Source organism: Schistocerca piceifrons, chromosome 4 (assembly GCF_021461385.2).
Source record: "Schistocerca piceifrons isolate TAMUIC-IGC-003096 chromosome 4, iqSchPice1.1, whole genome shotgun sequence".
Lineage (NCBI taxonomy): Eukaryota > Metazoa > Arthropoda > Insecta > Orthoptera > Acrididae > Schistocerca > Schistocerca piceifrons.
In genome coordinates, this window is record NC_060141.1 from 123,165,161 (window position 1) to 123,309,339 (window position 144,179).

At 41.0% G+C, this 144,179-nt stretch overlaps 1 protein-coding gene and 1 pseudogene across 1 annotated transcript; one reads left to right on the forward strand and one right to left on the reverse strand.

Annotated features, from left to right (window-relative positions):
• Positions 1-22,995: 22,995 nt before the first annotated feature.
• Positions 22,996-23,114, reverse strand: LOC124797067 (annotated as a pseudogene).
• Positions 23,115-25,208: 2,094 nt separating this feature from the next.
• On the forward strand, positions 25,209-86,227 carry LOC124795654 (odorant receptor 2a-like). Its single transcript, XM_047259728.1, has 6 exons — positions 25,209-25,490; positions 29,935-30,168; positions 37,361-37,626; positions 55,495-55,597; positions 85,465-85,620; positions 86,171-86,227. The coding sequence occupies exons 1-6, from the start codon at positions 25,209-25,211 to the stop codon at positions 86,225-86,227; spliced, it is 1,098 nt and encodes a 365-aa protein (XP_047115684.1).
• Positions 86,228-144,179: the final 57,952 nt, after the last annotated feature.

Genomic DNA, 144,179 nt, shown 5'->3' on the forward strand with positions numbered 1-144,179 from the left:
CTGCTACTGATCGTCCGAAGACAGGCCAGTTTCCCAAAGGTAAAACAATAGCTACATGGAACACGAGAGGATTATTTCGAACGGGGAAACTTCACATTGCAGAACTAGACTAAACATCAAATTGGCATATGTGGCTTAGCTGAAGCTCGCTGGAATGACTGTGAGCATTTTGAAACCTATGATCACATCGTATAGATTGTCTGAGAGGATATCACAGGGCAGAATGGCGTCAAGTTCCTTGTCAGCAAACGTAAGGCGCAATATGTTGACGATTACAGACCCTCTCACGATGCAAAACCAAATCATATAAATTACATGTCATCCATATATATCGATTGACAAGTATTGCAGATGACGAAGAAGTTGAAGACTTCTATGCAAAGGTAGCATTACAGTCTTAAAACCAAGACGAGTCACGGTCATACTGGGAGATTTCGGGGCGAAAGTCGGAGTCACTTCGATCGAAAACCACTTTTGTGAGACTGTGGGACAATATAGCCTTGGAATACGTCATGAGGAAGGCAGTCGATTGCTGCAGTTTGCAACCGATTAAAAATTTTACATTATGAATACTATGTTTAAATATCAGCCCGCCCGGTTAGCCGTTCGGTCTAGCGCACTGCTTTCCGGGCGGGAAGGCGTGCCAGTCCCCGGCACGAATCCGCCCGGCGGATTAGCACCGAGGTCCGGTGTGCCGGCCAGCCTGTGAATGGTTTTTAAGGCGGTTTTCCATCTGCCTCGGCGAATGCTGGCTGGTTCCCCTTATTCCGCCTCAGTTACATTATGCCGGCGATTGCTGCGCAAACACTGTCTCCACGTACGTGTACACCACAATTACTCTACCAAGCAAACACTGGGGTTACACTCGTCTGGTGTGACACGTTGCCTGGAGAAGGGGGGAAGAGGGTTGTTGATAAGAGATAGAAAACCTCTTTCCGCAATGTCAAAACAAAACCTAGTCCCGAAAGTGGACCTGTGGTAGTGCTTAAAATTAGCTGAGTAAGCCATTTATTCTCCCAGAAGTAATTCAAAGGAGTGGACCACTTGACGTAGAGGTAAAGCGCGATATAACTTGTGTGAGGTTAGGAAAATGGATCGCAGATTATCATATGAGCAAATTGGGTTTATTCCAGGCAAGTTAACCCGTGAGCAGAGTCCAATCATGTGGCAGCTCGTAGAGAAGCCAAAGGAATATAACATCAAGATCTTTAGACAGAGTGAAATGGTCAAAGTTATTGACCTCATCGAGATGGACACGCCGAGACACCGAGGCATCTGGCATACCTGATCAGGCAACTGGTCTTTCCAACACAGCGACAGTAAGAATCAATACTAATAGGTGTTTCACACAAGGTAGCATTCTCTCTCCACTATTTGTCAATGCATATAGCGAGCATTGTATGACGAACTTTCTTGCGAGTACTGGTTCGACTGCATTGTTGTAGGTGGCAGACAAATCTCGGGTATGCAGATGACACTCTGATAATTGCAACGACGAATATTATCTGGAAACGATCACACGAAGTTCGGCAGAACTAAGCAGAGGATGTGGTATTGAAATCAACAATACAAAACGATTATTGTAGATCGCCCTCATAACAACATACTTGACATCACAATCATTGTTTGCTATGAAGTCGTCAGTCACTTCGAATATTTAGGATCTGTTGTCACAGATCCTGGAGATCGCAAGCGTGAGATTCGTAGGTGCTCTTCGTTTGAGAGAAATACTAGAGCAAAACTTTCTCGCGTTTGGGAGGACTCCTCCATCACTGCCAAGACGAAGCTCACCCTCGTCCAAGGTCTAGTCCTCCCTACTGCGATCTGTTCAGCAGAAACTTGGACGACGGAGATGGCGGATCGTCGCAGGATTGATCCACTGGGAATGTGGTGCTGTGGATGATTACTTCTATTACCACGGACAGCACATCGAATTAATAGATTGATCTTGAGGCAGCTCGGCATCAGAACAAGAAACTACAGGCACAGAATATCAGTTTAGAAACGCGTGGGAACTAGTATCGGGTGCAGTAAGTATCGTTGGCTGCAGATAAACAGAACGGGATCACGCCGATGGGGTATCGAAGTCAGGACAACTAGACTGGGAGCCGGTTAACGCACAGGCATGCCTCAGTTATGGATTTCTCACAGGTTGACTGACCCTGTTCCGTTTCTCCTTGCAAGCATTATAATTTTCCGGGTGGGCCACAGTTCGTACGTCCGATATGCAGCGTCAAGTGCAAACGAATTTACTACATAAATACATCAGCGTCATTTCAAATTCTGCACACTCCGAAACTGCAATCAATCCCGCGACATGTAGCTCACTGTAATAGCTGCGACATTGCAGGGGTCTCATTTCCTGGAGTAGATATGTAACGGACCTCGAGACATCATTTTCAACGCAGAATCACGGAATACCACTATCGCACACATGTTGTATATTTTAAAGCACTCCGTCTTCAGGCCACAAGTGGCCCATCGGGACCATCCAACTGCCGTGTCATCCTCAGGTGAGAATGCGGATAGGAGGGGCGTGTGGTCAGCACACCGCTCTCCCGGTCGTCATGATGGTTTTCTTTGACCGGAGCCGCTACTATTCGGTCGAGCAGCTCCCAATTGGCATCACGAGGCTGAATGCACCTCGAAAAATGGCAACAGCGCATGGCGGCCCGGATGGTCACCCATCCAAGTTCCGGCCACGTCTGACAGCGCTTAACTTCGGTGATCTGACGGGAACCGGGGTATTGTATATTTTACTCTCTTTAAATAAAATGTTGTTCCAGTTGAAATACTATAAATTGTTAATTACGATGTAGCCTCTGCAATAGTGCCATATCATAAATGTAGTGTTTATCACACGACCCACCCTATAATTTTTTTAATGGTAGTCTCACATTTCGCAAATTTTGATTTCTCTCTTATGTTAGTAAATAAACAACTTTCTACAGTGAGCAGATTTGCAAATTACCATTATCATAAATGTGCCAGGCCGAGGGACGCTGCCCTTGTGGTACTTGACAGCTGGTGCACACGTGCTTGAAGCTGGTATGTTTACACTATTACGCAAGGTTTACGTAAATTGAAGTTGAAGGGGGACGAAGGAAAGGCATTATTGATGTCAGCTACATCGGAACAATACGCGAAATCAGCGGCGTCGAGTGAAAAATGTTTGCCGGGTCGGAATTGGAGCAGAGGATCTCTTGCTTTTTAGAAAGTTACTTTAAACTCTGCGCCACGGATGACACTGTGTTCGCCGTAGCTCCGTGGACTATTCGGCCATCCTCACGGTCTACTCACACTCCCACCGAGCTTTACCTATCCACAGTCCTTGTCAATTTCCCTCATGCTCGCTATTCTGAGATTCCCACCGAAGGTCGGACGTATTGGTTGGTCCGCACTGAAGAAGTGGGATCCATTTCCTATTCAGGCGAATCATGTATATGAATGCCTGGAATCTGTTCTTTCGTACATGTCCGCAAGAACAGACGCCACTCGTTCACATAATTACGCGAGTTGCCTGGATTTGGCACGTCAGTGTGACAGCAACTGTTGCACTTCACGGCAGAGGTTGAGTGTTCACCAAATACGTTTCTTCTGCAGTTGTTACAAACAATTTTCTGCATTCTTCCCTTTTTAGGGGCGTACGTGTAACTCGATGAAGTTTTTTCTTTCACTATTGCACTGGAGTGTTGAGATACACAAGCACATATCAAAAAGGCTAAAACTAAAACTACAGAAACCAGTTCTTCATTGTATGGGAAGAGTTGTGTATGAATCATAACACACCAATTCAATAATAAAAGAAAAAACTCCATCGTGTAACACGTGCGACAGTAAAAAGAAGGAATTCAGAAAATTGTTTGTAATAACTGCAGAAGAACTGTATGTGTTGAGCATTCAGCCTCTGCTGTGGAGTGTCCGCCGCTCGTGGTCTAGTAGCTAGCGTTGCTACCTCTGGATCACCGGGTGCCGGATTCGAGTCCCGACTGGGTTGGAGATTTTCTCTGCCAGCGGACTGGCTGTTTGTGTTGTCCTTATCATTTCGTCATCATCATCATTCGTGACAGTGGCTAGATTAGACTGTGAAAAGAATTGGACTGTGTAAAAATTGGGACTTTGTACGGGCGCTGATGACCGCGCAGTTGAGCGCCCCACAAACCAAACGTCATCCTCTGCAGTGAAGTTCAACAATTGCTCTCTATGAAAACAAGACACAAAAACAAAACGTTATCATCGAGTTAGACAAAAAAATCTGACGTCTAGATGTAATTTTTTTGACGTGATATGTCGGGCTTTTATTCAAAAAATCACATATGGCGCAACTCCACATGAGTTCATGAAAAATACCAGGGGCCATTTTCTTGTTTTTCTTTTGGATGACTAAGCGTGCATCATCCTATCAAATGAGCCCACCCCAACTTTCGTATCATTAAAGTACTTTATAAAGTCAGCCTTAGAAGTAATTGATGAAAATGCACTGTAGAAAGTAGCGCAGCATTTTCATCCTGAGAGTATGACAATAGAGTATGATCCCGACTGAAAGAATATTCCGTAGTATGCTCTCCTCTGCTTTTTTTGGTCAATATTCACTAGGCAGAAATGTTTTATTTTGGTGAACTGTCCTTGCAAGTGTCAATCCATATTATAGTAGGAAATTTGCCAGATTCGTGGATGTGAACAAATTATCCATTGTGATATTTTGGCAGCTACCAAAATAGTCTATTGGATTATGAATGACATAATTGAAACCAACATGTTTATATCTTTTGTTGCTTTCCTTTCAGAGATATTGTAGCTCTTTCAGTGGAAAGACACTTTTAGTCACCTATCTAGAACATTTTTATTGCATACTTATCAGGTTTTGAACTCATCTACTGCCTAGATGCACATCGTCCACGGAATGGAACAAACTTTTCGTCGATGGTCAGATTTTCGTTTCGTAGTTGTTTCCCAAGATTATGATTTATGTCCTCCCAGACGTCTCTAAATGCAGCAAATTCGAACATTTCTTGTAGCTTTATCATCGAGCAGCAGAAACAATAACAAGTCATCAAATTTTTGACAACCCATTATGGCACTACATGTTGGTGGACCGTACTTCTTGGTCTACAGTACTCTTCCAATGGGTAAATTGCTTTTTAGATGACCAGCTGTTATCAAAAGACCAATCAGGTCTTTTATTTCTACACTACCAAATTTTCTCTAACTCTTTTCAAAATCGCCTTTGATAATAACTCTTTCAGCTTCGCAACGGAACCACGGAAGCAGGCCATGGAGGAAAACAAGTCTACACCAGCGCCATGGATACAGAAATCGCCCTTTGTTTTCGGTGGTACAAAAACGATAATTTTATTGTGTATTTTAATTTTGACCAGTACAGATTTTAACCTTGACAACTACAGATCTTGACTAAGTATTTTTAGAGATACAAGCAAATTAGAAAAATCTACTTAATACAGTATGTGCATATGTAATGTAATAAATGTACCAGACGCCACCTGTCGGTAAGAGTTTTATAATTAATATAAATGGCGTGCATTCTGCCAACCAATTTAATGTGACGCAGCGTGTGAAGGTAGCTGTGTGTGCACGGATTACTCCGGTAACCGAAATTGCAGGTACATACTGGTACATTTAATGTTAATCGGATAGGACGAAATAGGGTTGCATTTGTGAAATAGTAAGTTAGTACCATTGTCATTTCAGATCTGAAGATGTTTCTAGAGGAACCGAAACCGTTCATGTGAATAAATATTTTTGCAATCAAGACAGATTATAAGTAACATTGTCTTTCAGCTTCGTTGTTAACTACTTTATAATTTTCTGTATACTATCTGAAGAGATCCTGACGGTCTTACAATAGTTTCCGAAGGTGGAAGCTTGACTCTTTCAGCTTGACACTTTATTGTATCCTACTTCCTTACTTTTGTTCACTCAGGTGGGATTTTGTTCCATACAGATCCACTTTTCTTTTTCAAGATGTACACCGTCAGCACTTTCACTATTACTGCTATCATCTTCATCTTCTAGGTTCGAAATATCTGCTTGGTCATGCACATCACTTACTTCGCTGACAATACTTATACGATCGTCTTCCTCATCTCACATTCGTCATTTCGTATGCAGTCAGAATCTTCAGCAAATCCGCTGAGATCCATCAGATTCTTCCGGTACTGGAAGAATTTATTCGCCTGTCAATTTTCTCTTACACACAAACCTTTCGCTTCGTTAGTTGAAAGTAGCAAGCCTATTGTGTACATTTGTATAGATAGGTATGGTGTTATCTATACAAATGCTAAGTGTTTGCTGCTTTAAACTAACGAAGCGAAAGCAGATTGCCAAATGAACATTGCTACAAATTCCAAAAAATCCTTTACATGTTACAAAAAGTTCTACCATGTAACAGTTTCACGCGTAGACTGTTAAAAAATCGCCATCAATTGGTTTCGAGGTCGGGAACTTTAGTACAACGAACTGTACCAACACACGTACTAGAGGTTTTTGCATTATTAACTCACAGATACGATTTTCCTATTCTCCATGGTTCTGGTATTACTTTTAATCACCGTTTACGCATGTTCTACTGTACAACAACACACGGCACAAACTAAATCGATGTTTTGATTGATACTCTATCGACACACGACGTTTGGTACCTATATGACTGTCTGAAATCTGGAGGTTTGGATCTCAGACACATTGTAAGACTAGCAGCAAATATTTTGCTGCTAGTCTTACAATGAGTCTGACAGCCAAACTTCCAGATTTCAGACAATCATATATATATATATATATATATATATATAATGTGCGTGTGTATGTACACACCTTAAAAAAAGGTTTGCATCACCCTGGTTCCCAGAACTCCTGAAGATAGACGTTGACTATGGATATTGTATCACAGACACAATCCCTTTCAGAGATGTCACTAAACGCGCCAAAAAATGTAAGCAACTATGTATCAGCAGCGCCTATTAGACGGAGGGGGTCCGACAGCCAATGTACATGGCTCGTGTTGTCTGTAGTTCAGCCTTGCCTAGGCGGTCAATATTGCGATTCGATCGCGTTCCCATTGTTACTTTGTACCAGGAAGGGCTCTCAACAAGGGAAGTGTCCAGGCATCTCCGAGTGAACCAAAGCGATGTTGTTCGGTCACGGAGGAGATACAGGGAGACAGGAACTGTCGATGACATGCATCGTTCAGGCCACCCACGGGCTTCTACTGCAGTGGATGACCGCTACCTACGGATTATGGCGCGGAGGAACCCCGACAGCCACGCCAACATGTTGAGTAATGTTTTTCGTGCAACCACAGGACGTCGTGTTACGACTCAAACTATGCGCAATAGGCTGCATGAAGCGCAACTTCACTCCCGACGTCTATGGCGAGGTCCGTCTTCCCAACCACGACACCATGCAGCACGATACAGATGGGCCCAACAACACGCCAAATGGACCGCTCAGGATTGGCATCACGTTCTCTTCACTGATGAGTGTCGCTTATGCCTTCAATCAGACGATCGTCGGAGACGTGTTTGGCGGCAACCCAGTCAGGCTGAACGCCTTACACACTGTCCAGCAGGTGCAGCAAGGTGGAGGTTCCCTGTTGTATTGGGGTGGCATGATGTGGGGCCGACGTGCGCCGCTGGTGGTCATGGAAGGAGACGTAGCTGCTGTATGATACGTGAATCTATCCTCCGACCGATAGTGCAACCATATCGGCAGCATATTGGCGAGGCATTCGTCTTCATGGACGACAATTTGCGCCCCTATTGTGCAGATCTAGTGAATGACTTCCTTCAGGATAACAACATCGCTCGACTAGAGTGGCCAGCCCGTTCTCCATCCATGAACCCTATCGAATATGCCTGGGCTAGATTGAAAAGGGCTGTTTATGGACGACGTGACCCACCAACCCCTCTGAGGGCCGAATCGCCATTGAGGAGTGGGACAATCTGGACCAACAGTGCCTTGATGAACTTGTGGATAGTATGCCACGACGAATACAGGCATGCATCAATGCAAGAGGACGTGCTACTGGGTATTAGAGGTACCGGTGTGTATAGACATCTGGACCATCACCTCTGAGGGTCTTGCTGTATGGTGATACAACGTGCAATGTGTGGTTTCATGAGCAATAAAAAAGGCGAAAATGATGTTTATGTTGATCTCTATTCCGTTTTTCTGTACAGGTTCCGGAACTCTCGGAACCGAGGAGATGCAAAACTTTTTTTGATGTGTGTATATGCTGTGTGTTTGTGTGTGAAATGAATCTGACAGAATCAGCTCATGTGGTGATGCATGAATATATTTACAAATCACTTTAGGTATTAAAAATTAAAATAAAATGTTAATGCTCACCATTTAGAGCAGCAAAACATTGCTGGAGGAGAATAGCTGAACGACGAAATTGCAGGACAAATATTTACGACTAAAAAATAAGGAAATGTCTCGGAGGGTCACCTTAGGTGCTCGACAGTTTAAAGTACTGAGAAAATCGTGAATGCTTCACGCTTGCCAGCAGTTATGTACCTAATCAAAAACTTCAAATTCACGAGGCTCATCAGTGCAACATCGTACCTCATTTTACCTAAATTAGAAACGTTTATAACATTGTCTGTTCAGACAATGTCAATAATAAATGAACTTCACCACCCTTTAGAAAAAAAGTATTTCTCTGGTTGTGTAGGCTGCATTGCAAATCCTGCAAATACGTCTTTGGACGCTGTTTAGAATTAAAATGTACTGTTGTGTTGGTTTTTCAGAATTCTTAACCTATTGTGATAGGATTTAGTTATTGTTTACCACCAAGTTACCCGTGTCGGCATCGTTCCACATCTATTCCCAATTGCATGTTATACAAAAAGGAATGGTATCTGACTACTACGTAAATAGTAAAATAAAACATTTACATGTCTTCCAAAGTATTAGCACAGTACACAAATAATAACGTAAAATCTATTGGAAACTTAGTGTAACATCAGTTTGACACAATAGTTGGCTAAAAACAATATTTACAGTTTCCCCTTGGCTCTGAGCACTATGGGACTCAAGTGCTGTGGTCATCAGTCCTCTAGAACTTAGAACTACGTAAACCTAACTAACCTAAGGACATCACACACATCCATGCCCGAGGCAGGATTCGAACCTGCGACCGTAGCGTTCCCCTTGGTAAACCTCATTCGTATCAAGCAATGTAAGGTTCACCGTAGGAGACACACGGGATAACACATATTTTATATTTATTTTATGGTGTTTATTTTTCTACCAGATCTCACGGGACAATGCGAGCTACTTGGAAAGAGACAATACATTGTTTACACAAAGCATCTTAGGAAATTCGTAAACGAAACAATTAACTATAAGAGAGTATGCGAATAAATAACAAGGTAGAAAATTTCTCAAGTATCATGAGGAACTTCCTGGCAGATTAAAACTGCGTGCACGACCGAGACTCGAACTAGGGGCCCTATCAGCGCACACTCCGCTGCAGAGTGAAAATCTCATTCTGGGTATCATGAGGAACTTCTGTAGAGAATAGAATGAGTATTCCACAAGGCAACCTTTCAACTTGGGTTTCAACAAATCCCGTGATGTGAAACACAATCTAAGACAAAAAACAACACACAAGAAAGGAATTATCCGAATGGGACGGAATTAGGTAGATGTGATGTACATTTACAGACAAACAAATGCTTACAGTTTCAGAAAATTTAAAGATTTATTCAAGAGAAAGAGCTTCACAAATTGAGCAAGTCAATAAATCTTTGGTCCACCTCTGACCCTTATGCAAATAGTTATTTGGCTTGGCACTGCTTGATAGAGTTGTTGGATGGCCTCCTGAGGGATATCGTACCAAATTATGTCCAAATAATGCATGAGGTCGTCAAAATCTCGAACTGATTGGAGGGCTATGCAAACAATGCACCAAACGTTCTCAATTGGGAAAAGATACGGCGACCTTCCTGGCTAAGGGATTGTTTAGCAAGCACGAAGATAATCAGTAGAAAGTTTCGCCGTGTGAGGGCGGGCATTACCTAGCTGAAATGTAAGCCCAGGTTTTGCTTGCCTTAAAGGGCAAAAAAAAAAAAGAAAAAAAACAGGGCTAGACATTTCAGATCAAAACAACGTTCAGATGCGTTGACACTATGCTTAGGCCTAGTTTTTATTGCAGCTCATACTGAACGCTGGTTTACAAGTTCTAAGTTTCGATCTGATACAGGCAATAGCCTTAAAGTCATAATAAATGAAGGATTATATTTAGCAATCTGGACAGCTTTATTCACAACAATTTTTCATATCATGACCTCCATGCTCCATCCTTACACCCAAGGATGTACGTATGTTGCACCGTACCCTTAGTTTTTTTTCCAGGCAGTATGTCTACGCCGATTTTTTTGTTGCCTGTTGTGCCATGATATCGTGTGGCGATGTAGTATGAAGTTCAATTTGTATTAAGTATCTGCAGGTGAACACATGGAACGTGAAATTCTGTAGTACTGAAGACGGTGTTTATCTGTCATTGACATAAACATTTATGCTCTGGATACCATTGCAAAATACAGCTACTCCAATATAGGCCTACACACATTTGACTAGATTGACTTCTGTCCTGTCTTACTTTCTCTGTCAAAGCTGCGAATGGCGTTTATTATTCAGTAATATTTTATTAATTTTGAATGTATGGCTGCCAACCACGCAGTTCTGTACTAAACTTTCTTGCAAATACGTCCCGCCTAGCGACCTGTACTTTCTTTCTGTGTAAAACCGGAAATATATCTCAAAGGGCCAGGTCGCAGAGTTTCTAATTAACAGAGAACAGAGTAAAAATTTCAGAATGGCTCTTTCAAGCGATCAGCTTTTCCAGCAAATGGAATAAGCAGCAACAACTTAACCCGGATGAAATTCTTCTTTTTGGTCAGACACAGAACTGGAAGAGATTTCGTGTGCACTGAGGTCAATTTTTTATGAAACCCGTCTACCGAGTGCAGGAGATTATTATCACATTAAAACTAGCACATCGGCTTGAGGTCACAGCAGGAAAGAGAATGATAAATGGTTCCGCTTCTCGGATTTTGAGAAGCGTTCTCTGAGCACCTTTCATTGCGTCACTGCAGTGCGAACAGTGGAGTTCGTCATGTCGAAGCTCCCAGAGGCTGGTAAATACGTCATATACTGCACTTTCGGTTATCATTGTACACACAACTGTAATCATAATAAAATTGCCCTACAGATTAAAATCATGAGGAATACTAATTTAAATACGCTAATTGGGTTTTATCAACTATTAAAGAGTCAGAAATTTGGGTATCGTAAGTTGCGTTATTCGTTGTACAATTACCTAAACCTAAATGATGTGTGAAATATCTCTGTATCAAAAGGAAAAATACTGTTTTAGATAGAAAGTAAGTGGCAAATCCCACAGAAAAGGTGATAGTCTTTCTGTTTACGGGACGCTGTCCTATAAGGAACACCGCAGCCTGCAATTTTACTCCAAGTTATTGGCAATTGTCAACATTTTCAGATGCCTTACTGAAGTATTTTCAAGGTCTTGTATTGAAATAATCGAGATCTCCTTTCAGTTTATTGCGAAACAACCAGTGGACAACAAAATGGCACATTCCTCTTTGTTTCTAAACTACCGTATTAGTCTATCTCAATTTCGTTTTCGTATTATTTATACGTTTCACTAATTGTTGCGCTAAGAAGCATTACGTCCCTTCAATTTGTCCATTTTTATATCATTGTTTTAAATTTGTTTTCTTTACTAGAAATAATGTCTTAAGGATATTTCTTCAAAGGATCTATGAACTACACATATTGAACTTCTACAGACATATATTTTCAAGTTTCTCATTCCTTAGCGTAATGATAATAGTTACAGCGGCAACTTGAATAATAATAATAATAAAAATAGTAATAATAATAATAATATAATCAAGGACAAATATGAATGAGTTGCAAAGAGTGCACCAGGACCACGAATGGCAATAGTGAACCTTATTAGAAAAACCTACTTGAAAGTTTGTAGACAATGTACAATAGTAAATGTATTGAAAGTGAACAATATAAATCGTCATTATAACCTCAAAATTCCTGAGATTGTGTTTCTTTACAGCTTTAGATGACGTACTCTTAATGCAAAAAAAAGAAAAGAAAAGGAATTTAATGATGCGAAGGAACCATTGCAGAGACAGTGGTATGTATATTCGTACAATACCAAACATAATGTCAGGCACAGGTGTCATATCACTCACAGTGCGTGGAAGTTAGGGGAACTGGGCATGTGAGTATAATTCTAGGGGTGGTAAAGGAGGCAGTGATTGTACAGACGACAAGGACAATGATCTACTGAATGGAAATGCAGACTAACAAATAAGGTGCTCTGTTACATTTTGAAGTAAGACGTACCTTATCTCCTTGCGTGAAGTATACCAACGTATATTAACTTATAACAAAGCTGAACATATAAGTCCCGGGCATAAGCAGAGTAATCAGCAGAGCAGTGGTATGAAATATTATGACAGTCTGAGTAGCCCTGTAATAACTGGATCACTCTGGTAATCTGTCGCCACCCAAAGCTTGTTTGGGACAGAGCAATGCTTTACTCAAATGGCTCAAATGGCTCTGAGCACTATGGGACTTAACATCTGAAGTCATTAGTCCCCTTGAACTTAGAACTACTTAAACCTAACTAACCTAAGGACATCACACACATCCATGCCCGAGGCAGGATTCGAGCCTGCGACCGAAGCGGTCTCGCGGTTCCAGACTGAAGTGCCTAGAACTGCTCGGCCACACCGGCCGGCAGTGCTTTACCATACATGGTCATATAGGAGGTCGTACGCTGTCGCTTTTTTCTGATTTTTGCACTGACTTTTCCAGCCAGTTACAGGGGGACATAAAACTTTAACATCGACTGCGAACGGCAGTGAAACTGGCATTTTTCACATTATCAAACATTACCACAGGTGATAGAAGTGACAAGTGAGAGGAAAAAAATCCTGTGACTAACTGCCTGTTGAGCCCAAGAACTTTGGATTCTAACACTTTAACACAGATTCAACCTCTGGTACAACAAAAATTATAAAAGGATTCACTTCTTAGTGTTGTTTCTCTAAGAGCTTGAGTGTTCCAGAATCTTATTGCTTTATACAGGAAAAGATTTAGAAATGATGTACGTCAGAGAACATTTTATTCAGAAGCGAAAAAAACTGGTGTTTTATTAAGGTTGGAATTATCATTCTTCTTTAGTTGGCAAACTAAAGAATAATTGATATAAAGTCTTCCTTCAGCTGTTCTTTATCGTATCTTAGAACTAAATGATGTTCTGGATATGTTGATAGCCAAAATAATCGATAGTCAAAATGAGTGGAATAACTGGATTCTATAACATAAAGTTTTTCAGTAGTTGTAGCAGTAGATAAATTACTGGCGTTATCCAGACACATCTACGTTAACGTTGCAAGACAGAAGTATATGTTTGTGATACCATATCTTACATCTATACGGAACATTTCAAGAATGATTACTTATCGCTATTGTGGAACACACGGTTAAATATGTGCATTGCATGTACATAAATGTCCAATTAAGTTACACTTCGTGTATAATGCATGTAGGACCTAAATTTAATGAAAAATGTTTTATGATGTACTATGTATTGATATCGTATGCAAATATATGTTGCTGTTCTCCTTTGGTACATGTGATTTAAGGATGGTAATAACATGATCTAAATGATAATCGAAATAAAAAAGTACAGCTGCGTACTGCATGATGCAGGTTTCTTTAAACATGCTTGACGTTTCAGTAATTAAGTGTTCAGAGAATGGTGATTTCCGACTGCGTGATGATTAGACATAGGAGTACGAAGCTAATGATTTTAGAACCTGAAAGTTGATTTCTATGACTGATACTGAGAGAAAAATAAATGGTTCATCATAAAAAGCAGTCGTCTTCCTTTGAATTAGTGGTGTTACAACGGATTGCAACTATTCCTTGAAGCTCGTTCATTAATACGGTATTCCATTACTATCCTCACTTACGTGGCTCGCAACATACGGCGGTTAAATCTTTGTGACAGCTTTACTAGAGAATTGTATATCGGCGATTAAAGTCCCAGTAATTTCCTAACTTGTTTGCGCTGCTTCCACTTTGCGAAGGACTGAAAGTATGGGTGTATGGCACAATTCAAAACCCAGGCTCTGCAGAATCTGTACGTATTTATGTTATTGGTTATCTGTCGTTTGAGATACAACAAGTATTAGCGTCATTAATGTCATAAAACAACCAGTTCCTTACGTTCGACGTGAGACCTTAACAGATTAGAACGGCAAGCTTGTGAAGAAATTTGAAAAGTTGAAAAATACCGAATATTTATTAATCGGTTTCATTGTCTAAAAAGTCATGAAGTATAAAATAGGATCTAGCAATCTTCAGCAAAGTCAGTATTGTAAGAATTCTATCCCCTCCCATTGCGGTGCCATGTGTGTGTGCCGTGCATTCGAATTAGGAATGCTACACATTAATTTTGTTATAATATATGCACAGAGTCGCATAAGGGGAAACTTGACTTGTTATTCTCCTCAATACATTGGATTTTTAGTGGACTGTTTCTGCTTCGTATAGTCTCAGTCACCAAATTATTAACTTCTTCTTCTGTCCTGAATATTGTAGATGATATGAATTACCTAACAGCCGTTTTCCGATATAATGCACTTCCCTCACGAATTTTACACGTGGTGTGTGTTGTCTGACAGTTGTATTTCGTTATAATGTAGCTTCCTCCTTCAATAATAAATTTAGTAGACGAGGATCATGAAATCATCAAAACATCTAAAAGAAATATAGAATTCTTATATTAGGCTACACAAACAGTGCAGTTATTCTAAGGTTTCGTTTTATGTATAAAATATGAAGTAGTGCTCAACGATATGGAACAAATTAAATATTCAGCAGATATTCATATTTTCAAATTAATGGAATTATTATAATAGATATGTAACATATACATTGTAAGTTCATATCATTCGTTCTAGATTCGAGCGCCCATGTATAGTTAAGAAAAAATATTTACAATTTTATCTTCTGCAAACCATTTGACTGCACTCGAAATGTTATGCACTGAAGTAATTTACGATATTATTATTCCTAAATCGCTTCATTTGGCAAGAAATTCCTCTATTAACAATTTAATTTCTCCAGCTCCCTGCAAGTAATTAGAAATATATGATGGTACCTGGTAGTTTTCTGCACACTGTGCTTTGAGTGTTGTGTTGATTGTTCTTTGATCCTGTGAACTGTTTTGTTGGTTTTGAAATAGGTGTATATTATGCAGACAAAAATTTGAATGTGTTCCTTAAACTCACACGAAAAATGGCTTCTAATACTTGCAATGCCCTAATTTGAAGAGTTATAGCACAATACGATGCAGTGTGGCAATTTTGAAAGAAAGTACAGTAAGTGCAATAGCATTTTTCTTGCTATGCCAACTATGTTTAACAATATTTGGAATGCCAATAATGAGTTTCGAGGTGTATCAGTATTTCTATAGTATACTCTCTGTAATAGAATAAATTATCAATTTGAAGTACAATAAATTTAACGTTGTGAACTTGTTCAATATGCACGTTCTTATACTGTGTGCCTATTTTTCGTGGAAAACTCTTACAGGTTCTGAACGATAATGGGGAGCCTTCTTACAGTTTAAAGACCCTGAACTTAGTTAGCAACGCTTTCTAAACTGTATTTTTTAGTTCAGTATTAGTATCATCTGCCCACAAAATAATCTATGAGTCTGGGGATGGTACTAATGAAAAACCAGTACCATACACCAGAGACCAAAAGCGCTAAAGTGCAATCTTCAAAGGTACTGTACCACATGAAGTGCAGGTAACATCAGCTGATCATTACAAGTTTACGTACCGACATAACAACACACAATAAATATCTGAAACGATGAAGGAAATGTGAGTACCATTGTATCTGCTTTTGTTTGATTTGCACAGTAAAATAAATTATCTAATAAATTTGGGGTTCGTGTGACGTCTCCGTCAGAAGCAAGAGTGTGTAACTTTTAACTAAACATGTACCCATAGCTACGTCAGTGTTTTCACAGTACTGATATAGTTGGCAGGACTAGGAATAAATATACTGTCCTGGTTACTACTACTGTATAGTTATAACTTTGGTTCAAAATGGCTCTGAGCACTATGGGACTTAACTCCTGAGGTCATCAGTGGCCTAGAACTTAGAACTACTGAAACCTAACTTACCTATGGACATCACACACATCCATGCCCGAGGATTCGAACCTGCGACCGCAGCGGTCGCGCGGTACCAGACTGTAGCGCCTAGAACCGCTCGGCCATTCCTGCAGGCTAGTAGGAACTTTGTGACAAGATTTAAGATCTTATGTTCGCTAGAGGAACTTCAGTTTGAGACCAACATATGTTTACTTTCTGGCATATTATCGGACCCCGTCCCATTAGTTTCCCAGTTCCACTACTCCCATCATATTTTTGTCGCTTTGTATATAGTTTTCGGTCTATTACTTCATATGATGGCTGAGGTGATCTTATAAATAGGAATAACAAAGAAAAAGTTTATGTAAAATTTGTTTACTGTTGTTAATGTCCCGCAAAAATATTGGGTTGGTCGACAAGTTCGTAACATTTTTCTATAAGTTTAATGAACACAACAGATACGCGTAACAGAGACTTTAGTCATCAATAATACACTACTGGCCATTCAAATTGCTACACCAAAAAGAAATGCAGATGATAAACGGGTATTCATTGGACAAATATATTATAATAGAACTGTCATGTGATTACATTTTCACGCAATTTGGGTGCATAGATCCTGAGAAATCAGTACCCAAAACAACCACCTCTGGCCCGTAATAACGGCTTTGATACGCCTGGCACTGAGTCAAACAGAGCTTGGATGGCGTGTACAGGTACAGTTGCCCATGCAGCTTCAACACGATACCACAGTTCATCAAGAGTAGCGAATGGCGTTTTGTGACGAGCTAGTTGCTCGGCCACAATTGACCAGCCGTATTCATTGGTGAGAGATCTGAAGAATGCGCTGGCCAGGGCAGCAGTCGAACATTTTCTGTATCCAGAAAGGCCCGTACAGGACCTGTAACATGCAGTCGTGCATTGTCCTGCTGAAATGTAGGGTTTCGCAGGGATCGAATGAAGGGTAGAGCCACGGGTGGTAACACATCTCAAATGTAACGTCCACTGTTCAAAGTGCCGTCAATGCGAACAAGAGGTGACCGAGACGTGTAACCAATGGCACCCCATACCATCACGCCGGGTGATACGCCAGGATGGCGATGACAAATACACGCTTGCAATGTGCGTTCACCGCGATGTCGTCAAACACGGATGCGACCATCATGATGTTGTAAACAGAACCTGGATTCATCCGAAAAAATGACGTTTTACCATTCGTGCAACCAGGTTCGTCGTTGAGTACACCATCGCAGGCGTTCCTGTCTGTGACGCAGCGCCAAGGGTAACCGCAGCCATGGTCTCCGAGCTGATAGTCCATGCTGCTGCAAACGTCGTCGAACTATTCGTGCAGATGGTTATTGTCTTGGAAACGTCCCCATCTGTTGACTCAGGGATCGAGACGTGGCTGCACGATCCGTTACAGCCATACGGATAAGATGCCTGTCATCTCGACTGCTAGTGATACGAGGCCGTTGGTATCCAGCACGGCGTTCCGTATTTACCCTCCTGAACCCACCGATTCCATATTCTGCTAACAGTCATTGGATCTCGACCAACGCGAGGAACAATGTCGCGATACGATAAACCTCAATCGCGATAGGCTACAATCCAAAGTCGGAAACGTGATGATACGCATTTCTCCTCCTTACACGAGCCATCACAACAACGTTTCACCAGGCAACGCCGGTCAACTGCAGTTTGCGCATGAGAAATCGGTTGGAAACTTTCCTCATGTCAGTACGTTGTAGGTGTTGCCACCGGGGCCAACCTTGTGTGAACGCTCTGAAAAGCTAATAATTTGCATATCACAGCATCTTCTTGCTGTCGGTTAAATTTTGCGTCTGTAGCACGTCATCTTCGTGGTGTAGCAATTTTAATAGCCAGTAGTGTATATCCTGCTTCACTATTTACAAAAGTCTGTCAACGCTGTGGTAACTTTTTTATTCCGTGACTGTCGAAGTTACGTGGTTTTGAGGTGAAGAACTGGTCGAGCCTTGATGGTTGATTGATAGAGACTGGGAAAGGTGAAGATCTGAGGGAACAAGATCAAGTAAAAGTTTGGGAGCCGAATCACTTCCCACTCTAAGTCCTTTGTAGTGTTTTTGTCGGTCTAGCAGAAAGGGGGCGAGCGTTATCGTATAACTGCACCACTCCACGCAGTCTTGCTGGTCATTGTTCTTCGACTGCACCTGCAAGACGTCTCAGTTGTTGACAATAAATGTCAGCAGTGATGGTTACACTTCGGGGAAGCAATTCGTAGTACACCACACCGACGCTGTTCCACCAGATGCATAACATTATCTACCTGTTGTGGATGCACGCAGGTCTTTGTACTGGGCATTGCTGCTTTTTCTTTTGGGCCTCAGATGTTCCGTTCTTCCCCTTATGTTACCATAGAGTCATCATTTGTCATCACCAGTAACGATAAAGGATAGGAATGGTCGCAATTCTTCACGAGCTAATTGATGACGACCACATATGGCAACCCGCAGGTTTTTGTGATTCTGGCTTAGAGCAAGCTGAACCGTACCCATTAACCCGATTTTTGAACTTTCCCCATTCCATTCAAATGTCGTACGATGGTGGAATGATCACTATTCACCACATTAGCCAGTACTGAGTACACTGGTTGGTTGATTTGAAGGAGGGGACGAAACTGCGAGATCATCGGTCTGATTAGATTAGGGAAGGATGGGGAAGGATGTCGGCCGTGCCCTTTCAAAGGAACCATCCCGGAATTTGCCTGAAAAGATTTAGGGAAATCATGCAAAACCTAAATCAGGATAGCCGGAACCGGGTTTGAACCGTCGTCCTCCCGCATACGAGTCCAGTGTGCTACCCAATGAACCACCTCGATCGTTGCATATACTGACGTGGATCGTTGAGGAATAATGTGATTAAACGATCTTCATGAAACCATGACTTCCTGAGCGTGGAGAGTCGCTAATTTCAAATCGATTCTCCTTAAAACGGGACAACAAAATTCTTGCCGTGCTCTGTCCAGTGATATTAGCCCATACACGGCGCTAAAGTTTCTCACTGCCTCCACTGCTGTCACCCCTCCACTGAACCCAAACAGAGTAATATGTCTGAAATGTTCCGATTTCTCTACTTTTACTCCATTTTCTAGCGTCTATACTCCATTCACAGTCTCCAAATGACAAACCGACAATATATAAAGTCAAATAGCAACAGTGAGCTACAGATAAAAATGACAATCGACAAGTAAACCCATAGCAGCCGCAATACTAACACGCAAAACAAAAGCGCTACGAACCAACCTAATCAAAGCAATTACCCACTGCAATCCGTTTTGGCCCACGTGAGTGTTGGCACCAAACTTTTACTCAGGATCGAATGTAGGTCCATCTGAACGTGTCAAACAAAGCGACCATTTGTCGCTCGTGTCTCACTACTACCAACTGTTGTAATTGACTTAACTTCTCATCCTTAACTGAGGAAGAGACTTTTAAAGTGGCTGAATTTGACCTCAGTTTTATGGGGGAACAAAACATACATCCGTTTTTCGCCATGTCGTCTGAATCAAATTATCACTTACACTACTTAAAATGACGCCGAAGGTTAGTTTAAAGCAATATTGAGTGTACTGAAAAGGCATCTGGGAACATTCACAGATTGTCTGCTCTATTTTAGGGTAAATCATGTTTATAATACGATGACTGTATGAAAATGATATGAGGATACATGTGGTAAAAACGCTGAAAATGAAAATCTCTACAAAAATGCTAAAATGAAAATCAAACAGACCGCTTTGGAATGGATACCAAATGTCTACCGAGTGGTCAACGTCACAGACCCTCACGCAGGGGGACCCAGTTCGATTTCCAGCACTTGGTACACTCAGTCTCGCAATGCCAATAGAGATACTTCCTGTTTGACAGGTAGTGACTCCAGGTTTGGAATGTCGACAGCCGAGAGTGGGGTGTATGGACACCATGCCTCTCCATATCGCAGTTGGCGGGGTTTTGTTTCCTTCCTTTTTATGGATAGCAAATGATTCCACTTAATTAGTAGATTACAAATCAGGAATCGAATTATTGTCAAGACGAAGTTTCTAGGGGCTCATCGAAGACCATTGTTGAAAATTTAATTACTACTAGATAAAACATCTTCTTTTACATGAAAAAATTACCTGTATCGAGGTATTGTGACCCAATACATCGTCTGACATACCTAAATAAATGGTACCTTCCAATTACACTCCTGGAAATTGAAATAAGAACACCGTGGATTCATTGTCCCAGGAAGGGGAAACTTTATTGACACATTCCTGGGGTCAGATACATCACATGATCACACTGACAGAACCACAGGCACATAGACACAGGCAACAGAGCATGCACAATGTCGCCACTAGTACAGTGTATATCCACCTTTCGCAGCAATGCAGGCTGCTATTCTCCCATGGAGACGATCGTAGAGATGCTGGATGTAGTCCTGTGGAACGGCTTGCCATGCCATTTCCACCTGGCGCCTCAGTTGGACCAGCGTTCGTGCTGGACGTGCAGACCGCGTGAGACGACGCTTCATCCAGTTCCAAACATGCTCAATGGGGGACAGATCCGGAGATCTTGCTGGCCAGGGTAGTTGACTTACACCTTCTAGAGCACGTTGGGTGGCACGGGATACATGCGGACGTGCATTGTCCTGTTGGAACAGCAAGTTCCCTTGCCGGTCTAGGAATGGTAGAACGATGGGTTCGATGACGGTTTGGATGTACCGTGCACTATTCAGTGTCCCCTCGACGATCACCAGTGTAGGAGATCGCTCCCCACACCATGATACCGGGTGTTGGCCCTGTGTGCCTCGGTCGTATGCAGTCCTGATTGTGGCGCTCACCTGCACGGCGCCAAACACGCATACGACCATCATTGGCACCAAGGCAGAAGCGACTCTCATCGCTGAAGACGACACGTCTCCATTCGTCCCTCCATTCACGCCTGTCGCGACACCACTGGAGGTGGGCTGCACGATGTTGGGGTGTGAGCGGAAGACGGCCTAACGGTGTGCCGGACCGTAGCCCAGCCTCATGGAGACGGTTGCGAATGGTCCTCGCCGATACCCCAGGAGCAACAGTGTCCCTAATTTGCTGGGAAGTGGCGGTGCGGTCCCCTAAGGCACTGCGTAGGATCCTACGGTCTTGGCGTGCATCCGTGCGTCGCTGCGGTCCGGTCCCAGATCGAAGGGCACGTGCACCTTCCGCCGACCACTGGCGACAACATCGATGTACTGTGGAGACCTCACGCCCCACGTGTTGAGCAACTCGGCGGTACGTCCACCCGGCCTCCCGCATGCCCACTATACGCCCTCGCTCAAAGTCCGTAAACTGCACATACGGTTCACGTCCACGCTGTCGCGGCATGCTACCAGTGTTAAAGACTGCGATGGAGCTCCGTATGCCACGGCAAACTGGCTGACACTGACGGCGGCGGTGCACAAATGCTGCGCAGCTAGCGCCATTCGACGGCCAACACCGCGGTTCCTGGTGTGTCCGCTGTGCCGTGCGTGTGATCATTGCTTGTGCAGCCCTCTCGCAGTGTCCGGAGCAAGTATGGTGGGTCTGACACACCGGTGTCAATGTGTTCTTTTTTCCATTTCCAGGAGTGTAGATACGTAATGTGAATGTAAATTGACTTGTTCCCCATCATTATAATTAACCATGCAAATGATTTGTGGAATATGCAACTAACTGACTGACTTCAAGATGCTTTCTAAAGAAAAAATATATCGAGCACTGTACCAGTATCAAGCTTAGTAGGATTAATACATGGAAGGTATACTTCAATTAATCTTAGTAATGTTTGACATAATTTCGAAAATGGGAAATTCAAGCCTGAGACATTTGGCTACTCTCTTAAAAAATGACGCTTGGATTTTATGAAAAGTTATTCAATCCCGAATGCGGAAATAGGTCTTAAATTGTTATAGTTTGTCACGTGTGAACCATCGCATATAAAGGTCTAAAATCAAAGTAATTCCTCGAAAATTTATGTTACGTTACGCTAATCATAACTGGAGCCCTAGATTTAGCAACTGACAACAATTTAAAAAGAAGTTCCGCCGCTAATAGGACAAAGGAACACTAAATATTAATACGAAGAGTAAATAGATGTCTCAGCTTCACACAGCGATTTAAATATAAAACTGTACACTACACGAAAAAATCAGAATGCTAACCTATCACTTCAATGTGTACGAGTAAAACGAATTAGTTAACACTGTACTACAGTCACGATACAATTTTGAAATTATATTACAATCCATGTGCCGCATACAAATATGTTCCTAGATGTCTTTAGAAATTATCTGTGGAAACTGCAATAGCTGCGTCACAAATATATACTGGTCAGTGCAGAACGAATACAGTGCAATGACTGTAACAGTGGCCAAATTGTCTTCCTTTTTTGTGACAAAGGCGGGCTGCGGCGAGACTACATGGACTACAGGAATGCACGCACCTTGGCGGCGTCACACTCTGAATTGAATCAGAACTCCACTGTGAGTCACGTTCAAAACAAACACTGCCGGAACAGGCCCTGAAGGCCCAATGCTACCGACGGCCGCCATGTCGTCCTCAGACCTTTGGCGTCACCAGGTGCGGATACAGAGGGGCATGTGGTGAGCACGCCGCTCTCCTGGCCGTTATCAGTTTTCGTGACCGCTGCCGCTGCTTCTCAACAAGCAGCTACTCAATTGGTCTCACGAGGGCTAAGTGCACCCTGCTTGTCAACAGTACTCAGCAGACCCAGACGGTGACCCATCCAAGTGCTAGCCAAGCCCGACAGTACTTAATTTCGGTTATCTGATGGGAACCGGTGTTACAACTGTGGCAAGGCCGTTAACTATGAGTCACGTTCCAACTAAATGAAATTTAAGCTTTTCAGTTCTGGAACTGCATCGGTTTTTCCTTGTAATTAAACAAAGGAAATTTATACCATGGTATAAAAATTTTTACACTTGTCGCCCTTCTCCCATTACTCAGCAACAATTTAAAAATTATCCTCTTCCTACATTTGAAATTAATGTTTTACCGTGGAGTAAAAGAACATATGTAATTGGACGGTTACAAACTTGAATCTTAAGCCGAAATCTGATAAAATCAAGTAAAGAAATTAATATGAAAAGAAGCTAATAATTTCAAGCAATCTTACGTTATAACCAAAAGTATGTGTTGTGATATATCAGTGCCATCTTCTGATGTGTGAAAATTTAAGTTATAATGAACAGGGAGCCTTCCAGCTGAAGAAATCGATTAGGCGGAAATTCAGTGCTTCTACATCTACATCTAAATCCATACTCCGAAAGCCACCTGACGGTCTGTGGTGGAGTGTACCTTCAGTACCTCTATCGGCTCTCCCTTCTGTTCCAGTCTCGTAGTTTTCGTGGAAAGAAAGATTGTCGGTATGCCTCTGTGTGGGCTCTAATCTCTCTGATTTTATCCTAATGGTCTCTTCGCGAGATATACGTAGGAGGGAGAAATATACTGCTTGACTCCTCGGTGAAGGTATGTTCTCGAAACTTCAACAAAAGCCCGTACCGAGTTACTGAGCGTCTCTCCCGCAGAGTCTTCCACTGGAGTTTATCTATCATCTCCGTAACGCTTTCGCGATTACTAAATGATCCTGTAACGGAGCGCGCTGCTCTCCGTTGGATCTTCTCTATCTCTTCCATCAACCCCATCTGGTACGGATCCCACACCGATGAGCAATATTCAAGCAGTGGGCGAACAAGTGTACTGTAACCTACTTCCTTTGTTTTCGGATTGTATTTCCTTAGGATTCTTCCAATGAATCTCAGTCTGATATCCGCTTTACCGACGATCCACTTTGTATGATCATTCCATTTTAAATCACTCCTAATGCCTACTTCCAGATAATTCACGGAATTAACTGCTTCCAGTTGATGACCTGCTATATTGTAGCTAAATGATGAAGGATCTTTCTTTCTGTGTACTCGCAGCACATTTCACCTGTCTACATTGAGATTCCCTGCACCATGCGTCAATTCGTTGCAGATCCCCCTGCATTTTACTACAATTTTCCACTGTTACAGCCTCTCGATATACCACAGCATCATCCACAAAAAGCCTCAGTGAACTTCCGATGTTATCCACAAGGTCATTTATGTATATTGTGAATAGCAACGGTCCTACGACACTCCCATGCGGCACACCTGAAATCAGTCTTACTTCGGAAGACTTCTCTCCATTGAGAATGACATGCTGCGTTCTGTTATCTAGGAACCCTTCAATCCAATCACACAATTGGTCTGGTAGTCGATATGCTCTTACTTTGTTCATTAAACGACTGTGGGGAACCGTATCGAACACCTTGCGGAACTCAAGAAACACGGAATCTACCTGAGAACCCGTATGTATGGCCCTCTGACGTCTTGTGGACGAATAGCGCGAGCTGGGTTTCACCCGGTCGTTTTTTTCGAAATCCATGCTGATTCCTACAGAGTAGATTTCTAGTCTCCAGAAAAGTCATTATACTCGAACATAATACGTGTTGCAAAATTCTACAACTGATAGATGTTGTAGATATGGGTCTATAGTTCTGCACATCTGTTCGACGTCCCTTCTTGAAAACGGGGATGACCTGTGCCCTTTTCCAATCCTTTGGAGCGTTATGCTCATTTAGAGACCTATGGTACACCGCTGCAAGAAGGGGGGAAAGTTCCTTCGCGTACTCTGTGTAAAATCTAACTGGTATCCCATCAGTAGATCAGAGATTGACGTAAAGAGCGGAGACTTCAACAGAATTATGTTACAAGTTCCAAATTTTGGAGTGGCAACAGAACAATACTAACAACATGCTGATCTACTAGGTCTATTAGGACTTAAAAATTAACGTATTATTCCTTGGCTGCATTCACCACATGTGAGGTACAGACGGACTTTCCTCCTGCACAGAGCGTCTCTACACAGACCTGAGCATGCAGCAGCGAGCTCTTCGCCTTGCTGGCGTGTGGGTGCCTCCAGGAGGGAAGTGGTCACTGGCGTACGGCGCCTACTCTGCTTTCGTGATGCTCTCTGTTGTGACGTTTCTGGCCAGCCAGCTGTCCGCCATGCTGCACTTCTGGGGAGACATCCTCAGCGTCACCACCAACGCCTGCGTCACTTTCACCTTCGGCATGGCCATTTTCAAGTTTATTGTCTTCCTCAAGATGCGCCCATTAACGAACAAACTCATTGAGGAGCTTGACACTTGCTTGGAGGTAAGTGACACTGCCCATAATTTTTACAAGACAACATATCTTCCGCAGATTAGTTCTATTATATTTTATGCATATTTCTGAAGTTGCTGTTCCTTCATTCCTAATATCGTGTTTGCTCATTTTTCTCGTCTTTTGGTTATTTTGTGAATATGAGTGTGTGTTTGCACATATTCTATATTTTCGTAACACATATTTATGTTGGATATTGGTGTTATTTAACGTACGTGGTAGGAAATACAGCATATAAATGTTTTAGGGAGATTTGACCCCTTGGCCTCTGTCAATCAGTATCATCAATCAGATTTATCTAGTGTATAACATTATGCATTGTCTTTATCCCTACTAAAATGATGCACGAGAACAATTTAGGTGAGGAAATATTATTTCATGATGTAATGTGACTTCCACCAAGAGTAGGCCTCAATAATTACATTCCTCTAGTAACTGACACTACATGTTGGTTGTGTGCTTGCCTGCTTAGCATAGTAATTTAGCTAACGTGTATTTTCTTCTGCTATAAGCCTGGTCTAGTTAGTTTTACTACCAATTGATCTTTGAGGCCTAACATATAATGGAAACTGTTTGAAACTATTTAGGCATGGAAATAGCACTGAGGTACTTACCAGAGAGTTCATAATCATGTTTTAGACACTAATCTGAGAGATACGTGTCTACCTATAATATAAAATTGAGATATTTGATGTAAACATTGGACAGTTTTGTTTCGGTGACATTTTAGACTAGGAAAGAACATCGTGACACTTGACAAGCATCGTAAAAGTAGAAAATAATTATTGTGTCTTAAACCAAGTATGATATGCATTTAGAAATATTAAAGTCACTGTCTGTTGGATTGACAGGCAACAGGAGCAGAAGCAGGTGTTAAATTTATTTCGCTTTTTTAAAGTTTCACTGGATAGCATTTAAAATAAAATTCGACTTCATCAACTACATATCACTAGTTCGTAGTTACCTTTCACACTCAGACTTTGGCTTGTTACTATTTATGGAGAGTATGAATTTCATAAGAAGTTTGTCTTCTGCCTCTTTAGCAAGTCATATCTCTTTGGGTATGAAGATAGAATTGGAGTACTGTACTTTGGAGGTTGAATCATATTTCATACACCTAGTTGATGTAAACATTGTACCTTTCGTGTTGCTCACATATTTATGCAAATTTTTGGGTCTCAAAAGAACAATGTGATTTTTGACAACCAGCACAAATATAAAAAACAGTTAATAAGAGATCACTATAATTTTTAACTGACTTTGATGTCAAAAGAATTTTTTTAGGTTTTACTCTGGTCAGCAAGTGTACTTATGTCATATTATGCAGATTGGATGTGACTTCATGGTAGAAGCAAAAGTACTTATTCAGTGAGTCAATACTTTCACAACCTCTAGTCATTTTACATATTGCTAACCTGACAAATATGCATGCATGCTTTTATCAGACAACCTGAGACTTGCAAAATGTATGCTCAACAAGTTTAGCACTGCTGCTGCCTGTCTGATTATCTTGTGAAACTTGACAACAATTTAGATGTAGGAAATAATTAATATGAAGCTTTGTTTGAGCTATCCACATATGCATTTCCCGTTATATGTAATTGTTTGGTAACTACCTTTGGATACCACGCAAGAAAGAGCATTCACATAGTGTTAGTACTCTGTAAAGTACTTTCAAATACTCCCTTTACGTAATTTTTGGATAAAACCGTGCACGTGTGTGTGTCTGTGTGTGCGTGTGTGTGTGTGTGTGTGTGTGTGTGTGTGTGTGTGTGTGTGTGCGCGTGTGTATGTGTACAACGCAATTGGTTAATAAAAACATGTAATTTTTTTTACGTTAACATCAATGACCAACTTTAATTTTTGTAAATTTCCCAATAGTCTTCATTACCCTGCCAGTTTTCAGATTTCCCACATCCAGCTTTTGATGTGTCATCGAAAGAAAGGGGCAGACTTGGGATGCCGTCATCGAAAAAGAAGCATGGCTTATTATACCATTGCCGCAGCACATAGTCAACCCACACCAATGCTTACACTTTTCAATTCACTTCTTATTCTTGGTATGTGACATCAGTAGTGTCGCATAGTTCGATCACGCATTTAAGTGCAATGTGGCCCAGAACGCCTATATCCATATTACTGATGACCGACAGGGAGGAAGTCCAACAAGTCTATCAAGCAATGTCAAGCCGAATAACTGTGTAAGGGGCAGAGGTGGCCCATATGCCATGCACATAGTTTATTCGTGGTGCGCTTTTTTTTCATAAAGTGCATATACTCGATTTGAGATGAAAGTAGGAATATTGTATTCACAGATCAGCGTGTGGAATGAGAGTACACGTGATTTGAATTCTTGATGTTATGGCGACCATTGTCTATCTAACATCAACATAAAGGGTAACGTCGAGAAACTATTTCTTTGGTGACGATGCAATCACATCTGAAACTGACATTACTTGTATCCTGCCAAACTAATGAAACATTTTTGTGTATGTCAGTCCCATTCTGCAACAAATTCGCTGGCTTGCATTAAGTTATTGAACTTCTTTCAATTAGCGTCATAATTTTTTCAGTATCACTGAAAAAAAAATTGCAACCATAGAACATTTTTGAATGAACGATTTGCTTCATCGTAACTAGTTTCGGACTGGGCACATCGTCAGATGCTAGGTAGTATTTCTCGTGCAAACTTCACGTTTTTCTCCTATAAGAACAGAATATTCGTGATTTTCTCGAAAAGCTCTTACAATACGTAAATAGATTTTACTTATTTTAAGAGAGGTTTTCATTTATGTATCACAGCATCAAAAAGGTAAAGCGAAACATTCTACTGAAAAAAGCTGTTTGTAGCACGTTACCACTGGTTTAGAAAACTGATTGTATAACTTCCGTCAGAATATAATCTAAGATCAAAAATCTGTATATCAGAATACATGGTAGGTGTAGAAGTATTCCATTATTGTGCCATATTGTTCTTTTGTACAGCCAATCACTAGCTGACGTGGCATCACATGTAATCACATGTGACCACCGTTTAATCACTAGTCTACATCGTGGTTCTAAATCTAAACCTACATGTACATGGATACTCTGCAAATCACATTCAAGTGCCTGGCAGAGGGTTCATCGAACCACCTTCACAATTGTCAATTATTACAATCTCGTATTGCGCGCGGAAAGAACGAACGCCTATATCTTTCCGTACGAACTCTGATTTGCCTTATTTTATCGTGGTGATCGTTTCTCCCTATGTAGGTCGCTCTCAATAAAATATTTTCGCATTCGGAGGAGAAAGTTGGTGATTAAAATTTCGTGAGAAGATTCCGTTGCAACGAAAAATGCCTTTCTTTGAAGGCCCAGCACAAATCCTGTGTCATTTCAGTGACACTCTCTCCCATATTTCGCTATCACACAAAACGTGCTGCCCTTCTTTGAACTTTTTCAATGTACTCCGTCAATCCTATCTGATAAGGATCGCACACCGTGCAGCAGTATTCTAAAAGAGGACGGACAAGCGCAGAGCAGGCAGTCTCCTTACTAGATGTCACATTTTCTAAGTGTCCTGCCAATAAAACACAGTCTTTGGTTAGCCTTCCCCACAACATTTTCTATGTGTTCCTTCCAATTTAAACTGTTCGCAATTGTAATTCCTAGGTATTTTATTGAATTTGTGCCTTGAGATTTGACTGATTTATCGTGTAACTGAAGTTTAAATGGCTCTGAGCACTATGGGACTTAACATCTGAGGTCATCAGTCCCCTAGAACACAGAACTACTTAAACCTAACTAAGCTAAGGACATCACACACCTCCATGCCTGAGGCAGGATTCGAACCTGCGACCGTAGCGGTCTCGAGGCTCCAGACTGAAGCGCCTAGAACCGCTCGGCCACCCCGGCCGGCCTAACCGAAGTTTAACGAGTTCCTTTTAGCACTCATGTGGATGACCTCATACTTTTCGCATTTACTGTCAGCGTGTCACACACCAATGAAGCAGACCTCTGTTCTGTAATGTATAAAGCGAAACATATCATAAAGTGAGTAAAATGTAAAGACATTTTAGATAATGCTACAGGTTTTGTAAACAGGAATATCATGAATGTTCTGATATGTTATAGGACAAAAGTGTAAAATTTGTACGAGAAATTTGCGGTGCCGCCTGATAATGAGTCCATATCCGATGCTAGTTACGGTGCATTAAATCGTTAATTCAAAAAGGGTGGCTTGATGTTTTTTCTTTAGTGATATTCACGGGAACAATCGCGGTGTTCTCAACCCATCATGGATATAATAAAAAGTTCTTCACTTTTGATATCTTAAAGCGATTCGAATCATATCTTTCGTAATTATCTTCTTCAGTCCCTTGCGTATTTACTTTCACTTGTGTTAAGCAACCAGGTTAATAAACAGACGTGTTTGACCAATGTGTCTTCGCAGCGCTACGGGCGGATTTACGCCCAGGAGAAGGCAACCATATTTGGCGGATGTGCACTCCGAGGGCGCCGCGTTTCCCAGTGGCAGCTGTGCCTGGCGCTGTCCGTCTACGCGGTCTGGGAAGTGCTGCCCCTGCTGCAGATTCGGACCTGCTCCTCCACAGAGTGTCGCGTCCAGAGCGGCTTCCCGGCCCTCGTCTGGTACCCGTTCTCTTTCACAGAGACGCCACTCTATCAGGTAACCACAGATTTTCGTTTACCATGACATTGTCTGTACGTGGGCCGGCCGAGGTGACCGAGCGATTCCAGGCGCTACATTCTGGAACCGCGCGACCGCTACGGTCGCAGGTTCGAATCCTGCCTCAGGCATGGATGTGTGTGATGTCCTTAGGTTAGTTAGGTTTAAGTAGTTCTAAGTTATAGGGGACTGATGACTTCAGACGTTAAGTCCCATAGTGCTCAGAGCCGTCTGTACGTTTCGTCTTTCCAAGTCACGTGTAGCAGCTACAGAGCATGCCACTAGCAAGTATGTTATACTGTGAGTTGAACATTCAATGAGTTGCTCATTTATTGTCTACCTAAGATTCGCTTTGGTTATAAAATTTTCAGACGGTAAACTTTTAAAATTTAGGTGATTTTATAGTGCAAATAAGTTGTGTATTACTATAATCTGTAGATAAAACATTAGAAATATTCTTAAAATAGCTGTCAGTTCTGTTTGGAGGAGTCCTGTAAATGATTTAGGTAATGTGATGCCCCCACCGCTGACGTAAATCGTGGCATTGAAGCGGTCTGTATATGACAGTCTGTTGCTAATAAACAGTGCAATTGGATTGAATGGGTAGGGATGTGACATAATGTCAGAAAGGAACTATCGTACTGGGACGTGAGACGTGCCCTTGACAACATCGTGAGTGAAGTTGGCTTAACTGTCGTTATATCAACGAGGACCGTCCAGTGTGTATACTAGATATGGTGTACATACCATTCACAACGATGCGGTTTTTGTAAAAACAGAATGATGCCTGATCAATGAGAGTCGTTTCAAACCTGAGAAGCATTACTGCTGACAGTAAATGGAGGTCCACCACCGCCAGTTTCCGAGCAAACTTTGCGAAGGGAAATGCGTGCAGTGAGCATATGAATTCGGACAAGTCACATATGGCCATTGCTCACAGCGGCACATAAGCTATACGTCTTCATTTGATTAAACAGTATACAAAATGGGCATTATCAGACTGGAGATGTGTAGTGTCACGCGACGGGTTGTCGTTTTGACCCTTTTCGAATAATGCACGGTGTCAAGCACACGTACGGTGAAGCGTGTTTAACTCACAGTGTGTGGATGATTTATCTCAAGCCAGAGGTGATTCTATGATGTTTATGACACCACGCATTAAGGTTAACGTGAACTTGCTCCAACATGTTTATTTAAACATTGGCGGTGACTATTTCTTCCCGCTTTTCTATATCATCGCGATAAGTATGGCAATGAAAGTTCCTTCGACCAAGGTGAAAACAACATTGTTCTCTGGACTGCATGCATACGTCCCAGGTTTCACCAATATTGAGGCACACTATCGCGACTCGATTGGCCCATTACATCAGACACCCAATCTGAATCCAACAGAGAGTTTCTGGGCCTATTTGGAACACTGGGTGAACCATAGGAGTCAACCATTCCTGCAGATCAGTATCTCTACACTATGAAACTTGCGCAGCTGAATGGTCATCGTTGCTGAATTCTACGTAGAGGACCCGAACTGAAAGGGATTTTTCCTTGGTGGGAGGACTGGTACGCGCTGCACACAGCCTCGTGAGACCAACTGAGGAGCTACTCGACCGATCATTTGCGGTTCCGTCAACAGAGCCGCCAACGACCTCGTGAGCAGTGTGCTCACCACATGCTCCTCCATACCGTGACCATCGAAGTCATTGGCGCAGAATGACATGGTGGTCGATCGGGCCGTATTGGCCCGTCTAGGGCCAGAACGCAGAAATCTGACTTACCTTACCTTCTACTGCAATATCACGAGATGCTTTAGCTAGGTATGCCATCCTAGTGTTCTCCCTTTGTCGTCGAAATGAGGCCATTATCAAGCTTAGAATGGGTGTTCCACGGTATTGGCGCAGTGTCTCCTGAAAATTACTGATTTTTTTTTTGTCCTGCGTGTTAATGTTCCTACTAAACTGGTAACACCAGGGACTGTTGAATATTTTCCGTAACCTCTACATCTGTTACAATTGATTATCGATTACAGATAATTCACAAGCAAGTGTTTTTCCTGTAATGAACATTAATACGTACCACATACTCAAAAGGTAAGTTACATTTTTCTAAAATAGTATGTACTCAAGATGATTCCCGTGTGTAATATACCATATGACCTCATGGTTGTCCTGTACTCGGCTCTGTTCCTCAGTATGACTACAATAAATGTCTACAATAAATGAATAATAAGGGTTTCATCACGTTTAGTCAAAAATCATGCTCAATGATCGTGCAGGCAGATGTGTATTGCAATGGAGGAGTACTCAGTTGTTTTTCTTTGAGTTCTGTGAACAATTTCACTTTATGTCTTTGCGCACACTGCTAAGAACGTAACGGTAGAACTTTTTTGACTATAGAGGAGGAAAGTGCAGAATTTGGGCAGTGCTGATACCTCATATCATTCAGCACGAGGCCACTGAGCCGTACAGAACTATTATTATTATTATTATTTCTTTCCTTTCTCAGACGTTATGTCTGGTTAAAAATGAAAAGTGATGCGGACCTTGATCAAGCAATCATGAATCTTTCCGTTTCAATTTATATATTGCCTTTTCTTAGCCATGTGTTGGATGCGTCTTGATCAATGTGTGGCTGTGTTAGATGATACGGGTGCTTGCCATGTAGTGTTTTCTTTTTCACATTTACTTTCTTTGTTTCTGTTGATGTTATGTGATCTAAAGGGTTGTAGAAGTGGTTATGAAATTGCAGTGATGTAGCCGATGTATTCATATGAGTGATTGCTTTGTGTATTTTGTTAGTTTCTGCTTGTTCTATAAAGAATTTTCTTAAATTATCTACCTGTCCATAATGTAGCTTTTTTATGTCGATAAATCTCCTTCCTCCTTCCTTTCTGCTTAATGTGAATCTTTCTGTTGCTGAATGTATGTGATGTATTATATATTTGTGGCATTGTGATCGTGTAAGTGTATTGAGTGCTTCTAGGTCTGTGTTACTCCATTTCACTACTCCAAATGAGTAGGTCAATATTGGTATAGTATAAGTATTTATAGCTTTTGTCTTGTTTCTTGCTGTCAATTCTGTTTTCAGTATTTTTGTTAGTCTTTGTCTATATTTTTCTTTTAGTTCTTCTTTAATATTTGTATTATCTATTCCTATTTTTTGTCTGTATCCTAGATATTTATAGGCATCTGTTTTTTCCATTGCTTCTATGGAGTCACTGTGGTTATTCAATATGTAATCTTCTTGTTTAGTGTGTTTTCCCTGGACTATGCTATTTTTCTTACATTTGTCTGTTCCAAAAGCCATATTTATATCATTTCTGAACACTTCTGTTATCTTTAGTAATTGGTTGAGTTGTTGATTTGTTGCTGCCAGTAGTCTTAGATCATCCATGTAGAGCAAATGTGTGATTTTGTGTTGGTATGTTCCAGTAATATTGTATCCATAATTTGTATTATTTAGCATGTTGTATAGTTTGTTCAGAGTAAGACAGAACCAGAAAGGACTTAATGAATCTCCTTAGTATATTTCACGCTTAATCTGTATTGGCTGTGATGTGACATTATTTGAATTTGTTTGGATATTAAGTGTGGTTTTCCAATTTTTCATTACTATGTTTAGGAACTGTATGAATTTAGGATCTACTCTGTATATTTCCAATATTTGTAGTAACCATGGGTGGGGTACACTATCAAAAGCTTTTTGGTAATCAATGTATGCGTAGTGTAGTGACCTTTGTTTAGTTTTAGCTTGATATGTCACCTCTGCATCTATTATCAGTTGCTCTTTACATCCTCATGCTCCTTTGGAACAGCCTTTTCGTTCTTCATTTATAATTTTGTTCTGTGTTGTATGTGTCATTAATTTTTGTGTAATGACTGAGATTAATATTTTGTATATTGTTGGTGGGCATGTTATGGGGCGATATTTAGCTGGGTTTGCTGTGTCTGCTTGATCTTTAGGTTTCAGATAAGTTATTCCATGTGTAAGTGTCTGAGGGAATGTGTATGGGATTGCAATGTAACTGTTAAATAATTTAGTTAGTTGTGAATGTGTTGAGGTGAACTTCTTTAGCCAGAAATGTGCTATTTTATCTTTTCCAGGGGCTTTCCAACTGTGAGTAGAATTAATTTCTCGGGTGACTTCATGTTGCAAAATTATCACTTCAGGCATTTGTGGTATCATCTTGTATGTGTCTGTTTCTGCTTGTATCCACCGTGCATGCCTGTTGTGTTGTACCAGGTTTGACCATATGTTGCTCCAGAAGTGTTCCATGTCTGTTATGTTTGGTGGATTGTCTATTTTAATGTGTGTGTTATCTACTGTCTGATAAAATTTCTTTTGGTTTGTGTTGAATGTTTGGTTTTGTGTCCTTCTACTTTCACTTTTTTTGTATCTTCTAAGTCGTTTGGCAAATGCTTGTAATTTCTGCTTCTTTTCATCTAATAGCTCTATCGCTTCTTGTTGTGAGATTTTACCTAACCTTTTTCGTTTTTTGTCTGATATTTCATTTCTTACAAATTGTGTTAGCTGTCCGATGTCTTTTCTCAGTTTTTCTATTCTGATCTGTAGCCTGTGTTGCCACGCTGGTTTTGTGGGTTTCTTCTGTGTGTTGGCTGGTTCTGTGTGTATATTTAGTGTAGTGAGTGCTCCTATATAAACCAGTAGTTGTAACTCTTCCGTAGTTGTATTTTCATTTATTTTGTTGTGTATGATTGTGTTGATAGTTGTTATTGTTGTTTCGACTTGTGGATTATTTGGTGGTCTATACAAGAATGGTCTAATGTTTGTATTTGTGTCTTTGTATTCTATATTTGTCAGCTGAAATTTTTCTTCTATATCTAACATGTGTGTCACTTCATGTTCTATTTGTGCTTGTTCTGGTGGCTGTCTTAAGATTTCTTTTTCCTCTGATTGTTTAACTGATGCGTGTTGTTCTTTGTTTGTTTGCTGTGGGATGTTTGAGTCCATTACTATATTTTCTTCTTCTCCTGATTGCACGTTATTTTGTTCCAGTATTTGTTGTACTTGTCGTTTGATGTTTTCTAATTCTGACTGGGGTATCGTGTTATTTTTGATTATTACACGGATCTGATCAGCTAGTCGTTGTTGTGTTAAAAATTTTAATTCTGGGTATCTGGTAATAAATGTTGTGTATACTTGTGATCTGTATCCAGTTGTGTTGGTTCCTAAGTTTGTTGCTTGATGATAACGGAACATGAGGTGTCGGTTAACTTCATCTGACCATCTCATCCTCTGTCTTTGTTTTCCTTCTAGAGTGGTTGGAGGAAGCATATCCTGCAAAACACCTCTATTTGGATTTAAATCATTTTCTGTGTGGCTAGCAGTGTCGTTACCACTGTGGACGGCCATAGGGTTCAAGTGTCGTCCACGACCATGACAGCGCTTGTCCGAGGCTTCATTAGTTCTGTCCTGAACCAACTAATCACACTAAAAGGGGGGGTTAGCCCTATTACTGGTTTGCTCTTTTCGTCGCCTTTTACGACTGGCAGAACATACCGAAGGCCTATTCTTTTCCCGGGCCTCCACGGGATTATTATTATTATTATTATTATTTTCGATTATTTCCATTTAAAGAGAGCGTTTGAACTTGAATTGCTTTATGATGATTGTTTATGTTTTTTCTGAGCCCAAATTTTCTTCATGTGTTCACTGTGTAGTTTCTTTCGCTCCGCTGTCCATTTGCATCCTGGTCTCTTCTGTGTTGTGGTGTCAAATTTACGTTTTTCAATGATGTTCCTGAATTCAGTTCTATTTTCTGCATCGTTTACTGTTATGTCTGCTTGTCTGAGGTCTTCTTCAACTTCTTTTATCCATTTTGTTTTTCCCCAGCCTGAGTTGATGACCTTAAGAATTCGCTTTGAAATTCTGTTTTCATTCATCCTGTGGATATGACCGTAGAACTGCATTCTTCTTTTCCTTATTGTATCCGTAATCATGTCTGTATATTTATATAATTCTGATGTTGGTCTCTTCTTCCAGATTCCTTGCTCTTGTATCGGGCCAAAAATTTTTCTGAGAATTTTCCTTTCTTGTTTCTCTATTTCTTTAATTTTAGTTTGCCCACTTATTTGTGTTGTTTCAGATGCATACAGTGCCTCCGGAAGTACGACAGTGTTGTAGTGCCTCAATTTTCCATTAATGGATATGGACTTTTTGTTATAATAGTTCCACAAGAGTTTATATGCTTTCTGTAGTATTTTTATTCTTTCCTCATTGGCCTTTAGGTTGATCCTGGATGGCTGGATGATTTCTCCCAGGTACTTAAAATGTGGTACTTGTACGATTTTCCCATGGGTTGTCACAATAGGCAATTTGTCTTGTGGCACTCTATCTATGTACTGGGTTTTCTCATATGAAATTTGCAGGCCAGTTCTTTGTGCAATTTCGTGTAACTTCTCTATGGCGTTAGTGGCTTCTTTTCTATTATTTGTGAGGATAGCAAGGTCATCTGCAAAAGCTAAACACTTCACATTGAATCTATTATCTTTTCTAATGCCAATTTGGATTCCTTTGACTTCGTTTTCCCATGTCCTGATAATTTTTTCAAGAATGATATTAAAGAGTAATGGTGAAAGTCCGTCACCCTGTCACACTCCAGTTTATTATTATTATTATTATTATCACTACCAACAGTTCACACTGGCCAGGATGTCTGTATTTCATCTGAACGTCATCGCCACGTACTCCCAGATCGACGTCAATTTCGCTCCCTGCTTTTTAGATACCGTTGAACATTACTACTTCTACCTTACCCGGTGCAACATATCCAATGCTGATACACGCAGTTCTCACATTACTTACGTCATAGACCTTTATAATGCCCCAACCGTTGCAATGTTCACCTGATAGTTTGCTTTGCCTGTTTGAACCTCGTCTCAACTAATCACTCATTTCCATTGTACGTTCCAGAGAACTGGTCATCTGTCTCTAGGCAGACTGTCTCTAGTACATCCACAGCAACGCCAACTTCAACAATTCTGGTATCATCAGGGTCATTCATCACCACTTGAAGAACCCCAGCTTCCACTTAATGTTATCTGAATTATTTTCCGTTTCATGCTTGTCATATTTAAAATCTGAATGGGTGAAGAAGAGAGGGTTTGCTCGCACCAGCCATCCTAAAAAGGAAGAAGAAAAACCAGTAAAGACACTCAGAGTAACATATTGTTTTCAGGTGATGTACATCGTCGTGTCGACAGGCCTCTTCTACGGCTGCTTCGTCTCCAACACGCTGGTCGGCGTGTTCTGCTCACTCATGATAAACGTGTCTGGACATGTGCGGTTCCTCAACGTCATGGCCAGGAACATGGGCTATGTCGAGAAGTGTGGAAAAGGAGACAACTGTCACAGTTGCCGCTATGCGTCTACTTCCACAGACACTGAGAAGGAAATGAGGAGACGCCTCAAGGAGTGTGTGCGCTACCACAACGACATTGCCAGGTGGGATGGAAACGGTGATACGTTTTCTCATGTTTGCAAGCTTCAGCGAAATTCAGCAAAAGTTGATAAAATTATGTATAGTTTATTTTCCAGTCTCAGTTGCGCATTGTTTTTTAGATTATGATTAATTTTGATCTCCCTGGAACATCTTAGATCTAAAAGAACTAAAATGTACGTAACTGTGGAACTTAGCCTTGTAGTTGCGTCAGAACTAAATTGTGTCTGTATTGTAACTACGCATCAGAATACTGTGGTGTACAACTATGATCTGTGTTTTAAATAGGCAACTGGCAGATGGAGGGGAGAGGAGAGGAGGAAAAGGGTGTGAACAGGGGGGACGAAATAGAGCGGCGTGGATTGGGAAAAAAGGCAGGGAAGAGGAGGGCAGAGATATCATGAGCAACACGGATTTACATTCGGTGAATCATAGCAGCAAGAGCGAAAAAGAGAGAGATTTACGCCAAAACATTGAAATTAAAATTACATAAAAGTTATCAGTTATTCAGAAAGTAAAACCGAGGAAATGTAAACTGTAAAAGGTGCAAAACAGTAAAATTATAAAAATGGAGTTATTGAAGTAACTAAAATTAAATTAAGTGTCTTAAAATATTAACTGTGTAAAATATTGCGAGTATAAAAGGTATAACAAGATTTGGCGGTAATGGTTAATTGCATATGCTTCCACTTGGCAGCGTTATAGGGCCCGCAGGTTTTACTGTGTATAAGAAAGCCAGTCTCTATGCCGGCTTGTTGCTAAGACGATGTGTGAGCCAATGCGCCGTCCTTTCCCACGCTCGATGTGTGAGATTGTTGCTCATACGGGCACTGTGTGGAGGTAGACGTTTGGAAGAGCCTTCGAAGTTTCTAGAAAATGCACTGTTAGTAAAATCCTTCTGCAAATTGAATATGTTGCTAGGCTCTTGTAAACGGATTGTAAAAATCCCAATCCCAGCCAACATCGACAGGTGGTGTCCCTCAGGTTCACTGTGTAGCTCTCCCAGATGGGTATCAATCGTTCCAACAGAATTCTTCGATGTTAGAAGTTCTTCGAGCACTATTTTATTACTGTGTACTGTAGAGTGCTCTTTGAAATGTGTTTCAAACTATGTGCCCGTTTGACCTAGGGCTACCTGAGCTTTTAGACAGTGTCCACACTTCAGTTTACACACGCACATGCTACCGTTATTTTCGAGGCCTTTTTTATTCACACGGTGCATCAAGCTGAAGCAAAGAATGTCATTAGTATTGCACCCTATACGCAAATTGGTACTATGAAATTGTCTGGAAATTACTTACGACGCTCGTCCTTTAAATATGAATGAGTACAAAGAGGTGACAAGGAATGGGTGTGATGTGTTATAATGCTATAGTCTGTAAGAAGAAGCGAGGTTAGAATGTTCCCCATAGAAATTCAGAATAGTCACTATAGAGCTGGCTACATTTCCATCAGTCAGGACACTCCATATCTGCCTTTTCCACACCTTAGACTTTGAACACATGTCAGTTTCGAACGTGTTTGCCACTACATTTGAGACGTCAGTGAGGTATTCGACCACGTATAAACCACAGAATTTTAGGTCTCAAAAAAAGGAGCATGACCTTACGTCTGTTTAACCCAACCAGTGTTTTTGAAACGAAATTCTGCTACGTGGACTGAGCTTTAGACTCCCCATTGATAGACGTGTCCCCAGTACCATTTCGATATGTGAGTAGATATGTAGTCCTTTTTGTTTTTTGAGTAAGACACTGTGGCATAGGCATAGCGTTAAGTGGACAATGTGTGGACCGAAGTAACGTACAGAGATGAATCGTTTCATTACGAATATTATGTCTACGAGAGTGTTTGTCCCTGTTACTCAACTTAAAACTAGAATAATTTGTCTTTTCAATACATCTGCCTCTTGTTTTGTATATCTACTGATGGTGAAATATTGTAGAAACTTAGCTGTTGTATTTGATTTATTTTATAGACTAGTTGCTTCTATGCACTTTCTCCAGCACAATATTCACCTTAAATGTATACGAGTTATTTCCCTTATGTGATGGTGAAGAAAAACTAGTGAGATGATGGTCAAATTGTCGGCACTGAAGTGTGTAAACCTGTAGCTACAGCCGATACTGTACTGTCACTCAAATTTTGTGACTACAGTTCGCAATATGTTTTCCAAATTATCCAACTTGGAGCTATACTCGGCTATACAGTGCTATAATCCTCCACTGGATGTAGTGGTACAGTATTTCATTGTTTCCCAAATTCAGTATATGTGGATGTCGGAATGGCTGCTTCTTCAGGGCACTGCCGAACGTCCATATACAGGGTAGTGAGAAACGGTCACAAACGCTTGTAAGGGCATTGCAGGGTAGATTGTGCAGGGAAATAATAATTGATAAGAAAACGATTCAATACTTTGTGCCGTTTCCGAGTTAATTAACATTGAAATTAGCCACTCAGGCCATGGCGCGCACAAATTCAAGCACCGAGTCAGAGACAATGTCGCCAAATGTGTTCTTCGTGTGGTTTCCTGAAACTAAATAAGACCCTGAAACCAAATAAGACAGGGGACGATAGTAAGAATCGACAGCAAACCAAAGGCTGAGCACACTCGTACGCCATCATCTACACTACGAGAACAAGTGACACTAACTGTAGTTGGAGAGCGGCTTGAATTTGCGTACGCAGCTACCTGACTAGCTAACTTCAGTGCTAGTTAACATAGAAACGGCGCAACGTATCGAATTTTTTCCTTAACAATTATTTCTCAGCACAAACTACCCTGAAACACCCTTAAAAGTTTTTCAGAGTATTTCTGACCACTCTATGTATCAAAGTAACTATAGCACTCCAACTGTGCTTCGATGCTGCAGAGTATTAAAATGTCGTTCTGGTGGGCAAGTATGGGCCACACAACACCATCAGGACTTAACGCTCCCATCACTACACAGGACATCAGCCTCACACTGTGCACTGAACGCGACACCGCCCCCGGCCATGATGGAATTAAAAAAATGGTTCAAATGGCTCTGAGCACTATGGGACTCAACTGCTGTGGTCATAAGTCCCCTAGAACTTAGAACTACTTAAACCTAACTAACCTAAGGACAGCACACAACACCCAGCCATCACGAGGCAGAGAAAATCCCTGACCCCGCCGGGAATCGAACCCGGGAACCCGGGCGTGGGAAGCGAGAACGCTACCGCACGACCACGAGATGCGGGCATGATGGAATTACCTACCACCATCTCAAACACTGCCCTCCCTCCTTCCTTGCAGTCCTTGCCGCCCTCTACAACGCAATCCTTGCTATTGGCTTCTACGCCGACCTGTGGAAAACCTCCTGTATCCTGATGACCTCCAAACCCAACAAGCCTTCATCTGATGCCTCTTCTTTCACCCTACATGTCTCACTTCGGTACTCAGCAAGCTCTTTGAATCCATCCTTGCCTGGCGCATCCATCACCACCTCCACTGACACCGCCTCCTCCCCAACACCCAATGTGGCTTTCGAGCTTTCTTCTCTGCCAATGACCAACTCCTCCGTCTCACTCATCTCCTCTCCCTCCAGGTTATCTCCAGTCGCTCCGCCATTTTTGTCTCCCTAGACCTCGAAAAGGCCTACGACCATGTATGGCATCCCGGTCTCCTGTTTAAACTCCAGACCTACGCCCTTCCTGTCAACTATGTCCGTCTGATTGCCTCCTTCCTCTCCCGCTGCCCCTCCTACATTACCATCCGTAACGACGCCAAATCCCACACCTTCTACCCCTCCGTGGGTGTGCCCCAGAGCTCTGTCCTCTCCCCTGTCCTCTACCTCTTTTCTCCTGTACACGGCAGATAGGCACCCATCCCCCCCTCCTCTGGTCCACCTCCTGCAGTATGCCGATGACACCACCTTCCTTGCCCTCACTCCAACTCTTCAACAGTCCCAACGCCTTCTCCAGCATCACCTTGACCTTGTTGCTGCTTGGTGTAACCAGTGGCTCCTTAAAATCAATCCTTCAAAGACCCAGGCAATCATCATAGGTTGTATCATTCACTCCTTCTGGCTCCTTGATTTTTCCCTTACTATCTGCGCCTGTCCTGTCCGCCTCTCCCATACCCTCACTTACCTTGGCCTCACCATTGACTGTCACCTCACCTGGATCCCTCATCTCCGCTCTATCCAATCCAAAGCCCACTACCACCTCTGAGTCCTCAAACACCTCTCTGGCTGGACATGGGGGTTGAACTCCTCTCCCCTCTACCATCCTCCACACCTACAAATCCTTAATCCATAGCATCCTCTGTTCTGCCAGTCCCACCTGGATATCTGCCTCCCCCCCCCCCCCAAATTCTATATGTCCCTCCAGATCCTCAAGTACCATGCACTTCGCCTCGCCTTCTGTATATGCCTCCATCCCACATGTGGATCATCTGTGACCTGATTCCTTTCCCCCATCTGCTCATTTTTTTCAAACATATCTGTGTCCTCTACACCTCCTACCAACTTGATCCCCCTGATTCTCTGGTTGCTCCTCTCCTCTCCAACCCCCATCCTCTCCCACAGCTTCACCATTGTGTCCCCCTACCCCTCTACACCCTTCATCTCCTTTCCCAAGGTGGCTTCCATCAACTCCCCCTCCCAGATGGTGCCCTCTCTCCCTCCATTTATCCCTCCTATCAACTCTGATTCTTACCTCCACCTCCCTCCCTCTATCCTATTCTCAGGCTCCCTCTACCCCCCTCCATCCTGTTTTTTCTCTGCCTACCCATCTCTGACTCCCTTCTGACCCCATGTCCTTTTGTTTTCCCCTCCATTGCATTCCCCACACCTTCCCATGTCTACACTGCCCCCTTTTTTCTATGTCCTCTCTCCATCAGCTCCTTCCCTTTTTTGTTTCCTCACCTCCCAATCTTTTTCACCCTCATCAGTCTGGGATCTCCTCCACCCCTACTACTGCTGTGACGCCTCTATAGTGTTGCTTAAAGTGAGTGTTCAGTGTTGTGCGTACCCCATCAGTGTTGCGAACTGACACCATACTTTCGCTAGTTGTTTTTTTTATCTTGTGCGAACAGAAACCAGACTGTCACCGAGTTTTTTAATTGCGCCTGTCTACTTACTGTGTGTCTTCATCCGCACCGTTAACACCCTGTTTTTATATTTTAAATTCCACAAATTTCCGCCATTTCACAGTTTTTGTAAAAATTCACCGTTTTATCACCTGTTTTTATTGTTTGTTTATATTCTCATTATGTTTTTTAACTTTTCTGTAGGCTGTAGAGCGGCCTATTACGCTGTTACCAGCCCCCCTCCCCTTGGGAGAAGGAAGGGGGGGGGGGGAATAGAAATGCAATAAAGGGAAAAAAAGACAAGTATGTGGATACCTCTAACGAACTTTTACCTCTCAGTATTTGTAAGACACAGAACCACCCCTTCAGTGACACTATGGTGAAAAATATACACAACGGATTTTAAACACAAATGACAAGAAACGTGACTTTATTATTTTAACTCCAAAACAAATCCTATTATTTCCCACAGGTTGTTGTGGTTGTGGTCTTCAGTCCTGAGACTGGTTTGATGCAGCTCTCCATGCTGCTCTATCCTGTGCAAGCTTCTTCATTTCCCAGTATCTACTGCAACCTGCATCCTTCTGAATCTGCTTAGTGTATTCATCTCTTGGTCTCCCTCTATGATTTTTAGCCTCCACGCTGCCCTCCAATACTAAATTGTTGATCCCTTGATGCCTCAGAACATGTCCTACCAACCGATTCCTTCTTCTAGTCAAGTTGTGCCACAAACTCCTCTTCTCCCCAATTCTGTTCAATACCTCCTCATTAGTTATGTGATCTATCTATCTCATCTTCAGCATTCTTCTGTAGCACCACACTCCGAAAGCTTCTGTTCTCTTCTTGTCCAAACTATTTATCGTTCATGTTTCACTTCCATACGAAATACTCCATACAAATACTTTCAGAAACGACTTCCTGACACTTAAATCAATACTCGATGTTATCAAATTTCTCATCTTCAGGAACGCTTTCCTTGCCATTACCTGTCTACATTTTATACCCTCTCTACTTCGACCATCATCAGTTATTTTGCTCCCCAAATAGCAAAACTCCTTTACTCCTTTAAGTGTCTCATTTCCTAATTTAATTCCCTCAACATCACCCCACTTAATTCGACTACACTGCATTATCCTCGTTTTGCTTTTGTTGATGTTCATCTTACATCCTCCTTTCAAGACACTGGCCATTCTGTTCAACTGCTCTTTCAAGTCCTTTACTGTCTCTGACAGAATTACAATGTTTTTATTTCTTCTCCATGGATTTTAATACCTACTCCCAATTTTCCTTTTGTTTCCTTTACTGCTTGCTCAATATACAGATTGAATAACATCGGGGAGAGGCTACAACCCTGTCTCACTCCCGTCCAAACCACTGCTTCCTTTTCATACCCCTCGACACTTATAATTCCCATCTGGTTTCTGTCGAAATTGTAAATAGCCTTTCGCTCCCTTTTTTTTACCCCTGCCACCTTCAGAATTTGAATGAGAGTATTCCACTCAACATTGTCAAAAGCTAGAATTCGCGTTAGTATTTTGCAGCCGTGACTTATTAAACTGATAGTTCGGTAATTTTCACATCTGTCAACACCTGCTTTCTTTGGGATTGGAATTATTATATCATTCTTGACGTCTGATGGTATTTCGCCTGTCTCATACAACTTGTTCACCAGATGGTAGAGTTTTTTCAGGACTGGCTCTAATGTTCTAATGGAATGTTGTCTACTCCTGGGGCCTTGTTTTGACTTAGGTCTTTCAGTGTTCTGTCAAACTCTTCACGCAGTATCGTATCTCCCATTTCATCTTCATCTACATCCTCTTCCATTTCCATAATATTGTCCTCAAGTACATCGCCGTTGTATAGACCCTCTATATACTCCTTCCAACTTTCTGCTTTCCGTTCTTTGCTTAGAACTGGCTTTCCATCTGAGCTCTTGATATTCATACAAGGGGTTCCCTCTTCTCCAAAGGTCTCTTTAATTTTCCTGTAGGCAGTACCTATCTTACCGCTAGTGAGATATGCCTCTACATCCTGACATTTGTCCTCTAGCCATCCCTGCTTAGCCATTTTGTGCTTCCTGTCGATCTCATTTCCGCGACGTTTGTATTCCTTTTTGCCTGCTTCATTTACTGCATTTCTATGTTTTCTCCTTTCATCAATTACATTCAATATTTCTTCTGTTAGCCAAGGATTTTACTAGCCCTCGTCTTTTTATCTACTTGATCCTCTGCTGCCTTCACTACTTGATCCCTCAAAGCTACCCATTCTTCTTCTACTGTATATTTTCCCCCATTCCTGTCAATTGTTCTCTTATGCTGTCCCTGAAACTCTGTACAACCTCTGGTTTAGTCAGTTTATCCATGTCCCATCTCCTTAAATTCCCACCTTTTTGCAGTTTGTTCAGTATTAATATACAGTTCATAACCAATAGATTGTGGTCAGAGTCCACATCTGCCCCTGGAAATTTCTTTCAATTTAAAACCTGGTTCCTAAATCCCTGTCTTACCATTATATAATCTGTCTGATACCTTCTAGTGTGTCCAGGCTTCTTCCATGTATACAACCTTCATTCATGATTCTTGAACCACGTGTTAGCTACGATTAAGTTATGTTCTGTGCAAATTTCCTACATAGATCACTAAAATTGGTAAAGGTGATCAAGAGATCTTATCTACTAATACACCAGATCGAATTTAATACCAAATGAGTGAAATGTGACATAGATCAACGTAACACATCGATTATATTGTCTCTCATATTCACATCGAATATTTATTCTTCATGTTCACTAAGTGAAATGTTCGTTTGACAAAGCTGAACAGAGGGTGGTAACGTGACACTATTTCCGACTTGAAATGGTTCAAATGACTCTAAGCACTATGGGACTTAACATCTAAGGTCATCAGTCCCCTAAACTTAGATGCACTTAAACCTGGCTAACCTAAGGACATCACACACATCCACGCCTGAGGCAGGATTCGAGCCTGCGACCGTAGCAGCAACGCGGTTCGGACTGAAGCGCCTAGAACAGCTCGTCCACCGCGGCCGGCAATTCCGACTTTAAAAAATGGATAATGCGATCTGACTGTAGTTAATATAAACGACAGTCACTGTGATGTGTACCCCGAAAGAAACTACCACAATGTTCTTAAACATTACACCGATTGTTGCTGTGAGCACACAATGAAATAAGAGATATGCACTCTAAAGATTCCAATGCTGCGAAATGCTCGTCATGCGCATGAAGAAATCATGACATGTGGTGATAATCGCACCTTGGCATGATGTCAAACAGCAGACTCCCATATCCCCCTCCCGTCTTGATCCAACACTCAAGTTCTGAGTCCAAAGCAATATCTCTTCTCCAAGACTGAACAGACTACTTTCCTCTTCCGTTCGCGCTCGAAACTCTAGCTTTCCTACGTTAAATCCAATTCCACCAAAAGCTCCACTTGGAGACTGCCACAAAAACTAAAACCACCAACTTACAACTGGTGAAGCACTCCAGCACCAATCACATATCACTTAGCGCACAGTGTAGCCTCCCTCCATAAGACGGAAGAAACCGTTGCTCCAATCCTAATACATCTAGAGGCATCAAACAGAAGCCAGCTGTTATGTTTTAGGTCATACCGCATCCTAATCAGCACACTGTTATTTCGCACATGTGTGGGAACGGCTCGTAGGTCCATATGACGACAAAGAAGTTACAGCTTTCTCTACGATCCAGTGTCGGCCTCCTCCAGTGTCGCCTCATTTTCGTTGGCCTAATTGATAATCTTATAGAAAACTTCCCAGAAAACAACAGCGGAATGGACTTCGACTCGGCCCAGAATAATTTCACACCCTCAGTCCAACGCAGCCTGGCCGCAGGGACAATATGCTGAATACGCTGTGGCCCTGTTCCCCTCTTCCTAAGGTCAGTGCCACCCTCCCTCCCTCCCCCCTCCCTATGGATTCGCTCGAGTCCTCTGCAGCAGCTTCCACTGTGCAAAGGAGCTGACCCGGGTCTCCATTCGCTCTCTCTATTGTCTATATGTGCGATTTGTCACGTTCTCAGACCTGGCACCCTTAAGCCTCATCTGCCACAGCCGTGGCTGTGTGATGAAACAAGTGTTTGGCTCCTCCGTCTCTAATGGCTACCATTAAATTCAGCATCACAATCAATGTAAACACTCTATAATAGTAGTTTCACTGACTGTAGAACGTATAATGGTCTGTTTGACTGAATAAATAAGGTGGAAAAAAGGAAGATCGGAAGGAACTGCCATCTTTCACAAACATCCACTCATAATAAATTATCTGCATGGGAATTTTTTCCTCTCAAATTAGGGTAGTGGGGCACGTACAAGCAAAATTTTGAACCGTGATTATCTAATCACATTTCAATTACTTTGACCGAAAAATTAACAAGGTAACGGGGACAAATTTGACAGTCACAGATGTAGATGAAACAAGATGAACCAACAACCAACACATAAATATTCTCAGGGATTCTACCAGATATCAGTTTATGTACTTAACTCTTGAATGTTGGGCTGAAGCTTGGGCCGGATGTTGCTGTCATTTGATGGCATGGTATATGCAAGTATCAGTCACACAGCTGGACAGTTAAAGTAAATAAAACTCAAATCAAATGCTTTCAGCGGAAAAAACCTAACTCGTTTACTGAGGCCAGAGAAGAAATGTCCAAAATAGTTTTAAAATATTAAAGTATTCCTGTACCTCCACAAAAATATGGTCTTCATGACTGGTATTCCAAGAAACAGGTCTTTTAACCGACTTAGTATGCAGCATTCATTAATCACCTCTCATAAACACTCATTCATACATGACAACTACAATAGCTGGTGCTCATTCATACAAGACAAATACAGTAACTGGTGAGGCAAGTGATATGTGAAAGGTGCACATAATACCAGTTTGTAGAAATGTGTAAGAGCCTTTGATACTTGGACAAAGAATTATATTAATAAACAGGAACGTAACTGGAGAGGTGACATTTGCAAATGTGACATGTGACAATAGTACAGATATGTTCAAGCGGATAACTGGAGAGGTGCCGACTGAGAATTATAGTGCATAAACATAAAGCTCAGCATGAAAGTTGCAAATACGTACAAATAAAATTTTTGTATTAGATATGTGTCACTGCAAATGATATCACAAAAAAGGAACATATTACGTTCGTAATGATAAACTTAATAAATGGTATGTAGGTTCTATAAAAATATTAAACACAAGTGAGAAGAACACAACAAATGTCTGACGTCAGTGGATACTTAGTCAAAATATTAGTACACAGAGAATAGATGCTCGATGTGGTCATAAAGTGAAAGGCTTCAAAAAATTAGTACACAGAGAATAGATGCCCGATGTGATCATAATGTGCAAGACTAAGAACAGTCTAAAGTGTTTCAATAATAAAAGTAACATATTACAAAGAAATACAACTGTTATATATGATTGTTGACAAATTTAGTCGAAGATTTTATGATGGCATCACAAGGTTAGTAGTGCATTAAACCGACTCTATGGTGAGCAGGATACATTCTGGAAGAACGAAGGAGTAGCACAACAGATGTTGTCGCTATCCAAATGCCAACTGATATAAGTTGGTCCTGGTCGGTTCCGTCTTCAGGGCCGACTGGAGTCGGCTAACGTCAGAAAGAGGGAAATAAATAAATAAATAAAAAGGGGCATGTTGCAGCTAATGTCAAGGTTCAGAGCTGCGTTTCGTTGTAGCCTCGCCAAAGATAATGAATCACTAATACTTAGTTGTCAAGATGGAATCTGGGCAGGTTGTGAGATCCGATTACAGAGAGATATCGCTACGGTGGGTCATGATACGTGGTCCGCCATGGAGATGTTAACCATTCTGGGGATCCTCCACGTGTGCTTGTGCCCAGTAGAAGCGCTTTGTGGCTGCGCCGGCCCAGGCATCATGCTGTCTGTTATTTCTGGAGTTTGTAAACACCAGCTTCGTTCTCCTGGCTGCCACCGGGTTCTCTCTTGCTTCCCTTCACACCCACTGCACATGCGCTTGTTGGTGAGGCCATGGGCCTCAGAGGTCTCATTGTGTCATGAGCTGCTGGCATTTACCCAGGATCCCAGTCAGCTGTGCGCCTCCAGGTGGGTCTCGACCAGCCCCTGCTGCGGAGTGGGCAACATGCCTTCCCCAGCCACACAATGCTGAAACAGTGCATCAAGTGTATGTGCCGTAAAGTACCAGGTCCAACTCTGCACATACTTCACACATACCATTAGTACCCGACAAGCGACAATTTATTTACAATAACAATTTACAAATAAAAGAAAGGCACTGATAATGTGAATACAAAAAACTTATTTCCGTAATATCTGATAAAAAGAATGATTCTTACACTTTCTTAACTATTACTTTTAATATATACACTATGGGCTACAAATATGAGAAATTTAAGTAAAATGATGCTGTGATGTGTAGTGTGTGTAACTGCCCATGTTGCAGTATGCAGTTAGAAAACTACCACATCCCGCCGTTTGCATTCTGGCACCACGCGTATGTCCCAGTAACATGCATCTCCCACAACCAATTACTTCCTATGATAATGTTTAACTATTCCCTCAACCATAAAGCTACATTCCTGTTATTCCAACATGTACTTAACAGATTTGAAACTACAGTTACGACACTAAGGCATAGTTGTACAACTGTTCTAGGGATATATTTTATAAACTAATTAGAACGTTCACTGTGGTGGTGTAACGATTAGATAACAGTGATGCAACCTGTCAACGTACTAAATGACAAACACCAACAGTGGTAGCTAAATTTTGTAATATATATTCGAACATTCACACCAAAGTATTACTACTGATTAAAACTTACAAGAATTTAAGTATTTTCATACCTTTTAGATCTAGATACTTACCTCTTCCATGGAGCTAGTTCACCCCAGTGACGATGGGCTCGGTTTTGTTTGGCAGGTGTTCAAGATCTATCATGCAGTGGTACATAAGAAACATGATGCATTTCAGTCTGATTCACTACTTTATTTTTTCTCCCGAAAACTCATGGTTGTGTGTTATTGATATGATTCTCTTCCACGAAAAATTATAATATGTTGTGTTCATGTCTCCTCCAATAGTTACTACATATAGGAATAAACTCTGTCATTCATGGTGCCGTTCGTGAGATCTTTACTTTTGGTCTGCCCATCACCTCTGCAAATGACTCACACTGTCCATGCTGTCAATGAAGCCTCCTCAAAAAGAAACTGACACTTCCCACGTATACTGTGACAAGGGATGTTCGCAAGAAACACTCAACAAGGGGTCCCTAGGCTACCAAGTTCAACAGCTTAGACTGTGCCCAACATCCATCCATTCTGTAGACAGAATACGAATTCCAGCTGAAACTCTGGCAAACATGCAGCTCTGGTGTTCCAATTGCAGCATCACAAATGAACGTCAATGAGGCTAACAACAAGTGAATAAATGACCAAGTTTAGGAAAGACAACAACTGAAATACTCCAGAGCGCGAGTAGGATGGTAAAATTCCTGATGCCTCTCTGCATGTTCTTGCTATTAATGGTATTTTACAAAATTGATCCGTCTGGATCTGGAGCACTTTCTCTCGCCTTCCTTCTCAATGCAGTGATTGTAAATCGAACAAGTATAAAGATATGCACAAAGTCCAATTCTTGTGAGCTAAACGACACTACAATAATGATCGCAATCTTGGATGACACAAACTACGAGTAGAAGTAGCCACACATTGTATTAGTTTCTTATATTACAGTCTAAATTTAACGAAAACGTTCCTAACCTGATTCGAATCTCTATCCTCTCCTTCTGTTAATCAGTGACTGGGTGTCCATTATCATATTTGGGTGCTGGATTCAGAGGCTGCACCTCCACAATTAAGATTTCCTGTCTTGTTCTCTGCACTTTCTGTAGATATGTCGGCTGCTATTTCTACTTGAAAGTTGTTCCAGTTATTCCTTCTATCTGGATATGAACCTGTGCATGTTGTCGCCCATAACCGTGTCCTATAAAAATGATTCAAATGGCTCTGAGCGCTATGGGACTTAACATCTGAGGTCATCAGTCCCCTAGAACTTAGAACTACTTAAACCTAACTAACCTAAGGACACCACACACATCCATGCCCGAGGCAGGATTCGAACCTGCGATCGTAGCGGTCGCGCGGTTCCAGACTGAAGCCCCTAGAACCGCTCGGCCACAACGGCCGGCTGTCCTTTAAACAATCCATTTATATTATCATTATTATTATTAATCCTTCTCTCATTATTCCTATTCTGAGGTTCACAGAAGTCCATCGTAATTCCTTCTCTTGCCTCATTCGTTGTGAATTTTGTGGATGAACTACACGTCACAGTGATCGCTGTTAAATGCTTCAGTATAGTCTCCGGATCTTCCTGTGAGTTCCTGCTAGTAATTAATTGTCACTTTCACTTAACAGAGACGAATAAATTCACTGTTGCTATATGTTCATCCAGAAACTCGTTCTTCTTGACAGGATTGTTGAATCCTGAGATTCTAGGTCTCAGTGCATCATGATTTCTTTCTTTATGCTGTCCTATCCTGTCTCATGACCAATAAATGGCGAGAAACACATCCCCCATTCTTTGTGTGTCCTGCAGGTGTCTGCAGTACCACTTAGAGTACTTTTTTGTGACTCCACCCTCCATGTGTCCACAGAAGAATTATGAAATAACTGGTAATGATCATAAAACTTTGAACATAGCTGCCAAGGTTCAATGACCGTGTCAGAATTATATTGGAACAAATAAGCCCTTGGTCACAAATATTAAGTCAAAATTGACCTGGTTTCGACGCTACTGTGAGCGTCGTCTTCAGAACTAGATTAACTGTAGTAAAACATATTAGGTTTATAGTACATTAATAAAATTAAAGTTTGTACTGACTCGAAAAGATGCAGTACTTACAAGTCACATATTAAAAAAGATCTAAGCCGGAAAGCCGACGTATGAACAGTTGTGAGATGGCGAGCCGCTAAGGGCTGCTCGTACTGTGAACAAGGGTTGCAACAAGACTGAGATGCCCACTTTAGAAAGTGTGGTCAAGTAAACACGGTGTTGCTACGAGCGCCATCTAGTAGCCGCAAAAACAACTAGGCTACTGTACATTCAAAATTACACACATGAAATTGTGCTGCAGCTGATTCAGGCATAACGCAAGCATTAATAATAATAGGATGAAGTTACATATTTATCTGCTTTAAATAGAGATACATTTTGTAACGTAAAAAACGTTAGTTATGACATACAAGAAAACAGCAAAGATGTGACAGGAAAACAATATTTCGGTAAACTGCATGAGGAAATCTGAATCAAAGATCAAGCAATGGCTTTATACAGTCAAAAAAGTTTTTATTTCGCAGCTGCAGCTTTTTTGACAGTATAAAGCCATTGCTTGATCCTTGATTCAGGCTTCCTCATGCGGTTTACCCAAATGTTGTTATCCTGTCACATCTTTGCTGTTTTCTTGTATGTCGTAACTAACGTACAGTAGCCTAGTTGTTTCTGCGGCTACTAGATGGCGCTCGTAGCAACACCATGTTTACTTGCCCACACTTTCTAAAGTGGGCACCTCAGTCTTGTTGCAACCCTTGTTCACATTACGAGCAGCCCTTAGCGGCTCGCCATCTCACAACTGTTCATGACGTCGCCTTTCCGGCTTAGATCTTTTTTAATATGTGACTTGTAAGTACTGCATCATTTCGAGTCAGTACAAACTTTAATTTTATTAAGGAAAGGCAAACCTACGTTTCTAGCATTTGTAGACTTAGAGAAAGCTTTTGACAATGTTGACTGGAATACTCTCTTTCAAATTCTAAAGGTGGCAGGAGTAAAATACAGGGAGCAAAAGGCTATTTACAATTTGTACAGAAACCAGATGGCAGTTATAAGAGTCGAGGGGCAGTGGTTGGGAAGGGAGTGAGATAGGGTTGTAGCTTCTCCCCGATGTTATTCAATCTGTATATTGAGCAAGCAGTAAAGGAAAAAAAAAAGAAAAATTCGGAGTAGGTATTAAAATCCACGGAGAAGAAATAAAAACTTTGACGTTCGCCGATGACATTGTAATTCTATCAGAGACAGCAAAGGACTTGGAAGAGCAGCTGAACGGAATGGACAGTGTCTTGAAAGGAGGATATAAGATGAACATCAACAAAAGCAAAACGAGGATAGTGAAATGTAGTCGAATTAAGTCGGGTGATGGTGAGGGAATTAGATTAGAAAATGAGGCACTTAAAGTAGTAAAGGAGTTTTGCTATTTGGGGAGCAAAATAACTGATGATGGTCGAAGTAGAGAAGATATAAAATGTAGACTGCCAATGGCAAGGAAAGCGTTTCTGAAGAAGAGAAATTTGTTAACATCGAGTATAGATTTAAGTGTCAGGAAGTCGTTTCTGAAAGTATTTTTATGGAGTGTAGCCATGTATGGAAGTGAAACATGGACGATAAATAGTTCGGACAAGAAGAGAATAGAAGCTTTCGAAATGTGGTGCTACAGAAGAATGTTGAAGATTAGATGGGTAGATCATATAACTAATGATGAAGTATTGAATAGAATTGGGGAGAAGATGAGTATGTGGCACAACTTGACAAAAAGAAGGGACCGGTTAGTAGGACATGTTCTGAGGCATCAAGGGATTACAAATTTAGCATTGGAGGGCAGCGTGGAGGGTAAAAATCGTAGACAGAGACCAAGAGATGAATACACTAAGCAGATTCAGAAGGATGTGGGTTGCAGTAAGTACTGGGAGATGAAGAAGCTTGCACAGGATAGGGTAGCATTGAGAGCTGCGTCAAACCAGTCTCAGGACCGAAGACCACAACTACAAACAACGCTGTATACCTAATATGTTTTAGTACAGTTAGTCTAATTCTGAAGACGACGCTCACAGTAATGTCGAATCCACGTCAATTTTGACTTAATATTAGTGACCGAGGGCTTATTTGTTCCAATATAATGGTAATGACCAGTTTTTAATAAAAGTGAGCAGTTTTATTTATCTACACCGTCTATCCAAAACATTATGAGACTGATTTTCTCCCTGGCGCAAAGCGACGTTAGCGTAATAATTGTGGTGGTAGCTTGAACTAACGACTGTATACAACAGATGTACATTCTACCAGTCAGTTGGGTGCAGGCGGTGTTAAGGGGGGTAGGACGTCAAACGGGTCGACTTGGAGCAGGAGAGGCACCATAGGACATTTTAATGTCCTCTCTCTATACTTTTAGAAATAAATTCATAAAACTTTGTCAGCATGACAAGGAAGGATTCGGAATTCACACTCATAGCAGTGGAAGTTCAAAAACATAACAAAATAAATTTTTTTACATGTGAAATTTCATCATTTTTTCGCTTACTATTGGCTGCATTTGTTGCTATAGGTACATTTTTCTTCACAAGTAAGAGAGAGTCTTTGATGAATTCCGCACAGCATACAAACCATACTTACAGGTGTATGAAACTCTAGAATTTTGCAAATCTATTAAAAACTGTGGTAAAAATTGAGATAATTAACTACAAAATTTGATTGTTTCCTAAACATAAAGTTTAAAACGTAACAGCTGATTCATTTTTCATGAATTAAATAGATTCTAGAGTTTCATACACCTGTAAGTATGGTGATTTTCACTGGTTTGCAGCCGGGTTCCATCGTCCTGACGACAGCACGATATTTCGGCGGACCATCTGGCCGCCATCTTCAGGTGAGATTGAGTGCACAATCACGCCGGCGAAATATCGTGTTGTCGTCAGGAGGATGGAACCCGGCTGCAAACCCGTGAAAATCATCAGTATTTGATACGCCGGGAAAATCTACGTTATCACACCTGTAAGTATGGTTTGTATACTGTGCAAAATTCATCGAACAGTCTCTCTTACTTTTGAAGAAAAGTGTACCTATAGCAACAAATGCAGCCAATGGTAAGTGAAAAAATGATGAAATTTCACGTGTAAAAAAAAGTTGTTTGTTATGTTTTTGAACTTCCGCTGTTACCAGTGTGAATCCTGAATCCTTCCTGGTCATGCTGACAAAGTATTATGAATTTATTTGTAAAAGTATAGACAGTGTAAATTAATATGTCCTGTGGTGCCTCTCCTGCTCCAAGTCGGCCCGTTTGACGTCCTATCCCCCTTAACTAGTGGAGAGCAGCCGTAGTGTGTCAGAGTAGCTGTGGTACAAATCACAATGGGACAGTAGCTCTAAACCAAGCGTTTTAGACATTATCAAGAATGTTTTTGATGAGGGACAAGTGTGTGTAAAATTTGTCTCGCACTCCCGAAGAAAGACATCGACGTGGAAAAACCTCCCACGACTTGATTGAAATGCAAAACTTTGATAATTCGCGTCTCTAAAAAACCACCACAAGTGGCTGGACTCGGTAATATAAATACGAACCTACCACAGAAAAAGTAAATGCAGGAATTCAAGTGAATGGTCAACGCTTTGACGACATAAGCGACATTCAAGACAATGTGACACGCGACTTGAAAACATTCCAAAGAATAACTTTTCTGACAGTTTCGAATGCTTGTATGAATGTCCTGTGCATTGTACTCAAGTGTAGAAACACTGTGTATGATATCTGAGTGATTGAAACCAGAATTTTCACTTTTCTCTATCTTTTACTAGTTCTGTTTCGAAACTTTTTGGACGGACCTGCCATGCGCAGTGCTTAATAGAATGTTATAATTTGCATAACTGATTACCTTTGTGTGTTCAATGGACGGTCGTGTCATTGCCCACACCATCATCATCAGAATGTTGTTGATTGCAGGTTAATCGAGCGGCTGAGCGCCCTAGTGGGTCCCATACTGCTAGGAGAGTTCCTCGCTGACGTCATCACCGTCAGCGTCAGCGCCTTCGTCACTACAACAGTGGTCAGTCACAACCATCAGTAGCGTCCATCTAGTCGTAAAATGATGCAAGGCATCCGCCGATGAACCAAAACATTGTGACCACTGCCACCCCGAGACTGAATGCGCCGTGACTCAGTAAGGAAGTTACATAAGCGGAACAGAGGCGAATGGGGAAATCCATTGGCATATGAGACCGCGACAAAGGGCAAATTGTTACGGCCCTGCTCCTGGGAACGGACATCTGGGAAACGGTGTAAATGGTCTGCTGTTCTTGGCAAGGAAAGAAGGAAGATTTAGAGTTTCACATTCCGTCTACAGTGCAGTCATTAGAGACGAAACACAAGCTTGGGTTACAAAAATTTTGGGGCAGGAATTCGGCTGTACCCCATCGAAAGAAACCTGCCCGGCATAGCTTAAGAAAATCACGGATATCCTAAATCTGGATAGCCTGGCACGGATATGAACCGTCGGACTCTCGAGTGCGAGTCCAGTGTGCTAAGCAATTCCCTTGTTACTTTTATCAGCGTCTATGGAAAGTGATTGAAGCAGCGTGAAACCGAAAGTAGCCGACAAAGCGTTTGACATTGAAGGGTGACAGCTGTTGGTTCTTCCATTTCCTCGCCATCCATTTTGCTTTTCAGAGACCGATACTGATTATTTTTATAACTGTCTCTGAGATATTTAACTAGCCAGCTTCATTGCGTATCGTCCCTGGTACGTTTTAAAACTCATTGCATACCCACTGCGTCTGAAACCGTTGTCCTCGACGGAACGTTAGCTCTCGGCCCCTTATAGGCCTTGACGACAGAGTTTACCATATGCTTCTTGTTTAAAGAGGAAGTCAGTCATTAGATCATCGAGTGGACTGGAGAGGACAGTGCTTGCAGTGATAAGACATGGTTTGTACCGGAGCCACATTGGCTGGAATGGGCTGTTCCGATGAATTGTTTTTGTTCGATGGAGAACCATTATTTTGAATAACTTGTGTTCTGCGCAAGATTATCGAAAAGACTGTTCCAAACTACCTTGTTGCGCTAAATTCTAGGCAACAGCTTGTGGTAAGTTAGGTCGCGATTTGTTCTCGTCCTTGCGCCTATATACAAATGACCCATACACTTTCAAGTGTTTGTAAAAAAGTTTATATTGAGGTTATATGATTATAAGTATGGAAACAGCAAGTCAAGAACTTTTGTGCGCCATGTTCACAAATGTCCACTATGTGAAAAGTTAGTGACGCGGTACACATTCAGTATACACTTTAATTCCGCCCACTCTCGCCCTAAAGTGTTCGCACTGGTGCCAGTCACTGCTGCCCTCATACAACCTCGAAGATCAGCGATTTTGTGGATAAGTGGAGAGGTGGAAACGGTCTCTTTGATGTAATTCGACAAGCAAAAATCACAGAGTGTCAGGTCTGGAGAAGATGATGGCCATGCCAGCAACTGGAGATTGCCAGTTGATACACGACCGATCGTAGTAGCTCGGCATCCGAAAACTCACTAACATCGTTGTGGAAGTGCAGTGTAGTACCATCCTGTAGAAAAATGACATTATCACTTTCCTCTTGCAATTGCAGCATGAACTACGCAGAATGCTGTTCTGTCAGCCGAGTTGCTGGTGACGTTTGAAAAAAAAAAACACTCTTTGAACTACTGTTTCGATCCATATAATCATATAATAACTTACCTGAATGGAAACATTTTTTACAGTCACTTGAAAGCGTCTAGATAATATTGATTAACCTCGTATTTTGTCGAGTTCATAGGCAATGGAGGAAGCTTAGAGTTGGAGCGAATTATTAAGTATTGAAAACCTGATTAGCGCATTAGTTGTGAATTTAATTCATTCTGCCTGCAGATCAGTTCTTCCGTGCTAAGTTTTATGACAAAAAGAAGGTCAGTTGGGATATCAGAGAGCGCATCTGACCGTGTAAACTAGTTTCGTAAAGCTTAACATGTATGTTTAAAAGTAATATGTAAACTTGTAATTTGTGTTTATGTTGCCTGAAGTTCAATACATCCATTTTTAACTGCACGTGTTGAACACTCAGTTTTAGCCATAACCCATGTTAGCTCAAACACGGTGAACTTAGAACGCAGCTACCTTGTTGAGCCAGGGTCAACCGGAGCGGAAAGCTGCTCTGTTTACGTAAGTGAAGTCTTTGATTTCTGTTGATTAATTGTCCTTCAGACGCTTAGTTTTTGCATTCATCGTGTACAGATCAGTACGTACTTGGGGAAACAGCCCCGTAGCATCGCCGACCATTACAAACGTGAACTTAACGCATATTAACCATGCTTGTTAATTTCGTGAAGTTGCTTACTCACGTATTCTCCTGTATAACGAGATATATTGGCGCTTTATTACGCAATGCGCTGTGCTATTTTAACGTGTGTGCTGTGTGATGACTTGGATCAAACAGCGTTAGTGATCACAGCATGGGCACTAGATATTTTATTCTTGCGTATCACTACAATATCACGGCTTGCACATTGTTGCCTCTGAGAGTAGTTCACGATTTTCAGACAGTACACGTACCTTTCAACACCAACGCCGTATCACAGAACTTAAAGCAGGATACGTGGCGACCTGTGGCGGGTATGAGGATAGAGTGTAAAGCTGTAAAAGGCTGAGCATCTAAAGGAGAATTATTCAATAAAGATCAAAGACTTCACTTGCATGAACAGAACAACTTCCTGTTATGGCACCATTCGCTTAACCCTAGCTCAACAAGGTAGCTTCGTTCTATGTGTAGCGTATTTGAGCAAACATGGGTTAGGGCTAAGAACGATTGATCAACACATACAGTTAAAAACGAATACATTGAACTTCAAGCAACATAAACGCAGATTATGAGTTTACACATCACATTTAAATATAAATATTCAGCTTTACAAAACTAGCTTACACCGTCAGAAGTGCAATCTGAAATCTCGACTGACCTTCTTTTTGTCATAAAACTTAGCACGGAAGACTTGAACACTAGACAGAATGAATTCAGTTCACAAATAATGCGCTAATCTGCTTCTCAGTACTTCATAATTCGCTCCAACTCTAAAGTTACTCCATTGTATTAGCGGCACATCGTTCAGCGCACATTGTTGAACATGGGACATGTACTCTGCAGCAGGCGATCCCTACGTGTTGTCCTAAGTGAATCATCAGTTACAATTGCAGTGCGCACTGGATCATAAAGATTGGATTACAGTTTAATGGAACAGTGTACCAGATAGAATGAACCACATTTCGTGTTACACGGATGCAGAACGGTTGGAGGCAGTAGTATGCGATGACTGCTGAAGTAAACGAAGGCAGGTGTGGACTACTTGAACATCTATGCGGACCACCAGCATTCTTTCGTGTTTGATGTTTTTTCCGACGGCAACGGTAACTTCCAGTAGGATCAGTGTCACTAGGCCAGAACCGTGCTAAAATATGTTGAGGTGCGCGACAGTGAACTAATGTTCCTATCTTGGCAATCAATTTCGTCTGATCTGAACTCGATGGAACACATCTGAGACGCTATCTGGCGCCAGTTCCGCACCCACCCTCAACCCACCGGCTCGTAATTTGGCGTGCTGTGGGTAGGCATCCGGTGTCCATAAGTTTGGAAACCTACCAAGATCCTGTTAGTTTCATGCCAAGCAAAACTGCTGTTCACTTGCATTCCAAATGTGAATCAACATGTAGTAATCAGATGGCCACAATGTTTTGGTTCATCAGTTGACAATTAAAATTCTTAAGAGACGTAATACATACACAACTAGTTAACTAGCGAACTTATGAAACTAAACTTTGTCTGAGGAGCATACGATCTAACATCTACAACATATTTATTTTTTACCTGACGTGTAAGTACTGCTTCTTTTTGTACTGTTAATCAGGTTCCAGTCTTCAAACTGTATTTCTAAGCTTTTACACAAACAAAAAGTTGCCATGTCTGCTGTTGGCAAATAAAAGTTTGCCTTCCAGGATGAGATTTTCACTCTGCAGCGGAGTGGGCGCTGATGTGGCCATACATAGCGTATAAGAGTGTTAAAGCAGCGCGCAGACACGAGCAGTCTTGAAAGAGAAGAATATGAATATAAAATGGTTTTTGGATTGCAATATAAAACAGAAAGTTGTACAAGAACTTCGGTTCAGGCTTTATTTCGGAGACAGCGTGGTCACACACAGAAACGGTTTCCTGCTCATCTTCTATTTTAAATTGAAAATGGTATACCTCTGACCTGTCAGTAGCCCTCCTAAGCGTTTTGTCTGGTAACTACCACATCGACACTATTCACATAACTGTGTGCCGGACTGTGACTCGAACATAAGACATTTGCCTTTCGCGGGCAAGTGCTGCACCAAGTGAGAATCATCGCAGCTCTCTTTGTTCCAGGTGAGACGCACCAGTTTTTGTGCTCTCGTAATTATAAGTTATTTCGATTGTAATAACATTTAGTTTAGTAAAGAGTACTCAATAAATACGTGAATTAGTGTGGTTTTAAGCTTAGTATTAAAGGTAACACTTTTCTCTACGTATTATTCCATAAAACGAGAATAGATCGCAATGTGCTTATATAATTGCGTTTTTGTTTACACTTTGGCTCAGTTATCTTAGATAATTTATTTTAACTGTTACTTTTTATTTCCATCTATGTATGTAGAGGACCCCTCCATTATTTAGTTCTTGTTTCCGGAAATTGACGTAAATTATTAATTGTCTGACTCAGAATTTTGCACTAGTACTTTATTTACATAAAGTTGTGTATAGATCTAACATTTGTAAATGTGTTTTTTTTTTTATCAGCAAACTTATCGACTTTTCGATATTAGAGTATTGTATTTATCGCGACTGAAAAGAGCTTGACTTGCCTTAGAATTGTTAGTTTCAGCATTTGAAGTGATGGGTGCTGTAGTTTTGTGGCGTGGGAATTGGAGAGGTCAACGTGCTCTTCATTGATTTTGTAGGATATCTAGTAGAGATAGGAAGATAGTGGAACAGGAGGGGGAAAATTGCTGCCCTCCAGGCTGAATTAGACAACATTAGGGAAGATATGCACAGGTTAAAGTGGGAGAAGGGTTAAGAAAGGTGTGAAGAGGTAACAGGGCACAGAAGGAATAGGCTTAGACTTTCATCTGACAGATTTGTGGTGAATGTGAAAAATAAGATTGACCTGTTGCCTCAGTTACAGACTGATGAGCCTCAGGCAAATCTAGGTGCAGACAGTGCACAACAAATTTTTAGCAGTAAACTGAAGAGTATGAATATAGTAAAGAGAAAGAAAGCGTTGTTGCTAGGTAGTCCTCATGCTTGAGGTGCAGGTCCATTTCTATAGGATCAACTTGGATCAGAATACCAGGTCACCAACGATTTTAAAGATGGCATTGGCCTGGAGAAGGTCACGGAAGATTTAGGATCACTCTGAAAACACTTAGGCAAGATAGAGGTGGGCTGGGCAATAGTGTCGAGAAAGGTCCTGGGTACAGTGTAGTGTACGACCTGGTAAAGATTGCATCAGCATCGATTCATACCAATGCTGAGTTTGTATCTTTCTGAGACGCCATGACTTAACTCATTTGAATTCCTCTGTCAAGAGAGTTAATTTGGAGTTGGAGCCGCCGCTTATGCCAGGCGCAAGGTCAGATATTGGCGTGCTTCATGTTGATTCTGTCAGTAGATAGTTATATATCAGCTATGTCCTTCACACCAATAGAAAATGGAAAAATGGAGGGGTAAACTGGCTTGGCTAATATCAGGGAGTTCAGAGGGTGCCACGGGGGAGTGGACAAATATCCAGTCTGAGAAAGAATCCAAACGTCTAGATTATGGAGTATTGTATCAGCATGAACAGCAGTAGGTCAACTGCTTTCAGCAATCAACAGAAATTTTATTTGCACCTAGTTTTGTCTCAGTCAGTGTCAAATGCCAGCTATTTTAATTGCATCAAAATATTAGAGAAGAAAGAAGTAAAATTAAATAACTATCTAGGTGAATTAGGGTCATCAAACCCGTCTGACGACCCATTGATATTTTGTGCGTCTCTGAACACCATGTGACCACTGGTATAGGTGCATTGAACATTACAGCATTTAGGTTAGCATCTCATTTCTGTAGAGAATAAATGGAAAAATGAGGATTTGTTGTAGTCATCATGAAGTGTCATGAATTTAAGATTAGATTAGATTTACTTTCATTCCAATTGATCCATAGTGAGGAGGTCCTCCAGGATGTGGAACATGTCAGAAAAACAACAATACATGACAAATATTTACAACTAAAGCAAATAAGCTAATGTACCATTCCACAGGTCCCAAGTGGAATGATCGTCATTTTTTAATGAACACTAAGAGTCATTTTACAAATACTTATGCACTGAATTTAAAATAAAAAAGTTTATAAGGTAATAAACATGTAATACAACTACTGTAATACTTATTTACAATGAACACATTACTGCACTGATATGGTGCAGAAGTTAGATTATACTTACACACACACACAAACACACACACACACACACACACACACACACACGTACACACACACACACACAAATTTTCAATGAACACATTACTGCACTGAAATTGTGCAGAAGTTATGTTGTACTTATATACAAATCAGACAGTTATAAATTTTGCCCAGAACAGCATATGGAAGCACGTATGACAGCAGTAGAATTCCATAATAAATTCTTCCTAATAGAAAGTGTATACCAAGTCTCTACAAATAATTTTAACCTATTCGTAAATCATCTTGAAGCTCTACTGGCCTATATGACAGCAAAAAACAAAGGACGTTGTATTGCTAAGATACAGACACACTGTAAACACAGTCGTTGTAAAGCCATGTCTCAACAGGGTAAAATGACGATGTAATGTTTGTGTCCCTGTGCAGGAATCAGAATATGTGCGAGCATAGTGGTTGTGACTACGTGACATATGGAAGCTTGGATGAGTCCTGGAGGTGTGCCTAGATAGCTGTAGTGATTAAGCCGACTGTTGATGATATGCAGAAAATTCAGGTCCGAGTTTGGCCTGGAACCAATTTTCATAGGTCGCAAACAGCTGATATCAGTGCATAGTCCCAGAATGCGAATCTGTTTCATAAATAGATAGTGGTTGTTGGTGATGTTAATGTAGATTTTCTAAGAAAATCTTGCAGTAATAATTTATTAATGTCAGTAACAGTAACACTCAACTTAATTGCCTCCATAAACTTTCCAACTACGATATCTAACTGCTCACAAAGAATATTTATTTATTTATTTATTTATTTATGCATTTATTTTACCTGGCAAGATTAGGGCCTTCAGGCCCTCTCTTACACCTAACCAGGCATACTCAGATTCAACAAATTTCAGTGTCTACAGAAAATTAGGACATATAACATGTTATACAGTATTAATGTTAAAGAAAAAAAATAGAGATTATAAAAGTAGTACAATGATAATTATAACAATCAAAAAATAATTATAACAATCAAGAATAATAAAAATAATAATAATAATGATAATAATAATAATAATAATAATGACTATGTATATGAAAGTAAACATATTTTTCTTTTATGAGTGTCAGTCCTATTGCTAGTTGGGAATTTACTCGTTATATTCTTGCAGCTTGTGAGTTATTCTCATCAAGCAGAGACATAAGACGATGGAATGGGGTGAAAGAGATATAGAAGAGGTAGATAGGTTAGAGGAAGAGAAATAGAATGGTAAAATTCGAAGCTATGATGGAGAGGAGAAAGAAAAAGATGAGGGGGGGCACAACAATGGTGGCTATACCGTCCCTAATATGTAAGTCTTAAGTTCCCTCTTGAATGTTGAGTGGTTTTGGATAAGACGCAGATCACAGGGGAGCGCGTTCCATAGTCGTATGGCTGAGATGGAGAATGACACGGAGAAAGATTTTGCGTTATGTAAAGGTACAGCCAAGATGCTAGACGTATCCGATCGGGTATTGCGGTTGTGGAATGATGATAGGTGTTTAATGTGAGAAGATAAGTATTGGGGGCACCAGTGGCTAAGAAATCGATGAAGTAAGCACATCGTGTGGAGATCGCGTGCCTTATGTGGGCGTATCCAACCTAGCTGGGAGTATGAAGGACTTATATGATCATACAACCGTATGTTGCATACGTATCTAACACAAGCATTCATCACTAGCTCGAGGCATCTCGAATTTTCATTGTTTGTGCCATGTTGAACTACATCACAGTAGTAAAGATTAGGCAAGACTAGTGTTTGGACTAATTTTTGTTTAACATGGGTTGGAAATATTTTTCTAAATTTTTGAATTGCATGTAGGGAGGAGAGCGATTTCCGGCAAGCTGTGACTGTTTGTTCTTCCCAGTTTAGGTGTTCATCCAAGATTATTCCAAGGTCTTTTACTGTTTTTTGGTATGGTAGTTGGGTACCATTGAGGAGTATTTGAGGGACTGTTTCGCGAAAGTATCGATTGATTAACTTTGGATGAGATATAAGTATGACCTGGGATTTCTTGGGGTTTAGTTTCAGACCTAGGTTCTGTGCCCATCGAGAAACAGAGCAAAGATCTGCATTCATACTCGCTACTGCGTCAGCAATGTTCTTGGGGCTTGCACTTATGTACAGTTGGATGTCGTCGGCATATAGATGGTAGTTGCAGGAGTGAATCACTGAAGAAATATCATTAATGTACAGTGAGAAGAGTAATGGACCAAGGACGGAGCCTTGGGGAACTCCAGAGCGCACGTTTTTCCATGATGACTTTTCCGACCCACAAATGACTTGTTGCCTTCTGTTTTTGAGGTAGCTGTCGAACCAGTGTATTGCGCTGTTTGAGAAATTCAGCTGCTTCATTTTAATTAGTAATATATCAAAGTCAACTGTATCAAAAGCCTTGCTAAAGTCAAGCAGTGTTAGGATGGTAGCTTCACGTCTGTCCATAGCATGTTTAATGTCATCAGTTACTTTGATTAATGCAGTTGCTGTACTATGGTGCTTTCGAAAGCCTGACTGATATTTGTCGTGGATGTTATGATAATATATTTGTAGGTATGTATAATGAACAAAATTATATCACAAAATCAATAGTCAATTTCCTCTCAGGCCATGACATAAGTTCGGTTTCTTAAATGTTAATACTGATCAGGAAATAAAATCTTCTAAATCTGAATTCAAGAGGATAGTACTTTTAGGACACTCCTCAAAGAAATGAAATGGAGTAGTGTACATGGATTAAAAATTTAACGCTTTTATTAATAAACTCTTTACCTAATTTGAATATTGTTTTCTCCTAAAACAAATTCTGATTAGACCAGGATATACAAAGAAGCCATAGATTACTCAAGGAATGAAAGTATCTTGTAAAACATAAATGAAACTTTATCTTTTAGTCAGAAACAGGTATCCTGTTAATGGTTGGTTCAAATGGCTCTGAGCACTATTGGACTTAACATCTATGGTCATCAGTCCCCTTATCCTGTTAATGCTCTAACTCATTGCAAGACATACTACGAAGTATTAAAGATACTAATATGTACAAAACGCAAATGCATTACGAAAAATAGATTCTTTTTTTTTAATCGTATGACTAGGGCCCCCCCGTAGGGGAGATCGTTCGCTAGGTGCCGGTCTTTCAATTTGGCGCCACTTCGACGACCTGCAGTCGATGAGGATGATAGGATGTTGATGAGGACAGCACACTATCCTGTACCTTGGCATAGAAAATTCCCGGACGCAGCCTGGAATCGAACCTGGACCCAGAGGATTGATAATCCCCCATGCTGACCATTAAGCTACTACAGGCAGACACGATAAATAGATAATCATATCACATACAAAATAAAGACATATGGCTATGGTGAAGGTGGACACTGGTAGATGTAGATTTGAAGAGGAGCAGATAGCATTATGAGTGAATGATTCATTGGCAGCAGATGTATACAGTGTTGCAAAACGTTTTAACAAGTATTTAATAACTGTTACTGAAATGATGGACTTGTCAGGTTCAGTATATGCTGCCACAGAATATCTCAGACCAGTCATTACAATTAACATCAGTAATATGAATATGACCTTCACAGCACCATCAGAAGTAATTTTCACTATAAAATCCTTAAAATCAAAAAATTCGAGCGTTTATCATAACATATCAAGTAAGTTAATTTAGCAGTGTCCTTCAGAGTTCAGTAACATATTAAGGTATCTGTGTAACCAGTCGTTTATCACTTAAACATTTGCTGAGTGGTTGAAATAAGCTGAAGCTAAGTCTTTGTTCAACAAAGGAGATAAAGAAGTACCGTAAAGTTTCTATCAACTTTCAATAGTATTCTCCAAAATTTTAGAAAATGTAATGTACAATCAACTTCTTCACGATTTGAGAAAAAAGTTCATGTTTCTAAAGGGTTCTGATATTCAGAATACTAACTACAAACACAGCGATATCTATTTAATTCATTAGACAATAAACTGCAGACTACTTACATATTTTCTGATCTGTCAAAGATATAAGACCGTGTAAATGGCAACACCCTTTCAAGTTAATTAGAATGTTACATTGTAACAGGAAATTCTGCCAGATGGTACAGATCCTATATCTGTGACAGGAAATAAAGGGGTTTAGTTAGCAAATCGTCATGTATTAGGCTATCAATCATCAACCAAGTAGGAACTAATTGCGTGGGGTGTCCCACAAGGTTCCATCTTAGGGCTCATCGTTTTTCTTGTGTAAATGGATGACCTTTCATGAGTAGTAACATTACCAGATATCAAGTTCGTTTGCAGAAGATACAAACATCAGCAGCAAATGAAATATAGTCTTGGACACATCCGTTTACGAAATTTTCATGGGTGTTAGTAAATGGTTCCTATCCAATGATTTGTCACTAAACTTCGAAAAAGAAGTTTAGAACTAGTAAAAGGTTTTTTGCCAGTGCGTGCTTAAAATATGAAGCCCAGCAGGTAAAAGACGTTGACAGTGTTAAATCCTTAGGATTAGTGTTTGATAATTAATTCAGCTGGAAGGAGCATACGACAGAAATGCTGAAGCTTCTAAACAACTCTCTATCTGCAAATCGAGTTTTCTAAGGCATAGGCGACATAAAAATAAAAAGAGTTAGCATACTTTGCTTACTTTCGTTACATAATGTTCTGTGGGATTATGTTTTGGGGTGACTCATTCAGCCAAGCTAAAGTATGTTAGGTCCATAAACGTATAATAGCAATTACTTATGGTGTGAAAGGCCTATTTAGGGAACTAAGAGTGCAACTATTGCTTCCAAACGTATTTATTCCTTAATAACTGTTGTCATTAAAACATATGTCTTTCTCAAACCAACAGTTCAGCTCTAAGGAAGACACTAGAAGTCAGAATAATCTTCACAAATACTTAAAGTCACTTACTTTGGTCCAGAAGTTATCCATTATTCAGGAACACACATTTTCAGTAACCTGCCAACACTCATAAGAAGTCCAGTTTAAGACGAACCTTGGTGGCCATGTCCTTCTACTGTCGTGACGAATTTCTTTGTAGAACAAACTGATATGTATATGTTAATAATAATATCAAATATGGCGAGTATATGACTTCTGTACAAATTCAGTGAGTAATTCGATAATGGTACGTAAATGTTGTAAAATGATTTATAGACTTGATGGTGCATGCATGCAGTAGTCTAGGAATTATAATCTCCCCCTCATTGTATTGATCATTTACATGTTTTGTGACATGTTATCTGTTACCTTTTACATGAAAATATGTTGGAGGCTTTTTTTTTTATTTATTCCATATCCTGGGGATCATTTCATTTAAGATCTATTGGAGGTACCACTTGCGTTTCTCAGTAAATAATTATAGTGTATTCTTGTATTTTTTTACACGTTCTACATCCTGAAAGATCTCCTCACTGCAGTCTATTGACCTGTAGGAACGAAAAAACATATGATCTAATTTAATAACGACTCGTCCTCACAACTTTCCTTCCTCCAGTACATCATCTCCTACGTTTCGAACTTCACGGAAGTCCTCCTACATAACTTGCGTGACTAGCGGAAGAAATTGCGGAGCGACTGGCTTTTCCCGAATGAATTTTCACTCTGCAGCGGAGTGTGCGCTGATATGAAGCTCCCGGCAGATCAAAATTTTGTGACAAACCAGGACTCGAACCTGGGGCTTTTGCCTGGAAGGTAGATGAGGTACCAGCGGAAATAAAGCTGTGACGACGGGTCATGCTTGGGTAGCTCCGGGAAGATGACTGTACAAATCAAATCCACGTCCTGATTTCCAGTTATTTCCCTAAACCTCTTAAGGTAAATGCAGGGATGGTTCTTTGAAAGGCATAGCCGCTTTCCATCTCCGTCCTTCGCCAATCCAAGCTTCTCCTCTGTGTCTAATGATGTCGTTATCGATAGAACGTTAAGGTTCAGCTGGTAGAGCACTTGCCTGCATTAGTCAAAGACCATGGGCTCGAATCCTGGCACTCAGTTGATATCTGCTAGGAAGTTTCGATTAAACAGTTATGTTTTGTTAAGTCGCCATTACCAGCAGCTTGTAATGAATTAGTAAACGAGTGAAAGAACTATATCATTGAGGAAAAGTTCAACGTTCGAAACTTGAAGCGTTGAGGCAAGCAGAGTTGTCTTTAAACTGTCCAGTAAATACAAGTTCACGATGAAGTCCCACATATTCGCTCAGAAAATTACACGGTACTGTACACTCCGACGGAGGATTCACTGACTGACTAAGATCTAATAACAGTAGAGTTCCCCTGCATTGAATATCAGTTACTAGTTGTGCAGTGATGGAGTTGCTAAAATTGATCTGATATGTCCCTGGAAAGTTCGAGTATGCACTTCAACGTTATCAAAAAGAATTCCGCAATTCCTTAGTCTGCTGTTGTAAGCATAGCAAGTGCCAAATGTGCTGCACTTCTCAGTTTCAGCTGGTTGATTAGTTCACAAACAACAACCATTTCTTTTACAGAAAGCGGATTCGGGGTGGCTGTTCAAGTATGCTTCCTACCTATCTGCAATAGCGGAGCAGATGTTCTTGTACTGCTGGTTCGGAGATGAGATCCTGTCTGAGGTATGCGGAATGCAGTATTACGTGATGTTACGTTTGTGTTCTGATGTTGCCGATGGTTGTGGCTTGCTGCTGATTATTTACGTGCGTAATTTATGCTGCTTCGATTGTTTTTTTTTTTTTCCTCAGATTTCATTTAGTGTGAGGTTTCGTACAGTCGTCAGCCTGATAATGCGCTATTTCTACATTTTTTTGTGTTTCCATTGGTTTTTAATGCCTATGATAACAACTATCGAAGAAGCGCTTCTTCAAATTTTATAACTTTTTGTGTGCAGTTGTATTCACAGTTCACATAATTATGGTGTTGACACCTTTTTGACAAGTAGTAAATTGTGCCCATTTCTCTTGATTATAAAACAAGAAAATGTTCCTGATGTACATTACGACAGAAAGTAAAATTATGCTACGCATCATAATGTTGTTATGACGCTATGTTCTCTTTGCGACGTGAAAACTAATGTTATGCTTCAGTGTATTTATTCCTACTTGGTTATGGATTTTCCGTTTCCTAGTTGGTTTTACATTTTTTCTCAGACTACTCATAAATGGTAAATTTCTTCTGTGGTCAACCAATTCTACATGTGCTAATCACACTAGACTTCATACTGAACTGCTTTATATAATTAGAGACTGCACATTTTGAGTTTTCATATTATACACAAACAGCTGCTTGTTTCGAAATGTCATGTACGGTCTGTGTATCAGGAAGCAGCTTATTTTATAAGGTGTGAATCACCCTGACAACACGATTCTTTCAATTTTAATTCTTCTATAGAAGTGATTGCAGCTGCATCCGACAATGTAGCTTCACGTCTGGCAGTGAATTCCTGATAAAGAACGGGCCACATCAAACATTTGGTTACAGTTTACAATTTAAGTTTTCATTTCTTCTGTTTACCTACACATGGTGAATAAACAAGTTAATATAGTTGTTAATGGATGTCCTGTGAGATACAGAACTAAAATATGCGTATTAAGTTTTATGTGCAGCTAAAGATGTTTCCATAATATAAAATAGTTACAGAATCTTTTATGTTACTGTGTGGCTATCTCTAAGGTAATTTAGCTACAGAAGTGAGTAATTGAAATTTTGAGTCTTTCATGAACTAAGGAATATTTCATCCAGCTTAATATTTCTATACTATATCGAAAAAATAGAAAGTTGGTGTTTGGATAGTAGTTTCCTTCATAAAATGTGTTTTAAAGACACACCTTATCTAGGAACCCCGCGTTAATTCCGTTCTTCTACAATGTGTAAATTACAAACGTATGTCTGTGCTAGAATTCCACATTCTGAACTCTTTAGATTGCACAGTACAACTCACATCGATAATTCATTAAGTTTCTATGTGAAACAAAAACAAAGTTAGCATCACGATTGAAAATGTATATCTCGTGAGACATAGAATGCATAATTTTACAACCTATTTTTGTATACTGTGTTGCAAATGACAGTTTATTAGTAGTATAACATTTCATAAACTGATCAGCCAGGACATTACGATCACCTACCTAATAGCCAGTATGTCTATTTTGGCACCGATAACAGGTGCGACAAGTCGTTGCATGGATGCAATGACGCCTTTGTAGATCGCTTGGGGAACTGGTACAACAGCTGCACACACAATTCACCTAATTCCCGTTCACTCCGTGAAAGGGATGATGAGCTCTGATTTCACGTTCAATCATATTCCAAATGTGTTCGATCGATTTCAGATTTGGTGAGCTGGGGGGCCAGCACATCAATTGGATCTCGCCACTGCAACACACTCCTGGCCTTGTGTGATGGCGCATTATCTTGTTGAAAACTGTCACTGTCGTCAGGAAACATAATCGTCATGAAAGGTTTTGCGTGGTCTGTAAACAGTGTACGATACTCGTCGGCCATCATGGTCCCTTGCACGAGCTCCACGGGGTCCTTGGCTGCCCTCGTGAATGTTACTCAGAGCGTAATGGAGCCGCCACCTGGTTGTTTCCATCCCGCAGTACAGGTGTCAAGGAGCCGTCCTCCTGCAAGGCGACGGATTCGCATCCTCTCATCGGCATATTGTAGAAGGTATCGGGGTTCATGCAACACACTGCCACTGCCACCGCGATTTCCTCATGGTGTGTGTATAAAATATGATGACATGGAAATAGGAGAAGTTGAGAGTGTGAAATTCTTGGGATTACAACTTGATAATAAATTCAGTTGGGAGCAACATACTAACGAACTGTTAAAGCGCCTAAACAAGTCTGTGTTTGCAATGCGAATGATATCAGACATAGGAGATATAAATATAAAAAAACTGGTATATTTTGCTTATTTTCACTCCTTTATGTCATATCGTATAGTATTTTTTGGGTAACTCCACAAACAGAGAAAAAAATTTTAGAGTACAGAGGCGTATAATAAGAGTAATGAGTAGTGTAAATCCAAGTACATCATGTCGAAACCTATTCAAAGAATTGGTCACATTAATCACAGCTTCTCAGTATATTTATTCGTTAATGAAGATTGTTGTAAATAATACATCTCTTTTCCAACTAACTGCTTAGTACACAGTATCAATTCTAGGAATAAGAAAAATATACATAAAGGTTTAAAATCACTTACTCTTGCCCAGAAAGGAGTCCAGTATTCAGCAACGCATATTTTCATTAAGTTACCAGCAACCATTAAGAGTTTAGTTTCAGACAGGGCACAATTTAAACATAATTTAAAAGAATTTTGGTGGCCAACTCCTTCTATTTCATCCGTGAGTTTCTCAACAAGTGCAGTAGATCACTTTAATGAATTTATTATACTTTAATTTTTGACAATACTTGGTTGTAACAGCCAAGTAACTACCTATTGTGTGAATGATGGATGTATGGAAAGCAGATGTAATTCTTAAGTCTGTAAATAGTGGAAGTTTAATTTTAAATCTTGTACATAATCTGACTGTTCTTAACTGATGATCACTGAAATGAATAATTTACTTTAATTTTTGACAATACTTGGTAATAATAGCCAAGAAACTAGCAAATGTCTGAATGATGGATTTAATGAAAGCAGATGTAAGTATTAAACCTGTAAATATTGGAAGTTTAAATTTAATTCATGTACATAATTTTAGTGTTTCTTGACTAAGGATCATTAAAATTAATGTAATTTCTAATTACATTTTTGTAATGTGTTTATCTGACGTGTTCCACACCCAGGAGGATTCCCTCTTTTTATGGGTCTATGGAATGAATAATTAATCTAATCTAATCTAACGTCCAGTGCCAATGGTCAGATGCCCGTTTCATTCGTAGTTGCTGGTGTTGAGGTGTGAACATTGGCACATGCGTGAGTCGTCCGCTGTGGGGGCTCGTCGTTAGGAGTGTTCGGTTAACTGTGTGTTCAGACACAATTGTACTCTGCCCAGCATTGATATCTGATGTTACTTCCTTCACAGCTTAGCGCTTGTACTGTTTTACCAATCTGCCCAGTCTAAAGCGTCAGATAATTGTCATGAGTGATGGCACAACCCCACAACCTCCGGGCGTGGTTTCACCTTGGTTTCGCCAAAGCACTCCTTGAACACCCAACAAATCGCACAAGCGTCCGGGCCATAACAATCTGCCCTCGGTCACACTAAGATAGATCTAGTACCTTCCCCATGCTACAAAGGTACAGCACGCTCACTGATACTACATCGACCGTGTCTGACTAGCCGTCATTTCTCGTCTGGTGGCGCTGTTAGCGCCTGGACAGGCTCATGTTGGTAGTAGGTCGGTGGTCATAATGTTCTCACTGATCAGTGTAGCTCACAACATGCTTTCAAATTACTAATATTGTGCCTCTTTGCTGCAAATTAGAGTAGTGAATAATGTCAGACTGAGTAGGTCAACATTGTTGTCGTTGTTGTGGTCTTCAGTCCTAAGAATGAATTTGTGCAGCTCTCTATCCTGGGCTAGTCTCTTCATCTCTTAGTAACTACTGAAACTACATCCTTCTGGATCTGGTTACTGTACTCATCTTTCGGGGTTTTTTTCCTCTACGATTTTTATCCACCACGCTTCACGCCAGCACTAGATCGGTGATCCCTGATGTTTCAGAATGTGTCATACCAACCTAGCCTTTCTTTTAGTCAGGTTGCGCCACAAATTTCTCTTCTTCCCATTTCTATTCAGTACCTCCTTATTAGTTACGTTATCTCCCCATCTAATCTTCAGCATTCCTCTATACCACCAGATTTCAAAAGTTTCTATTCTCTTTTTCTACACTGTTTATCGTCCATGTTTAACTTACATACATTGCTACACTCCAGACAAATACTTCCAGAAAAGGCTTCCTAACACTTAAATCTACACTCGATCTTAACAAATCTCTCTCCTTCAAGAAACGTTTTCCTTGCCATTGCCAGTCTACATTTCATATCCTCTCTGCTTACCACCGTCAGTTACTTTACTGCCCAAATAGCAAAACTCATTCCTAATTTAAGTGTCTCATTTCCTAATCTAGATCCCTTAGCATCACTTGATTCATTTCGACTACATTTCATTATTATCGTTTTGCTTTTGTTGAAGTTCATCTCATATCCTTCTTTCAAGACTCGATTCCGCTCAGTTGCTCTTCCAAGTCCTTTGTTGCCTCTGACAGAATTACAATGTCATTGGCAAACCTCAGTTTTTATTTAATCTCCTTCGTCTTTCATTCCTATTTTAAATTTTTCTTTTGTTTCCTTTATTGCTTGCTCAGTGTACAGATTCAATTACATCGACGATAGGACACAACCCTGTCTCTTTCACTTCTCAAACACTTCTTCCCTCTCATGCTTCTTGACTTTTATAACTGCCATCAACAATGTCAAAATCTTTCTGTAAGTCTACAAACATTCTAAACGTAGGATTGCCTTTGCTTAACATATCTCCTTTGAGAAGTCGTGGAATCATTATTGCCTCGCGTGTTCCTACATTTCTCCGGAGTCCAAACTGATCTTCCCTGAGGTCTGCTTCTGACAGTTTTTCCACTCATCTGTAAGGAATTCGTGTTAGTATTTTACAATCATGACTTATTAAACAGATAGTTCAGTAATTTTCACATCTGTCAGCACCTGCTTTCTATGGAATTGGAATTATTATATTCTTATTGAAGTCTGTGGTTATCCCACCTGTCTCATACATCTTTCTCACCAGGGGGAAGGGTTTTGTGACGATTTGCTCTCCCGAGGCTCTCAGCAGTTCTAACTGAAATTTGTCTTCTCTTGGGGCCTTGGTTCGACTCAGATCTTTCAGTGCTCTGTCAGATTCTTCACGCAGTATGTTATCTCCAATCTCATCTTCAACTACGTTCTCTTACTTTTCTATAATAATGCCCTCAGGTACATCACCCTAGTACAGATAATAAATATATTCTCCTTCCGCCTTTAAGCTTCCCCTTCTTTCTTTATGACTGGTTTTACACCTGAGCTCTTGATATTCATACAGCTGGTTCTCTTTTCTCTAAAAGTCTCTTTGATTTTGCTGTAGACGGTATCTAACTTCCCCTTAGTGATATATGCTCTTAATCCTTCCATTTGTCCTCTAGCCAGTCCTGCTTACCCATTTTGAACTTCCTGTGGATTTCATTTTTTAGACTTTGTATTCCCTTTCATTTGCTTCATTTACTTTATTTTTATATTTTATCCTTTTATCAATTAAATTAGATATGTCTTGTAATACCCACAGATTTCTGCTAGCTCTCGATTTTCACTTACTTGATCCGGTGTTGCCTTCAGTATTTCCTCCCTCAAATGGACCCAATCTTGTTCTACTGTATTTCTTTCCCCTACTCTTGTCAATTATTCCCTAATGCTCCCTCTGAAACTCTCAACAACCTTCGGATCTTTCAATTTATACAGGTTACATCTCCTTAATTTCCTACCTTTTTGCAATTCCTTCAGTTTTAATCTGCAGTTCATAACCAAAAATTGCGGCCAGAGTCCACATCTGCACGTGTAAATGTCTTACAATTGAAAATGTGGTTCAAAAATCTCTGGCTTACAATTATATAGTCGTCTGAAACCTCCCACTATCACCACATCTGTTCCACGTACACAACCTTCTTTCATGAATCGTAAACCAATGGTTAGCGATGATTAAAAGATGCTCTGTGCAGAATTCTACCTACGGTGCAGCTATCTGTATCGTTGAGGCATGCAAGCCTCCCAACCAACGGCAGGGTGCATGGCTCCTGCGGGGGGGGGGGGGGGGGGGGGGGGAGGGAGGGGGGAGAGGGAGGGGGGGGGGTCAGCGAATCTCTCTTAAAATCACGTGTTATATGAAATACAACTAACCTGCTAAAGAGCAGGTATTCAAACAATTTATCTCTGGTTCCACTTATTTTTCTAACAAATTCTGTTCCATCACCGTGGTAACACAATCTTATCTGCCATTACAGAACTCGTATTTCAACATGTTTAACCACTGATGGTCCTCGTGAAATACATTATTCTACATAAATTTGGGAAGTGTGGCTTGCTTTGTAAGAAGATATTCGCCACCCCTCCCTCTCTGACGACCTTATTGCCTCTGTGAAGTTAAACTCTAAATTTCTATCCCTTCATTCTTCAAGTCTGCAAAGTAAGATCATTTCATATATTGCCAAGTGTATGCTAATTTTCAGATGGTATAGCATTTAGTAATGTTACATTGAAAGAATTATCTGAGGCAGTTCTTGTCAATGACTACTCAGTTTACCATATATAATAGCTGTCATCTGCTGCTACAGGAAAGGTTGCTCTCATAGCCATATAACTAGAACAGCTTTTTGTACGTATTTTCAGTGCATCAGAACTTCAGTTAACTTAATGACTTGGGACCAGACCTGGTCCGGATAATGAAACATCTGGATACAGATTATGAAAACAGGTCATTTCTTTAAAAAAGGAAACCAAAATTTTGGTGTACATACTACTGTAATATTGATTTAGTGACTACAGAACAATATTGTTTCGATTTTGTGCAGTACAATGTCATTTTTTGAATATACGGTGAGAGTCAATTGTTTCGCCGTCTTCAATCGTTTTTGTGAAGCCAAGTCTCGTAACCTATTGACACACTCAGGATGCCGCTCCATGTTAGCGCAATGTCAAGACATGCAAACGCCACACAATTGATAGTGGTTCAGTGCCAATGTAATCTTCCTGGCCATCATTTTCTTCTGTCACACTCTGAGAGATTTCACCATCACAGATAATTCGAATCCAGGGTTCAGCGAAGCACAAGCAAGTCACTTGCCTACATAATCTGCAGTGCAGTCGGAACAATGGAATTCCGAAAAGGATCTTTCTTATGTCCTCAAGTGAAGTTTAGTCCTCTGCCTCTTCTTTTTCTTTCTCTTCATTTCAAGCTGCTTCTTTTCATCTTCGCCTTTCTCTTTAATGTGGTTGCCTTCATCAGATTTCATGCTTCCAGCACCATATGAGAGTAGTCTTTAAATTCAGTTTTTTGATGATGAGCCACAATGCCTTCATCAGTTTCATCTTGTGTTCAGTCCTCAACAATTGTCCTCTGTAAAGTTTCTTTATAGCTTCGCTAATCGATTGCTCCATTGTCTGCAGCAAACTCGTTACATTTGCCTTTAGGAAGCGTGTGTTGAAACGTCTTGTCTATCTTTCTTTGGAGTGGGTAGGTGCATTGTCTAGAAATAATGTCAGGTTAGTGCCTTCTTCCCCTTGTGTCCTCTTGGAATTTTTTACTTCAGATGTGAAGAGCGAGTCGTACCATTCACAAAACGAAATAGCAGTCACCCAGACCTTTGGTTGATTGTTGTAAAAGTTGGGGAGTTTTTCACATTTTTGAAAGCTCGGGTTTTTTTCGATTTTCCTATCGATAGAGAGGCTATTTTGTTGTTTTTGTTAGAGTTAGCAGAGTTCATCACGGTAACACAGTCTTCAGTGACCTTATGGCCATGGGCACTAGTTTCTTTTTTAGCAGCTCAATTTGTTTGAGGCAAAGCTTTCAAAGGAAGGCCTCTCTCAGTTGCGGTGTTTTGAATTTTTCCAATAAAATTTTCTGATGCTTTTGGGTCTGATATAGTTTTTCACCACTTAAATCCAATAATAAATGAAAAGCATCAGTTTAAATCCAACTCGCGAACGCTGTGCCTTGTCTTGAAATTTCGTAGCCAGCCACTGCTCATTTTAATTAAAGACAAACTGTCGATTTTCTCAACTAAAAATTTTGCTTTTCGCAAATAATTGGCCCTGGAAGAGGGTTTCCCGATGTTCGTTATCCCAAAAACTCTTCAAGCACTTGTTTTCTGCTGTTTTCATCGTTTTTCACAACGAGCTCCTATTTTCAGTCTCAAGGACAGACACAAAGTTTAATATTAAGGAATTTTTTCTTTTGTCTGAAATTGTTGACGCTCCCACTCTGAATACCTCAGTTAACTGCTTAGCACTCACCCCTTTGTCTAACCGTTCAGTGACTTCTATATTGTCTGCTAATGATAAGACAAAGCGTTTCCTTTTAAAAGACATATGCCGCATAGTAAATTAAAACACGGGCGGAAAACGAAACGACACGGAAGACGGAACGAATAGTGACAAATCAGTGTATGCGTTAAGGTCAAGAACAGACTGATGAAGGCCCCTCTGAACGAGGGGCACCACAAATAGAACAACGTGCGTACTGCGCATATTGTGCGTACAACAAAACGCCTACTGTATTCGTTGTTCACTGGTAGTTTTTATCCTTTAATACATCTTTTAAAACATTCGCTGCAGACTGATTTTAGAGCGATAAAGAAGCGTAGAATGGACTGTGTACTGTAAAAGCCATTGAACAAATGCGACGATTTTAACGATACAGAAGAAATTTCTTTTTCCTCAAAGTGAATCGGATAGCTGGTGAGGCGGAGAGCTAGAGTTCAGATTAGTGGAGTTCTACTGTGATTGATTTGCTTTTCACTTCCTGGAAGGGGTATCATCATGTGACGCAAATAGATATTAGATGAGAGGGGAGCTCAATAGACGCTGCAGTAAGGCATTTATTTTACTGCAAAAGCCTCATACGTCTTCCCACACGATTTGGCTAGTTAGATGCGGAACCTACAGTTCACAGGATATGTACACATGATTAACATACTTTAAAACAAGTTTTTTCCCCCCAGGCTGCCAGTTTATGAGTAGAAATTCGTCCATGAAATAGATGGACTTGTACAGGAGAAATGATTTCATATTGGATGTAAAACTTGCTTTACTACCTGTCAGACATTTCGTATTACGGGGCAAATGATCAAAAATTTTATGCTGCCCCTTGAACTCTTTTCTCAGACACTGACAGCTTTCATAATAGCTAATAAATGTCATTTTACCTCTAGTGCTGTGGTTTGGTCCTCACTGGATTATTAAAGATGAATTGTATTAGCAAATATATGTATTTTGACGCTGCAGCTAAGATTCCTAACTCCTGGAAGACTTACCTACATGTTTAATGTGGGTGAACACCACATTTTACTCCTATTGCTCGCTATTGTGCGATCAATACTTTCTTTATAAGTAGTAAGTTACCCCAGAAAATTATTCCAGAAGATATTTTTGCGTTGAAACGTGCTAACTGTATCACAAGTTTCATTCGATTGGTTTCATGACCGACAATTATACGAATAGGAAAAGTAGCTGAACTTAATTGCTTGAAAAACTCAATAATAAATTTATTCCAGTTGAGGTTTTCATCAGTACGTGTAACAATATATTTGGGAAATTCTAACTTGTTTACTGACTCCTGTTCACACTTTAGGTCAACTGTTAGTATGACCGTATTTGTTGTACAGAACTGAACATTTTGTGGTTTCTCCAGATTAAGAGAGTGTCCATTTTCTGACAACTACTTAATAATGCCTTGAAATACATTATTAACAACTTCTATTGCTTTCTCTTTAATGGGATTCATTACAACACTAGTATCATCTGGAAAAATTATCAATTTTGCTTGATGAATGTCAAGTCGAAGAGCAGTTATATATAACATTTAAGAAATAGGAGTGGACACAAAATTGAACATTCTGGACTCTCTTAAAGAGTTCTCCCTAATCATTAAAATTATATCTCCTTTCAGCATTGCTTGAATTATTCAGCAATACCATTTACTTTCACCTGGTTAAGTGTGATTCAGTTGTACGTAAAGTCATGAATTCCATAAATCATAAGTTCGTCAAACAGAGTAACATGACTGACACAATCAAACTCCTTGAGAAGATCACAAAAAATAACAGCTGCTGAAATTTTATTATTTAAGGCTTGTAATATTTTGTGATTAAATGCATAAATAACGTTCTTTATCGAGCAATCCAAACTCTGATGTGCTAAGTAAATGTTTTCTGTTTATATGTGGGAGTACAATTGAGTACCTTACACATTCGAATATTTTGGAAAAAGACATCTGTAAGAAACCTGGATGATAATTATTTTAGCCTTTCTTGTCACCATTCCTATTAAGAGGATTAACAACAGCATATTTTATCCTGTATGGAAAAATTCTCTGTGACAGTGATGTATACCAAATACAACTGAGAATATTACCTATTAAGTTAGAACAACATTTCAGAATTTTTTTAAAATTCCAATAATAAAATATGAAATTTTTTGTAATTTTTATTATTCTGTTAATTTCTGCTAAGAAAGTTGGTGCTATATCTATCTGCTTGAAGTTTTTTTGATGAAAGCTGTTAATTCATTTTTTGCTACTATATTTAGAAGTCGCTTGCTATAGAATTTCAAAGTGCCACAGGCACAATATTTTCATATGATTTATTCGTCAGAATAACTTGTAGACTCATTTGTTGCCATGTGTTCCTTTTAACGATATCTCACATAGTTTTAATTTTACTATCTGCATTATTAATTTATGTCATTGCATGCATATTTCAGGACATTTAAACGACTTTCCTTAAAACTGTACAGTATATTTTGTAGAATGCAAGTATTGGGATGTCCACTTATTGTGGCCTCTATAATAAATTCCCCTATCCCTCTTGTATGAAATTTTAATCAGTTTAGGTATCCACGTTTTCCTTGTTTTTCAATGAACTTTCTGGATGACTTTTTAGACAAGCTCCCTACAAATACTGACACAAATTTCCTATGAAGTATACTGACTTTCTCAGTAGCATCTCCTTCTACATACACCTCATTCTTTACCAACCCTATTATCTTGTTCTTAAAAAATTGTACTTTGTTGCCATTAATGATCCTCCTTGCTTTTTATGAACATGCCTCAGAGCTGTAAAACCGTTTATTTTCATTAACTGTGCGTTATGATAAGATAGTCCAGTAAAAATTGGGTACATATTAATTAGATGATACATCTGTCATAAGCTGTCTAGTTAGATGTCACAAAGTGAATGATAAATGGCTAAGTGATGACAGTATAAACCTTCGTTCTTTATTTTTCTTTTTATCTTTCCTCTTTTTAAAATCGAAATTCTAATTCCCGCATTTTTTCTTTTCGTTTAAGAAGTTCACCATTTGCTCTTCCATGACAGACGCTGTGTATCCTAGCGCAGCTGCTTCCAACATCCCCACTGAAATTGCGGTACTGTTGCATCATCGGCAGAAAATTATCGATCTAGTTGTTCTGAAATTTCCAGATCAGAGAACTTTGCTCAGCTGCTGTCTCCCTTGATTCGAATATTCTGGAGAATTACTGAAGTAATTTAACTTTTGCCTATCCTGTATATGTATCAGAATTGAGGAGACTATGTTTCATAACAGCAAGTATCCTTTCATGCCTCCTCCTTTTAATACACAAGAGCTGAAAAGAAAAGAACAATGGTAAGAATTACCAGTTTACATGCTTTAAGTATACAATTACAAGCATACAGTAATTACATTATGAAAGGAACGAATTACTTTTTGTCACCGTCATACTTAACTGGTTTTTATGATCTGTTATTCCTTGTGCCCTTCTATTTCATAACATGCTGAGGAGATGCATAGACTTTACGAGACTACTGACAGTAATTCTACCACAGTTAACGTATTTTCACTTTCAACCCTCTTAAATATTATCCATTATGCAACTGTGAACCTCAGGCAACGATAATAATAGGAGGAAAACGAAAGAGTGTTCTTTTTTCAACCACATTTTAATGGGAACTCTTGTTACACTTAAGTAGTATGATATAGTCACTATGGTTATACATATATATATATATATATATATATATATATATGTGTGTGTGTGTGTGTGTGTGTGTGTGTGTGTGTGTGTGTGTTAAACCAGTAATTCCAGACTCAACAATAAATAAAAATACCACATGTTGAAACTTCCTGGCATATTAAAATTGTGTGCCGGACCGAGACTCGAACTCGGGACCTTTGCTCTACCAACTGAGCTACCCAAGCACGACTCACGCCCCGTCCTCACAGCATTCCTTCTGCCAGTACCTCGTCTCCTACTTTCCAGACTTTACAGAAGCTGTCCTGCGAACCCTGCAGAACTAGCACTCCTGAAAGAAAGGATATTGCGGAGACTTGGCTTAGCCACAGCCTGGGGGATGTTTCGAGAATGACATTTTCACTCTGCAGCGGAGTGTGCGCTGATATGAAACTTCTTGGCAGACTAAAACTGGCAGAAGTAAAGTTGTGAGGACGGGACGTGAACCATGCTTGGGTAGTTCAGTTGGTAGAGCACTTGCCCGCAAAAGGCAAAGATCCCGAGTTCGAGTCTCAGTCCGGCACACAGTTTTAATCTGCCAGGAAGTTTCATACCAGCGCATACTCCGCTGCAGAGTGAAAATGTCATTCTGGAAATACCACATGTTATTAATGAAGGAATAAACAAATGTGTACATAATAGTGTTTCCAGTGAGTTACAATTTAGCAAATCACCGTAAATACTGATACAACAGATAATGTTTTGAAAGCAAGCCACTGTGATCTGGGCAGAAGGTCTTACACGCCAGGAATGGCAATGAACTAAGAATTTTTGTAAACTCGCTGCAACTTACAAATTACGGGTATTGAAATATTAAAGACAAGTAACCACAAACACAGCAGAAGGCATGAGACGCCAGGAATGGCAGTAAATGAGGTTTTAAGGCTAACTGCTAAAATACAAATACCAAATTAGAATTTTGAGGCAAATGACCACAACACACCTGAAGACCTTACACGCCAGGAATGGCAATAATATAAAAAATTTAGAAACCTGCTGTAAAGCAGCAAATACAATAACAAAGATTAATTAAAAAACAAGGAACTCATCACCAAACGGGTGAAATAAGATGATGGTAAACTTTGTAACACAGCCCTTAACATCCACAGAACGCACACTGCTAGATTAATTCCAGAAGGCGACCAGAACTATTAACTAGACATATATAACCCTTAATGTGTCTTATTGCGACAGATTCCAAAATTGTGATGGCTGTAAGTCCAGTGTGGCAGAGCAGGAAAGTGATACCAATGTTATGTGACAGCAGGTAAATTCGATAAGTGGAAATGTTTTGTCAATCTGAATTAGTTTTAGGTTCGCAAGAACCCTGAATTCTAATGAGTGCCGTTGTCAGTTTTAGCACATCAACTTAAGTCTCAAGTTAAAGCACCTCGACAGTTTAGTTGATATTGCCATATCAGTTTGGTTTACCTTTGATGGTGTACGGACGCCTTATAGGCCCGGATCTAGAGAGCGGGGTGGGATTCAAACCGGGATATCTGCACGGGGCGGCAATTTCAGGAGGAACCACATTCATATTCTTGAAGAAATAAACCTTGATTCACAAAGCGCCTAGCATCCAGCGCACATTGTCTATCGATTACTCATGTTATTTTGAAACGCATCTATGCTGGTTTTTGAACACATTCTAAGTTGATTTCTGAACGAATCATAAGATGATTTTTGAATGTCTCTGACATGGGAATCCCCGTTGCATATAGAAATAAAAAATAGGGGATGGGGCTTTACTAGCTGAGCCGAATAAATCCAAACATTTGAGTGCTAATCGCTGTTAAAAAAAATGGAAAAATAGTTCAATTAGCTCTGAGCACTATGGAACTTAACATCTGAGGTCATCAGTCCCCTAGAACTTAGAACTACTTAAACCGAACTAACCTATGGGCATCACACACATCCATTCCCGAGGCAGGATTCGAACCTGCGACCGTAGCGGTCGCGCGGTTCCAGACTGAAGCGCCTAGAACCGCTCGGCCTCAGCGGCCGGGCCAATCGCTGTTCCTTTATGTGGACAATTGGGTGTGCGATTGATCAGCGTTGTTATAATTACTACCGAAATCCGTAGATTCAGCCTACCGCAGTGGAAATAAACGACTAAAAGGAATAATAGGGAAGGTTCAAGAAAATGAACTTTTGACAGAAAAGTTTTGCCAGATCGCTGCACTACTAAGGGCCAGTTGTACAGTCCCTGGTTAACGGCCGCTTTATGTTCTATTCTAGAAAGAGCGCGGAAAACGCGTCACACGAACACGTAATAACACTTAACTGGATAATAAATGTGGGATAACTGAACCTGTGATTCTGGCAGGGTTAGTAAGTTAACCGGAGAATAAGTCCTCACAATGGCAGGTATAGTTACAGAAATAATGATGACAAGATTGTTTGTTAGAACGAGGAAAGAGAAAAAACGGGGACATCACACAAATATTATGGAAGAATATGGCGATCTCAAATTTATGTAAATATCTCGTATTACTACTTTTCGGTCACCTGCTTGAGGAACTGGAGCATATGGATGAAATGTGAAATTATTTCCTAACATATAACTTTTTGCTGTAGTACGCCTAATTGCCACTTAATAGTGGTATGTCGTGAATTATTTTCTGTCGTGTTATTTATGTAAATGAGGTAGATAAAAATGAGCACTTGTGTCAAAACAGTCTCTCTTATTTGGCTGCAATATTTTGTTTTATCCTGCAGGCAGTGAGAAAATAGACGTAATCAAATCGAGAAACTGCATCAGTCTTGGGTAGTACTCGTATTAACGGCATTTTCAATATTAGATAGCAACATCTTGATTTTTCATGTAGCAAAACGTTTGACGAACTTTGATGAGGTAATAGATTCTTTCGCAGAAAGGAAAGTACGCCTTCTAAATCTATAGCAAGATGAGAAAGAAAAACATGCTGAGATCTAAGGATTGAAGAAATGTATACTGTCTTCCCTGTCTCTTGTCTTAATTGGTCACTCAAAAGAGAAAGCTATTAGCTAACAGGCAATAAAGAGTGCAATTTTTCTGAAGGGTTCTTATTCTCCTGGTTACAAGTAATCTCACCCAGTACTAAATGTGAGTTTTGTTAAGGAGTGTAGGATGTCAAACCGGCCGACTGGAAGCAAGAGAAGCAACACAGGACACATTAATTTCCACTGTCCTGAATATAGGTTTGATGACTTTTGATGGCATCTATTACAAAGTAGACACGTTTGAATTCCACCGAGCGAAATACAGTGACGTGTGACAGAAGAATCATGTTTGGAGAGGAGTGACTCTGCACTTTGGCACACTTAAGACCAAATAACGTGTCTTACATTTCCTCGAACATACATGTTTTATATATGAAACTCTTCAGAAAGATGTGCCTCACAAAATGAACAGATTTTGGACACTTGATTTTTTTTTTAAATTTTTGACGTCCTATCTCAAATGCTCAACCGGAGAGGGTGGGGGGGGGGGGGGAAGGGGGCACTATCAAGTTTTCACCTCGGTTCGGAAATATAGTAGATCCGGAGCTGACCCCTTTCCAAGTCTTAGTGTAGTCACGCAGTGTTTAGTGAGGCGCCCACTGAAGTCAAACCACATGTGTCTCGATCAGGTAAAGCCTCAAGTGTCTGAAGGTAGGTGTGTGTCGAAATTATGTCTCACATCCCAGTTGGATTGCCACTTATCGTCACATGCAAGTTGTATAATATTACATCCCAGAACGAAATGTTAGCTCGTTTCTTCCATCTTGGTGTAAACTAGTGTACTGTTTCTTGAACCTGAAATTGATAAACCTATTCTTAAAATAACCGAGAGGATGTCAACCGTGTTGCAGCATCATACAGAGGCTCTCAATTTAAAAACCTTCCTGGCAGATTAAAACTGTGTGCCAGACCGAGACTCGAACTCTGGACCTTTGCCTTTCGCGGGCAGGTGCTCTACCAACTGAGGTACCCAAGCACGACTCAAGCCTCCTCCTCACAGCTTTCTTCCGAGAGCGCTAGTTTTGCATGGTATGCAGGAGAGCTTCTGGGAAGTTTGGAAGGTAGGAGACGAGGTACTCCCGGAATTAAAGCTATGAGGACGGGGCGTGAGTCGTGCTTGGATAGCTCAGTTGGAAGAGCACTTGCCCGCGAAAGGCAAAGGTCCCGAGGCCGAGGGTCGGTCTGCCACACAGTTTTCACCTGCCAGGAAGTTTCATATTAGCGCACACTCCGCTGCAGAGAGAAAATTTCATTGTGGCTCTCAATTTAACTGATGAGAATTTTCAGTATTCCAAAGCCCACTGCTCTGGTTGTTCATGTAGACTGTACAGCGATAAGTACAGCCATGTACAGTATCATCAGAAAAATAGTCTTCGAAGTTTCTTTCCAACACCTCAGAAGAAATACGTATTTGTATTACATATATATAAACAACAAAGTCTGTGTCACAATTCAGCAGCTACGATTATAAACATTAAAAATTACATGCGCTCTTTGGAAATATCACCACGTTCTCCACTATAAACCGCTCTTAATGTATTTACTCGTTCTGGATATGTTTCAGGAGGCCTGTCTTGGCTGCCTCAACCTGTATTTTCAAATATCTGAGAAAAACGATCCTGCCTACTGATGACGAAAACTGACACCAGCAGAAAAAATCATAAGATGCCATTTGTGATTTCAATTTTCCGTTATGTTTGCAGAGCGAGCGCCTGCAGGTGTCTGCGTACAGCTGCGACTGGACTGGGGGATCCCCACGTTTCCTCAGGGAGCTGCGGATCTTCCAGTGCCGCACGGGGCGTCCCCTGCTGCTAACCGCCAGCAAGTTCTACACCATCACCAGGGAGACATTCCTACTGGTCAGTCTTCTAGAGAATAACCATATGGTAGAAAAATTCATATCTTTAAAAGTATATAGCAATACACTAAAGTGAAATAGAGACTTATTTGAAACCCGATTTCTGTCAGTTTCAATACATTAATTTTTTATATTCTCATGACTCTTCTGTCTGCCCTGGTGCTACTCGCGTCAAATTTCTACCCTCCTTCACCTAAGAAGAAGACTTAACACGATGTCTTCAGTTGTTAGACTTACCTCTATATCTGCCTTCCCCTGCGGTTGTTATTTCTATGGCTCCGTTTAGTATCGTTGAAACCACTCTGTAATCTCGTAAGACCTGTTGAATTATCCAGTCCCTTCTTCTGACAGGTGTTTCCCACAGACTCCTGTTCCTGGAGATTCTGTAGAGACACTCCTTATTTCTGCAGGAGTAATTATTGACGGTTCATTGTTATATACGAAAGATAATTTTTGTGGGCAATAGATAAACAATCCTGCTGTCAAGTTTTGTCATGATGAGTGATATCTCCGCCGTACTAAAGTTAATTATTCCTGTCTTTCTTTTGCAGCTGATAAACGCTTCCTACTCCTACTTCGCGCTGCTGAATCAGCTGAATTCGGAATAGTTGACACCAGTGAGCATCTGTGTGGCTGCACTATGCGGTAGTAGTAGTCATTACTACTTCAATGAATGGCAACGACCAAGAAATCATACTATTTGTTTTTCTGTGAACATTATACTCTAGAAGACAGAAATGAGACTTTGAATATATGGGTTGGTAGCAAACCTGTAACTCGCATTGTGTAGGGAATGTATGCACCAGGTAGAAGAAAACAGATTTCACATCCGCACAGCATTGTTTAGAAGTGAATCACAAATAATCTGTACTATTGAAATGTTGCACTGAGGCCACAGAGAGTGACAACATGTACTTTGAGACCTTTGAATATTATAAATTAGTCGTAAAGGCCAAACGTCCACCCAGAACTACTACTGTACGACCACTTCTGTATACCGGCACTGCATTAATATTTAAAGAAAAATAAATTAATCCTTTCCCTTTTGTCAGCCATTCTCTACTGTTCATATACAATTTGTACTGAAATGAAATGTCCCGCCGGGTAGGCCAGTCGCCTGGTGCAAGTCTTTTGAGTTGGCGCCACTTCGGCGACTTGCGTGTCGATGGGCATGAGATGATGATGATTAGGACAACACAACACTCAGTCCCTAAGCGGAGAAAATCTCCGAATCTCCGACCCAGCCGGGAATCGATCGAAGCCGGGCCCCTTGATATGACAGTCTGTCGCGCTGACCACTTCTTTTTGTTTTTGATCTCATTTTGTTCGGTATTGTTAGTTCTATTTATTCAGGGTGAACGTCCCATCACGCTTTTTCAATTTCGTCACTGATTTTTTTTTACAGAGGGCAGATAACCCTCTGACCGAACACGCTGAGCTACCGTGCCGGCAGCAATCAGGGGGAACTATCTGGCGCGACTAAAATTCCATGCTTAAAAAGTGCGAAAATTATTGGAACAATGCTGGCTATCTTTTATGAAGTCAATAATGGCCTATTGTCAATACCGTGTAGGGAAAAATTTTAGTCTGTAATGTATTCATCCGTTGTCAATATTGTTTAGTGATAACATATTAAACCAGTGATCTATTATATATTAAATCATCAGTGTCTTATATTATCCCTCAATGTTTCTGGTGTATATTGTAGGAGCACGATATAATACAACGTAATTACTTTGATCGCTGTAGATGCTTTGTGGACACAGTACACCAGAAACATGATCAACATTTTTGAAATAGTAACACTAGAAAATGAGCTTATAATCCGAAACCATCCTCATGTAAAATAATAAATTGTGAAATACATGCAAAAACTGTGTTTCCTTGTCTCAAGTGATTTAAATTGATAGTTAAAGATTACTCGTTTACGATCTATCAAGGAGCTCAGAATGTCTTTCAGGCGATATCCTATAGCGTACCTCTTGTAGAATGATGCTGCCTGTGCAACAAATGACGAAAGCAACTGCTATTGTTACGAACTGCTGTTAAAATAATTGAAACGGTTGCCTGGACCGAGACTCGAATCCGGACATTTTGCCAACAGGGTGCAACAAATTTTATCCGATCACTGCGGATATATGTAAGACGTGTTCGGATAGTAGGCTGCGTCAGGCAAAAATTCGTTGTAGATAAACCGTCTGCCAACAGTTTTCGATTGCTACAAATGAAAAAGAATAAAAACAGTCTTGATCGCAACTTTTTATTTTTATTACAGCGACCGGTTTAGTTCTATTTAAGAACCATCTTTAGACTCCAAAACGGTGTGTGGACTCTGTAGAGCAAGCTACACCGGCTCTCGACGCTGGAATAAGTGCTGGAATAACTTGATTCACAGTTAATCGAGCCATTAGATTAACACAGTTGCCACAACATTTGTGGTTCTCATTATTGTATAATGAAAGTAACTTATTTACCTTCACAGTTAATTCGTCATATTCTACCTCGGCATTGACGGAAAGTCCTAGGGACGACGTAGTCGGTATTTGATCTCAACCGACAAGCTATTGTTTTAATACATTCACTTGGTGTTCCAGAAGTCGGTACGTAGCTATCAGTAATATGCACAGGGATGATCGCGTAGCTCTCAAGTTCTCAATCTTAATGCAGTAGTGTTACATTTTTCTAGTGTCATGTGAGTAACGATAGCAATGGTATGGTCAAGTGCTCCCTTTACATGCAAATGTGTTGCACAGTAAATACAAATCCTTTTACCTTAATTACACCCAGAGGTAACCGTGGAATTCTCAGCTCTCCTTATCTTTTATTTATAGACCAACGTGTTAAACGCAACAGGCACAATTAAAATTCAAAAACTTCATGTCTGAAATAAATGACAAGACGAATCCCAGTAAGCATTGTACATACTTCTAGTTGTAATGATTAAGTGATTTTGTTCTATTCAGGATTTCGTACGATATTATACATGTTGTTGATATTGTTGGTATAGCATAACATTAAAACCAAATGAGGACAAATCCTTCAAATTTTAAAATAAACTTTGTTGTCATGTATTTGTAGGAAAAACTCTTTTGAAACTTAATTTGTTGCCAAAATAATGCTATATAAGAAGCTGTAATTGTAGGGTAATCTGTTACATCATGCTCTCTAAAAAAGTATGATCTCGGATGGTAGGAGACTTCAGTCTCCCGGAGTTTAGATGATTCATCAGAGCAAAGTAGGAGAGTAGGAGTAGGTTGCATCATTACATGAGAAATATAACACATAGTTAATCAGTCTGCTCAGACGGAAGATGTGGACAACATATTCCTTATTCATACCGTACATAGGCATATACTACTGTATACTGAATACTACCAAAACGAGCAGTTTGAAAAAAATGGAATAATAGATGATGCTACGTGTGTTATGGGAGGCATGGGCTGTTTTTCTGCATTTCTTTAACACGGAAGATTTGTGCATTACGTTGCCGACGTATCGATAAGTTACACTACTGCCAATTAAAATTGCTACACCAAGAAGAAATGCAGATGATAAACGGGTATTCATTGGACAAATATATTATACTAGAACTGACATGAGATTATATTTTCACGCAATTTGAGTGCACAGATGCTGAGAAATCAGTACCCAGAGAAATCACCTCTGGCCGTAATAACGGCTTGATACGCCTGGGCATTGAGTCAAATAGAAAATTAATTGTTGGTAAGGCGGGTGCCAGGTTGAGATTCATTGGGAGAGTCCTTAGAGAATATAGTCCATCAACAAAGGAGGTGGCTTCCAAAACACTCGTTCGACCTATACTTGAGTATTGCTCATCAGTGTGGGATCCGTACCGGGTCGGGTTGACGGAGGAGATAGAGGAGATCCAAAGAAGAGCGGCGCGTTTCGTCTCAGGGTTATTTGGTAAGCGTGATAGCGTTACAGAGATGTTTAGCAAACTCAAGTGACAGACTCTGCAGGAGAGGCGCTCTGCATCGCGGTGTAGCTTGCTGGCCAGGTTTCGAGAGGGTGCGTTTCTCGATGAGGTATCGAATATATTGCTTCCCCCCACTTATACCTCCCGAAGAGATCACGAATGTAAAATTAGAGAGATTCGAGCGCGCAAGGAGGCTTTCCGACATTCGTACTTCCCGCGAACCATACGCGAATGAAACAGTCAAGGGAGGTAATGACAGTGGCACGTAAAGTGCCCTCCGCCACACACCGTTGGGTGGCTTGCGGAGTATAAATGTAGATGCAGATGTAGATGTAGTTTGGATGGCGTGTACAGGTACAGCTGCCCATACAGCTTCAACACGATACCACAGTTCATCAAGTGTAGTGACTGGCGTATTGTGACGAGCCAGTTGCTCGGCCACCATTGACCAGACGTTTTGAATTGGTGAGAGATCTGAAGAATGTGCTGGCCAGGGCAGCAATCGAATATTTCCTGTATCCAGAAAGGCCCGTACAGGGCCTGCAACATGTGGTCGTCCATTATCCTGCTGAAATGTAGGGTTTTACAGGGATCGAATGAAGGGTAGAGCCACGGATCGTAACACATATGAAATGTAACGTCCACTGTTCAAAGTGCCGTCAATGCGAACAAGAGGCGACTGACACGTGTAACCAATGGCACCCCATACCATCACGCCGGGTGATACGCCAATATGGCGATGACGAATACGCGCTTCCAATGTGCGTTCACCGCGATGTCGCTAAACACGGATGCTACCATCATGATGCTGTAAACAGAATCTGGATTCATCCGAAAAAATGACGTTTTGCCATTCGTGCACCCAGGTTCGTCGTTGAGTACACCATCGCAGGCGCTCCTGTCTGTGATGCAGCCATGGTGTCATAGTTGATAGGCCATGCTGCTGCAAACGTCGCCGAACTGTTCGTGCAGATGGTTGTTGTCTTGCAAACGTCCCCATCTGTTGACTCAGGGATCGAGACGTGGCTGCACGATGCGTTATAGCCATGCGGATAAGATGCCTGTCATCTCGACTGCTAGTGGTACGAGGCCGTTGGGATCCAGCACGGCGTTCCGTATTACCTCCTGAATCCACCTACTCCATATTCTGCTAACAGTCATTGGATCTTGGCCAACGCAAGCAGCAATATCGCGATACGATGAACCGCAATCGCGATAGGCTACAATCCGACCTTTATCAAAGTCGGAAACGTCATGGTACGCATTTCTCCTCCTTACACGAGGTATCACAACAACGTTTCACCAGGCAACGCTGGTCAACTGCTGTGTATGAGAAACTGCTTTGTGTATGAGGAATCGGTTGGAAACTTTCCTCATGTCGGCACGTTGTGTGAATGCTCTGAAAAGCTAATCATTTGCTGTAGAACGTCGTCTTCGTGGTGTGTAGTTTTAATGGCCAGTAGTGTACTTATAAAAACTTGGTGTTTTATAATTCAAGTCGTCTTAATTGTAAGATGTCAAGTTTATCAGAGACAAGGTTATTATCATGTGTGGCCCAGGGAAGTGTGACAGGACCGTTCTTATTCTCTACATATACAGGGTGTCCCAGCTACCTTGTCCACCCAAAATATCTCTGGAACAGTAACAGCTATTGGAAAACGACTTTCACCGGTATCAATGTAGGGCTGGGGCCCATGAATGTACATATTTGGAAACATTCTAAAACGAAAGCATATGTGTTTTTTAATACAAAGTTATGTTTTTTTTAAATGGACCTCCTATATTTTTTCTTCAGCAATCCATAGCATGACAAAGCACATACACAATGGCGTTGATTGCATCGGAATATTCCCATTACATCCCGAGATATTAAGACGCGAAGTTGATATTGATTTTTACCAAGCTTGATTTTGAAAATTGTTGTTAATAAATCACAATAGACAGCCAGTAAACTGTAATTTCATTTTTCCTCGTGATCAAGACTAACTAAATACAATGCAAGTGACTCACTATTTTTAATATTTCCTTCAACCGGGTGTAGTTTCGAAACATTGAGTTTCATAAAATTAAAAACTAGTTTTATTTGCTATAGTGCTGATTCTTTTTCCACAGTGGAAGAAGTTTCTCTGCATTTAACAGCTATGGGTTATTAATATCAAATAGTCTCTTAATATTCAACTCTACCTAACTACGAGTACGTACCGTACGTCGAGGTGACGGATAAGGGGAAACATTTTATGAAAGAGACCAGGTATTTTCATGTCGATCTTCAAAGTATTAGCATTGGGAAAATGTTATTTTACTATTATATGGTGGCTGAGATGCATGGATATGGGTAGAAACGTGAGTCCACTTACAATGAGGACATTTACAATAAATCTCGAAGGGCTAAGTCGGCAAGATGTCTACAATACAGACCACTTGTAGGACAAATGTAATACGTTCCTCTGACCTTAATAACAAACCAATTTGAATAATTAATGGCACTAGAATATAATGTGGGAGGAAACAGGACTTGTATCATAACATGGAAGACAGTCATAACCTGTTAACAGAATTTTAGCACAGACAATACTGAAAAATCCTGAGGAACGTCATCACACACGGTAAAACAATGCCTTACACCGAGAGAATAGAAAGCTCTGAAAACAAAATTAAAACTATAATGTCAGCTCTAAAAAGGGTATCAGGGCCGATTATGGATGCTCAACGTATTACGCCACTCTTATGTGTGAATGAAATGGCCAGTAATACACCAGTGTTGTACGACGTGTTTAATGATCAATTCTTGTAAATAATCGGCAAATGAAAACAATATTTTTTGGTATAGTTAAGTATGCAGAGCTCCTGAAAGCTGGTGTTACGTCACATACAGCTATAACACACAAGCAAGGGTGCAACTGAATCAAATGTTACATCATTACAGAGTAAAGATTCCAATGGGTATGATGAAATTTCAGATAGGATTATGGAGATTCGACGCATCTTACGTCTGTGCTCAGTCTCGTGAGCAATGTGTTTTTCAGGCGTGGTTAATTTCTTAACAGACTTAAATCCCTCCATAAAAAGGATGAAATTGATAAGGAAGACACGCTACGGTCGCAGGTTCGAATCCTGCCTCGGGCATGGATGTGTGTGATGTCCTTAGGTTAGTTAGGTTTAATTAGTTCTGAGTTCTAGGCGACTAGTGACCTCAGAAGTTAAGTCGCATAGTGCTCAGAGCCATTTGATAAGGTAGACAATTACTGGCCAGTTTCTTTGCTATCACTGTTTCCAGATGTTTTGAGAAAGCAACCGATAGGAAGCTAGTGGCAGTATCAATACACATCGTCTGGTGTCAGACTGTCTGTAGGAATGCAGTAACCACAGAATAGACACAATTTATTCTCTTGTGTGTGAGCCACTAGCAAAGTTACTGGGAAAGATAAAAATGTTAAGCCTAAGTACTTTCTTTCCTTTAACAAAAGCGTTTGCTTGTGTGGATCACACAACACTGATGCATAAGTTGGGGAGAATTATGGGATGAAAAGGAAAGAGCTCAAGAATAGTTTATATCTATAAACAGGGATCATAAACTTGTCTTATTGTCTCAAAAAAAGTGAAAGAGCTTTAAATTATGTAACAATTATGTTAAAATAGGTACTGAATATTCGTAATATGGGGCAATATGTATCAATGGCCTACAGTCTCTGCCGAAGGACAGTGTGTGCGGCGTGGCGTTTTACTGACCTACCTTGGTGTTATACCCAACTAGTGATAGCATTCTCGATTGCTATTAGCTAAGGGAAGCTCCGACATATATTTACTTTGCTGTGATTGGCTACAACGCCCAAATCAGAAGCTATGTTTTATCGGCAGAAACTCCAATGTCATAGTTTGAGATAAGAGCCAAGTGGCGCCAGCCACGGTGTACTGTCACTCCGGTTATGGCTCTTTCTGGTCGTTAGGAGATATTGTTTCATGAAAGAGCATAGGGGCGGCAGTCGCAGTGAATGCTGACGCGCGTAAGGACGTTGTTAAAAATTTTGCAAAATTAATTATTGCGTTATTAACTAGTTGGTTGATGGCTGCCACAGGAATCCGTAGCTCATGTCATCTCACGGTTCACAAGTTGCGATTCGGCTTAATAATTTATTGTGGAACGATCCGGAATTGAGTGTGGTATCTTAAATGGACAACTGTTAGTAATAAAAGGAGTTTGATATCGTCGATATTTGCTAGTGTACTGTATGGAGCAATCTATATGGCACATTGCGCAATACATTGTGTGTAACGCTAAACGAGCTGTGTTAAAAATCACACCAACTGATAATGGACAGTTCTTGAAACAATTTTTTGGTCTACACTGAAAACTAGATAAGGATTTTTCTACCATTCTCACCGTTACATGACCATTTCTACATGAGGCCACGACCAGGCGCATCCACTGCGGCGGGATGGACATTATTACAGGAGGCGAGGTGAGTACTCTACACAGAAATTATGTCAGATAGGCCTCATATATTTCGTTTTCAAGGACAACAGTCGTGTTCACGGCTATCTGTTAGCACCAGGTACTATAGCATCTTGCTGTAACAAGCGGAAAGTGCTGTATATAGGATCCTCTGTAGGGATGGATTCTGAGTTCTGTGACAGTCAAGAATTGGATTGGTCAGTGAATGTTGTTGTTGTTGTGGTCTTCAGTCCTGAGACTGGTTTGATGCAGCTCTCCATGCTACTCTATCCTGTGCAAGCTTTTTCATCTCCCAGTACCTACTGCAACCTACATCCTTCTGAATCTGCTTAGTGTATTCATCTCTTGGTCTCCCTCTACGATTTTTACCCTCCACGCTGCCCTCCAATACTAAATTGGTGATCCCTTGATGCCTCAGAACATGTCCTACCAACCGATCCCTTCTTCTGGTCAAGTTGTGCCACAAACTTCTCTTCTCCCCAATCCTATTCAATACTTCCTCATTAGTTATGTGATCTACCCATCTAATCTTCAGCATTCTTCTGTAGCACCACATTTCGAAAGCTTCTATTCTCTTCTTGTCCAAACTATTTATCGTCCATGTTTCACTTCCATACATGGCTACACTCCATACGAATACTTTCAGAAATGACTTCCTGACACTTAAATCAATACTGGATGTTAACAAATTTCTCTTCTTCAGAAACGCTTTCCTTGCCATTGCCAGCCTACATTTTATATCCTCTCTACTTCGACCATCATCAGTTATTTTGCTCCCCAAATAGCAAAACTCATTTACTACTTTAAGTGCCTCATTTCCTAATCTAATTCCCTCAGCATCACCCGACTTAATTAGACTACATTCCATTACCCTTGTTTTGCTTTTGTTGATGTTCATCTTATATCCTCCCTTCAAGACACTGTCCATTCCATTCAACTGCTCTTCCAAGTCCTTTGCTGTCTCTGACAGAATTACAATGTCATCGGCGAACCTCAAAGTTTTTATTTCTTCTCCATGAATTTTAATACCTACTCCGAATTTTTCTTTTGTTTCCTTTACTGCTTGCTCAATATACACATTGAACAACATCGGGGAGAGGCTACAACCCTGTCTTACTCCCTTCCCAACCACTGCTTCCCTTTCATGTCCCTCGACCCTTATAACTGCCATCTGGTTTCTGTACAAATTGTAAATAGCCTTTCGCTCCCTGTATTTTACCCCTGCCACCTTTAGAATTTGAAAGAGAGTATTCCAGTCAACATTGTCAAAAGCTTTCTCTAAGTCTACAAATGCTAGAAACGTAGGTTTGCCTTTCCTTAATCTTTCTTCTAAGATAAGTCGTAAGGTGAGTATTGCCTCACGTGTTCCAGTGTTTCTACGGAATCCAAACTGATCTTCCCCGAGGTTGGCTTCTACTAGTTTTTCCATTCGTCTGTAAAGAATTCGTGTTAGTATTTTGCAGCTGTGACTTATTAAGCTGATAGTTCGGTAATTTTCACATCTGTCAACACCTGCTTTCTTTGGGATTGGAATTATTATATTCTTCTTGAAGTCTGAGGGTATTTCGCCTGTTTCATACATCTTGCTCACCAGATGGTAGAGTTTTGTCAGGACTGGCTCTCCCACGGCCGTCAGTAGTTCCAATGGAATATTATCTACTCCGGGGGCCTTGTTTCGACTCAGGTCTTTCAGTGCTCTGTCAAACTCTTCACGCAGTATCATATCTCCCATTTCATCTTCATCTACATCCTCTTCCATTTCCATAATATTGCCCTCAAGTACATTGCCCTTGTATAGACCCTCTATATACTCCTTCCACCTTCCTGCTTTCCCTTCTTTGCTTAGAACTGGGTTTCCATCTGAACTCTTGATATTCATACAAGTCGTTCTCTTATCTCCGAAGGTCTCTTTAATTTTCCTGTAGGCGGTATCTATCTTACCCCTAGTGAGATAGGCCTCTACATCCTTACATTTGTCCTCTAGCCATCCCTGCTTAGCCATTTTGCACTTCCTGTCGATCTCATTTTTGAGACGTTTGTATTCCTTTTTGCCTGTTTCACTTACTGCATTTTTATATTTTCTCCTTTCATCAATTAAATTCAATATTTCTTCTGTTACCCAAGGATTTCTAATAGCCCTCGTCTTTTTACCTACTTGATCCTCTGCTGCCTTCACTACTTCATCCCTCAAAGCTACCCATTCTTCTTCTACTGTATTTATTTCCCCCATTCCTGTCAATTGCTCCCTTATGCTCTCCCTGAATCTCTGTACAACCTCTGGTTCTTTTAGTTTATCCAGGTCCCATCTCCTTAAATTCCCACCTTTTTGCAGTTTCTTCAGTTTTAATCTACAGGTCATAACCAATAGATTGTGGTCAGAGTCCACATCTGCCCCTGGAAATGTCTTACAATTTAAAACCTGGTTCCTAAATCTCTGTCTAACCATTATATAATCTATCTGATACCTTTTAGTATCTCCAGGGTTCTTCCATGTATACAACCTTCTTTCATGATTCTTAAACCAAGTGTTAGCTATGATTATGTTGTGCTCTGTGCAAAATTCTACCAGGCGGCTTCCTCTTTCATTTCTGTCCCCCAATCCATATTCACCTACTATGTTTCCTTCTCTCCCTTTTCCTACACTCGAATTCCAGTCACCCATGACTATTAGATTTTCGTCTCCCTTCACAATCTGAATAATTTCTTTTATTTCATCATACATTTCTTCAATTTCTTCGTCATCTGCAGAGCTAGTTGGCATATAAACTTGTACTACTGTAGTAGGTGTGGGCTTCGTATCTATCTTGGCCACAATAATGCGTTCACTATGCTGTTTGTAGTAGCTTACCCGCATTCCTATTTTCCTATTCATTATTAAACCTACTCCTGCATTACCCCTATTTGATTTTGTGTTTATAACCCTGTAGTCACCTGACCAGAAGTCTTGTTCCTCCTGCCACCGAACTTCACTAATTCCCACTATATCTAACTTCAACCTATCCATTTCCCTTTTTAAATTTTCTAATCTACCTGCCCGATTAAGGGATCTGACATTCCACGCTCCGATCCGTAGAACGCCAGTTTTCTTTCTCCTGATAACGACATCCTCTTGAGTAGTCCCCGCCCGGAGATCCGAATGGGGGACTATTTTACCTCCGGAATATTTTACCCAAGAGGACGCCATCATCATGTAATCATACAGTAAAGCTGCATGCCCTCGGGAAAAATTACGGCTGTAGTTTCCCCTTGCTTTCAGCCGTTCGCAGTACCAGCACAGCAAGGCCGTTTTGGTTATTGTTACAAGGCCAGATCAGTCAATCATCCAGACTGTTGCCCTTGCAACTACTGAAAAGGCTGCTGCCCCTCTTCAGGAACCACACGTTTGTCTGGCCTCTCAACAGATACCCCTCCGTTGTGGTTGCACCTACGGTACGGCTATCTGTATCGCTGAGGCACGCAAGCCTCCCCACCAACGGCAAGGTCCATGGTTCATGGGGGGGTCAGTGAATATGTCGGCAATAATCCATGAAACAGTGAATGTGATAGGATGTACAGCGGCAATTCTGAGCAGTCGTAAAGATCCCTTTGTAAGATAAAAACATATAATACAGTTTAATAGTGGCCTATGACAGTGACATTTAAGAATAATTTTTCAATCCATCACACTTTTCCCAGTATTTCAGTATGTGGAGAAACTGGTTCTAAGAGATCTACACTCATGCTCATAAATTTAGGATAAAGCTGATACATGGCGAAACAACGCTTTGGTGGGCTTTTGCGGGTTTAAATCACCTCGGGGTATGACCATGCGGTGCATTTGACCTGAGGTCGTCGCGCGGTGGCGCTGGCAGCAGTGCAGATACGCAGAAGTGTGTTGGTGCATGTCAGAGTACGCTGTAGCGAGTAAGTGTGCAGACGTATTCAGACGTGCTAATGGTTACTGTGTATTGAAAATGGCTCAAAGAACACATATTGATCACATTATGAGGGTAGAATACTAGGGCGTCTGGAGGCTGGTCAAACACAGCAGGTCTACACCTACATCTACATCTACATCTACATCCATACTCCGCAAGCCACCTGACGATGTGTGGCGATGGGTACTTTGAGTACCTCTATCGGTTCTCCCTTCTATTCCAGTCTCGTATTGTTCGTGGAAAGAAAGATTGTCGGTATGCCTCTGTGTGGGCTCTAATTTCTCTGATTTTATCCTCATGGTCTCTTCGCGAGATATACGTAGGAGGGAGCAATATACTGCTTGGCCCTTCAATAAAGGCATGTTCTCGAAACTTCAACAAAAGCCCGTACCGAGCTACTGAGCGTCTCTCTTGCAGAATCTTCCACCGGAGTTTTCTATCATCTCCGTATCGCTTTCGCGATTACTAAATGATCCTGTAACGAAGCGCGCTGCTCTCCGTTGGATCTTCTCTATCTCCTCTGTCAACCCTATCTGGTACGGATCCCACACTGGTGAGCAATATTCAAGCAGTTGGCGAACAAGTGTACCGTAACCTACTTCCTTTGTTTTCGGATTGCATTTCCTTAGGATTCTTCCAATGAATCTCAGTCTGGCATCTGCTTTACCGACGATCAACTTTAAATGCTCACTCCATTTTAAATCATTCCTAACGCCTACTCCCAGATAATTGATGGAATTAACTGCTTCCAGTTGCTGACCTGCTATATTGTAGCTAAATGATAAAGTACCTTTCTTTCTACTTATTCGCAACACATTACACTTGTCTACATTGAGATTCAAATGCCATTCCCTGCACCGTGTGTCAATTCGTTGCAGACCCTCCTGCATTTCAGTAATATTTTCCATTGTTACAACCTCTCGATATACTACAGTATCATCCGCAAAAAGCCTTCAGTGAACTTCCGATGTTATCCACATGGTTATTTATATATATTGTGAACAGCAGCGGTCCTACGACACTCCCCTGCGGCACACCTGAAATCACTCTTACTTCGGAAGACTTCTCTCCATTAAGAATGACATGCTGTGTTCAGTTATCTAGGAACTCTTCAATCCAGTCACAAAATTTGTCTGATAGCCCATGTGCTCTTACTTTGGTCATTAAACGAATGTGGGGAACTGTGTCGAACGCCTTGCGGAAGCCAAGAAACAAGGCATCTACCTGGGAACCCGTGTCTATGGCCCACTGAGTCTCGTGGACAAATAATGCGAGCTGGGTTTCACACGATCGTATTTTTCGAAAGCCATGCTGATTCCTACAGAGTAAATTTCTAGTCTCTAGAAAAGTCATCATACTCGAACATAATACGTGTTCCTAAATTCTACAACTGATCGACGATAGAGGTATAGGTATATAGTTCTGCACATCTGTTCGACGTCCCTTCTTGAAAGCGGTGGGGAGGGGGGATGACCTGTGCCCTTTTCCAATCCTTTGGAACGCTACGCTCTTCTAGAAAACTACGGTACACCGTTGCAAGAAGGGGGGCAAGTTCCTTCGCGTACTCTGTGTAAAATCGAACTGGTATCCCATCGGGTCCAGCCGCCTTTCCTCTTTTGAGCGATTTTAAATGTTTTTTTATCCCTCCGTCATCTACTTCGTTACCTACCATTTTGTCATCTGTGCGACAATCTAGAGAAGGAACTACAGTGCAGTCTTCCTCTGTGAAGCAGCTTTATAAAAAGACATTTAGTATTTCGGCCTTTAGTCTGTCATCTTCTGTTTCACTACCATTTTGGTCACAGAGTGTCTGGACATTTTGTTTTGATCCATCTACCGCTTTGACATAAGACCAAAATTTCTTAGGATTTTCTGCCCGAGTCAGTACATAGAACTGTACTTTAGAATTCATTCAACGCCTCTCGCATAGCCTTCTGACACTACATTTCGCTTCGCGTAATTTTGGTTTGTTTGTAAGGCTTTGGCTATGTTTATGTTTGATGTGAAGTTCCCTTTGCTTCCGCAGCAGTTTTCTAACTCGGTTGTTGTACCACTGTGGCTCTTTTCCATCTCTTACGATTGCTTGGCTCATACTCATGCATATTGGACGATGGTTTTGAACTTTGTTGACTGATCCTCAACACTATCTGTACTTGAGACAAAACTTTTGTGTTGAGCCGTCAAGTCGCTTTTGCCAAACAGAAAAATCTTCCTACCTTTTTAATATTTCTATTTACGGCTGAAATCATCGATGCAGTAACCGCTTTATGGTCACTGATTCCCTGTTCTGCGTTAACTGTTTTAAATAATTCGGGTCTGTTTGTCACCAGAAGATCTAATATGTTATCGCCACGAGTCGGTTCTCTGTTTAACTGCTCAAGGTAGTTTTCAGATAATGTACTTAAAAAAATTCACTGGATTCTTTGTCCCTGGCCCCCCTTATAAACGTTTGAGTCTCCCAGTCTATATCCGGCAAATTAAAATCTCCACCCAGAACTATGACATGGTTGGGAAATTTACTTGAAATAGTTTCCAAATTTTCCTTCAGGTGCTCTGCCACAACAGCTGCTGAGCCTGGGGGGCCTATAGAGACATCCAATTACCATATTTGGGCCTGCTTTAACCGTAACCTTCACCCAAATTATTTCACATTTCGGATCTCCGTCAATTTCCTTCGATAATATTGCACTTTTTATCGCTGTAAACACGCCTCCCCCTTCAACGCCCAGCCTGTCTCTGCGGTATACATTCCAATCTTAGTTTAGAATTTCATTACTGTTTACATCTGGTTTCAGCCAACTTTCTGTCCCTAGTACTATGTGGGCATTGTGACCGTTTATTAATGAGAGCAGTTCTGGGACCTTTCTATAGACGCTCCTGCAGTTTACAATTACCACATTAATATTGTTGTTCCCTGTTGCGTTTTGCCTACCACTACCTTGTCGCGTCGCAGGAGGCGTCTTGTCGGGCCTAGGGAGATAATTCTCTCACCAAAAAACCCACATGTGCACTTCACACGTACTCCACTACCCTTGTAGCCGCTTCCTGCGTGTAGTGCACGCCTGGCCTATTCACCGGTACCCTACATTTCTCCACCCGATAGTGGAGGTCGAGAAATTTGCACCCCAGATCTCCGCAGATCGTCTGAGCCTCTGGTTTAAGCCTTCCACTCGGCTCCAAACCAGAGGACCGCGATCGGTTCTGGGAACGATACTACAAATAGCTCAGATTCCACCCCGCGAGCGAGGCTTTCCGCCTTCACCAACTGCGCCAATCGCCTGTATGAACTGAGGGTGACCTCTGAACCCAGACGGCAAGAGTCATTGGTGCCGACATGAGCAACAATTTGCAGTCTGGTGCACCCAGTGCTCTCTATCGCCGCCGGCAGGGCCTCCTCCACACCTCGGATGAGACCCCTCGGCAAGCAGACAGAGTGAACACTGGCCTTCTTCCCCGACCTAAGGGTCTCCATCACCCGCCTAACGTTGGAGCTCCCAATCACTAATAACCCCCTCCCCCCGCGTGCCTGCTCGGACCTTGCTGAAGGAGCGGCCACATGTCCACTCACAGGCAGAGCGGGCGATACCACACGGCCAGCCTCCACATTGACCCTCGTGCGCCGCGAACGCCGCTGAACCCGCCACTTCCCTTGGGGAGAGGGTGGCCCAACCGCGCCCGGTACCCGCGAAGATGTCTCCCATCAGTATCTGCAGACGGCCACTGAGTACTGCAGGTAGCCTTGCTCAGGACCTTACCGCAGCCACTGGAACAGTTGTCTCCAGACACACAGTCTACAGACGACTGAAGGGACATGGTTTATTCGCCTGGAGACCTGCAAAGTGCATTCCACTGACTCCTGGTCACAGGAGAGCCGTAAAGCCTGTGGTCAAGAACACAGTACATAGTCATTGGAACAGTGGTCCCAGGTTATGCTCACGGACGAGTCCAGGTATAGTCTGAACAGTGATTCTCGCCGGGTTTTCATCTGGCGTGAACCAGGAACCAGATACCAACCCATTAATGTCCTTGAAAGGGACCTGTATGGAGGTTGTGGTTTAATGGTGTGGAATTGGATTATGATTGGTGCACATACACCCCTGCATGTCTTTGACAGAGGAACTATAACAGGTCAGGTGTATCGGGACGTCATTTTGCACCAGTAAGTCTGCCTTTTCAGGGGTGCAGTGGGGCCCACCTTCCTCGTGATGCACGGCCAAACTGAACTGCCATCGTGGAGGAGTACCTTGAAACAGAAAATATTAGGCGAATGGAGTGGCCTGCCTGTTCTCCAGACCTAAACCGCATCGAGTACGTCTGGGATGCTCTCGTTCGACGTATCGCTGCACATCTTCAAACTCCTATCACACTTCGGGAGCTCGGACAGGTACTGGTGCAAGAATGGGAGGCTACACCCCAGCAGCTGCTCGACCACATGATCCACAGTATGGCAACCCGTTGTCCGGCCTGTGTACGTGTGCATGGTTATCATATCCCATATTGATGTCGGGGTACATGCGCAGGAAACAGTGGCGTTTTGTAGCACATGTGTTTCGGGACGGTTTTCTGAACTTACCACCAATACCGTGGACTTACAGATCTGTGTCGTGTATGTTCCCTATGTGCCTATGCTATTAGCGCCAGTTTTGTATAATGCCACGTTTTGTGGAACCACATTCTGCAATTATCCTTAATTTATGAGCATGAGTGTATTTTGCAGTGTTTTGACCATGAATTTGTCTGAACTTTAGACTTGTAAAAAGATAACAAACTAAATTTTGATTATTTTAGACGCTCAAGCACCCATTTCTGCACTAAATTTACTGAAACCAACTGCATTAAAATTTGGTAAGTAAATTCAAAATTATATGTAGTATGTTGTAAACAATAACAGAACAAGCTGCAATATTCATCAGTTGTTATTATGAAAACGAAATAAATCTTCATTCGCTCTTGAGTATTCTGCAATGACGATGTATATAATATCAACTTAGTCATCATTGTTATACAGTTGTCAAACTTAGATTTCTCACTAACGTCGTGCCTTATACCAACAGTGAAAGAGTAGCCTGACTAGGGGAGGTATCCAATAAGCAACACAACATTTTTTTTCTAGGACAATTTATTTTAGCTGAAAAAACACTTAATTTGTTGTGGGTTATCGTGGAGTGTTCCCGTTTCAAGCCCTACAGTTATATGAAGTTCAGAAACATGGCGGTGCTATACGTAGCCTTCAAAATGGAGCCTGTGACGAAGGTGCGTTCCAAGCAGAGAGCGTCTTTTGGCGGATAACCATAAACTCACAGATATTCATAGACGCTTGTACAATGACTATAGAGACCTGGCAGTGAATAAAGGCATGGTGAGTCGTTGGGTGATGTTCTTGTCATCGGCACAAGTTCGCACAAATCTGTGCAATATCCCTCGTGCCAGTTGGCCGCACATTGTGACTCCGCAAATATTGGAAGGTGTTGATACACACATTCTAGATGATCGACGTATCACAATCAAACTAAGGACCATCTGTGAGGAATTGCATATGCCTTACGACGCAGCATGAAGTTGGTTTGAGTGGTACCATGTGAGCATACAGGTTCTCCTAATAAAGTGATGTAAGGCCCTCGTACTGAAGAGAGGTATGTTGAAAAATAGGTCTTTGTATCCAAAAGAGTGGGCATTAAGGTGGTTGTTGGAATACTGAATAAAACTGACTTGGTTCCAAAGAAAAAGTGTTGCGTTACTTTTTGAACCTCCCTCATACTATTGGTAGGTGCTACCTACGACATAGACGCTAGACGCCGCAGATCACACAATCTACTAGAATGAAATTTTCACTCTACAGCGGAGTGTGCGCTGATATGGAACATCCTGGCAGATTAAAACTGTGTGCCGGACCGAGACTCGAACTCGGGACCTTTGCCTTTCGCGGGCAAGTGCTCTACCAACTGAGCTACCCAAGCACGACTCACGCCCCGTCCTCACAGCTTTACTTCTGCCAGTACCTCGTCTCCCACCTTCCAAACATTACAGAAGCTCTCCTGCGAAACTTGCAGAACTAGCACTCCTGAAAGGAAGGATATTGCGGAGACATGGCTTAGCCACATCCTGGGGGATGTTTCTAGAATGAAATTTGCACTCTACAGTGCAAGTGCTCTACCAACTGAGCTACCCAAGCACGACTCACACCCTGTTCTCACAGCTTTACTTCTGCCAGTACCTCGTCTCCTACCTTCCAAACTTTACAGAAGCTCTCCTGCGAACCTTGCAGAACTAGCACTCCTGAAAGAAGGATATGGCGGAGACATTGCTTAGCCACAGCCTGGGGGATGTTTCTAGAATGAAATTTTCACTCTACAGCGGAGTGTGCGCTGATATGAAACTTGCTGGCAGATTAAAACTGTGTGCCGGACCGAGACTCGAACTCGGGACCTTTTCCTTTCGCGGGCAAGTGCTCTACCAACTGAGCTGTTTCATTCTAGAAACATCCCCCAGGCTGTGGCTAAGCCATGTCTCCGCAATATCCTTTCTTTCAGGAGTGGTAGTTCTGCAAGTTTCGCAGGAGAGCTTCTGTAAAGTTTGGAAGGTTGGAGACGAGGTACGGGCAGAAGTAAAACTGTGAGGACGAGGAGTGAGTCGTGCTTGGGTAGCTCAGTTGGTAGAGCACTTCCCCGCTAAAGGCAAAGGTCACGAGTTCGAGTCTCGGTCCGGCGCACAGTTTTATTCTGCCAGAAAGTTTCGCACAATCTACTGCCTACCGAAGTTGTTTACATAGATATGACTGACAGAAACACTGCATACGTTTATAAAAACATACCCCTGCTAAAGATACATAAAAACATACGCGACAGCACCTACAATCAAAAGAGAAAGGTGAATGTCGTGAACGACTACAGCTAACCTGAAAGATCGACAATGTCAATACTAACGATGAAAATCTCTCCAAAAAATACATTTAACCACAGCATAATATTTGCTGCCCAAACTTCGTTTCAAAACAAAATAAAATTGCATCTGAATGTTAAACTACACTGGAAGTCTTGACTGAGTGAGAGGTACTGAGAGCTTTACGTTGCAGCTTGTCTTTTCATGGCCAGTGCATTTGACGTCGACAAGAGTTCGTCAGAGTGTAATGTTATTGAACTAGCTCCATAATTCCTGACATTGCAGTGGATTTGTCCTCTTGCTTAATACACCCCTGGAAATTGAAATAAGAACACCGTGAATTCATTGTCCCAGGAAGGGGAAACTTTATTGACACATTCCTGGGGTCAGATACATCACATGATCACACTGACAGAACCACAGGCACATAGACACAGGTAACAGAGCATGCACAATGTCGGCACTAGTACAGTGTATATCCACCTTTCGCAGCAATGCAGGCTGCTATTCTCCCATGGAGACAATCGTAGAGATGCTGGATGTAGTCCTGTGGAAAGGCTTCCTATACCATTTCCACCTGGCGCCTCAGTTGGACCAGCGTTCGTGCTGGACGTGCAGACCGCGTGAGACGACGCTTCATCCCGTCCCAAACATGCTCAAAGGGGGACAGATCCGGAGATCTTGCTGGCCAGGGTAGTTGACTTACACCTTCTAGAGCACGTTGGGTGGCACGGGATACATGCGGACGTGCATTGTCCTGTTGGAACAGCAAGCTCCCTTGCCGGTCTAGGAATGGTAGAACGTTGGGTTCGATGACGGTTTGGATGTACCGTGCACTATTCAGTGTCCCCTCGACGATCACCAGTGGTGTACGGCCAGTGTAGGAGATCGCTCCCCACACCATGATGCCGGGTGTTGGCCCTCTGTGCCTCGGTCGTATGCAATCCTGATTGTGTGGCTCACCTGCACGGCGCCAAACACGCATACGACCATCATTGGCACCAAGGCAGAAGCGACTCTCATCGCTGAAGACGACACGTCTCCATTCGTCCCTCCATTCACGCCTGTCGCGACACCACTGGAGGCGGGCTGCACGATGTTGGGGCGTGAGCGGAAGACGGCCTAATGGTGTGCGGGACCGTAGCCCAGCTTCATGGAGACGGTTGCGAATGGTCCTCGCCGATACCCCAGGAGCAACAGTGTCCCTAATTTGCTGGGAAGTGGCGGTGCGGTCCCCTACGGCACTGCGTAGGATCCTACGGTCTTGGCGTGCATCCGTGCGTCACTGCGGTCCGGTCCCAGGTCGACGGGCACGTGCACCTTCCACCGACCACTGGCGACAACATCGATGTACTGTGGAGACCTCACGCCCCACGTGTTGAGCAATTCGGCGGTACGTCCACCCGGCCTCCCGCATGCCCACTATACGCCCTCGCTCAAAGTCCGTCAACTGCACATACGATTCACGTCCACGCTGTCGCGGGATGCTACCAGTGTTAAAGACTGCGATGGAGCTCCGTATGCCACGGCAAACTGGCTGACACTGACGGCGGCGGCGCACAAATGCTGCGCAGCTAGCGCCATTCGACGGCCAACACCGCGGTTCCTGGTGTGTCCGCTGTGCCGTGCGTGTGATCATTACTTGTACAGCCCTCTCGCAGTGTCCGGAGCAAGTATGGTGGGTCTGACACACCGGTGTCAATGTGTTCTTTTTCCCATTTCCAGGAGTGTATATTACTCGTCTGGATATTGTATCATCCTCTGTCGAAGCAGATGTGGTCGTTGTCTGGTTGAATGCAATTGTTATTATAGAGATGGAAGTTTGTATTTCCACAACGACAGTATCTGCAAATAAGGAGCTGCTATTAACGCCTATTACAAGGTTTTGAAACAGCGAAACCATAGTCCATCCACTTTTTACATGTATATCACAACCACATATACAGAATTCTACTAAGCAGTTTTACGTATTGTTAACAATTTAAAACTTTCCACTGTGTTTGTTAATGTTTTATCCCACACGCTGAATTGAATTGGATATAAAATAATAATGTTGATATACCTTGGTTTGTGTAATCAGGATGGCTACAAACAAGGAGATTCTAGTAACGAAAATAACTGAAAACTTGCATTTGCGATGTCTGTTTATAGTACACCACGAAGCTCGCAGTATTGAAACAGTCTAACATTATCTTACTTAATGCTCACATTAATATCTGATCCAACCATAATGTGCCATGTTTCTCTGTGTGACATGTTATTCTAGCATGTTACATGACGTATCTGTGCATATATATGCCACAGCTCTGACACTGATTGATTGCTGACTCCCTCTATTTGACTGCTACTGTTGATATTGCTCTCGCATCACTGTTCTTCCAACAGTGCTACGTATTACATTTAGCTATACATCGTACATTTAAGAACAACATTACAAAGAAAATGAAGTCGAAAGTTTTATGTATTCAGTTAACCCTTGAGTAGTGGCGCCTGTGTATAAACTGAGTCAACCATAAATAACATTGTCTTGTACCGTTCCATTCCCGTTTTACAATTGTGAGCCCTTAACTATTCTTCCATTATTGCTTCAGCTAGCACAGAGATAATCTGAGCTGTCATACGTCCAAGTAAGCAGCAGTAATATAAAATGAACAGCCAGCTGAATTAGAAAAAACCTACGATATGATCCGTGCAAGAAAACGACCCAGACTCAGAGCTAGCAACGTAATTCTGCAGTGAGGCAATTGTCTACAAGATAATTAACAACTGAATAAGCGGTTGTCTGAGATCTGACGCAACCACGCTGATTAATTCTTTGATTGATTCATTACTGTGGGGTAACAACCGTATGCGGCAATAGAGTGATATAATGAATGTTTGTTTTATTATTGTTCAATGAAGCAGAGATTTAGCACGTATAATGTAAGGTTATTTAGTCTTTGTTTAATTAAAATGACATTACAATTTGATTTTGGTCATACATGTTTATCTTAGCAGCTGCTGTTCCTTACACGTGTACAAAGTACGCCAAAGTGCGCACGTGTCGTAAAAAATGGTACTCCTGCTTGAGGGTTCATAAGAGATTTCTGTATTATCATAATTAACGTAAAACATAGTTACAGTTCGTACTACACAACAAAAACAAATTTCTAAAGTATAAAATATATACATATGAGTTAAAAGAAACTGAGAGAAACAAGAAAAAAATAAAAGATTTAATCTTTCGAAATTAGGAGTAACTTCGCATGCTCCCTGCCCCCCCCCCCCCTCCCCATCATTAAATGTTCCCTAGAGCATCTAATAATGAAATTTTTTCGACACACAAAACTAGCTAGTGTTTTTAGTAGTATCAGTTCAAGTAATGAGAAATGAGGTTCATGATTTCAAACAGCAGTCATCAAATACATCATGGAGTAATATTGATATTTATCTAATAATCAAAGCAGTGTCTAACAGAATAACGGTGCTCTAGAATTCGACCAATGAAGAAAAAAATCAATCTTACATTCTCAGAATTAGCAATCAGAGATGTATTATATGGTGAAAATTTAAAAATCACGCCAAACAGTTACAATAATTGAAACCTTGACACCGAAGGTATATTTAGTTACTTTTTTATGCACAGTAGATACCACTTTTCATCACATATCTTCAGGTGCCCTTATAACTTGTCCATTATGCACATTTCATTTATGGCTCTATATCATTGGGACCCAATTATAGCATTTTTTCAAATGTATTTTCATGTATTCAACAAAGTATTCCCTTACAAATTGTCATTGCGTGTATCTTTCTTATTTTGTATCATATCTCTCGGAAATTACTGCTCAAGAACGTTTTGTAACAACTCGTAAATGACTACCACATCTATAAATTAAATTTCTTGTCATATTTCCACAATATGACACTGTGCATTACCTTTATTTTTCATTACAAAATCAGTATTTGAATCCCCTAGACGATAAAATCCTACATACAAGAAGACATCTTTACATACCTCCTAAAATCAAGTGACCACTGTTGGAAGTACATCCACTACCTGGATCCCAAGTCCTGTATTCAGTAACTGCCTGTCTCACAAAATTCACATTCTTTTTTTGTCCCACTCTACCCATATACAGCTTCAAAGCTATTGTAATCTTAAAGGCAAATTTCTTCTTCAATTGGGGGTAGACTAGACAGAACACACTTGGTGGTAGTACACACATCATCTCAAAAGACTCTTATAATGTCCAAAAATTCTGATAATTCATTGTTGATCTCTCTGGATTTTTCTCATTATTCTAACCAATACTATATCTCCTATATTAATACCAACAGTTTTTATCTTATCATTATCTAATTTCTTTGTCTCCATTAGTGCAGTTTCCCCCAATTCCCTCATTCTTTTCTTTCTCTTGTCCCAGTTTAACTCATTTCTGGGGGGAAATATAATTTCTCCTCCACAAAAATTATGCATCTCTAACTCTTAATTAGTTCAGAGTAAAACCTTTTTCATCATGAATGAAACTATTCAGTACATACGCAATGTGCTCTACTGTATCCCCCCATGTCATAAGGTTGCTGTTGCATTACTTGCAGCATTATCAGCCAATTTCCTGCATGTAGCGTCTGGAAGGATTTCCTGCCAGGTGATAAGTTGAAATTTCTTTATCTGGTTGGCAAGATAACCCTTCCAATGTTTAACATGCAAATTGTGATTTTTATCAGAAAATTTGGCTTTCAGTTTACCAAATTTCACAAAATAGTCATTTTCTAGCTTAGTCAAGACTTCTTTTCCCACCGCCTTCGGCAAAGCGAGGGACTTTATAAATGTAGAAAATATGTCCAAGACTACAAAAATACCGGCAAAACCTTCTTTTGTCTTTAGAAAAGGTCCTTGGAAATCAGTTACTTCAAATTATTTGATCTGATACTTTGCATGGGAAGTCTGCACATTTGACATATATCACGTGTCATAATACAGTTACTCATCCTCTTCACTATGCTGTGAAAAATTAAAAACTCTCTTTGTTTCTTTACATACATTTTATCAACTAAATTTACAAAACCGAGATGAATATAATCAGTTATATCATCAATGTACACACTGGATCAACAAACCTCCCAAACTTCCAAATTTTTATTGGCTCACCTAAACAATAATCCACCATATACCTTTTTCTGCCGGCCAGGGTGGCCGAGCGGTTCTAGCCACTACAGTCTGGAACCGCACGACCGCTACTATCGCAGGTTCGAATACTGCCTCGGACGTGCTGGTGTGTGATGTCCTTAGGTTAGTTAGGTTTAAGTAGTGCTAAGTTCTAGGGGACTGATGACCTCAGAAGTTAAGTCCCATAGCGCTCAGAGCCCTTTTTGAACCTTTTACTGCTAGCACACGTGGTCAAAAGGTAGAGTCATAACTTAGTAATCAAAATCTCCTCGATCTCGGATTCAAACCTGCCACTGCTTAAACTTTGAATAAAAAACATCAGCAACGGTAGCTGAAAATTTTATGGCATAACAAGTTACCCTCATTCTGCCAACGGCCTTATCAAAGAGGGTGGGGTGGCTGACAGATGTTCAGGGCATTCTGTTGACCTTGGGGTGTGCAACTGTCACTAAAATGCAGAAGAATCAGCATTGGTCAATGGATGAGAATGCAGAAAAAAATGGAAATCTCAGCATTAAAGGAATATAAAGTGTATCCACAGGACTAGTTGCCTGCAACGCAAGAACTGTCACAATGATCTCTTCATTGAGAAAAGATTCCAGACTAGTCCCCAACTCAGGTCTCTGGGAGGGAACTGCTAAGAGCGATGTGATCATGAGAAAAAGATTGTGTAACCATTGAAAGGATAGCGTTCCAGGAGTTGATGCATGGAATGTCAGAAGTTAGAATGTGATATAAAGGCTATAAAATCTGAAAAGGGGAATGCTAAGGCTCAGTCTGTATATAGTGGGCTCAGCAAAGTGAAATGGAAAGAAGACAAGGATCTATGCTCAGACGAGTAGAAGGTAATATCATCAGCAGAAGAAAGTGGTGTAATGGTGGTAGGATTCGTTATGAATAGGATGGTACGGCGGGGAGTGAGTCACTGTGAACAGTTCAGTGATAGGAATGTTCTCATTAAAATCGACAGCAAACCGACATTGACAACTATTGTTCAGATAAATATGCTGATTTGGTAAATAGAAAATGTAGAGATAGAGAAAGCATATGAGGATATTGAACGCGTAATTAAATATGTAACAGGAGATGAAAATCCAATAATATGGGGGATTGAAATGCGGTTATAGGGGAACCGCAGAAGAAAGGGTTGTGGGATAATATGAACTTGTTAGAGTGAATTATAGAGGAGAAAGACTAATTGATTTCTGGAATAAATTTCACATTGTGATAGCGAATACTGTGTCTGGTAAATACAGGAGAAAGAGATATACTTGGTAAAGGCCAAGAGACACAGGAAGATTTCAATTAGATTACATCATAGTAAGGCAGAGATTCCGAAATCAGATATTCGATTTGTAGAGTACCAAGGATGGCTACGGTCTCAGATCACAATTTAAAAATGGTGAAGGGAAGGCTGAGGTTCAAGAGACCAATCAGAAAGAATCAATGCACAAAGAAGTTTGATACGGATGTGCTAAGGAGATTGGCGGCATACCTCGAAATTTTTGGAAAAATATCATCCACACACTCTCCAAGATGCAAGAGCCAACAAGTGCGAGAAGTTTCTGACAATCAGCTTAACAGCTCATGCATCGAAGTTGCTGAAAATAATAATATACTCATGAATGGAAAAGGAAATTGAGGATCTGTTTGAAGACGATCAGTTTGGCTTTACAAAAGGCAAAGCACCACAAAGGCAGTTCCGACGTTGTGGTTGATATTGGAAGCATCAGTGAAGAGAAATAACGACATTATTCATGAAATCTGCGAATCTGGAAAAAACATTCAAAGTGTAAAATGGTGCAGGACGTTCGAAATTCTGAGGAAAGTATGGGTAAGCTGTAGGGGAAGACAGGTAATGTGCTATGTGTACAAGAAACAAGAGGAAGCCATTAGAGTGGAAAACAAAGAACGAAGTGCACAGATTAGAAAGGGTGTAAGACATGTATGTAGTCTTTCACCCCTGCTCTTCTATCTGTATCTCGAAGGAACAATTACAGAAATAAAATAAAAGTTCAACAGTAATATTTAAATTGAAGATGACAGGATATCAGTGTTAAGATTCGTTGATGACTTTGCTATACCCAGTGAAAGTGAAAAAATTACAGGATCGGTTGAATCGAATGAGCAGTGTAATGAGTACGGATTAGGGATTAAGAATAGACCAAAGGAAGACGAAAGTAATGAGAAGTAGTAGAAATGAGAACAGTGGGCAAATTAGCATCAGAATTGGAGATCATGAAGTAGTTGAAGGTAAGGGATTCTGCTACCTAGGCAGCAAGCTAACCCATGGCAAAAAGACCAAGGAGGATGTAAAAGGTAGACTAGTACTGGCAAAAAGGGCATTCCCAATGAAGAGAAGTCTACTAGTATCAAACTTAATTCTTAGTTTGAGGAAGAAATTTCTGTTAATGTACATTAGCAGCATGGTGTTATAAGGCAGTGAGACATGAAAAGTGTGAAAACCTTAAGAGAAGAGAATAGAAACATATGATATGTGATCCTAAGAAGAATGTTGAAAATTAGATGGACTGATAAGGCAAGCAATGGGGAGGTTCTGAACAATTCCAAGACTGGCTTGATGAACAAGTTATTCTTTCAGTTAGAAAATACAGTCAGTATAAACTACTAGCAACAATTGAAAATTTATAGGAAAAAAATTAAGATTTACAGATTGATAAACAAATGGCTATGTGTGTGCTGAAGAAAGCAAGAGAAGAAATGACAAATGTGAAAGGAGAAGAAGAATTGCTTGGTAGAACGAATTTTCGAAATGCAACAACATGTCGCATCCCAAATGAAAATACTGATTTGAAAGATACGTTTGTTATTCTTAGATTATTTGATAGAGACTTTGATTATGATTACTACATGATTGGATGTCAAAGAAGAAAGACAAACTCGATTATATGTACTTGAAGATATACATCCAAACTGTGAAGAAATGATAAGAATAGAATATAATGATAACTCTATTAACTTGTACAATAAAATGAAAGAAAAATTGAATTAGGATATTAATTTTTACAGAAACTACTTTTCATTGGATAACCGATAGACTGAGCATCAACTTTTACAAGATGTAGGAAATCTTTGTCCTCACTAACCTGCCTATTATGTGAATTATGAAAAACCTGTCATTTGACAGATACTTCATCACCTTTCTTTTTCAAAACTTTCTTCACAAGATATACCTAAGGGCATTTAGTTCTCTGCAAGTCATACTCATAAAAATTTCCTTTAATTTTTTCTCCATCCAATGTCTTACATTTGTATGTGACTGGATTTGAATGAATAACATCTTCAATTTAAAAAATTTCTGTTAGCTAGTTAGCTATATAACCTTTTTCAAAAATTCATTTAATCTTGCTGATTCTGACTCAATCACCATTATATTTAAGTTTATCAATAAATATAAAGACAGTTATCTTATAATTTTTGTCATTAACTTCTATTGGTTCCATTTTAATGGTTGAATGCTTTGTGTTATTATATTCATCAACCAGTTATCACCTAGGTCATTCAGTTTATAATTTCCTTGTAAGTCAAACTTTTTCCACATCTTTACTTAGGAAAATGTTTTAGCAAATCTTTCTACAATAGATGCTTTTAATTTAGTAAAAGCTGAATAATGATTAAAATTATATTTTTATAAGTTCTTGAAAATCGTTATTATCCAATTTTCTAACATTATCTGTTTGTAAACCTCTTAGAAATCTTCGCTATAAAAGCTTTTCAAAAATGTTGGAACTATTTTAATCGTTTTATTTTTAACTGAAATAGACCAAGTATATTTTGAAAAAAACAACAATAAAAGTTTGTAAATATTCATAGCCTTTATTTATTTTTGAAATTCCTTAACATTTACCAGGATCGATCTTTCCTAGATCATCTTCCCATAAATCACCTATACCAAGAGAGGCAATATGTCTTCTTTTAAAAATTTTCTCATTTTTCGCATAATTCATCATTAATTTCTTGATGAACATCAGGAGTGAGAGAATTTCTCACTGCTTCAAGTATAAAATTTTTTAACAAATTTAGTTTTATGTATAATACAAAATCTTCAATTATTTTCTTCCATTTTTGTTGTTGTTGTATCTGGTGACATATCAGTAAAGCTTTTACATTTCAGACATCAAATATGATTGTCTGAAAGGTGATAAGGGTTACTCATTTATATAAGATCAAACTTTTTAATTCCATCTTCTAATATCTCAGTTAGAAAATTTGATTATGCAATATTTTTATTGACTGATTGGCTGTAGTTATTTGATAAAAATTATCAAATGCACTTAACGAATTATCAAAAGCATTACATGATAGATCTTTTTCTATGTTTTTATCAATATTAATGCTTTTTTAGAGTAAATACTGCGGTGCTTCGAGAATTTCTGCGTAAATTCTAGAATCACTCAACCTTCAACCATCTTGAACACACGATATTTTAAAAATAAGAGTTTATCGGTCGCACCAACGAAGTTGTAATGAAAGAGCATGACAGTCTCAAGGAACTTCTGTATTATTCTGTGATGTTTAATAACTTTGGTTATTGTAGTGGAAAAAAAGAACAGTTGAGATATTGGTAACTACTGCACATTTTGGACATGGAGATGGTAAGTCATGTATTGAGAAAAGACATGGTTATCAAGCCAACTGTGACATTGGTGGCATTTGTTACATTACATACAAAAAATTACATATATATTTTATATCTATTTTTATTTTTAATTTATCAGCATGAATTTTTCTTTGCCTTGAGCATGACTCTTTCTCTCAGGGATATTATCTTTTGTTATCACTTTCACTTATGTACATAAGTAAATATGAAATGGGTTCTTGAAGAGCCGCTGTTATTCATGTACCAACTTTAGATTTTTAATGTGGTGACTAAAATATAGTTGCCATTAACTAAATTGAATGTAATTTTGTTAATTTCTATTTACTGATTGCAAAGCAAGGCTTGAGAGAATTTCGATTGTTGCCATGGAGCGGCCAAGATAAAACTTACTGAACTCATGGAATCTGTGTCATTTAAAAACGTGAACTTGAACGTAAATTAATTATCTGTTGCAATTTAAAAAGGTTCTTATAACAAAACCTCTCGCATTTACAGTTACTGTTAACACTTTGAAAAATAAATTAATACTTCGGCGCGTAATGGCCGACCACAGGCTGCATCAGAAGATGAGCTTCTCGCAGCGCAAATTATTGAAAAAATGGTTATTAAAAATAGTTAGCCACTGCGGGCATTTGAGGTGACAACTATTACAAAGAAATTTTTTTGTGATAGTAATAACAATTTTATTTTAGCAGAGATACGAATAACTTACATAAAATATGTATAGCCGCTCAATGGCTGCCTTCTGTATAGCGAAACAAAACAGTGTGTGTGTCATAAAATACGTCCTTCCTCCTCGGCCGTACAATCGCGTCTCTTTCGATCCTTTTTTATTTTCATAGACATAAAATAAAGATGTTTTTCTTAAATTATCGCTGCATATCAGTTGTTTCAACAACATTATCTATATCTTTTACACTAATTATATTCATAAAATACTTTAACTGCAGTTTAAAACCGATAAAAATGTAAATATTTACGTGATGTACCGTCACACAACCTTAACCTTATATGTAAATCTACATTGTTTTTAAACTTTGGAGACGCCAGGAGACTTTGTAACCTCCCTCTTACTAAACGGCCTCTACTGCTTGTGATATAAAATACGACCATGGATTGCGTGTATGCCTAATGGAATTTTACTAATTGGATAAGGCTATCTTTCCCAAAGAAGTAATAGCGATAAGTAGGAGGAAAGTGTACAACTGACCCTTGTGATGGAAAAGTCTACTAAAATTAAAAGTAATTAAACCGAACAGGGTTTATAATTTGGAAAAATGAAAGTTATTTTGTACATTCACTCACGAACAACACTGGACAGAAAAGGGATACCACTGATAATTAATCCAAAAGTTACGCTAATGAACGAAAGGGAAATAATTAACGGTCGCCAGCCCACTAGACCAGTTTACATCCAAAATCCTGTACAAGATGATGGGAAAGAAAAACACGTTCTATTAAACAGTGATTTGGCAACTGAAGGTTGTCACGTTTTTTGACACTAATTTCAAATGAGTGTGTTATGATAGAGAAAACTGAGAAGTCACTCTTACATTATGTTTGGCATTAAATTTTGAAAAAGGCAATCAAGTAATGATTTGAAAATAAGTAATTAAACTCTATGTTAGTATTGAAATTTGTCACGTGAACAATGACTTTCAGTGACCTCAAAATAACGTCATCAAAGAAATTTAGAAAAAAAAGCAAGCACTTTTTACTCTGACATTACTCATTTTGCAAATTGGATTTCAGATTATTGTCTAAACAACTGAGCCTTTTTTATTGATGTGAACAGCGATGAATACAGTGAGGGAGATGCTTTTGATGAAAAAAAAGAGGAATAGGATGGTTACTAAGAGGACAATGAGCTTCATAATTGGAAGACGGTCTTCGGTGATTTGCCAGCAATTGTCGACTGTGTCCACTGGAATATCCACCATATATATTCGTAGAGCAATTATTTTTCTAGGTAGCATCGATAGCGGTAGGAAGTGATTTACACGATAGCAGAATAAAAGCTACTGAAGTGTACAATGGCTGCAGAAAAAGTGGAAGACTTGTGACATTACAGCCTTTATCACTGCGATTTTTAACATGTAAAAGTTTTTTTTTTCTGTATTTGCGTCAGTATGTGCGAACTTCTAACATATACCAGTGAATGTTGTAACCAGATATCTTTGCCGCGCTCCTGAAAAGCGCAGAATATCACGATAGCTATAAACTGTTATACGCTGCTATCGATCAGTAAAAAAAAAAAAAACCGATGCACCTATGTTTCAAAATAACAATTGCCAGTTTTTACTTCTGCAGGGAGCCGCGTCGCTGTCTAGCTCTTCTGTGAATGTGTTGCGAGTCGGACGCAAAAGTATTGTGCTCCATCTGATATAATCATTTTTATTGTAAAGTTAAGAGTTTAAGTGATTAAAAATATATGTAGCCACAAACAAGCGAGAATGTATATCGTGAAAAATTCGCTCCACCGCCACAATGGGTGGCCATGTTAATGTAAGTTTCCGTTTCATATTATAATACTTGAAGCCTTGAAGTTTATTTAATTTCAAAGAAAATCTCTCAACCTTATTTTCATTAATTGTACTTATGATAATCCTTCCTGTTTAAAAGATTTATGCAGCTTATGATCCAGCGTGTGTTCTGTCGGAACAGGAGGCTGTCGTGACGACATCGCCATAGTATTTATTCCAAGTTCTTTCAGTTCCGTTTATATGTTCGTACAAATCCAATCAGTTGGTCCCTTAGGTTTCTTTCATGTAACTTCCGTCTGTTTTCTCCGCGCGATCTTCCTCCGAAAAAAAAATTCTGTTCATTTTCTTTAGTAATTTTCGATATCGCGAAGGAGAAAAGACAGCCGCCTCCTGCTCCGAACGGAACACTACGACTTTTCTAACGTCGGAGAGTACCGCACGAATTTTCCGCTAAAAGGTAATAGTTTCTTAAAGCTGGATCAATTACACATGTTGCTGCTGTTCTCCGACAAATCTGGTGTGATTAATAGTAATTTATTCTGTCACGACAAAAAGAACCAATTTTATTTTTACCAAAGCAACAAAGCTTTCAATTAAATTACCAAAAAAAAGAAATCATACCAGAGACTCAAGTGCAGACTGGTAAGCAGCGTATAAGAACATTAAGTTTTTCCTATAGAAGTGTGCTTAGATAAGTAATGATGGACTTATATCATCATCTCAATTCTTCATCAAATTATCCATTGAACTAAGACTGCACACGATGAAGAAACTTGACGGAACATGTTTCAACAGTTCTAACTTCTCAGGTTTTTTTTTAGACAATCGCCTTTATATATATCAAAAACAAGGGAACAAAATGGCCAGGTGCGAGTAGGAGTCACCCACTTATGATTCTGTACTGATTCAGTTATGCGTGTCATCAGGTATTGTCGAATTTCATTATTCTACGACAACAGGACGTACACTATTGACTATAATGAGTGAGTATCAAATTGTGGTACTTGAATGGATCTTTTGATTACATTGACTTAGAAGTTTAACTTTTCTACACCACGAATTTACCACCCACGTCGGTACATGACATAAATTGCAACTTGATACTCCTACCTATTCCTGACAGATATATTGACAGACAGGAAGTTTGATAAGAAATGACAAAAAAATTTGTTGTGTGATATAACTACAGATTCATAATTTTCGGAATTTTCGTTTACTTGCATACTTAAATCTTGCTCCTTGCCAAATTTGTTTATCCTAGACCAATGGGAAGTAGACTGTAAGTTCTAATAAGTGAGTTTTGGGGTATCGAAATATGTGACATAGATGGTCATATCTTTTGCTTTCGTTGACTTAGAGGCTTACATTTATTACAGCTTTAAGGGACCATTGACCATAGTATGTGAAAGAAACATCAAATTGACACGTCTACGTGTTCCTGAGAAAAAGGGATTTAACTGACAAGTGGACATACAGTCCGACTCGCAACACATTCACAGAAGAGCTAGACAGACAAATGACGAAAAGATGGTTTCCGTGTGACATAATTACAAATTAACAAGTTAGGATTTTTTCCTCTGGTTGTACTATGAAACTTTGCTTCTTGCCATATTTCATGGTTCTACATCAACAGGAATACCCTATAGGTTCTGATGAAGGAGTTCGCGAGTGTCAAAATATGTGACGTGGTTGGCAATATCTAGTGATTGCATTACCTTAAAAGCTTAAAATTTTCACCGCCAAGAGACCGTAGACATTAGTAGGTGGCGTAAATTTCAACCTCATACTCTACCAGTTTCTGAGAAAAAGGGTTTTTAACATTTGGGCAGACAGAGAGACGGATGGACAATAAAGTGATCATATAAGGATCTGTTTTAACCGACTGAGTTACGGAATTCTGAAAACGTAATTGCTTATGTTAGGGATTATAATCATATTGCAATGGCAAATGCATTGTATATATGAATGAAAGGTGAACAAGTTGCAATTGCTTTTCGCGAGTATAAGATAACGTCAGTGTCAGAGCCATGGAGATAACGATGTATACTTCGCTATTTCTCGCCGAAAACTGCACTTGAAGCTTTATGTTAGATCAGCAGTACTGCCTACTTGTTTTTCAAGGTAACGGAAATAAAATTTTATACATTTAAATGAATTTAATTCTTCAGATAAAAATCGATCAACGGTCGTCCACTAATCTATCATATCTTTTAGCTGTGCTAATAAGTGAACGCTGTGAAGTGTAATAAGTAATATTGGTAATTTAGATGTGGAAACATTTAATTTGAATGCTCATTGTGCTTGAAAAGTGTGGTACAACAGTCGCACTTAGGTCGATGAGAAGTGCTGCTTAAACTGTAATTTTCACCACTAGTGCCAGCAAGATAAATTTGCGTATTTTTTTATAGAATAATTAAATTACAACCGTAGTACCTCGTGCATTTTGTGTTGGAAGTCTTCCATATTTTGGGAAACAATATAATTATTCAATTAGCTACAAGGTTGCAATTTTCGTTTGTGATCTGTAATTATACTGGCATATTAGGATAAGTAACATTTGTGGGTCTTTGTGTGTGTGTGTGTGTGTGTGTGTGTGTGTGTGTGTGTGTGTGTGTGCGTGTGTATGTGCGTAGGTATGTGTTTGTACACGATAAATAACAAATTATGTTTTGTTCGTGCCAATTGTTATTTTCGAGTTATTGATTGCACCATCATCTCTGGCTAGGTTTCATTTCTGCCTTGTTCCAGCATTATCTTTGGCCATGTTCTGATGAATGTAAAACTAGCAGAAGAGCTCCTTGTACATCATGATAGTATTATCAGGTTAAATGATGTATCACACTAAATAATCTCATCAAAACAATTTCGACCTCCCGTCTTAAAATTGTGTTTTGTCCGTTTCTCAGTATTTTAGCTACGTTGCATGTGAGTGTATATCTTTTACATTGCGCATTTTGACCAAATTTTGGTTTTATTGAAAAGCTGATTGTGGGTAATCCAGGCTAGAGAACTTTGACGGCACATTCTGAGTTTTGTATCTTGCAGCCTTCCTTAGACGTTGCTTTTGTCGTCTAGGTCTAATAAATTGCATAAAAAGTAATTATATAAATCAATATCGTCTACTACATTGTCTGCTCAAGAGCAAGAACCACAAAGCCCCATTCTCTAATGGTTTGATTAGCTAAAACCTTACTGAAATGCTTTCGAAACTGACATGTTATTACCGCTCTATGAACGCCAGATTGAAATGAGAACACCCTTAACGTATTTTGGATGTAAAAATATTACTGTAATGCTCGCCAACTACAACAGAACTAGTGATATGTGGAAGTACTTAATTTGCAGGTGCACTGTATCTTTCAGCACGAGTAAGTCGAAGTAACGGAATTATTTACCTTCTTCCAGTGGCTGATCTTATTTCAGACTGCCTATTTGTTTTTGTGCTTTCCTGCTTATGGTAGTATTTTACCTATCAAGCGTTTCCTGCGTCATTAGTTAGGCCTAACTTCTAATGTCAGCTGTCTGTTTATCATGTTATTGTTGCCACTCGTGTTCAGGCATGGAAATAACGTTGAGGCTCGTACTTAGAGAGCCCAAAATGATGTTTTATGCATCACTTTGACGGGTAAGTGTGTGTGTATGTAGAATAATACTGTGACACCTGACGTAATCATCGCATTTTTTTAGTGCAGACGTATTTTTGCTGAGTTTTGGGTGTGGAGAGTCACATTGTAACGCTTCACAAGATTCATAAAACGATTAGATGTGGAAAATATTTAATCTGTGGGCAATAACATTGTACATTTGACATATACACTGAAGTATTTTTGTTGCTGACGTATTTTTTCGAGATTTTTAATTTTTGAAAGATCAGTGTGACCCTTGGTAAGCATGATGGAAGCATTTAGGTGAGGAAAGTAAGTTGAGGCTCTGTTGTGCATTATACCATCCATAGATCATACTTAATGTTCGCTATAACTGCTTAACACTTAAATTCATGGTGCAACATTGTGTGTGTGTGCGTGTGTGGTATGCCTTGTTGCCACATTTTAGATGTGGGAATACCTCAAGATTCACCATTCATGAAATTTTTGGCTTAATAACTTTTGAACATTCTACAGAAATTGAGATCTGTCAGATGTTTATGAGCACGACCAAGATGGGTACTCTTGGGGTTTCATCTGAATGGGTACTAAAATTATATGTTGTGATTGTTTCACTAGTGGATGTGTTTAAACTCAGAAGAGTGTTCCTGGAGGCACTCTATAGCTTTCCTGGACGTGCGGGTTGTCGCATTGTCCTGCTAGAATTGACAAAGTCTGTCGGAATGCGCAATGGACATGAAAGGCTGCAGGTGATCCGACAGGATGCTTATATGTGTGCCACCCGTCTGAGTCGTATCTACACGGTTCAGGGTTCCCATACTACTCAAACTTCGCACTCCCCACGACATTGTAGAGCCTCCACCAGCTTGAACAGTCCCCTGCTGACATGCAGGGTCCATGTATTCATGAGGTTGTCTCCATACCCGTATAATCCATTCGCTCGATACAATTTGAAACGAGACTAGTCCGACCACGCAATATGTCTCCAGTCATCAACAGTCCAATGTCGGTGTTGACGGACTCAGGCGAGGCGTATATCTTTGTGTGATGCAGTGATCAAGGGTGCGCGAGTGGGCCTTCGGCTCCGAAAAAGCATATAGTTGAATGGTTCACAGGCTGACTCTTGTCGATGGCCCACCTTTGAATCTGTAACAGTTTGGGGAAGTGTTGCACTTTTTTCAAATTGAACGATTCTCTACAGTCGTCGTTGGTCCCGTTGTGCAGGATCTTTTTCCGGCCACAGCGATGCCGGAGATTTGATGCTTTACCAGATTCCTGATATTAAAGGTACACTAGTAAATGGTCCTATCGGAAAATCCCCACTTAATTGCTACCTCGGAGATGCTGTGTCCCATCGCTCATGCGCCGATTATAACACCACGTTCAGACTCGCGTATATCTTGATAATCTGGCATCGTAGCAGCAGTAACTGATCTAACAACTGCGCCAGACGCTCGTTGTCTTATATAGGCGCTGCAGCCCGCAGCGCCGTATTCTGCCTGTTTACATATCTCTGTATTTAAATACGCATGCCTACGCCAGTTTCTGTGGCGCTGCAGTGTAAGTAAACTTTTTAAGTCACTTGTGTGACTTTCTTACAGATTTGTTGCAGTGTTGTAGACCCTTCGTCTTCATAACATGTTACCTGATCGTGGGGCATAGCTGTGTAATAGTGGAAAGAAGAAATTGTCTGAGCGGTGTGCTGCACCGGAAGCCGTTTCACGAACTCACAAACTCGGCTTCCACAGCAGCAGCGACTAGGCCTTTACAGATCTGGAGACGAGGCCTTTACAAAAACATATGTATGACCAACTCGAGCGTCAAGCCATTCCCTGTGTCAGGACATAGGACATCAAGGAGCAGGTACAACAGCTGTAGGCCGTGTTGCCTCAGTTGAGGATTCAACGGCTTCATGACATTTCCAAGAACAGGAGAGCCTATATCCAGGCGTGAAGATGTATAAAGTCAACTGAAAAGCGGTATAGTACCGGAAAGCTCTTAGTAAATTTAACTCGGTTACGTAATCTCTGAAATAACACCAGAGACCCTCTCAAACAGTGAAGTCTGATTGCGTTTTCGGCTCCATTTCTGGGTGCTTCTCTGATCTGAGTATCAAGATAACTGATGATGGCCGAAGTCGAGACAGTATAAAATGTTGACTGACAGATGCAAGAATCTAATTTCTGAAAATAAGGTGAATTTGAATATCACGAAGTTTATTCCGAAGGTACTCGTCTGTAGTACAGCTATGTACGGAAGTGAAATCTTCGCAATATATTGGTTAGTCTAAATGAGAATTGAAGGTCTTGAAGTTTGTGCTACAGAATAATGCTGTAATTAGTTGAGAAGATCGAGTAATGAAGAAGACGTACTGCCCCGAACTAGGTACAAAGAAATTTGTAGCATAACTTGATTAAAATTATTATAGACTACGACTTGAATGCATATGGATGGAGGGAATGTTGATTATGTTGACATGAGAAGTTTCGCACAGGGTAGACCAGCATCCAGTCAATCTTGGACTGAAGAAAACATCCACCTCTTTGTAGCGAAACGTACGCCTTCACAAGTCGTGTCCACTCGAGAAGCAGAGTCTCTTACATTTCACAACTATAAGAGCGCTTGTGAAATAACACTAATCTGAAAGTGAGCTTAACCGTTTATAATAACAGAAACATTGAGGTTTACGTGAATCTAGATGTGGGAAGCCAGTCAACCATCGATCGAAAATAACAGGATTTCCATTTCTTTGCCCCATGTAAGAGTCAGGCGCTCTTCAAGACTCCCTTTCCATCATGTTCTTTAGTTTCGTTAGACGTACGTGTATTTTGATTCTCTTTTCTTGTATTTCAAAAGATTCGTTTTAGGCGTGACATTAATATCTCCTAATAGGTACCAGAAAATGGCTGCCGATGGTTCTGGTACCAAATACTATGTGGTTAGAATTTAATGGCACCAATAAGTAATTTGTGACTCAGTGAGTTTTACAAAATAAATCAGTTTTACTTCCCATTCGTCCTTATGATGTATAAAAAGGCTATGAAAGACCAGGTCACTCTAGTTCAACTTTGAAATATTAGTTCTCGACTGGAGGCATGTCACCACGAAACACTGGCTTGCAGTTCTCTTCTGTCTGAATAGTTCAGATTTCGAAAATTTGGTTCATCTACATTAAAAGTGTATTGATTATCCTTAGAATAATTTGATGGAAATATGGTAATAGCGGTATTATCCAGTATAATTTTTTTTTTGCAGAATACTGGTTCAGAATTATCCGGTCAGCTGGAGGATGGGATACAACCCGTCGGCTTTGACCAATGAAGTCATATTTTACTCATAGATATTAATGTCCTTATTTTCGAGCCGTAGATAATAAATCGATTATCTTTCGTGGCGTAGCATCTTAATTATAAACTGAAATAAATGACTGTGCTTTTAAAAGGCAGATTTTCCTTCTTAGTGAGTTTGATATATTAGGGAAGAATTGTTTTTGTTTCTGGACAGTTTTCGTTGTTTGATTTCTGTTTGTAGGTTCGAATTTATCTATTCCTATGAATATGAAAGATTTGAAGCAGGGATCGTCAACTGCAATATGGAATACATATTTTACAGTTGTCGCTTTTTCTCGCCTTCGCTATGACTATTATTGCTACGATATTTTCAGTTCTGTATTCCGTGCCTTCGCTAGCACTGCTATTACTACGATACTTTTCAGTCGTGTATCCCGTACTTCAGTTGACATATATAGGTCAACTGCATAGGTGAATAATAGGATGTCATAGTAGCGGAGGCGGAAAAGCAACACCTGTAAAATTTGTATCCCGTACTTCAGTCGACCTATAATTATAGATCAACTGAAGAATAGGATACTAGTGCTAGTGAAGGCGAAAAAGTCGACATACGTTAAATTTGTATCCCGTACTGCAGTTAACCTATAAAGATCAGCTAAAGTTCGGTATACAACTTGTGGCGACGTCATTAATCCACTGCGCCAAAAACAGCGGGTGAAAGCTGCAGCTGATAGATATTTATCTTTGCTGTAGTCGGCTTGGTTACTAGTTGTTTATTCTTGTTAGTTTTTGATCTGTGCTTGGAAAATAAAATGTTTTCTCATCTCATGAAAAAGCTGTTACTTCATAAAATATAAAGGCTCCCGTAGTGGTGAACCCGACGTGATCGTAGCAGAAGCATAAGGAACATATATATACCGACGAGAATAATGAATTCAGAGACAAAAGCATGGGGCAGTGGAATCAAGATAGAAGACTACAGTCTGTTCGACCAAGGATCGCGGTCCACGCCCTTTGATTCGCCACAAAACGGAACGACAGATGTTAACGCAAAAGATGGGAGTATCAACGCGCGACATGGAAATGTTAAGGTTTCCACGTTCTGGCCGACGCGCCCCCAGCTTTGGTTTACGCAGGCTGAATGCATATTTCGGCAGCGTGGGGTGTCTAACAACATTGACAAATTTAATATAGTGGTTTCACATCTAAATTTAGAAGTGATAGAGCAGGAGAAGAAACCTTGTCGCAACAAAATTACTTTGTGCTAAAGGAAGCTCTCATACAGCATTATACGTTGTCACCAGATGTGCGACTACAAAAAATTTTCGCATACGAAGATTTGGGCGACAAGACTCCGTCACAAGTACTCAAAGCCTTAGTACATTAGCTGGCCCGGAACTCCTACCTGAAGAGTCTTTACGTCTAATATGGCTGCGTAAACTTCCTGCCAACATCCGTGCCGTCATTGCAGCAGAAACAGACTTACCATTGCAAGTCTTAGCAAAAAAGGCAAACACCATCGCAAACACCTTAACCGAAGTTTCTGCTTGTTCCGAATTCAACTACAGCCAGGATAGAGGCACAAGAACGTGTAGTGTGATGGAATCTGACGTCAGTGAGCCAGGAACATGCAATAATACTTCCCAACAGCAGTGCTCATCGACCGAACCCACCATACAGCAACTGGCAGCACAAGTGGCAAAACTCAACGTGCAAGTAACTTCACACCACCACCAGCTACGAAGTCGCAGTTGGAAAAGACGAAGAAATGCTATCCAACAGGATTTGACAGATCAATGGTGCTGGTACCACAGACGCTTCGGTAACACTGCCCGTCAATGTATTCAACCCTGCAGCTACCCAAACTTAAAATGCGGGCGTTAAAGGGCGCTAACGTTCGTCAACAACAACATAGGCGCCCGAGTCATAGCGTGATTCAAAGAGGTGAAAACGCCACGGTATCTGCAGTCAACCAATCACACCGATTGTTCGTGTTGGACCTCTCTTCAGGTGAGAAGTTTCTGATTGACACAGGTTCAGAAGTCACTGTTTATCCAAGAAAGAGAGGTGATATACTCACGACAACAACGCAACATGTGCTGACTGCAGCAAACAATTCCAAAATATGGTGAGAAACAGTTGGCATTACATCTGAATTCCAACTTCCATCCAAAATGGACTTTTGTGGTTGCTGATGTGCTGAGTCCTATAATTGAAGCGTACTTTTTACGGAACTAACGACTTATGCCCGACCTGGTTAACCGTCGTTTGGTGACAATTCCCTACAGAAGGGATATTGCCTACTGCGTCTTCCGCGTCGGTTCAAGTGCAGTGCGATGTGCCCATGTCTTTCCGCACGAAGATTTCCGGCTCCTGTGCCGCGTCGGGATATTGTGATACGATTTCGTACCCGCAACTAAGCGGGGCGCACACGTGTGCGTCACGCAAGAAGACACCCGACAGTCGTAACGATTCGTATACTGTAGGCAATATCAGAGCACTGTCGGAGGAATCACTTTTTCGTAAACTCCTTCAAGACTTTCCAGCACTTACCGAACCCGTCAACGCAACCAGGAAATGCAGACACAATACTCAACACCACATCAGCACGACACAAGGTCAACCCGTTGCCTTGCGCCCGCGGTGTCTGCCTCCAGAGAAGCTGCTCGCGGCGCGACCTGAGTTCGACAGACTTCTAAAAACAGGTATTGTAAGTAGGTCTGATAGATCATGGGCATCTCCAATTCACATGGTCCGTAAAAAAGACAATTCATGGAGAGTATGTGGAGACTACAGGGCGCTCAATGCCCGCACAATTCCCGACCGCTACCCAGTACCCAATGTGACTGATTTTAACAGTGCGGTTAGCAATGCCAAAATATTTAGTGTGATTGATTGCGCCAAAGCATTTTCCCAGATTCCCATGGCTCCATCTGACATTAAAAAAACAGCAGTTATCACACCATTCGGTTTGTTTGAGTACAATTTTATGCCATTTGGCCTCAGAAACGCTGCCCAAACATGGCAAAGATTCATGCATGAGGTGCTTCGAGAATTACCATTCGTATTTTGTTATATGGACGACATTTTAGTATTCTCTGGTTCTGTATATCAACATGTCGAACATCTGCGGCAGCTTTTCCGCCGTCTGACAGAGTATGTCATAATTATTAACGAAACAAAGTGCACGTTTGGAAAACGCGAGGTTAAGTTCCTGGGATATTTGGTTTCAGCAGCAGGCCTGTCACCTTTGCCTGAGCGGGTTGAAGCAGTACAACAGATGCCTCTTCCCACAACTTACAAACGACTTCGCAGATTTTTAGGCATGCTCAACTATTACAGACGTCACTTACCTAAATTAGCTGCCGCCCAAGAGCCACTCACAACGTTACTTGCAGGTAAAAATACAACAGGAAATCGTAAAATTCCATGGAGTCCAGATGCTGAAGCAGCTTTCCATGACTTAAAATAATGTCTTTCTCGGGCAACACTACTGGGACATCCAAGATTGAGCTCCTTTAGCGCCCATGGTTGATGCGAGCCAAATAGCAGTGGGTGCAGCGCTACAGCAAGAAGCTGATGGCAGATGGCAGCCGCTCGCATCTTTCTCTAAAAACCTGACTCGACAGCAGCAAAAATGGAGTGCAATTGACCGCGAGTTGCTTGCTATTTACTTAGCCATAAAGCATTTTCGCACGTCTGTCGAAGTGAGGCACTTTGCAATTTTTACCGATCACAAGCCGTTAGTAGCTATATTTCAACGAGACACAGAGCTCAATTCACCACGTCAGTGCAGGCAAGTCGAGTACATTGAACAGTTCACAACTGACGTGCGTCACATTTCAGGAAAAGACAACCTGGTCGCAGATTGCCTGTCTAGGAATTGTGCCAGTTTAAATTCAATTCGTTGGACCGAGTTAGCGTCTAAACAACGAGAAGATCCTATCTTGCGCCGTCTAATAGAGGAACAGAGAACTGCGCTGCAGCTCAGACGTGTGTCTGTCCCAAATGTTCCAGACGGAATTTGGTGTGATGTAGCAAAAGGAAAGGAGCGACCTTACATACCAGAACAATATCGTCACGAGATTTATAGAGCACTACATGACCTATCACATCCAGGAGTACGAGCTACAGCCACGTTAGTTTCCTTCAAAGTAGTGTGGCCTGGAATACAAAAAGATTGTCGTGCATGGGCGCGTGCATGCCTAACATGCCAGCGTAATAAAATCAGCAGACATGTCTTTGCACCTATTGCTGACTTCCCGACGCCATCTGCAAGATTTTCACATATACATGTGGACATTGTGGGCCCGCTATCATGCTCTTCAGAACAACGCTATTAGCTCACAATCATTGATCTTTTTACCAGGTGGCCAGAAGTAGTTGTAATACAAGACATTTCTGCGGAGTCAGTTGCAAAAGCACTGTTGCATTCATGGTTCTCGAGGTTTGGCGTTCCACAAAACATAACAGCAGATCGCGGAAGGCAGTTTGAAAACCAACTTTTCAATGAACTTTTACTACTGTGCGGGTGCAACCACCTACGCACCACAAGCTATCATCCATCTAGTAATGGAATGGTGGAACAACTACACCGCACGCTCAAAGCTGCATTAATGTGTAGTTCCACTTCATGGCCTGAAGCACTACCGCTGGTCCTACTCGGATTGAGAACGGCCATGAAGGAGGACTTACAATGCTCTTCCGTAAAATTGGTTTATGGAGAGCAATTGAGGGTTCCTGGAGAATTTATCGTTCCAGCATCTACACAGCCGTTCGCCCCTGAGCTATGCATGCAATTCGCGAGACAACTCAGCGTTAGAATGAGAAACATCAAACCCACTAACCCTGTCAGACATGGAGACCGGAGAGAGTTTGTACATAAAGACCTGCAAGCAACGTCCCACGTGTGGCTTAGGGATAATACGGTGCGCCCGCCGCTTGTTTCGCCTTACTCTGGACCATACAGGGTAATCACAAGAGGAAGCCACAGCTTCAAAATTGATAAGGATGGTAAAGAAGAGACAGTCTCAATTGAGCGGCTTAAACCTGCTTACACCGAAGAGGGTACACTCCTTCCTCGGTCTGCAAAATCACCCTCAAACGTGGAGGCCAAAGAAACAGCAGAGAGTCTCGCCGAGCCCTCGGTTTCAGAAGAGGACAACGAAGCAGCAAGTGCAGAACAGGAGCAGCCATTGCCTGCACCAGATGTTTTCACGAGAGCTGGTAGAAAAATCAAGTGCAAGTTTCCCACATACCTGGTGCACCCGGTTTCAAAAGGAGGGGGGCTGATGTGGCGACGTCATTTATCCACTGCGTCAAAAACAGCGGGTGAAATCTGGAGCTGATAGATATTTATCTTTGCCGTAGTCGGCTTGGTCACTAGTTGTTTATTCTTGTTAGTTTTTGATCTGTGCTTGGAAAATAAAATGTTTTCTCATCTCATGAAAAAGCTGTTACTTCATAAAATATAAAGGCTCCCATAAACTCATATATGTCAACTGCGGTGCACCATGCTAACGTTACTTCTTTTTTTTCTTTTTGCACTAGTATCCCATTCTTCAGTTGAGCTATATAGGTCAACTTAAGAATAGGATACTAGGACTCAAAGAAGTATACTTAACTTTATGTTTGCATTATGAATGTAGCAGATATAGGGCTACCATATGTTTTCTCTGTCCTGCATTCTTTTGTTTCTCAACATTCTTCCCTGCTGTTAAATCCGTGTGATACGTTGTCAGTGGTAACTTCTGAAACCATTGGTCAAAGCCGACGGGTGGTATCCCATTCTTCAATAATCCCAAATTATCGTTTACCTATTTCAAACCATGTAGCGTAAATTAATATGTTAGCAGCTACAACAATTCCTATGAATAGTGTGTGTTCCTGTTTGTAACTATGCATTTCTCAGGAGGCGGATGGTGGGGGAATTGGATGGTATGGGGTGCTACGACGTGTTGGTAGGTAACTCCACTGAAGGAGGTAGGTAGTTTTAGTTGAGTTTCGGTTCGAATTAATTCTGTAAATTATGACGAAGCACTAGGCAGTGTGGAAAACTGTCGCTGCTGTTAGTATACACCTTTCGTATAATGTGCGTTCCTGTTCCACAATTTCTGCTACACGTAACCCTTGAATCTTATCGAATCTCATCATCAACCAAAATACATACCAGTTATAGTGATAGTCAAAATATCCACAGGTGTGCTGCCGGTCTATAGTGTCCAACGGGCACAATATTTCGGCGATCATACATGTCGCCATCATCAGGTGAACTGACGGACTGAGCTCCTGTGAACGTGCCGGCACGGAGATCCGTACGCTATGGCTGCTCAGAGGGAACTGGGTTCGGTCGCGGCGGCGGCCGATTTAAATACCCTCCGCCCGCGGCGCGCTCCCTCCGCCGTCCGCGCCCCGCTCCACGGTCGCGCGGTGGAACAGATTGCGACGGCGTCTGAGATGACATCGGTGTGATGGCTCTGTCCGCCGTGGTCGTCACAACTATACGTTTGCTCGATTTACTCTTGATTAACCCAATCGCTGGTTCCCAAGCCTTGCTAAGATTATAGCCACAGTCACGGTTTATGAGGTCGTCATTGGTGCGAATTTCGATGGCCTCTCTAACAACGCTGTCCCAGTATCTCGACGTCTGTACCAGAATCCTCGTGCGGTCATACTCCATGGCGTGAAAGAAAAATGGGTACTCAGAGTGGCAGATTTAACGTGCTCTCCGCCCATCCACTGCAGCACAACCTGTTGAGATGGATGAAGTCACGAGGGAGGAGGTAGGCACTGCATTTATTCCATACACAGGCGCACTCTCGGGGAAAATCGCCCGGATTCTGAAGAAACACCGGGTCGGAGCTGTGTTTTGTCCTCCAAATAAAACTCGTGCACTGTTGGGGAGTGCCAAAGATGACCTCGGTTTGAGGAAGGCCGGCGTGTACCAGATTCCGTGTCAATGTGGCAAGTCGTATATTGGTCAGACGATGCGTACCGTCGAGGATCGATGCCGTGAACACCAGAGGCACACTCGACTGATGTATCCGAGCAAGTCGGCGGTCGCTGAACATTGTTTGTCGGAAAATCACGCCATGGAGTATGACCGCACGAGGATTCTGGTACAGACGTCGAGATACTGGGACAGCGTTGTTAGAGAGGCCATCGAAATTCGCACCAATGACGACCTCATAAACCGTGACTGTGGCTATAATCTTAGCAAGGCTTGGGAACCAGCGATTGGGTTAATCAAGAGTAAATCGAGCAAACGTATAGTTGTGAAGACCACGGCGGACAGAGCCATCACACCGACGTCATCTCAGACGTCGTCGCAATCTGTTCCACCGCGCGACCGTGGAGCGGGGCGCGGACGGCGGAGGGAGCGCGCCGCGGGCGGAGGGTATTTAAATCGGCCGCCGCCGCGACCGAACCCAGTTCCCTCTGAGCAGCCATAGCGTACGTATCTCCGTGCCGGCACGTTCACAGGAGCTCAGTCCGTCAGTTCACCTGATGATGGCGACATGTATGGTCGCCGAAATATTGTGTCCGTTGGACACTATAGACCGGCAGCACACCCGTGGATATTTTGACTATCAAATACGCCGGGACAAACTCAAGAATCACAGTTATAGTGATGTCTACCCAATGCCATAGTCAGGTCTACTAAAGAGATCCTGCCTACACACGCTTGTTCGTCCTCTTCTCTAGTGTTGCTGTGCGGCGGGAGCTCCGTATCGGATGAGACAGAATGAGAACGTAGGATACGTTCAAAGAAGTGCAGCGGTAGAGTGTCACGAATATCATACGCGAATAGGATGGCTTTCATTAAACTAATGGCGTTATTCGGTGAGGCAGGATCTCTACATGAAATTTCACCAACTTCCTTCTCGGAATTCGAAAATATTTTATTGGCGCCCTGCTACATAGGGAGAAATGATCTTTATAAAAAAATAAGAGAAATTAGAACTCGCACAAAGAGATTTAGTTGTTCGTATTTCCAGTACGCTATTCGAGAGCAGACTGGAGCAATGGAGATATAGCTTGATGGTGGTTCGATGAAACCTCTGCTAGGCACTTAATTGAGAGTTGCAGAGCAATAATATAGATGAAGGTGTACCTGTATCATACTTCTGCAATAACTGTGAAACAGTAATTTAATTATTTATTTACTCGTAGCAATTCTTCACGTTTGGAATGTCCTGAAAGAGTTATACTCTAAGCAATTAATAACCAAGAAAGGGGTCTTATCGGTGAAAGGAGTCCATACTGTTTCCAAAGGAGAGTTCGAGTTTATATCTTTGAAGTGATTATCGTTTGCCTGTCTTCCTTACTGTATCAGATCCCACGATATCTTTCCTCCACCTGGCACTGATGTGTTAGGGTGAACGTATCTTTGAAAATGTATTGGTATGAATAATTATCTGTACGCTACCACTAATGATTGGTATTTGAATCTTTCTTAAAATTAATCTCTCTCTTAAGTCATCAAGTGATTACCAAGTGATAAGTGGTTTGGTGCTGTTTTATAAATCGCAGTAACAGGCTTGGGCGATATTTGTATAGTCACCTGATATTTGGCCATTCCACCGAGATAAATACGTATTTCAGTAACTGTTTTGAAGATTCTCTTCATTTAATGGAACGTAATGCCGACAACCGATTGGAGATTAAATTATGACACTTGAAACATTCCAAATTCATATAGGTTCGAAAAGACGAAGCTAAACCAGTTATTCCGAGAGAGTGATATTCTGTGTCCTAGCATCTTAAAATCCATAGACCATTCGAGGGCTTGACTCGCCTAGTCCTCATGAAGGAGAGTTAAATACTAACTCACAAAATATTCAATAGCAACACAATGTCATAGGCAACCAATGCTGTAAGACTCTATTAATATTTTTGCAAAAACCAAGAATAAACTTTGCTTTTATATCACCATTAAAATTTTATTAAGTGTTTAGCAAATGGTTTGTTAGTATAGAAAAGACTGACTTTAGTAACATCAATTTACATGGCTCCCCTGAAAGCGGCACAAAAACCAAAAATGTTTTGACTTCTTTTCAGTAACACCGGACGCTCCACTGCACCAATTTCCTTCGTTTAACCGCTTGTTGTACACGCGAAAGCTCCACTGTTACGTTGTTTTTTTGGATTTAATGTCTTCCGTCAGTGGTTGCCAATAACCTCATCAAAGACAAACAACGAAAAGGTGAGAAACAGTTCAGAAAATCACTATTTGTTCCGTCAATATCATTTTTTCAATGTGCACCATAAGTCGTATCTAAGCAGCGAAAAAGTTCGTGTCTTCTTCGACAGTGCATGATCCTAACAGTTAGTCGTTTTCGACCTCGACAGGCTACTGATGTTCCAATCTTCTGGTCTTCCATTCCTTCCTGTCTGTATTCTTCCCATTTTATTGCTGGTGTCTCCTCTTTCTTCCGCACGGCACCCAGTTTAAAACTTTCCTTGGGGACCAATTTTGATTAATCTTCGGACGTACCGGTACCAGTGAAAGTTGTTTTCTTCAGAGAATTTGCTTGGAGCACGTTATCTTCATTAGCCTCCACACTTCATTTCGTAATTTATATTGTCACGTTAGCTGCAGAGCACTTCTCATATAGTTCTTTTCCAATGTTCTAATTATCTCCCTAACATTCCTCGTTTCAGGCCACACCTCTGCTCCTTACAGAACTATGTTCTCCACCACACCTTAAAAATTTCTTCCTTAGTGTCCTGCCGAACAAAACTATTCCGCACTATGTCATGGAAAGATTTAGAAGCTCTCATTCCCGTTCTTGTTGTGAACTGTTTCTTTTTCACAAGACCAGAAATTTGCAGTTTCTGCAGGGTTTCAGTTCTCCTTCCCCGTGTCAAAGTTTTATCTCCTACTTAGACGGTAGCCCTGGCGACCGTGTGGCAGAACGACCACCTTGGCGCCCAGTCTTTCCGCCCAGCAGCGGCGGCAGCCGCGTCTGCGGCGAGCTGGAGGCGGCCCCTCCTCTTCACTGGAAGCGCCATCGTCTGGGGCGGAGTGCACCACGGCGACCGTCGAGACGGTAGTCGCGTCGCTCACCTGAACAGAAAACGAGTACATTAAAATGCTTAAAAGTAGACTGTTCGCGAATATGTAATTTGATGTGTTCACAACTTAATACCGTTTTGGAAAAAGTTTATATTGGTTGAACATTGACTCTGCAGTAGGAAACTGCCGAAGATCTACTTCAGATTAGCAGTGAGAGCTCGTCTAAGAGCGAATGTTTGGATTTAGAATAAAATACGGAAATCTTGTGTTTTTAGTATCAGCTGATGAGACACTAATTATGTCACCAGATGGACAGTCTCGTAGTTCGCGATTGTTGTGTCGATTACATGCATTTCACTGAACTCGGAGTTACTGGCCTTTAGTTCCCGATACGAAATAGCGGTAAAACATTTCTGTATTTCCTTGCAAGAGGTGTAGAGCTCGTGAATCCAAGCTGCTGACGAGAATAAGATACAGAAAAGTGGAGAGGAATAACTGCCACTATGATTGATAACGGAAGGAGGGCTGAAGAAATATCAAGATACGGTTATAGAGTAAGTAAACGTAGAAAAATCGTCCAAACTATGCGAAATGGTATAAGGCATTCAAAATTCTGAGAGACATAGGAATAAACAATATACCAAAACTGAAAAACAAAGCTCAAAGATCTAGGATTAGAAACAGTGTAAGAAAGGACGCAGCCTTTCAACCATACTTTTCAATCATTACAGCACAGAAGCAATAATGGAAATTAAAGAAAGGTTCAAAAGTTGGTCTAAAATTCAATGTTAAAGGATATGAATAATAACATTCACTGATGGCAATGCTATCCACCGTGAAAGTGAAGAAAAAGAACAGTTTTGTTGCATGGAATGAGCAGTCTAATGAGCACAGAACGTGGATTGAGAGTAGACCGAAAAATGAGAAAATTAATGAGAAATGGAGGAACGAAAATACCAAGAAACTTGTCAAAATTGGCGATCACGACCTAGCCGAATTTAAGGGGTTCTGCTACTTTGGAAGGGAAATAACCCATGGTGGAGGACTCCAGGAGGAGCACAGTCAAAGATGGCATATCTGGCCAAGAGAAGTCTACTACTATCAAACAAGAAGAATGTGTGTTTGGAGGACAGCATTGTCATGATAGTGAATTATACACTGTACGAAAACCGCAACGAAAAAGAATCGAAGTGTTTTTCATGTGGTGCGTTTTAGATGGTATAACAAATAAGCTTGCACACAGAATACGCGAAGAAAGGAGCATATTGAAAACAGTGAAAAGAAGGGACAGGATGAGAGGATGTGCTTTAAGACATCAGGGGATAACGTCTGTGGTACTAGAGGGAGGTGCAGAGAGTAAAAACAGTTGGGGAAGTCAGAAGATGGGGCACATTCAGCAAAAAACTGAGGGTGTAGGGTGCATGTCCTGCTCCTTCATGAAGAGGTTATAGCAAGTTGAGGAATTCGTGGGGCGTCGCAGCAAAGAAATCAGAAGGCAGTTAAGTCAACGCATTAGAGAACGGTTGGGACATGTTGCAAAGTGCAGCGACTCATTTGGAGGCACTTTCTTGAAACACTGTATGGCGTTTGGAGAACCACAGTTGAAGACTACCATGGGTTTGAGCAGGTATATTACAACTATCTTCTGGACAGCATACCTAGGGTGTTCCTAGCAAGTTAGAACAGACAGGGTTCCGCTACGCAATGGAAACTTCTATTCAGCAGCACGTTTTGATTTCAGTGATGTACACTTTCAAACATAGAAACTTCGCTTTGGTTCTCTTCTAGTTTTTATCTCACATCAAAGCAATAAGTTTTAGATTTAGAAGAAACTGTATTCCTTTATATTTTATGCCCTTATCGAGTAATTTCTGTTCAGTTGTGAAACTGATATCTGTTAGGATCGTAGTTTCCAGTTCCATGCATTAAACCAAACAGATATGTAATCCTTTAGCCCTCGTTCTCCTTCAGCACAATACTACACACACTCAGAAATAAAAAACTGTACAAAATTACTCTCTTATATTTTTACCCTGTCCGAAATGAAACAACCATAATTGTCTCATGACTTTGCTACATTAAAATATTGCGTCAACAAGATGGTCCTCAAAGTGACACTGAACTATATTTCCGTGGATCCCTTTTTAAAGTTATTACGTTTACGAGGGCTACCAACGCTCTTTTCGAATAACGTAGTCGTGACCCAAGCGAGAGGCACTCACAGTAAATACGAGGTAGAGGGACAGCTTACTCCCAAACGTTCACAAATTCAGAATTATAATTTGACTGTCCTAACTTTCGATGTACCTTCAATATTCTTGCCCTCCCTGGAAATCATAATGTCGTCTTACCTTTCCCATGGTGCGCTCCTCCTGTTGTGTGTCCTGTAGCCAACGGCTGACGTCTGGAGCATCAGCTGACGTGAGAATCTTCTGCGGCTCTTCTGACCTCGGAAGACCACCTTCCTCTTGACCGGGGCCCAAACGGAACCGCATCCACACCACGTTGAAATCCTGTGGGAGTTTTGTTTTCGTCGTGATGTTTTCATTTATTGTTTTTACTTTATTTCTTTCCCAATATTTAACCATAATCTAAGACACTCTTCTTTTCCAATAAAAGATACTGTGATTCCATTATTATTTAACTAGAGTCATGTAATTTTCTCAGTGGATATCATAAAAGTCCGACTTCCTGTGTAAGTCATATATCAGGTTAATACGGCATGCTGACGGTTTTATATGGCAATGCGGACGAGAGCATTCGCTCGTTATCTCCGTGAAGTACTTAACGGCAACCCCAGCCAACACGAAGTTTTAAACGCCGGGTATGTTGACCAGCTAATATTAACTGTCGACTCAGTACTGATGTCACTCTTCGCTTAGGTTCAATTTTGTCCATTTATACGTTTTTCCTTAGCGAGGAAACCGAAACACGAATAATCCGTTTCACGATCTTCAGTTTAATTTGGAGTCGGCCCGTGTGGCCGAGCGGTTCTAGGCACCTCAGTGGGGAACCGCGCGACCGCTACGGTCGCAGGTTCGAATTCTGCCTCGGGCATGGATGTGTGTGATGTACTTAGGTTAGCTAGGTTTACGTAGTGCTAAGTTCTAGGGGACTGATGACCTCAGCTGTTAAGTCCCATAGTGCTCAGAGACATTTGAACCATATTAATTTGGACAGGGAGGTCAATTGCCCGAGCACGAAGGAGGTCCCACGACACTATGTGATGCTGTGCTGAAGACACTAATCAGCAAAGGAACTTGCAGACATTTGTCCATGATGCATCACGAACCCCATTCCCCCCCCCCCCCCCCCCCCCGGAGATGGGTCCATTGCCTACAATTATCTCTTTCAAGAATTACTACATGTGCTTTATATGTATTCTGTCCCTCCCCCTCCCTCCCCCCTCCCCCGCCCCCGCGCACGATTATTGATCCATATATCGGTCAACAAATTCCGATCATGTTTCAGGATGTGTGGATGTAATTACTGCTCTGTTGCATCAGAATTGAGAGGAAACTAACACAGACCATGAACAGTCGACTTCAAGTTAAACATGTATGGTTAGTCGGCAGTAAAGTGCGTAAACAGATAGTTTTCATTCACGCGTTCACTGCATAGCCCATATGGAGCTAAGATGAAACCTAACAGGAGTGAGAGAATGTTGTAGGAATGGTAAAATCGAGGCTGGGAGAGTAATTTCAACCCAAAAGGAGATAAATGACTGAATAAAAGAAAAATGTAGGGATCGGTCATATAGCAGTCGGACGTTCCTCAGGGTTCAGGTGCAGCGAGAGGCATCCCCAACACGTTCGACACCGCTCCTTGCCGACACAGTGGGAATACAGCAAAAACGCTGACTCGGCCCACAGACCATTCATCCTGCCCAATCGCCGGGTTAAAAAATGGTTCAAATGGCTCTGAGCACTATGGGACTTAACATCTGAGGTCATCAGTCCCCTAGAACTTAGAACTACTTAAACCTAACTACCCGAAAGACATCACATACATCCATACCCGAGGCAGGATTCGAACCTGCGACCGTAGCGGTCACGCGGTTCCAGACTGAAGCACCTAGAACCGCACGGCCACACCGGCCGGCGATCGCCTGGTTATCCTCTGCCATTGGCGTCATTGAATGTAGTAGGGAGGGGCGTGGGATCAGCACACCGTTTTCCAGGTCACTGTCAGTTTTCATGTCCTAGGGCAGCCACTTCTCAGTCTGAGTAGTTCCTCGAATGGTCTCAGGAGGCTGAGTAACCTGTACCCGTCCTCCCATCAAAGACACGTCGCTGGGATCGCCGGTAACTGAACCAAGGTTTTCCGTGTGGTACTCAGACCTATTTACCCCAGTAAACCAGTGAAACTAAGTTCTATCCCGCTACAGAAGATAACCTTAGAGCTATCAGTAAGTGATGGCTCGCTTTTAGCTACCAGTACTTGTGCCAACTTCAGGAAATAAAGAAGTTCTCGCTAAAATCTGTAATGTGGTGTGTTAATTAATGACCACTATGATTATGTAGAATCTGTGTTCCCCTGAACCTCAGTGTTACATTCTTCACACTCCTCGACGCTGCTCACCTGTGGGTCCAACAGAACAGGGTCTGCGTCGTCATCGCAGACCGCTACGACACGAAGATCTTCGGTGTCTGTCTCCCGCCCACAAGGGAGACAGAAAAAGGCGAGAGCTCTGCGGAACATCTGCGAAGGCAAAAGAAGTGTATACATATATGAATTGTTTTTCTCGATTCATAAATTAGCCTAGTAGAAAGGCTGCAGCAAAGATGTGGATTGTGAGGCAATGTCGAAGTTTGGGGTGGGTGCTGCGACTGCGTTTTACGAGAAACTCCACGCCTCATCAGCATGCTACCGAAAGCTCTAAAAATTAAAGAATTTATGGCAATGTATGATGTTCGTCGACATTACATATTTTCTTACAAAAACCACGCCTTGAGCTCAGAGCAAATCAACAGCGCTCACTAGCAAAGTTACACGTATTTACTGAAAATGGAAATCAGTGCTTCAAGCAGAGTGAGTTGTTGTAGCCCTATACTAACGAATAAATGGGAAAATCAAACGATTTTCACGTAAAGAGAGTTTGATTCGGTCGTTCGCTTAGAAATTTTGTGTGACCGATATATTTAACGTGAAACACAACGGAGTCTAGAAACCATACCCATACCATATTTTTCAGAAAGTAGGTATTCTTTAAGTTAAATGATAGCTCAAGGGCCCATGGACACTGTAACCGATCGATTGTTGGCATTGTTGTAATTCGCTACAAAGATAGAAAGGACAGTCGTCAGATGCACAGGGAAACCATATTTGGTTCTCTTTACCGGTTTCGACAGTTTCTACTGTCGTCTTCAGTAGTGAAATAGGCTCAAATCAATGCTGCGTAAACGTCCTCTGAAGCAGAGTCAATGAAACAGAGTGACATTTAAAAAGTGTGTCATACTTGTCATGAGTGGCAAACAAACAGCTGATAAATTTCACATCGTAGTTAGTATCGGGGAGAGAAGTCAACCACTAAAGTGACGTCCCCCCCCCCCCCCCCTGCTGGTAGCTGAGTGTACAGCGCGACTGAATGTCATGTCTAACGGCCCGTGTTCGATTCCCGGCTGGGTCGGAGATTTTCTCCGTTCACGGACTGGGTGGTGTGTTGCCCTCATCATCATTATTTCATCCCTATCGACACGCAAGTCACCGACGTGGCATCAACTCGAAAGACTTGCACCAGGCGGACGGTCTACCCGACGGGAAGCCCTAGCCACACGGCATTACCTTTTACCAAACTGACGTAATTTACTTTTGAAGCAAATCCTGCAACTTTCTCATTTGGAGATGATGGTTGAATTTTAGTTCAACGTTAATGTATTCATCGCCAGAAAATAAAGAAGTGTTGATTTTTAATTCTGCTGGTAGTGATTAATTGCTTGGACTTGGGTGGTTTCTTCTGATGAAAGATTACGAGCTTAACTAAAAATCTTCACGGTAAATGATAACAGGCAAACAGTTTCAGGATAAAGATTTATTAAAATCCTTGACCACGGTTTCGGCATATCTAAGTATACCTTCATCAGAAGTAAAATACACCTGAACAGGAAGACACATTCATTAGCAAAAACTTAGCACCGTAACTGAGAAAGAAAAAACACTTATAGCTTAAGTAACTGTAAAATTACCAAAGTATTACAAGCACAAAAACTTTTAGTCACTTACTAAAATCACATCCTGCAGTGGAGATACATAAAACAATAGTGCCAAATGCGTCGTCAGTAGTTAAAGCATCATCTCCATTTATACAACATAATTATGGACAGAGGATAGATGCGAACACAGCATAGCATCGGTACTTCGCCTGTGAACTAGCGTGAAGAGGGTGTGAAAGCCCTAGGGCAGGCAGTTTCACCGAGAGAGGGCTTTGACTTCGGTGAATTTTGGGTAACACTGATGTTAGAAAACGTTCCGATAATACTCCAAGCGCAGTATCGACATCCGCAAGAACAGCTGTCGTCTTTGTCACAAGGGAGAATATAAATGTTAATGCTCCTCTTTTCAATCCCAGCAATTATCGTTGTTTCCTTCGGTTCCTGCCTAACCACGCACTCGGAAATCGTCAAATATTTACTTCATCTTTCATTCTATAATCAGACGGAAATGTTAATATAGTTGACTGCTGCAGAACATACTTGTATTAAAAATCACAAAACGTGTTAACAACGCCGGCCGCGGTGGTCTAGCGGTTCTAGGCGCTCAGTCCGGAACCGCGCGACTGCTACGGTCGCAGGTTCGAATCCTGCCTCGGGCATGGATGTGTGTGATGTCCTTAGGTTAGTTAGATATAAGTAGTTCTAAGTTATAGGGGACTGACGACCACAGATGTTTAGTCCCATAGTGCTCAGAGCCATTTATTTTGTGTTAACAACGCTAAGAGGAAAAAGATATATGCATATATTTGCGTGTAGTGGGACGCATACCTACATCCTTCGACTCCATATACCACCACATTATCTGTTTCGCTCGCAGATTGTCATGGAGTATTAGTTTCCTTTCTTGATTATCTTACAATGTCTTGAGGGCTTATACCGTTGATACATTATTAACTACCATTTAATAATAAAAGTGACATGTTTGTGATAAATTATGAATGGACCGTTTCTTTAAATGGAATACTGCAATTTATAATAAAAGTTTGTCTCATTTGTAAATTATTAATGATAACAACTTACTCCTGATAGAAAATTATTGTATGAAGGAGATAACCTTCGATAAACTATTGTATGACGTTTAATTGCAGCAATAATTATAATAAATCGTACCAAGAACGGCGTGTTTTCATAAATCTCCAACAAACGTAAATGACGTCTTGTGAGAGCCCCGTTTCGAACGCTAACGAAAGTCGACAGCAGTTACTACTGTTTTCAATTTGCGCTTGACGTAAAAGCCAAGTCACGTTTACAGAAAGTCTTTTGAAATGAGTTTTTTTTTTTTTTTTGTGTTGAAGGCAAGGGTGCTATCGCCTGAGGCGATTGGTCCCTCTTGTGTGCTGGTAGGGTTACTTAGTTGGGGTCGCTATTTATTTATAAATAGGGGCCACCATTTTTGAATCTTTGGAGGTCCCTTTGGGCACTGATTTGGTCCTTTAGGGCCTCGTTAGTGGTCTTCCTCTGGTCATGGCATATTTCTTTTCTACTTTTTTGTGGTTTCATAGTCTATCCTAACATTCTTGATGTTTCTATGCTAATTTAATGACTAATTTTTGCGTTTTCAAACCTAGAACGTCTTGATGTTTCTATCCTATGTGCTAGTACATTTTCTTGCTGTTTCTAACCTATTTACTACCTACAATTTCTTGATGTTTCTAACCTATGTACTAACTATCCTTACTTGATGTTTCTAACCTATGTACTACCTACGCTTGCTTGATGTTTCCACCTAGACCTCGGCCTGGCTCTCTTGATGTTTCCATTTTTACTCTACAGTAGTGGTCCTAGTCTCTTAGTTACGAATGATGGTCAATGGTACCCTGATTTTGTGCCAGGGTGCCGGTTCATACGTGGCGATCTCCTCTAACTGGTTAAGGTCAGGTCTGAGTCTGTTTACTTTATCCACAAGTCTCGTTGTTGCCTCCTTTACGAGTTCGGCCATGCGTGGCATCTCCAGTTCCCTGTGGATTCTGTCGGTACTTGTCCATGGTGGGGCCTTCAATATCAATTTCAGGCACCTGTTTTGCAGCGTCTGGAGCTTTGCGAGATTGGTTCTGCATGTGATGCCCCAGGAGGAACATCCATATAGCATGGCCGGTAGTACTATCGCCTTGTATATTTTTAGTTTCGTTATTGGTAGCATGTCCTTGCTAGCCAAGATGGGATAGAGGGCATGGATGGCTTTGGTGGTCTTCGTTCTCTTGTCTTATAGGTGCAACTTGAAGGTCATTTTGCTGTCTAGGGTGACACCTAGATAGCGGACTGTTTGTTTCCACGGAACACGCTCTCCGTTAATTTCTAATCGGTCATGGAGTTCCGGGCGTCGTCTGGTAAATAGGATGGCCTCGGTTTTTGATGTATTTATTTTTATCCGGTTGAGTCTCGCCCATGTTTCAGTTCGGTCGACTTGTTCTTGCAGCTTCCGGATCGTGGTGTCCAACCTTCTGTTGCTGGCCAGTAGGGCCGTGTCGTCGGCGAACTGGGCCAGTACTGTGTCCTGGGTTGTTGGTATGTCGTTTACGTACACTGTGAACAGTGTGGGGGAGATGACTGACCCTTGTGGGATGCCCTCGTGGAGGGTTTTTATTTCTGACCTTTTTCCATTTATGGCCACAAAGCATCTTCTATTTGTCAGGTAGTCGTCAATGAGTTTGAGGTAGCAGCGGGGGAGATCCGTGTCCTCGTATAGTTTCACTAGGAGGTTATCTCTCCATACTTTGTCGTAGGCTTTCTCCACGTCCAGAAGGATTGCCGCCGTGAATCTGGAGAGGTTCATGTTTTTTGTAATGTATTCTGTGATCCTGAGGAGTTGCAGTTCCGCTGACAGGGTTTCCTGATAGGCAAACTGTTCCCTGCGTATGACGTGGTTTTCAAGAAGAGGTTGCCTGATTCGCGGGAGTATTACCCGTTCCAGCACTTTCGACATTGTTGGTAGCAGACTTATGGGGCGGTGGTTTTCTGGTTTTGTGAGGTCTTTGCCTTTCTTCGGGATGGGGACGATTTTGCACACTTTCCACACGTCGGGGAAGTGACTTTTTTGAAGGCATGCATTGATTATGCGGGTGAGTAGTACGAGCGGTTTGCGCGGTAGGTGTTTCAGTTGTTCGTTGGACACCTTGTCTGGTCCAGGCGCGGAGTTGTTGTTTAGTCGCCGTATAATCGTGCGGACTTCACCTGTGGTTGCTAATTCTGCTGTGTCGTTAATTGGATTTTCCCTTATTTGCTGAATTGTTGTTTGGATTCTTCTGTTGAATTCTTCTTCATCAGGTAGTTGTGCTGCTCTCTGCTCTACTCTGTTTTGTGATTCGTATGTTGATGCAAATAGTTCAGCCTGCCTGAGATCATCAAAAATTATGTTGTTTTCGTCCTTGAGGGCCGGTTTTCGTTGTTTCGGTGTTCGTAGGTTCTTTATGAGCTTCCAGTCGTCCCGCAGGCGCAGTTGAAGTGTCGACATCCTGTCCTCCCAGACCTCTGCCTTCCACTCTTTTGCACGTTTGTGGATTTCCCGTGTGAGCCTGTTGACTTCCCTCCTTGCTTGAGGGTCTCTGGTGCGGATCCATCTGCGGCGTTCCTGGTTTTTCAGGTATTTTAGGTCCTGAATTAGTGGCGGAAGTGTGTTGTGTTTGACCTCTAGGAATGTTGTTTTGCTGGACGCTCGTTTGTAGGCTGTATTTATCTTGTCTGTGATGGTGGTGATGGCTTCTTCTATTTGTTGTTCTGTGTTTAGCGCTGCTGTGGGCGTGACATTGTTGTTTAGCCACCGTTCATATTGTGCCCAGTCGATGTTGATGGTTTGTCGTGGTCGTGGGGGTTCCATTGCGTCACCGATGTGGCCTATTACTGGAAGGTGGTCTGATGTTAGTGTATTTCGTACTTGTAGGTTCAGTTCTGGATCTAGGTTTTTAGTAATGCAGATGTCGAGTACATCTGGCCGGTGGAGGCTATTGAAAGGAATGTATGTGATGTCCTTCGGGGCTGTTATTTCTGCGTTTGAAA

Excerpts from the sequence above, each read along its gene's own strand:
- LOC124795654 (XM_047259728.1), top strand. The coding sequence starts at position 25,209 with ATGCAGCAGCGAGCTCTTCGCCTTGCTGGCGTGTGGGTGCCTCCAGGA. Across the intron at positions 37,627-55,494 it reads TACCACAACGACATTGCCAG|GTTAATCGAGCGGCTGAGCG; the intron begins GTGGGATGGAAA and ends TGTTGATTGCAG. Across the intron at positions 55,598-85,464 it reads CCTTCGTCACTACAACAGTG|AGCGAGCGCCTGCAGGTGTC; the intron begins GTCAGTCACAAC and ends TTATGTTTGCAG.